The sequence below is a fragment of the Molossus molossus genome, unplaced genomic scaffold (genome assembly GCF_014108415.1).
Source record: "Molossus molossus isolate mMolMol1 unplaced genomic scaffold, mMolMol1.p scaffold_m16_p_17, whole genome shotgun sequence".
NCBI classification, from domain to species: Eukaryota; Metazoa; Chordata; class Mammalia; order Chiroptera; family Molossidae; genus Molossus; species Molossus molossus.
In genome coordinates this window covers 32720669-32828690 of record NW_023425352.1, presented here as the reverse complement: position 1 = coordinate 32828690, position 108022 = coordinate 32720669, and the positions used below count along the sequence as shown (strand labels likewise).

At 41.6% G+C, this 108022-nt stretch overlaps 1 protein-coding gene, 1 non-coding gene and 1 pseudogene across 2 annotated transcripts; 2 read left to right on the top strand and 1 right to left on the bottom strand.

The window, feature by feature from the left end:
* Nucleotides 1–28545: 28545 nt before the first annotated feature.
* Nucleotides 28546–90582, bottom strand: PANK1 (pantothenate kinase 1). The gene is made up of 7 exons (XM_036265889.1): nt 89659–90582; nt 53655–54007; nt 44949–45202; nt 41063–41239; nt 40436–40559; nt 33766–33891; nt 28546–29627 (listed from the first exon to the last, which is right to left on the bottom strand). Exons 1-7 carry the CDS (start codon nt 90362–90364, stop codon nt 29568–29570), a joined length of 1800 nt encoding a protein of 599 aa, XP_036121782.1. The 5' UTR covers nt 90365–90582; the 3' UTR covers nt 28546–29567.
* LOC118632633 lies at nt 37641–37999 on the top strand (annotated as a pseudogene).
* Nucleotides 43578–43697, top strand: LOC118632819. Its single transcript, XR_004960080.1, has one exon. It is a non-coding gene; the product is annotated as a small nucleolar RNA SNORA32 (small nucleolar RNA).
* Nucleotides 90583–108022: the final 17440 nt, after the last annotated feature.

Below are 108022 nucleotides of genomic sequence, written 5' to 3'. Positions count from 1 at the left end.
AGCTCTCACGGGCAGCACCGGACCAAAGAGAACTCCTTTTTTTAAGTTTCAAATTTCTGTCAACATAACTATCAATATTTGTTCGTTTGTTTGTTTTTCTTTATTTTTTTCCATCGTCATTTATCCCCCCATAGCCTCTTCCACCTTCACCCTCCCCCACACACACCCCTTTGACTGAGAGCTAGGGGCTGTGGACGGAGTCCGGCCACGCAGAGCCGGGGTAGGTGATGGGGAAGGGTGGTGGTTTGGGAGAGTTCCGCCTGATTGTATCAGAGCCCGGATCCAGGCAGGCTGACTTGGTCAATCAGATCAGACGTAGATGAGCACAACCTAGATTCTGGTGTCAGCAACAAACGTTCATTCCTTCTTCCCAGCTAGTAGTTTTTTTCTGCCTTGCAACCTTTGGGCAATCATCTCATTTATTCATCATTATCATTATGCAACAAATATTTACTGAGTGCCAACAACTGTCTAGGTCTTAGAAATATAAAAATAAAGACACCATTCTTGCCCACAAAGAACAGATAGTCTACGAAGAACAGATCTGATAGCAGTGAGCATACAATCACATGGCTACTTTAATTTTTTTTATCCTCACCCGAGGACATTTTTTACATGTATCTTCACATAGAGCGAGAGGGAGGGGGGGGAGAGAGAGAGAGAGAAACATCGATGTGAGAGAGACACATCGACGGGTCGCCACCCACACAACCCCAACCAGGGCAGGACAAACTGCAACGGAGGCACGTGCCCTTAGTGGGAACCGAACCCGGGACACTCTGGTCCGCGGGCAGATGCTCTAATCGCTGAGCCAAACTGGCCAGGGCTCACATGACTACTTTAGTGATGGTAGATACCCAGTACAGCAGTGCCAGGAGAAGGGTCACCCAAGTCTGACTGGGAAAAAGAGGAGAGCCATTGTTGCCCAATCTTATCAAATCCAACACCCTTTCTCTTTGGCTATCCTGAGGTAAAATTCCTGGATGTAACGTACCTACTACAGAATTTTAAAAGAATCAATATAGCCCTGGCCGGTTTGGCTCAGCAGTTAGAGCATTGGCCTGCGGTTCAGAGAGACCCGAGTTCGGTTCCCGCTGGGGGTGCGTACATCGGTTGCAGTTTGTCTCCGGCCCTGGTGGGTCGTGCAGGTGGCAGCCACTCGATGTGTCCCTTTCACGTCGATGTTTCTCTCTCTCTCTTCCTCTCTCTCCCTCCCACTCTGTCTGAACAAAAAATGGAAAAATGTTCTTGGGTGAGGATTAAAAATAATAATAAAATAAATAAATAAAAGAACCAATATAATACCATAAAAATTAACAAAAGGAGCAAAAAGAGACAGCAAGTTATCATACAGAATGTTTCGATCAGTAAATTGTCATAACCACAATAAAAGATAGAATAAAATAGCTTAAGTCAATAGGCAGGATGACCATAAATGTGACAGCTAGAATACAAAATAATACAGGTATATAGTGTTGGTAACTTAAATGCACAGCCATTCACCAAATCTTGTACAAGAATGTTCATATTAACATTATTCACAATAGCTAAAAAGTGAAAACAAACCAGATGTTCATCAAAGACCATATGATCTCACTTATATGTGGTATCTAATGAACAAAATAATCTGACAAACAAAATAGAAACAGAGGCACGCATACATGGTACAGACTGACAGCTGTCCAGGGGGAGGGAGGAGGGGAAAACTGGATGAAAGAAGGTGAAGGGATTAGCCAAAGAACATATATGCGTAACCCATGGACACAGACAAGGGGTGTGGGGGTTGGGTGGATGGGGGTAAAGTGGGGGGAATGGGGACATCTGCAATAGTGTCAACAATAAAAATAAAGAAAAACAGTTATAGTAAGCTTTAGTTAATTTATTATAGAAAAAAAGTAATAAATTTAGTGTCCACAATGTTTATAAAGTCTACAGTAGTGGACAGTAATATCCTCAGGTCCTTCACATCCGCTCACCACTCACTGACTCACCCAGAGAACTTCCAGTCCTGCAAGCTCCATTCATGGTGGAAGTGCCCTAAACAGGTGCACCATTTTTATCCTTCATACCATTTTTTTAAAACCTCACCTGAGGATATTTTTTCATTTATCTTCAGATAGAGTAGGAAGGAGCGAGAGAGAGAAAGAAGCATCGACGTGAGAGAGACGTATCAATTGGTTGCCTCCTGCACGACCCCAACCAGGACTGGGAACCAAATTGCAGCCGAGGTACGTGCCCTTGACCGGAATCGAACCCGCAAATCTTTGGTCCGTGGGCCAATGCTCTAACTGCTGATCCAAACCAGCCAGGGCTTATACCATATTTTTACTGTACCTTTTCTATGTTTAGATATACAAATACTTACCATTGTGTTCCAGTTGCCTACAATATCAAGTACAGTGACATGCTGTACAGGTTTGTAGCCTATACAGTTCTGTACACCATATAGCCTGTGTGTGGAGTAGGCTACCCATCTAGGTGGGTGTACGTGCACTAGGATGTTCACACAATGACAAAATAGCCTACCAACACATTTCTCAAAACATAGTCCTGTTATTAGGTGGCAGATGACTGTATACCCAAAACCCATCTTATTTTTTTTTATTTATTTTTTTATCCTCACCCGAGGACATTTTTCCATTTTTCACTCAGATAGAGCGGGAAGGAGAGAGAGGAAGAGAGAGAAACATCGATGTGAAAGGGACACATCGAGTGGCTGCCACCCACACGACCCAACCAGGGCTGGGGACAAACTGCAGCCAAGGTACATGCCCTTAGCGGGAACCGAACCCAGGTCTCTGTGGACCGCAGGCTGACGCTCTAACCGCTGAGCCAAACCGGCCAGGGCAAAACCCATCTTATTTCTCAACATATGAAGCTACCTTGTGATCACCTCTTATCTCTCTCTCCTTGTCTCATAACCCTATCTTGAATACATGTTTATTCCCATGCGTTTTTATATTTCTAATATGTAAGTATGTATCTAAAACTGATCTATAGTATAAAATTATATATTTCCATAAGTACCTATAAATGCAAGTGAATAGATAAAAAATTGGAAGTGCATATACCGAAATGACATCAATGCTTACTTCTGGGAAGACGGAGTGGATGAGAGTAAGTAGAGTAAGATTTTCACTCATGTGTTATTGAATTGTTACAAGGAGGTTGTGTAACTTCTATAATTTTTTAAATTGGCAAAACAAAAGAAACATTGATCACATCATCCTTCTGAATGGAAAAACTTCACTAGTTTCCTTCATCTCACAGTGTCCTGCAGCCAGACGCTCTCATTAAATGTTTGTTGATGCTAAAATATTACGAGTCATCTTTGCTGCCCATAATCCAGTGGTTCTCAACCCTGATTAGAAACATTTGGGGGGAGTTAGACAACCTGACCCCTTTCCCAATAAATTCATTGAAATCTCTCTCTGAAGATAGGGCCAAGGAATTTGTATTGCACCAAGCTCCTCAAGGGGTGTCTATGGTCAATGGCTATATCATGGACCATACACTTAAACGACTTAACACGACTGGAGACATGTAGATGGTTCTTGACCTCATTAGCAAAGCAAGTATCCTGTGCTGTGAGGAAACTACTGAATACAAATAGAAAGAATGCCTGAAAATTAATTGGTTTATTTTTGTAATAAAATCTTGTAGATAGCCCTGGCCAGTTGGACTTCGCAGTTAGAGCATCAGCCTGCGGACTGAATGGTCGCAGGTTCGATTCCCGGTCAAGGACACATGCCTGGGTTGCAGGTTTGATCCCCGGCCCTGGTCTGTGTTGTGCAGGAGACAGCCAATGGATGTGGCTCTCTACACTGATATTTCTCTCTGTGTGTCCCTCCCTCCCTCCCATTCTATTTGAAAATCAATGGGAAAAAATCCTCACGTGAAGATTTAAAAAAAAAAAAAAAAATGACCAGTGAGTCCCAACAAACCAAGGAAAGTCTGACTCCAGGAAACACTCATTTGTTCTGGGTTTTCTGAGTGCCTACTGTGAGCCGAGCCGGACTGTGCTAAACACACTAAGACTCTACCAAGATAAGGACCTGGGGGCTGGAATAGCCGAGGTAGGGAGAGAAATGCTCAGCACACGCACTTTGCCTCCACACCCTCCTCTATGCTTCTCCTCGTCTTTTCTGATGAGGGAGACGAATGGACTTAGTTCCAGCACTAGGTCTCCACAGACCCAGAAAACGAAGTGAACATCCCAACAAGAGGACAGAATAAGCGAGCTGGGGGAGGAGGGGAGAGAATCCTGTGTGTACCGGCCTCACACCCACTCTCCCAAACAGCAGAACACATCTTCAGAATCACTGTTTCCGAGTTAACCTTCTTTGTGCTCCCCTGAGCACAGAGTCAAAGAGGCTAAGTTACATCCCCTCAAACTTCAAAGCAGTAACATTTTAAGAAAATGCTAACGGACTACTTTGCTGGGCTCTGGGTGCCCCCGTGGTCCTGCCGTCTGTTTTCAATGCTGAGCGCAGCGGCCACAGACTCTTACATAAATATTTGAACCAGCTGCCAAGATGAAATTTTGTTAATAGCACATTTTTAAAGCATGTAATTCCAAGTTTGATTTGTAACAGAAGTATGAAAAGGTTTTAAAAGGCTGGAGAGCCCTTTTCAAGTAGAATGGAATGTGAAGGTCAATTATACGCTTATTTTGTTTCTCCACTAAACCCAGAAAAGTATGCCCTTCAGAACCACGCCAGCTGACTTTTTCGGTCAGTGTGTGTTATTAATCACCATTATAGCTCTGACTTGATTTAAACACAAAAATGTGGTGTGATCATATGGTTAGAATGTTCTTTATGGTCTCTGCCTTTGGTTGATTAAACTCCAACTTAAATTTTTTTTTTTTTTTAAGTGGTCTGTCTCCTACCCTATTCCCCATATCAGTGCCGTCAGGAAAGTGAGGATTCTTGAAAATAAAGTGATTGGGGGCAGGGAAGACAACAAATGAGAGAGAGAGAGAGAGAAAGAGAGAGAGAGAAAGAGAGAAATAATCCCTCTGCAGTATTGATTCTGGAAGCATACTAGGTGCTTCAAAAGTGTAGCAAACACTCCCGTTCCGTGGCCCAGGGGGTAGCCAGCAGCTAGGACAGCCAGCTGGGTTAAAAAGCAGAGTCTTGCCCTGGCCGGATAGGCCAGTGGGTTGGAGTGTCGTTCCCATATGCCAAGGTTGCTGGTTTGAGCCTGGTCAGCAACAAATTGATGTTTCTCCCTCTATCTCTCTCTCATTCCCCCTGCTCAAATTTTTTTAATTAAAAAAACAAAACGATGAGTCTTGGCTCAAGTGATAGGATTGGTTCAAATGTCAAAATCATTTGGGGATTTTGTACACCCCCTTTTGACTCTTTAAGTGCCACAAGGAAGCTCTAGGGCGTCATAATCATATGAAATGTAACAATTAATAAAGATTTATTTTAAATAGAGTTTTAAATGTGATATGAATGTTTGTTAATCATAAGACATAATAGTAATCTATGAACACACATATTGTAAGTCTATGAAACAACTATATAGATAAATCTATATATCTTTGCAGTGAAATGATTCATATAGCTTAAGCTTTCAAAATAACCTTATATTTTCAAAATAACAGTGTATACAGAGGGAAAACAAAAAGGAGACTTTTTTTCTTTATATTTTCACTTCATTATCACTTCATTAAGTGAGAAGAAAAAACATGTCTCTAGTTCTAGATAAGTTAAATGACCCTGGGAAGAAATATTTTAGCAAGCATATAGTAAGAGTTAAAGAAAATATGTTTAGGACTTCTGGTCAAGATGGCAGTGTAGGTAAACGCGGTATGGTGTCCTCCCACAACCACATCAAAGTTACAACTAAACTACAGAACAACCATCATTCAAAGCCGCCTGAGATCAAGCTGAATGAAAGTCCTACAACTATGGAATTAAAGCAGCAGCCACATCCAGACTGGTAGGAGGGGCGGAGGGGCTGGTCCCACACCCACGTGTGTGGCGGATAAAAAGCAGGAGGAGCCCTGGCCGGTTTGGCTCAGCGGTTAGAGTGTTGGCCTGCGGTCCGGAGAGACCCGGGTTCGGTTCCCGCTAAGGGCACGTACTTCGGTTGCAGTTTGTCCCCGGCCCTGGTCGGTCGTGTGGGTGGCAGCCACTCGATGTGTCCCTTCACGTCGATGTTTCTCTCTCTCTCCCTTCCTCTCTCTCCCTCCCACTCTATCTGTACAAAAAATGGAAAAATGTCCTCGGGTGAGGAAAAAAAAAAAAAAAAAGCAGGAGGACACCTCGGCTGGGAAGGTCCTCCCTGAGGACTGAGGGGGTCCCTGTCCCACACCAGGTGCCCCGCTCAGGGTTCCAGTGCCAGGAAGAGAAGTCCCCATAACTTCTGGCTGGAAAAACCAGCCGGAACTGAGGTTCAGGGAGGCTGAAGCGGCTGGAGCCCCAGGCAGCTCCCTAAAGGGCCCTGGCACAGACTTATCGGACTCTCTCCCTCTAAGCTTGGAGGGGAAGCAGCTCAAGGGGCGCCAGAGACATACAGGGAAGAACTGAGCTGTTTGGCACTGGAGCGAGGGCTGGAGAGGGGGCTTTATCCGGGACAAACGTGCTGTCAGAGGCCTTTGTTCCTTTGGCGAGCCCTTCCCTGGGGCTGCAGACAGTCTCCATATCTGGGACTCCAGCAACCTGGCTCACACTGGTAGCCCCGCCCTGGTGACTCCCTGAGGCCCCGCCCCGCCCCACCCAACTGTCAGGCCCACCCAAGCTGTTGCCACTTTGCTTAACCACAGGATTGGCCTGTCTTGGATCCTGCTTCAGGTTTTTCCTAAATTCTTTCAAACGAGCAGCATCTGGTCTCAGCTAGCCCCATACCTCTCTTTAAGTAATACACAGAAACAAACACAGGGAGGCAGCCAAAATGAGGAGACAAAGAAACAGGTCCCAAATGAAAGGACAGAACAAAACCCCAAGAAAAGAACTAAGTGAAATGGAGATAAGCAACCTAACAGATGCTGAGTTCAAAATACTGCTTATAAGGATGCTCAGTGAACTTAGTGAGGGCCTAAAGAGCATAAAAAAGGACCAGTCAGAAATTATGTATGCACAGTCAGAATTGAAAGAGGCACTAATTGAAATAAAGAATAATTTACCCAGATTCAATAGTAGAGTACGTAAATCCAAGAAGCAAACTATCGATTTGGAATATAAGGAAGCAAAAAACACCCAATCAGAACAGCAAAAAGAAAAAAAGAATTAAAAAAAATGAGGATAGAGAAAGGAGCCTCTGGGACAACTTCAAGCGTGCCAACATTCGCATCTTGGGGATGCCAGAAGGAGAAGAGTGAGAACAAGAAATCGAAAACCTGTTTGAAACAATAATGGCAGAAAACTTACCTAACTTGGTGAAGGAAACAGACATACAGGTCCAGGAAGTACAGAGACTCCCAAACAAGATGAACCCCAAGAGGCCCACACCAAAACACATCATCATCAAAATGCAAAAGGTTCAAGACAAAGAGAGAATCTTAAAAGCAGCAAGAGAAAGGCAGCTAGTTACCTACAAGGGAGTTCCCATAAGGCTGTCAGCTGATTTCTCAAAAGAAATGTTGCAGGCCAGAAGGGAGTGGCAAGAAATATTCAGAGTGATGAAAAGCAAGAACCTACAACCAAGATGACTCTATCCTGCAAAGCTGTCATTTAGAATCGATGGCCATATAAAGAGTTTCCCAGACAAGAAAAGGTTAAAGGAGTTTATCACCACCAAACCGTTATTATATGAAATGATGAAGGGTCTTTTTGAAGAAAAAGATAAAATATATGAACAAACAAAATGGCAATGAATACATCTCTATCAACAATGGAATCTACAAACAAAATGAACGGGTGAATCAAGAAAGAAAAACACAAAGGATCCAGGAGCAGGGAATCCAACCTCGGAGAGGAGAAAAGAACATCTCTACAATGATGTTGAAGAGAATTCCCAGGACAACAGCTGCACGGCAGGCTTAGCCACCATTCCAGGTTGGAGCAGGTGAGAAGACTCCAGGAGGGATTTCTCCAAGAAGATGAAATTGTTAGAATACCCCATGTGACCCAATGTAATGAGAAGAAATATAGATAATTGGTTGATAAACACATAGAAAACTTAAAAAAAGACATATGAGATCCAGAGAAAACAAAAAGTTGTGTAAGAGAGAAATCACTAATCTATTACATATTTATGTATAAACAATATTTGCATAGTGATAGTAATATAAACACTGAATAGCTATATGACTAACAATTATAACACAACTCTAGTGAGAGGTCAGGGAAAGTGAAGCACACACATACCCGTGTGAATGAGTATGTGGTGGTGGTGACGGTTAAAAAGGTGAAATGTTCATCTTTGATGGGTGGAAGCCAATAATAATGAATAAACATTTTAAAAATAAAAAAAATGATAATAAAGAAAATATGTTTAGCCCTGGTCGGTTTGGCTCAGTGGTTAGAGCGTCGGCCTGCAGACCAGAGTCCTGGATTTGGTTCTTGCTAGGGGCACATACCAAAAAGAATATATGTTTATTTTAATAACTTTTAATTTAATATAATTTAGGTTTGTCAAAGTAACATGGTTTCAGGATATACTGAAAATTAACAGAGCTTGGTAAAATACCTAAGTACCTAGATGAATAAGTGATTTGCAGTCATTTGAGAATTTTGACATTCTAGACAAGTGAAAATTTAAAACAACCCCTCCAGTCAGCCAGTTAGGCTTAGTGGATTGAGTGCGGTCCCATGCATCAAGAGGTCACCAGTTAGATTCCTAGTCAGGGCACATGCCCAGGTTTCGGGCTTGATCCCCAGTAGGGGGCGTTTAGGAGGCAGCCAATTGATGTTTCTCACATCAATGTTTCTATCTCTCTCCCTTTCTCTCTCTCTAAAAAAAATCAATAAAAACATATTTAAATTTAAAAAATAAAAATAAAATAACCCCTCCCCTCTTCTCAATTCATGGGAACACTACTTCTTAAAAAGAAAGAGGAGGAAAAGGAGGAGGAGGAAAAGAAAAAGAAATGACTTTCAACTACATTTATGTTGAAATTTGAGGAAAATGAAAAGACACCTTTCAAAGCAATGAGAGGTTTCTGGCAGTCCAGAGGTAGGATTTGGGACTAGACACTGCCTGGCTCTTGAGAAGTGCTTAATAAACACTTGTTGAATTTAGTAGGCCTTTTATGGAGTAGAGATTAATAAACAGGGTTTAGCTTAACTTCTGTCATGGAGAACTTTATAAACATGCTCTGTGTTTGGAAACTGAGGTTTGTTTGTTTTGTCATAGATTTTGCTGTTTTCAGAGAAAATTTGGAAGACCCCCTCGGTGAAGAAGGACGACATGATCTAAAGTTACAATTGCTGTTTCCCAGAGCCCCAGATAATTTTACCACAGCACTGCCTCTGCCATTCAGTAGAATGGTCTTTTTGGAAGAAATGGAATATTTTAAGTTTCCATGTACATTGTCCTGTAAGTTTTTGGTGTGTTTGCAGAGCACTTCAAAAATGCCAAGTGCTTGAGCAGTCAGAGATGACAGCAATAGTATACGCAGGCTGACCTTATGTCCCTTCCATACTTGGAGAGAGGGTACTGGCTTACCCAAGATGACCTTCAGACAATCTCAAGCAGAGTGACTGACCAGATAAGATATTCCTTCTCCCCTGCAAACTAATCTCAGAACATTCCTTCCTTATGCCAAAGGAGGTATTAGGAAAACATGGAGTGGAGCAGGAACTGAAAACTAGACTGCAAAACTGGACTGGCAAAAACAGGTCGAACATAATGAAGGGGACACGTTTGTGTCTGTTGTTTTAAGGGGTGCCAGTCATCATGCGGTAGCCGTGGTTAATTGCTGTCTATAGGGTGCCATCACTTTAAACACAAAGACAGCAATTGGGTTTGTTTCATGAGTAGTTGATCATGACACAGTGCTGTTTCCTGAAAGTGGGTGTGACCTGCCAGAGAATCAGGGAGGTTTACTTTAAGTGTGGGTATGGTTTTTTGTTAGTGTACAATTCTATATACATATGTATATTGCATGTGTGCTAGTCTCCTTGCATCACCATATATTTGATCCTCTTTACACACTTCATTCTTCCCCCACCCCAGTCCCCTGCAGCAACAGTTTGACAGTCTTCCAAACCTGAGCTTCTGTGATTCTAATGGTTAGGCATTGAGCCTGCCCTTTACAAAGTACCACATGGGAATAAAGGGTGTTACCACAAAAAAGAATTCATAACAATGACAACCCTGATGGGGTTGTCTGTGTCTATGAGTTTGTCAGTATGTTGCTCTGTTTATATCTCTCATATGAGTGAAATTTCATAGTGTTTGTTCTTTTTTGTCTGACTTATTTCGCTTAGCATGCATGATACTCTCAAAATTCATCCATGTTGTCACGAATGGTAGTATTTCATCCTTTTTTATATGGTTGAGTAGTATTCCCTTGTATATATGTACCACATCTTCTTTATCCAATCATCTATCAAAGGATACTTAGGTTGTTTCCAAGTCTTAGCTTCTGCGAGTAATGCTGCAGTGAACATAGGGTACATATCTTTATGAATAAATGTTTTCATATTTTCCAGGTAGATACCCAGAGGAGGGGTTGTTGAGTCATATGGTAGCACTATTACTTTTCTGAGAAATGGATATGGTTTTTAAGGCTGGTAGTAATATAACCTTTAAGACAGTGGTTCTCAAGTAAAAGTATTTAAGGATCATCTGGGGATATTTTTTAAAAGCATGCTAAGCCCAGCTGGTGTGGCTCAGTGGATTGAGCGTCATCCCATGGACTGAGAGATCCTGGTTCAAGTCCCGGTCAGGGCACTTGCACAGGTTGCACGTTTGTGAAGAAAGTGGTGAAAGTATGATGAAGGTAAAAAAAAAGAAAAGGCCAAATGGAGGAATGTTAACTAACTGAATAACAAAACAGGAAGGCACTTGAGCAAGGAGCTCAGACCAGCCAGTGTAAAATTTTGAGATAAATACTAGGAGTGATACTTACCCAGTCTGACGTTGCCTCTCACAATCTTTTTTGGAGAAGGAAGTTAACATCTGGAGCCATTGGACCCAAAGAAGCCTTGCTTTTTCACAAGAGGTCATTTCAGGAATCTTGATTTTAGGTAGGGGTATGTTCCTTTACCTCTCTAAGCACCCACTTTTCTCCTGTAAAATGAAGCTAGGAATCCCCACCTCAGTCATTGTCTTGGGGATTAAAGGAGGTTAGGTAAACAGAGTGCCAAGCACAAGAAAGTCTTAATCCATCAAGGTTGTCATTGTTATGAATTCTTTTTTGTGTCAACACCCTTTATTCCCATGTGGTACTTTGTAAAGGGCAGGCTCAATGCCTAAGTATTAGAGTCACAGAAGCTCAGGTTTGGAAGACTGTCAAAGGCCATGTCTGTTCCAAGCTGTCTCTCTTCATCCGGTGCCAGGTCAGTAACGGTGAGAGTTCAAAGCAGGCTAATAATTTGGCACCTTTCTAGTTGATATTCCCTAAACAGTGGTTCAGTATTTATTTAGAAATGGAAAAATTAGAATAAAAGTGAAAATTGTATTTTGCCCTTCTCATACTTGGTAACCTTGCTTTGGGCTAGCCTTTTAGCATAGTTCTGCAACCTACCACTTGAGTGATCAAAATTAACTCCTCCAGAGTTGAAATATAAGATTGTTATTGTTTCCAAAGTCTCTTTTGCAGCACTGGATCAAGGAGTAAAAGGTGACATTAAAACATGACTATTAATCCATCAATAATTAACATTATATAATGAGTTAATAAATCACTACATCTTAATGTTTGCATGCCTGTGTATTTCAAATTTGCTTGGCATCCAAAAACTAGGCAGAGTTTACTGACTTCTTTTTAAAACAAATCTAAATGCCATATAACCTTTTTAAAAAGTTAATTTCTTATATCCAAGTGAGGTTATATGTTGGTCCCTTTCTGTGGCCACTAAAACAGATGAAATGATCCTTAAGGTTTTCTAAAACCAAGCTCTGTAATGGACAGGGATCCCGACAGCTTGGTTTTGCTTAGACAGTCCTCAAGGTTCATTAATGATCGCAGCCGTGACTGACACCAACAGCTGAGGTCACACATGAACTGTAGGAGCACAGGCTAAAGGATGGGAAGAACTGTGTAATTAAGTAAACGTTCAGGGCAGCGCTAACAAAACTCAACCAGTCTCACAGAGCAAAGTAGAGGGTTTTCTTCTAGGAAGACAAACTCGTTGTCTTCTCTGAAAAGGCCTCCTACATAGGGAAAAAAAAAACTCAATCAAACCATTTTCTCTGCAATTGCTGCCAGTTGTGTGGGTAGGATCTACAGATAATTGCCTCCCGCCTCCATTTCATTTCACCTGTCTAAACATTGCATAAATAACTACTCAATAAACTCAGCGTCGAAACTGGCACATGAAAAGACAAGAGTGACTGCTCATTTTAAAATTTATAAATCCATTATAAATAGTAATCAAACCCCAAAGGAGAATGCTTAAAAATGTTCCTATTTAAAACTCATAATCGCATTTAACTTGCCTAATTTCAACTCACACACTTATGTAGTTTAATACTAAAAGCTCTCTTGGCCTATATTTAAAATAAAGTGACATTTGACAAATGATTCCAATATTAAATTTAAAAATATAATTTGCCTAAATTATAGTTTTCATATAAACTCTCTAAATTCATTATTTGCAAGATTAACTTGGGGTCTCTCTCTTCCCCAACACACCACGCACAAACACACATAAACAAGCAAACATAATGTAAATACTAGAAAACAAATCTGAGAACATAATATAAAAAAATATTCAGCCCTGGCCAGTTTGGCTCAGCGGTGAGAGCGTCGGCCTGTGGTCCAGAGAGACCCGGGTTCGGTTCCCGCTAAGGGCATGTACTTTGGTTGCAGTTTGTCCCCAGCCCTGGTTGGTCGTGCGGGTGGCAGCCACTCGATGTGTCCCTTCACATCGATGTTTCTCTCTCTCTCTCTCTCTCTCTCTCCCTCCCTCCCACTCTATCTGTGGGAGACATTTTGCATGGCATCCATTTTGTTTAAATCTGCTCTGCCATCTCCTGCCCCAAGGCAGGATATCTCTGCACTTCTTTTTTTTTTTTTTTTAATCTTACCCAAGGACATTTTTCCATTTTTTGTTCAGATAGAGTGGGAGGGAGACACAGAGAGAGAAACATCGATGTGAAAGGGACACATCGAGTGGCTGCCACCCGCACGACCAACCAGGGCCGGGGACAAACTGCAACCGAGGTACGTGCCCTTAGCGGGAACCGAACCCGTGTCTCTCTGGACCGCAGGCCGAGCTCTAACCGCTGAGCCAAACTGGCCAGGGCTATCTCTGCATTTCTTTAAGTAAAATGTGCTCTGCCATCTCCTGCCCCAAGGCAGGATATCTCTGCTTTATCTCTGCATTTTGAACCATTTACTCAGTCTTTTCTTCCACCCGTGCTTCGGGGTAGTTACTCAATAACTATCGCTTGACAACAAATGATCTTGTTTTTCCTGCCCCATATATTGTGTGAATTTCCCCAGAATAAACGAGATTTGATCAGAGCCCTGTCTTGTCTCCATTTCTCGTGTCTCTTGTCCCTCCTCATCCTCACTCCCCCTCTAGGGTCCCCGTTGCTCGACCTGCGGGACGGGTCACTATCTGTACAAAAAAAAGAAAGAAAAAAAAAAAATTCACTTTTTCAGGGTAAGTAAATTTGAGTAGTTAATGGAAAACCGTTATTTTAAAATTTAAGTAACTCTTGGGGAAACAAAAAATGGCGGCGGAGTGAATGGAAGCTACACAGACCGTCTCCCAGAACCAAACTGGAGTTACAACTATAACACAGACAAATCGACGGGAAAAACCAACAGAAAAGCAGCTTGCGAGGACCATACAACGAGGGACACTGACTCCATCCCGGTAGGCTTGCGAAGGCACGAGACGGGGCTGGGAGCCCACAGTCCGCAGCTCGGCAGCGGCCTCAGCTGGGAGCAGCGCCCTCCGGTTACACTCCCAGGCGGCTCCACAGCGCAGAGCCGGACAGAGGCTGAAACAGCCACAGCCACTCACCTTGGGCTCCTGCAGAGGGAGGGCGGACTGGACTGGAGCTGTGTCGGGACACTCGGGATTTGGGGGGCGCTCAGAGCTTTTGCTGAGTGCCAGCCACGCAGGACGGTGGCCACATTGCTCCTTCCCAGGGCCCTGGGGAGAGGCAGCAGCCCCTCCCTCGGAGATCCAACCCCACCCTGTGGGCCATTGAAGTGCTAATTGAGGCTCATTAACAACCAGCATCTGCCCCACCCTCGTGAAATCCCCTTGTGCTGAGCACTTGAGGGAGTTTTTCAATCTACTGACAACCCAAAACTCATCAAGTAACCTCAACTGCTAGCCTCCAGGCAAAAAGCTAGAGGATAACAGTACCTTTCCTGGGCTAGCAACTTTAACCAGGAAAGTAAGACTTGACAGTGGTATTTACGTGGGTCCTCCCTCACTCATCTAAACACAGGAGAGGGAGCCACAAACAGCAGAACACCAACACCCACAGGGAAAACTTGACAGGCTCCAAAGCCTGTGATAGCCAAAATGGTGAAACACAGAAACAGAAGCCAAATGAAAGAGAAAGAGACCTCCACCAAAGATGAGATCAATGTGGAGCAATTAGGCACGTTAACAGAGCTAGAATTCAGAGCCATGATCTTGAGGAAGCTGAACACCATGAGTAAGGACACAGAGACACTGAAAATAAACCAATTGGAAATTAAAAACCATCAAGAAGAGATTAAAAAATGGCATATCAGAAATGAAAAATACATTGGAAGGTTTAAAAAGCAGAGTAGAGGAAGCTGAGGACCGGATCAGTGAATTAGAAGACAGGGTAGAAAAAATCAACCAATCAGAAAAACAAAAGGAAAAAACGATTAAAAAACAGAAAGACAGCTTAAGAGAACTGTGGGACAACTGGACACGTAATAATATTCGCATCATAGGAGTCCCCGAAGAAGAAGAAAATGAGCAAGGGATACAGAATATATTCAAAAAAATAGTGACAGAAAACTTCCCTAATTCGGTGAAGGAAGAAGGCATTCAAGTTCAAGAAGCACAGAGAGTCCCAAGTAAGAAGAACCCAAACAGGCCCACACCAAGACACATAGTAATTAAAATGCCACAAATTAAATACAAAGAATTCTAAAAGCAGCAAGAGATAAGCAACAGGTTACCTACAAAGGAAACCCCATAAGGCTCCAACTGACTTCTCACAAGAAACATTACAGGCCAGAAGGGAATGGCATGAAGTAATCAAAGTCATGAAAAACAAGAATCTGAATCCAAGACTACTCTACCCAGCAAGGCTATCATTCAAAATAGAAGGTCAAATAAAGAGCTTCCCAGACAAAAAAAGGCTAAGGGAATACATTAGCACCAAACCAGCACTGCAAGAAATGTTAAAGGGACTGCTGTAATTATCAGTAGAAATGGGAAGAAAAATAGAACCGCACTAAACAAAAATGGCAATAAATAAGTACATATCAATAATCACCTTAAACGTAAATGGATTGAATGCTCCCATAAAAAGACACAGAGTAGCTGATTGGATAAGAAAGCATGACTCATCTATATGTTGTTTACAAGAGACCCACCTCACAACAAAAGACTCACATAGGTTGAAAGTGAAGGCATGGAAAAAAATTTTCCAAGCAAATGGAAAGCAAAAAAAAGCTGGGGTAGCAATTCTCATATCTGATAAAATAGATTTCAAAATGAAGGCCATAACTAGAGACAAAGAAGGCCACTACATAATATTGAAAGAATCTATCCAACAGGAAGATATAACCTTGATAAACATATATGCACCCAATATAGGAGCACCAAAATATATTAAAAATCTTTTGGAGGACTTCCAAGGAGAAATCGACAGCAACACAATCATAGCAGGGGACTTCAACACCCCATTGACAGCACTGGATAGATCCTCTAGGCAAAAAATTAACAAGGAAACAGAGACTCTAAATGAAGCACTAGACTAAATGGATTTAATAGATATCTACAGAGAATTACACCCCAAAACTACAGAATACACATTCTTCTCAAATGCACATGGGACGTTCTCAAAGATAGACCACATGATAGGACACAAACTAAATCTCTACAAGTTCAAGAAGATTGAAATCATATCAAGCATCTTCTCAGATCACAATGGCATGAAACTAGAAATCAATTGCAACAAGAACACGCAAAGACATTTCAACACATGGAGGCTAAATAGCATGTTATTAAACAATGAATGGGTCACCGAAGAGATCAAGGAAGAAATTAAAAACTTCCTGGAAACCAATGAAAATGAACACACAACAACACAAAATCAATGGGATGCAGCGAAAGCAGTTCTGAGAGGGAAGTTCATAGCACTACAGGCCTACCTAAAAAAACAAAAAAATTTCTAATTGACTGTCTAACCTCACAAATTAAAGAATTAGAAAGCAAACAAAAAGAAAACCCCAGAGCAAGTAGAAGGAAGGAAATAGTAAAGATCAGAGCATAAATAAATGACATAGAGACCAAAAGGACAATTCAAAGGATCAATGAAACAAAGAGCTGGTTTTTCAAAAAAGATAAACAAGATTGATGGACCCTTAACTGGACTCACCAAAAAACAAAGAGAGAGAACCCAAATACACAAAATCAGAAAAGAAAGAGGAGAAGTAACAACCAACACCACGGAAATACAAAAGATCGTTAACAACTACTATGAACAACTATATGGCAACAAATTCGACAATCTAAGCGAAATGGACAAATTTCTAGAAACACAGAGTCTCCCAAAACTGGACCGGGAAGAGATAGAAAACTTGAACAGACCAATAACAACTAAGGAAATTGAAGAGGTAATCAAGACTATCCCAGCAAACAAAAGCCCAGGCCCAGATGGCTTCACGGGGGAGTTTTACCGAACATTCAAAAAAGAACTAACACCCATTCTCCTCTAACTATTTCAAAAAATTCAAGAAGAAGGAAGACTTCCAAACACGTTCTATGAGGCCAGCATAATTCTAATTCCAAAACCAGAAAAAGACACTACAAAGAAAGAAAACTACAAGCCAATATCCCTGATGAACATAGACGCCAAAATCCTGAACAAAATATTAGCAAATCGGATCCAGAAATACATCAAAAAAATTATTCACTATGACCAAGTGGGATTCATTCCAGGGATGCAAGGCTGGTACAATATTCGCAAATCAATAAATGTGATACACCAAATAAATAAGATGAAGAATAAAAACCACATGATCATATCAATAGATGCTGAAAAAGCATTAGACAAATCCAGCGTTCATTTCTGATAAAAATGCTCAGCAATGTGGGAATAGAGGGATCATATCTCGACATAATAAAGGCCATATATGAAAGACCTACAGCCAACATCATACTCAATGGACAGAAACTAAAAACATTTTCATTAAGAATAGGAAGAAGACAGGGATGTCCACTTTCGCCACTCTTATTTAACATTGTTCTGGAAGTCTTAGCCACAGCAATCAGACAGGAAGAAAAAATAAAAGGGATCCAAATTGGAAAGGAGGAAGTGAAACTGTCATTATTTGCAGATGACATGATATTATACATAGAAAACCCTAAAGACTCCATCAAAAATCTACTAGACTTAATAAATGAATTTGGCAAAGTAGCAGGATACAAAATTAACGTCAAGAAACCGAGGGCATTTTTGTACACCAATGATGAACTCACAGAAAGAGAAATTAAGAAAACAATCCCATTTACCATCGCGCCAAAAAAATTAAGATACCTAGGAATAAACTTAACCAAAGAAGTAAAGGACCTATTTGCAGAAAACTACAGGTCATTGAAAAAAGAAATAGAGGAAGATATAAAAAAGTGGAAGCACATACCCTGTTCATGGATTGGAAGAATTAACATCATTAAAACGTCCATACTACCCAAAGTAATCTATAGATTCAATGAAATCCCCATCAAAATACCAACAACATATTTCATAGAACTAGAACAAATACTTCAAAAGTTCATATGGAACCAAAAAAGACCCCGAATAGCCACAGCAATCTTGAAAAAGAAGGACAAAGTAGGTGGGATCACAATACCAGATATCAGGTTATACTACAAAGCGACTGCAGTATAACCAAAACAGCCTGGTACTGGCACAAGAACAGGCATATAGACCAGTGGAACAGAACTGAAAACCCAGAAATGGACCCAAGGCCATATGCTCAATTAATATTTGACAAAGGTGACAAGAGCATCCAGTGGAGTAAAGACAGCCTCTTTAATAAATGGTGTTGGGAAAATTGGACAGCTACATGCAAAAAAATGAAACTAGACCATCAACTTACAAAACTAAACTCAAAATGGATAAAAGACTTAAATGTGACCCATGAATCCATAAAAATTCTAGAAGAAAATGTAGGCAACAAAATTTCGGACATCATACGGAGCAGAATTTTCACTGATACATCACCTAAGGCAACAGAAACAAAGGAAAAAATGAACACATGGGACTACATCAAACTAAAAAGCTTCTGCGCAGCCAAGGAAACAATCATCACAATGGAAAGGCAACCCACTGTATGGGAGAACATCATTGCCAATTATGTATCAGATAAGGGGTTAATTTCCAATATATATAGAGTGCTCATACAACTCAACAAAAGGAAGACAACCCAATTAAAAAATGGGCATACAAATGGCCAAGAGACATATGAAGAAATGCTCAACATCACTAATCATCAGAGAGATGCAAATTAAAACAACAATGAGGTATCACCTCACACCTGTCAGAATAGCTGCCATCAACAAATCATCAAACAAGTGTTGGCGAGGGTGTGGAGAAATGCAGACTGCTGGTGGGAATGCAGACTGGTACAGCCACTATGGAAATCAATATGGTGTTACCTCAAAACATTAAAAATTGAACTTCCATTTGAGCCAGTGATCCCATTTCTAGGAATATACCCTAAGAAACCTGAAACACCAATCCGGAAGAATATATGTACCCCCATGTTCATAGCAGCCCTATTTACAATAGCTAAGATCTGGAAACAGCCCAAGTGTCCATCAGTAGACGAATGGATAAAAAAGCTGTGGTACATATACACAATGGAGTACTATGCAGCTGTAAGAGAGAAAGATCTCTTATCCTTTGAGACAACATGGAGGGACCTGGAAAGTATTATCCTAAGTGAAATAAGCCAAGCAGAAAAAGACAAATACCACATGATCTCACTTATATACGGAATATAACGAACATAACAGTCTGAGGAATACAGTAGACACAGAAACATGGAAGTAGGGCACAGACTGACATCCCTCAGAAGAGGGTGTGGGGGGTGGGAAGAGATAAACAACAGAACTTATATGCATGTATGCATGAGCAATGGACATGGACAACTAAGCCGGGGACAGGGCGGGGGTAGGGTGGGGAAGGGGGTGCCAATGGGGTAAAAAAGGTATAATATCTGTAACAAAAAAAAAAATTTAAAAATAAAATAAAATAAAATTTAAGTAACTCTTGTCCTGGCAGGTTTGGCTCAGTAGTTAGAACGTCAGCCTGCGGACCAATGAGTCACAGGTTCCATTCCAGTCAAGGGCATGTACCTTGGTTGCAGTTTGTCCCTTGCCCTGGTGTGGTCGTGCAGGAGGCAACCAGACAGTGTGGCTTTATCACATCGATGTTTCTCTGTCTCTGTCTCTCTCCCTCCCTCACACTCTATCTGATAATAAGTAGAAAAATATCCTCAAGTGAGGAATTAAAAAAATAAAAATAAAAAAATAAAATTTAAGTATCTCTCCCTGACCGGTTTGGCTCAGCGGTTGGAGAGTCAGCCTGAGGACCAGAGAGTCCTAGGTTCGGTTCCCGCTAGGGGCACGTACCAAAAAAAAAAAAAAAAAAATTAAGTATTTCTTGCCCTGGCTGGTTTTCTCAGTGGTTAAAGCTTTGGCCCACACACAGAATGGTTGCAGGTGTGATTCCTTGTCAAGGGCACATACCTGGGTTGCAGTTTCCATTCCTGGCCCCAGTCAGGGTTTTGCAGGAGGCAACAAACTGATGTCTCTCCCGCCCTTCCACTTTATCTAAAAATCAATAGGAAAATATCCTTGGGTGAGTATTAACAAAATAAATAAATAAAAATAAAATTTAAGTATCTCTTAAAGATACACAAAAAGACATGAACCACCTGCCTCACTAATAGAACATGCTAAAATAGACACAATTCATTAGCCATGTCATGGCAGCCAAATTGCATAAATTCTTCAGATGCTGCACCCGGTTAAAATAGCAACAGATTTCATGAACTGAATAAAGGGGAGGAAGAGAAGAGAGAAGAAAAGTCTAATATTAAACAAGTCCATTTTATTCTAGTTGCTTTATAACCTAAAGGAGGATTTTAAACACTTCTTAAGCTATAACTGCCTAAATTAAAAAAGAAATCTATTTGTTAAAAAGAAGGAAAACTTAGACAACTGGGTCTGTCATTTAGATCACAGTGCCCCTACTATAACATATCAATTTTGGGCCACACAGATTTGACTAAATGTACTTGGTAGTTGTGTCTGAAAATGTGATTATTAAAGAAAAGTACAGAAAAAGAAGGTGGAAAAGCAAAAACAAGTATAATATTTTACAAAATTGAAAATGACACCAGTTAGGTTTAAAAAAAGAACATCCAATTAACATTCATAATTTCGCTTTTGCGCTATATTCAAAGAATTCTTTTCAATCTTCAAATTAACTTGTTTTTAAAAATCAGTTTTATTGAAATATGATTCACATACTATTTAATCAATTCATTTAAGGTATATATTTCAATAATTTCTAGTCCAGTTGTACAACCGTCTCAGTCAATTTTAGAACACTTTTATCACCCAAAAAAGAGTTAATTAGCAGTAACTCTTCATTTCTCCCAAACTCTCAGGCCTAGAAAATCATTAATCTATTTTCTGTCTCTATAGATGTGCCTAATCTAGACATTTTATGCAGATCGAATCATACAATATGTGGTCTTTTGCGACTGGCTTTTTTCATTTAGCATATTTTCAAGGTTCATCCGTGTTGTAATCAGTTTCAGTACTTCATTACTTTTTATGTCCAAATAATATTTACAACTATAAAATTTCCCCGTAAGCACCGCTTTAGCTGCATCCAATAGCGTTTTGGCATGTTGTATTATCATATTCATTCATCTCAAAGTACTTTCTGATTTTTTTTGTAATTTCTTCTTTGATGTCCTGATTATTTGAGTATACTGTTTTATTTTTACAAAATCGTGAATTTCCCAAATTTCTTTTGTTATTGCTATCTAGTTTAATTCCATTGTCAACATAGAACATAACTTGCATGATTTCAATCCTTTTAAACTCATTGAGGCTTTTTTATGACCTAGCATATTTCCTTTCCTGGAGAATGCTCCACGTGCATTTGAGAAGACACGCTCTGATGCTGTTGGGTGAAATGCTTTATACATGTCTGTTAGGTCTAGTTGGCTTATAGTGTTGTCCAAGTCTTATATTTTCTTGTTGATATTTTACCCTCTATTGAAAATGGGGTGCTGTGATCTTCAGCTATTGTTGCATTTTCTATTCTTCACTTCAAATCTATTCATTTTTGCTTCATGTAATTTGAGACTATGTTATTATGTTTTCTAGATTAAAAAAAAACAGTGTCCCCAGATTTGCTACTATATTCTTACCTAAATTCTTTTGAGGTAATTTTTAGAAAGTTTTATAAGGGACTCTGAGATGATCATTTTTAAGGATCCATCCCTGCTATTAAACAACAGTACAAATTAGATTGATTTGCCTTTTTTATAATACAAATATAATAGAAGTTTAGTTTATTACTTTGCAGAATGGATGTACTACTATTACTACTAATATTAATTCCACATTTATAAGGAAAATATTTTAACTATTTTGCACAGTTTCCAAAAAACATTGTACATTTTAGAAATGAAGTTTATTTATCTATGAACAATTGATATCATAATTATAATTTATCCTTGTTTACTTATTAGAGTAGGTAGTCCTATATTATACCAAGCTAGTTCACCTGGAATAAAATGACACTTTGGCACTTCTTAACTTTTAAAACCTAAAGTTTTATCCAAGATCTGCTACCTACTTACTCTTAACCTAGAGAAGTTGTTTTGGCTTTGTCTTGGTTTCCTTGACTGTAGAAATAATACTAGCTCTTTGCCTAGTTCATAAGGATACTATGAGAATAAAATAGCTAATACATGAGACATTTTGAAAATTAAATGTACTTAAAAACATTTTGATAACTTCAGACTTTGCATCAAAAGAAAACAATTACTCACACATGAAAAAAAATAGCATTTTAAAAAGACAAAAAAATAAAAGACAATGTGCAGGTCACATCCACAACTCTTGGAGACAGAGGCAGTGTGAATGGCTGCTCCCTCTGGGGGTTGCCTATCACTGACTGTTACTAAGCATCTAGGCCAGGCACGGTTATCAGCTCTTTATGTTATTTAATCCTCACAATCATATGACAAAGAACTGATTTTATCCCCATTTTACAGATGAGCTAACTGAGGCTTTCAGAGGTTAGGAAACTCAACCCAAGGTTAGAAAACTCAACACAGATAACTTGAAAGACAATCAGGCCTCAACCAAAGCGGATTATAGAGCTTTTACCAACTCACTCAACTGCACTGCCTTCCCAAAGACTGCAAGATAGCTTCTCTTTTGACTCAACAAATTCATTTTAATGGCCAACATTAGAACCAAAACCTCAGGAATTGGAAGATCTTTTTTTGGGGGGGGATCAGTTAGAGCAGGAGGAAGAGAGAGAGAGAGAAAAAAAACATCAACATAAAAAGGACACATCGAGTGGCTGCCACCCGCACTACCCAGCCAGGGCCAGGGACAAACTGCAACCGAGGTACATGCCCTTAGCGGGAACCAAACCCAGGTCTTTCTGGACTGCCGGCCAATGCTCTAACTGCTGGGCCAAACCAGCCAGGGCAGGAATAGAAAGATCTTAAAGATATTTTATTGATATTAAAATAAGATATTTTTCACCTGTAAAATTGACAAAGATGAAAAAATTGATAATACCCAGAATGGGTAAGTAGAAAAATAGGAACTATTAATGTTTACATTGTGTATACTCATTCTTTTTGGAAGGGTAATTTGGCAGTAACTGCCAAAATGTAAAATATAAAAATAGAAAGTCCTGGATTGAGCAACATTTGATATAGTTGTTGACAGGATAGAGTGTTGAAAATACATGTTGGAGCTAAAACAGGAAGTTGAAAAGTTTCTAAAAGCTTCCAGAAAAGAGGAGGGGAAAAAGTCACTCATATACAGAAACCAAGAGCCAGAACATTATCAGGCTTTCTTGTAACATGGGAAGCTTAGCAATAACGCGGCAATGCCTTCAGAGTTCTGAAGAAAAATAATATCTATTCTAAAATTCTATACCTTGCTAAACTATCAGTTGAATATGAAGGCTGATAAAAATATTTTAAGAAATATTTAGAGCCCTGGCCAGTTTGGCTCAGCGGTTAGAGCGTCGGCCTGCAGTCCGGAGAGACCCGGGTTTGGTTCCTGCTAAGGGCACGTACTTCGGTTGCAGTTTGTCCCCGGCCCTGGTTGGTCGTGCGGGTGGCAGCCACTCGATGTGTCCCTTCACGTCGATGTTTCTCTCTCTCTCTCCCTTCTTCTCTCTCCCTCCCACTCTATCTGTACAAAAAATGGAAAAATATCCTCGGGTGAGGATAAAAAAAAAATAAAATAAAAAGAAATATTTAGAAATGCAAGTACTCATACAAATTTTCCCTTATCACCTTACCTTCTTCTGGAAAGCTGCTATGCTCAAAATGGTGAAATAAAACAAGAAAAGAAAACATGAATACTGTTCTTTTTCATAGTCTTGTGGAACTATTTGACTTTATAGATTATGTGTATATAAAACTTGCTAAAAATTTTTTTAAATACTGAACTTTTATTTTAAAAAGATGAATTCTCACTCTCACCTTTTTTTTTCTTTTTTTTCTTTTTTCTTTTATTGACCAGAGAGAGAGAGAGAAACATTGATGAGAGAGAACAGTGATTGGCTGCCTCCTACATGCCCCGCGCTGGGGATTTGGCCCATAAGCGGGGCATGTGCCCTGACCAGGAATCCAACTGGTGACCTCTTGGTACATGGGTCAATGCTCAACCACTGAGCTACACCGGCTGGGCTAAACTCGCCTTTTTAAAAAAGGTTATACTGTGGCATCAGAAATATACATCTTTTGGAAATAATTGAGCTCATTATGAGAATAGGTGTTGTAGCTTGGTTAAAAAGAATCCTGTGTCAATAGCATACACGAATTCAAAAGTGCTGTGTGTCCAACTTAGGGTGCTTTGGAAACTACTAAGTGACTCTGATCATAGCAAAGGCATTGATAATGAAGATTCGAGTGAACAGTTCAAATAATATTGTTTCATAAAATGAGTAGCAAAAAATTTACTAAATTAATGTATTATTTCATGTAATATATATTTTTTAAGTACATATGTAACTAAATCAAATAGTCTAAGTAAAATAAAAAGAAAGTAAATGAGTTATCAAATGGCTTCCCCAAACATCTTTCATTTTCATTAAGGTGCTAATGAAAGCAAAATGAACTTGACCATCATTCCTCAAAAGCTGAGGCCATTAAAAAAAAAAAAAAGCTGAAACTATAACTTATTTGTATTGCATACCCATCTAAGACAGTCCTTCTTCCTCTCTATCACATCACCATTTCTTTCCTTCATAACTTTTACCACTATCTTATTTTGGTGTTTCTTTGTTGGTTTATGTGCTTAAAGTCCACCTCCTTCATGAGAATGTAAGCCCAATAAAAGCAGGGACCTTGCTGTTTATTCACAATGAAGCAGATTCTAAATGTTATCCAATGCCTCCCACATCATAGGCATTCAGTCAACATTAAGTATATAAAGAGTGAATGAATGAGCACTTTGTGGACCCAGTAGAAAATGTGCATTAATTAAATCTTCCTCACAAATTTGAGGTCACCTTCTGATCACTGGTAGGAAAAGTGCCTTCTTTCCAAACAGTTCTCACAAGTAATGGAGTATATGGTGATCACTGGTGTTGAAATCTTTCTACTCACTGAACAGAACCATGGTAGAGCTGTAGCTATTAGTAGCCTTTGTCCTGTGGGAAAATTCTCAAGTGTTTATAGAACTATCTTAGTTACAGAGAAACGTGGTCAACTAAGCAGATTTGGCACCACAGAGGAAATAAAGTAAACATAATGGAGTGGTGCTATGTATTCAAAAGCACACTAACTGGTTAACTGATCCACCTCAACAGGACATTTTGCTCGATTATCACTTTGAAGCCAGATTAATTCTAGTTTCACTTTACTTGGAACTCTTTGATGGCTCCACAGTGACTACAGAAAAGACTCAAATCTTCAGGATGGATCGAGCCTTTCCATAATCTGTTTTCCTCTCTCCCAATATCTAGTTTCTCTCTCACTAACTAGGCTTTAGCTGATGCAGTGTCCAGTTCCCTGAACAAGCCAGTCTGTTTCTTCTCACAATGCTTCTCTCACCCTGCTTTCTGCTTGGGAAGCCTTCCTCTCTGGGTCCACTCCATGGTCTACTTGCTGGTTACGACTCTGAAAACTTTTCTAGGTCTCTCCTCCAGAAGCAACCAATCCCTTGTTAGAGTGCAGCCTTCCACCCTCCCTTACTGGCTTCGCACAGAATCTCACCAATGGCTATGCCTAAAGCTGCATTTCCCACTGCTCTCCCCATTGTTTACCCCAGGCACCCTGGCCTCCTTGCCGTTCCTCCAAACCTCTATTCTTATTTGCCAAGAGTAAAGGATTTTCTGCCAGGTGTTTACATGGCGTGTTCCGTACTTCATTCAACTCTGCTCAAATGTCACCTCCTAAGAGATGTTGTATTTGATCCCTCTAACCAAAGAAGTTTCTCCCCTTCTCATTTTCTAAACAGAATTGCCCCACCTCTAGCCCCTTACCTTGCTTTACTTTCTCTTTGCAGTAGTGATCTAATCTTTTATTATATAATTATTAATGTATTTTTCCTCCCTTCTAGGAATGTAAGTTCTGTGAGGATGGGTCTTTGTTTTGTTCACTGCTATAAACATTTGTGAATGAATGAATGAATGAATGAATGAATGACACCTGAGACACTATTACAGGTTTTGGCTTAAGACTTCTGTCCTCCCCCTGCTGGACAGCTGGCACAAAGTAGCTTCTTAATATTCCTGTGTGACTGAATAATATCAAGTATAAATTACCTGTAACCACAGTTCCCAACAAAGGGACTCTGAATCTGTGCATACTACATAAGCTGAAGAATACAGTATATTTCCACAATCCTTTCATCTGAAAATCTTGGGATCAGATGTATTTCAAAATGCGGAATTGTTCACTACTTAACCTCCTAGTCATGTCTGGGGCAATAGTGTGTAATCAAACACAAGTTGCAACAAAACATGTGAAGAGTGTGATCAACAATGCCCAAGTAACTTTTTCTGTCATATGAGTTATCACATAAATTTGAAGTCTGGGATTTTATAATCGTGGGTACTAGCATGTATCTCTGTGCTTAAATGGGTTCCTTCACATCCCAGAAGGCTAAAAATCACTGATTTAATGCATTCATTTAAAACATCTATTTTCTGCCCTGGCCAGTTTGACTCAGCGGTTAGAGCGTCGGCTTGCAGTCCAGAGACCCGGGTTCAGTTCCCGCTAAGGGCATGTACCTCAGTTGCAGTTTGTCCCTGGCCCTGGTTGGGTCGTGTGGGTGGCAGCCACTTGATGTGTCCCTTTCACATCGATGTTTCTCACTCTCTCCCCCTCCCGATGGAAAAATGTCCTCGGGTGAGGATTTAAAAACAAAACAAAAAACATCTATTTTCTTTTCAGTATAGCTAACATTAATGAAGCATTAATTATGTGTCAACCCTTATGTTAGTCTCTTTAAATATGAAGGTAAAAACTATTTGCCCAGCCCGGCTGGTGTGGCTCAGCGGTTGAGCATCAACCCATGCACTGGTTCAATTCCTGGTCAGGATACATGCCCAGGTTGTGGGACCAATCCCCAGTAGGGGGCATGCAGGAGGCAGCCAATCAATGTCCTCTCTCATTGATGTTTCCTCTCCTCCCCATTCTCTTTCTCTCCCATCCCCTCTAAAATTAAGTAAGAAAAAAAAAAAAAAGCTATTTGCCCCATTTCATGAGTAAGGAAACTGAGATTAGTGACTTGTCTGCAGAGCTAGTCAATGGTTGAACTGGATCCAAACTGAAGCTGTCTTGTGATCAAAAGCCATGCTCTGGACTACCTGACTATCCTGACTCTCTCTAGTCTCAGATAAAAATTCTTCATTCCTCCCAAGTTTATTCGTGATGTTGAGCCAAAGGAAGTTTCCGTAATTCAAGTAAATATGAAAATCTTCAGACTTTCTGTCCCTCCGTGTATAAAAGAGGCTGGCTATACGTAGCCAACATTTAACTGATATTTGTAGAACAGAATAAGTTATTTCCTTAGCTACACCAACGTTTGAAACAGTTGTAATGACAGATCAAGTGGTTCCAGATCATTAAAATAATTATTTAGTCACACCAACTTGCCCCAAGGTGTGCTAGTCCCTGCCAGATGAGTAAGAATGATAGAAAAGAACATCAAAAAAGGCACTATCATAGATCATATGCAGATTTTTTATATTTATCTTTTTCAAGAACATCTTAGTTTGAATTTTTAAAATCAGGTGGAAGTTGATAAATGTATTTGTGATGACTAAATTCTGAAATGCTTTAGGAATTACCAAATATAGTAGTGATTTTGGGAATAAGAAAACTATTTTTTTAAAAAAATTCCTGCATAGAGCTACAGTTTCAATTGAAGATGCAGTGTTTTGGACTTGGCCACACTTACGTGACAGCTTCAAAATATGAAATGTAAGAGCAGCAGAAAATACAACACACATGCATTTTATGATACAAAAGGGGATAATATGAACATGAAGACCAAGAAATGAAAATAACATGTACACTAAAAAAAAAAAAAAAATCACAACAGAAACAGGCTTTATTTCAATCAGACAAGTGAATACTTCAATTAACATCAGCTTCTTCAAGACCTGAATATATGGAAATTAAAGGTGGTGCTCAGGAGCCAGAGAAGGAAAAATTCATCACGGAGCAGTGTACTACCCTTGCAAAATCCCTTTCAACAAAATGCTCAATGCCAAAATTTCGTTAGTTCTAAATCTTTAGCTCTCGTGTATTTCAATGTTCGTCTAAGATTCACATTTGAAAGTTACCCATCAGTCCCAATGATGTCTTTTAAAAAGAAAAACAAACAAATACACATATATATATATAAAATCAGTACCATAATTTTTTTAAATTTTAGAAACTGAGATCGAAATACAGCTTTTAGTTTAAAATATTTCAAATGAAAAAACTTTATTATTATTTTAGATGACTTGTTACAAAGCTCCTAAGTATACATACATGTATAAAACAAAAAGTTATTACTATCTGACACCTCAATCCCCGACTTCTCCTAACCCTCCCAGTGTGAACAGTTAATCTACCGGGAGAATTCGCCCTATACTTTTCAGTGTCCTGCACAAGGATTTCATTTATACTTTGTGCACAGTTGAAGACATTTCATTATAGAACATTTCAACTTAATATAACCTAATAGAAAATAAATCCAACAAGACACCACACTCATAGGGATATGATAAAATTGCATATGATTTTCAACTTTTACCAGACGCCTTGAATTCATGAACACTTTCAGAGTTTCCCCTTCAAGGGCACTTTTGAGAGGTTCAGGTCTCATGCCTAACTTCGTACTGATTTGGACAGCACCTTGAGTTATCTGAACAAACACAGTGAAGGAAGGTAAGGTGGGGAGGAGGAGTCATCCGAGGACAGAAACAGGAGCAAAGACTCTTTTTCCATAAGACATTCAAACAGAAAAAAATCAAGACAATAAAAGGTAAACAAACAAACAAAATAGTGTTCACAGTAAAACATGCCAGATTTGTAGTTTCATTTGAAACCAACAGCAAATCATGAAACGTCATGAAAAAATATAAGTAAAGGTAAAATCTCCTAGAGTAATTACTAAACGAATTTAAAATTACCACACTGATCAGTAAACCCCAGAAGAAGTATAAACAGCACTTATATTTCAGGTCCTTCTTAAACATCATACAACTCTTCGAAGTTAATGCATAAAATTGGTAGGTTTGGCCACGCTGCACAAAATGTTTGTTGTTTTGTTTTTCTTAAAAATACAGTGTACAGAAAAAAAAACTCTTGTATTCCCCATTTTGAATCATAAGCTCAAAACCCAAGAGGAAAAGATCAGCTTTTTAATGATTTAGAAAATCCAGCATGAATGGCTTGGCTTCCGTCCCGTAGCGACTTTCACCTTCTCCAGCAGCGATTCCGGGTCTCTGTTCTCACAGAGGACTGTTCCGTCCATGGCTCATCTCTACTGGTCGTCGGTCATTTTGAACAGTTCCAACAGTGCCCCGACAGCTCCAAAGTAACCCTACAAAAACAATGGGAAAACTGCAGGATTTCCTCTGAACTCAGCCAAATATGAGCATTTTTAATAATTCTGGGAATGCTGCCCCGTAATGTTGTAGCTAAAAGAAATTTAAAACCTTAACTCTGGCCCTGGCCAGTTTGGCTCAGCGGTTAGAGCGTCGGCCTGCGGTCCGGAGAGACCCGGGTTCGGTTCCCGCTAAGGGCACGTGCTTCGGTTGCAGTTTGTCCCCGGCCCTGGCTGGTCGTGCGGGTGGCAGCCACTCGATGTGTCCCTTCACGTCGATGTTTCTCTCTCTCTCTCCCTTCCTTTCTCTCCCTCCCACTCTATCTGTACAAAAAACTGAAAAATATCCTCGGGTGAGGATAAAAAAAATAAAAAATAAAAAAATAAAACCTTAACTCTGCCATGAAACATGGTGGAAGGATGCTAATGCTATTACCAATAATGAAATGTTTTGGATATTGATTTGTTTATTATACATATTAAATAAGTTGACTGATGTAAAATGCTTAGAAAAAGGGCACCCAGTGTGAGCTACTGAAGTGCTGTGTGTTGTTAGTAGTATAACGATTTCATTTTCATTCTTGCCGTGGCAAAGTTTGTGTTATTATCCCCATTTCACAGATGAGAAATGGAAGGCAATAAAGTAAATTATCTTTGCAGGATCCCATGACACATGCCAGGGCTCAAGCCCAAATCTATCTGACTTTGAAGCTGCAATATCTCACAGGGAAGAACTGTAAGAGTCCCTCAGTCGATCTTGGAAAGGCAGCCAAATCAGCCCATTTCACTTTGCTCACCTGTAAAAGAAAAGCTCATGCTTCTGTGAAAATGACAGAAACTGAAAACGAGAAATGTTTCAAGGAACTGGTTTCAGAAAGGCAGGAGACTCCACTCCTCCGGTATATGCCTACCTCGAAAGTCACTGCAGAAGCAGGTGCCAAAATGCCAGAACACTGCATGGCAGCACCTTTGACTCCACCGTCGCTGGCCCGCATTGATTGAGGGCTCACTAATTGTTCTAAGCACTTTACATGGACTTCCTCATTTAATCTGCACAATAACTTCAGAAGACATACTATTATGTTGCTGTTTTACAAATGCTAACACAGAGGTGGAAAGGTAAAGTCACTGCCCAAGGTCTGCCAGCCATAAGAGGCTGTGCTCTTAACCGCTGGGCTAGACGTCTTAGGAGACGCTCACTAACATAAACCAAATACATGACAGACGGAGTGAGTGACGACTCTTGAAGCAGGGCAGGAAAGCCACCATACCAGTCAGTGCTCCCCAAAAGTCCTCTCTCCACAGCTCCTCCAGTGAGGCCTGCCTAAGCCGGAGTGAACTTAAGAATGGAGAATTTTCTGATACCTACAAGGGGTTATAAAGTCATTCCGGTTTCATTGGCTATGGAGACTTGAGTTATGTATGATACAGAGTAACAAACCAAAGCCATGGTCCACAGAGGCCTAGGATGGTACAAAGTGCCATGCATTTTTACCCACACAAGTCGATTTCTCTAAAACGTTGGCTCTTGCCCTGGCTGGTTTGGCTCAGCGGTTGGAGCATCGGCCTGCGGTACAGAGAGACCCGGGTTCGGTTCCCGCTAAATCGTTGGCTCTTATTCCCTGTCTTACCAGCGATTAACTAGCAAAGTACCCTTGTAGATGGCTTTTAATCCCTGGTGGCTTCTAGATGTGTTTTCTGCATTAGTCCAAGAGACTCTGGACTTAGGGCTGCCAGATAAAATATAGATAAATGCCAGATAAAATAACCGTGTCCTGTATTTTTAATCGCTAAATATGGCAACACTAGCTGGGCCTTAACTATTTAATATTTAAGTTCCTATTGTTTTGTTTTAATAGAAATAAAATATGGGCTTAGCTCTAAATACCTTAAAATGGATCAGTAACTCTTCAAATAAATAATTCAGTTTGGCAATGAGAAAAATGCCACAGTAGTTACTCCTTACAATTGAAATGTATGCCACTTCTCTCAATACTTTTTCTGCTGCAATTATACCCTTGGGCTTAGGTATGTCCTATGATAAATAGTTGCTCTTTACACTACTGAATTTAAAAGGGGGACCCTGGCCAGTTTCACTCAGCAGTTAGAGCGTCGGCCCTCAGACCAGAGAATCCCGGGTTCGGTTCCCACTAAGGGCACGTACCTCAGTTGCAATTTGTCCCTAGGTCCAGTTGGTGTCGTGTGGGTGGCAACCAGTGGATGTGTCTCTCTAACATCAATGTTTCTCCCTCTCTCTTCCCCCCCTCTCCCTCCTGCTCTATCTGAAGATAAATGCAAAAATGTCCTCGGGTGAGGACAAAAAAATAAATAAATAAATAAATAAAATGGGGGGAGGGGGTGACAAGAGAGAGGAGCCCCTTGCTCACTTTCAGAAATCTCTGGTTTGTATTAGTGTAGAAACTCTGTATAAGGAACTCTGAATTAACTGACGCACTCTGTTTCTTCTGTAAAGGGGCTGGTTCTGTCCAGGTATACCAGTCGCTCAAGGCCAGAAAGTGCCTCTTACTAACACCTTCTGTTTTCACCAATTCAGTTGTTTACTCACTAAAAGTCAGCTGTGTTTTTCCTCAACTTTGTTTATGACCATTTGATTGTTAGTATGATAATCTAATTTAACTATATACCAACTCAACTAATAAAAAGAGTATAGAATGGTCACTTCTATAAAAACCCAGTTCAATTCTTGAAAATGAACGAGAAAAGTAGTTAATATTGAAAGCTGCTAAGGGAGTAAATCTAAAAAATTCTCATCACGAGGAAAAATAATCTTTTTTTTAATATATATATTTTTCTGTCCAGCCATTGTAGCTCAGTGGTTGAGCGTCAACCACTCAAGAGGTCACTGGTTTGATTCCTGGTCAGGACACAAGCCCAGGTTGTGGGCCCAATGCCCAGTGGGGGGTGTGCAGGAGGTGGCTAGATGATGTTCTCTCTCATCGATATTTCTATCTCTCTCTCCCTCTCACTTCCTCTCTCTCTAAAATCAATAAAGAAAATATATATATATTCCCTGTCTTACCATCGATTAACTATCAAAGTGCCCTTCTAGATGGCTTTTAATCCCTGGTGGCTTCTAGCTGTGTTTTCTGCATTAGTCCAAGAGACTCTGGACTTAGGGACTTAGGGCTGCCAGATAAAATATAGATAAATGCCAGATAAAATAAATATATATATATATATATATATATATATATATATACACACACACACACATACACACACATATATATATTTTTTTCTTTTTTTTTTCTTTATTGATTTTAGAGAGAAAGGAAGAGAGAGATGGAAACATTGATGAGAGAGAACATTGATTGGCTGCCTCTTGCTTGCCCCCACTGGGGATCGGGCCCACAGTCTGGGCATGTGCGCTGACCAGGAATCAAACTGGTGACCTCTTGGTGCATAGGTCGACGCTCAACCACTGAGCCACACCAACCAGGCAGAAAAATAATCTTTTTAACAATGCGTGGTGATGAATGATAACCAAACTTATTGTGGTAATAACTCTGTAATATATACATATACCAAACCTTTATGTTTTATACCTAAAAGTTATACAATGTTTTATGTCAATTATATCTTAACAAAAGTGGAACCAAAATGAAACAAAGACTGAAAAAGCGAGTCACAAGCATGCTATGCAGGTGGGTGCCACATATGAAAGATTGAGGGGAAAAGCTACAGTCCCACAACCAAATTGCTGTATAAGTATCCTTAACTTGATCCACTTTAAAGAAACACGCGAGAAATCAAAGAAGGTGCACAATACAAAAAAAAAAAATATGAACAACAAGGTAACTACAGAGCTCCAACCAGAACGCATGCTCAAAAATAGGCTTGGTCCAACATAAAAGAACTGGTGAATAAGAAGGCACATGTGTATATTTGTGTTAAAATAAAATAGTTAAAGTAGGGAGATATTTTTTAATGACTACGCATTTTAACTGATATTTTTTTATTAACCTACTACCAGTCCTAATTGTTGGATAAGAAAACCTTCATCTTATATATTGTTCTTTGTTATCTTCTGCATAACAGAAGGGACCTACTCATATGCTAGACAAACCAAAACGCTTCCACATAGTACAGTTAAGTCCATGCAAGCTCAACCTACCTCATGTTCCAAAAACAGAGCTTTTAGCTGTCCTTTGGACCAAAAATCCATGGCATATGCTAGCAGCTTCATGGAGACCATATTGATTCTGAGAAAGTTCCCAACAAACACAACTCTGTCAATATTCTGGGGGGAAAATTAAAAAGAAAAAAACACAATTGAACCATGACATAAAAAATAGCATTTAGCACAGCCCCGATGTTCCATACATCACTGTAATCCCAGAACCTTGCAGAGTAAATATTTTTTATTAAAAGTGGAATTATTTCGGCATTTCCAAGATGAATTTAAGCAAACCTGAATCCCACAAGAATTTTGAGATTTTGTTTGGACGAGGCAGAGACCGACACTGGGCTATCCGCAGGCATTATGGTAGGTTGCCTTAAGTCTGATACAAAATTAGCTCTCAACACTCTTATATAAAATTGTAACTGGCGTTCAAGTGCAGCTAAATTTGCTTGTATATCCCTTCAATCCTCCAAACTTCAGACTGTAAAATATTACTATAACCAACTCATAAATACAATGGCCATGGTATGGGTTATTCTTCTCATGCATTTACTCAGTTTGCTCTGTGCTTAACAATGGGAATACAAAAAGAAACAATACTTTCTACCTTTAGAATATATGGTGGAACATCCTGTTTGGTCAACACACTGGTTAAAATATGGTAAAAAAAATACGTCTATATTTTTGTTGTCATGGATACAGATTTGCATTCTGAATAACACACAACACTGAGCTAGGCTGGTCTACCATGCAGAGGCTGCTCACCATTCACTCACTCACAGAGCCCGTTGCTATGGTCACTCATATCAAAGGGAAGAGAGTCTTGGAAGCTGGCATTATTTTCTGTTCAGTCTATCAAGAGTAACAAGGTCTGGGAACATCACCTTTTAACTGTCTCAAGTCTTAACAATGCATGTTCATTAACCCATTATCCACTGTGGAAAAATGTCCACGGCTCGAGGGGTGGGAGGTGCTATTAATAAATGTCCACAAATTGGAACTATCGCCGCAAACCACCCAGACTGAGAGGTGGCAAGGAACATTCAAAATAAGAAACTCAGATTAAGGAGGAATTTAATTAAATTTAGGAATTTCACCTTTCCCCCAAAAACAAGGGAATCCAAGGTCGAACTTGCTCCAAACCCAGTCCCGCTTCACTCGGGGGGACAGCCAAAGGGAAGAGAAGTGGCACTAAAAGCGGATGGACATTCCTCATTTCAAACAAATTCCAGTTGTGTGAAAGATATACATGCTAACTTTTTTTCAGAGAGAGAGTAATGAAGAAAAATTAGATTAGAAGAAAACACGAAAGAATTCTTTTCAAAAGTAGTGCTGAAGTAGAAAAGGTATAATAAATACTAAGAATCCATTTAAAAAATTAAATATTTATTCTGGGGAAAGACATCACCAAAAATAAATCCAAAAGGAGAGCAATAATCAAAAAATACTTGCAGTACATATAACATAAAATGTATTATTTACCTATAGATCAATAAGAAAAAAAGACCACCAATTCAATAGAAAAATGTGTGAGCAGCATTGATAGCTCACATATAAACAAAAGGAGAAATACTTGCTTGGCCGGTGTGGCTCAGTGGATTGAGTGTCATCCCATGGACTGTGAGGACCTGGTTTGATTCCCAGTCAGGGCAGGTGCCTGGGTTGCAGGCTCATCCCCAGTAGGGGGTGTGCAGGAGGCAGCCGATCTATGTTTCTCTGTCTCACTGATGTTTTTATCTCTCTCTCCCTTCCTCTCTCTCTACAAATATCATTAAAAACATTTTTTTTAAAAAAAAAAAAGAAGAAATACTCATGGCTATTAAATGAATAAAAAAATGTTCAGCCTCATTTATAATATGATACAAATTTAAAACCAAAATAAGGTAGCATTTCTCATCTATTACATTGGAAATAAAAAAGTTTGATAACACTCTGGAGAAATGTATAGTCTGCTTGTAGGAAATTAATTAGAACCACCTCTACCTGTCAAAATTCCTCTTAGGAATTTATTCTATACATATATTCCATGTATGCAAAATGGAGTGTGGGGGGTGCACATAACAAATTTTTAAATAATACCAAAGTCTAGAAAACCCTAAATATCATTAGAAAAATGATCAAATCTAGAATAGTATATCTACATGTTAGGATGCTTTATGGCCATTAAAAAAGATGAACTAATTCTAAATATACCTACATGAACAATCTCAAGATGTAGTATCATGTGAAAAAGCAAGAAGCATCATTTACTGAAGTGTATCTTGAAGTATGTAGGTTGGACTGATAGATAATGTCTGGGATTTGCCTTCTAATATTTTAGCAAAAAAAGAGAAGAGGAAGAAAACAGAGAAAGATGAAACATGTATGACAAAGTCTTAATAACTGCTGAGTCTTGATGGCTACACGGAGGTTCTTTATATTCCTCTCTCCTTTATATATGTTCACCAATTTCATACTAAAAGGTTGATGAACAACCAAAGCAGGATGTAGAATATTGTATGTAGAAGGTGAATGGCACGGCATGTGATTATATCTCAATAAAACTCATTAAAAAAAGAATGTTATATAGAGTGTGCTACCTTTGAAAGGATATGCTTATCCTATACTGCATACTTCTATATAGCAAAAAAACAAAAACAAAAAAACTAAAAACAATGGCTGCCTCTAGTGAGGTTAACATTGAGAACCAGCAGTGGACATGGTGACTCACTTCCCCGGATACCCTTCTGGTGTCTCCAGAACCCTCTATTATGTGTGTGCATTCTTCTCTCTTCAATAAAATGAATAAAAACACTTAAAGTCGAGGTAGAAGCATGTCATAGCAATCCAATAACCACAGCAAAAATATTTTAGATTTAGTGCATGTGGTTGAAATCAAAGATTCTCCCATAGTGACTCCAGGGAGCAAAACCATAACTGAAGAACTTGCATCACTGCTCTCACAGGGACATGTGGTGTGTCCACAGGAGTCTGCTGGGCAGGATGCCAGCCAACAGCCTGAGGCCAGCCGTGACTCCTCTCATTCATCCAATACCACACAAACCTCTAAAAAGTTACCTAAATAGCGTGTAACACTTTCCAACTGCCACTTATGCTATGGTTATAAAATAAATGGTACTGAAATTGAAATCAAAAGTTAAAAATAAACTCCGTTGTCCTCCCTCTACAGTGGTCACGACACCTGCTGGCTCACTCCAGCTCTGTGGGGAGTAGGGGAAAGGGCAGCTATTGCTCTGTTCCCACTGAATTGACCTTTGAGAGCCCATGGTACAGCCAACTACACGTGTTAGTCTTAGGGCTTGTTCGGCTCCTTGGAAAAAACTCTTGGAATCCCATGACGGAAGTGGACTTTGAAAAGGTATGTATGTCTCTGCCCGGCCTGAGTGACTCGGTTGGGTGTCGTCCTGTGTACCAAAGGGTTGCTGGTTAGATTCCAGGTTGCAGGTTCGATCCCTAGTTAGGGCCCGTGGGGAAAGCAGTTGATCAGTGTTTCTCTTTCTCTCCCTTTCTATCTCTAAGCACGTCCTCAGGTAAGGATTAAAGAAAAAAGGAGCCCTGGCCAGTTTGGCTCAGCGGTTAGAGTGTCAGCCTGCGGTCCGGAGAGACCCGGGTTCGGTTCCCGCTAAGGGCATGTACCTCGGTTGCAGTTTGTCCCCGGCCCTGGTTGGTCGTGCGGGTGGCAGCCACTCGATGTGTCCCTTTCACATCGATGTTTCTCTCTCTCTCCTTCTTCTCTATCTGTACAAAAAATGGAAAAATATCTTCGGGTGAGGATAAAAAAAAAAAAAAAGAAAAAAGGAAAAGGTATGTCTCTGGAATACATTCTTTCATCTGAATACCAGCTTCACATTTAATCTCCATCCGAAATGGAGACTTATAAAAAGTATGACCCCGTTCGGGGGCAGAGTGTCGGTCCAGGAGCCACGGCCCAGTTCGTGTGGAACCTCAGGGAGGCGGCCTCGGCACTGGTCACCACTGCTGTGACTTACGCGAAACCTCAGCTGGCCACATTTTGGCACTATGCCAAGGTGGAGCTGATTCCACCCACCCCTGCTGAGATCCCTGCAGCTATTCAGGGCTTGAAAATAATAGGCAGTAGTGCTCAGACTGGTAGCTTCGAGCAGCTCAGTGAAGCAAGCTCTGCTGAAGGGTTTGGTGGCCACGGAGGTGTGGGATGTGGTTTTACATCAGCGAGATCATAGGCAAGTGTGGTATCACTGGCTAAAGACCAATCTTCAACATGTTTCTTTTTGGTTTATTATTTGAATGTTCTTGGACCATGAAAGTTCAGAGTGGTATTTGAATAAAAAAAGATATGTTGAAATCAATGTTTTCTGTATCAAACACTACATGGGAAGGTCACAGTTTCTCTTGATATTAGGTTGGACTGTCTTTTGCTTTAATAACATTAATACAATTCTAAATGCATGTCTTTGCTTAGCTTGAAAACGGAAAGCATATATATGAACATATCAACCTGGTACATATGAGGATAACATTTTAATTTGAAGGTTGGAAATATATTTTATTTCCAGAAAAGTTGGGAAAGGCCTTGAGAAAACTAGAGGTTGCTGCAGTAGGAGAAATAGTAATACCATGTACTAGAGTTAAATTATATCACTAGTAAAGAATAAAATTTGGAAGGTTTCTCTTTGCTGAAGTCAGAGGACCTTTTGACAACACCTATGTCTGTAAATGTTGGGATATTTGGTGGTACTTTTTTTTTCTTTATAACATCTTTAATGCCAAGACAGTGAATGAAAACCATGACCTATGTTTTTAATCTGATTTTGATATGTGTATCATTACTAATCTATCTGGTTTTATGATTTGTAGAACCTACCATTGCTCAAATAAAATTCCCTATGAATTTAAAAAATAAATAAATACAAAGTATGACCCTGACCAACAGGCCAGCGACATATTCAATACCATGAAAGGAGGGTGACTCTCTTGTAACCCCAGAGCTCAAAGCAGGACTGGCACCCACCTACCATAAAGGCTGTCTCACACCCTGTTTAACACTCGACTATTCAATTAGGCGGGGATTAGAGCAGTTTCCGCAGGACCTGTAATGTTCTCTTCCTTAATCTGGGTGGTGGCTATACCGGTGTGCATGGGATAATTCATCCAGCTGTACACAGATGCTTCTGTATGTATGTTGCATTTCGGTTAAAATTTTTTTCATTTCATTTATTTATTTTCTTCTTTATTGATTTTTAGAGAAAGAGAAGGGAGAGAGAGATAGAAACATCAATGAGCAAGAACATCAACTGGCCACCTCCTGCATGTTCCCCACTGGGGATCAGGCCCATAACCCAGGGAATTACTGGCGACCTCTTCATGCACAGGTTGACGCTCAAACACTGAGCCACACTGGCAGGGCACAATTTTTACTTTTTAAATTTTATTTATTTATTTATTTATTTATTTATTTATTTATTTATTTATTTATTATATTTTATCCCCACCGGAGGCTATTTTTCCCTTTATCTTCAGATAGAGTAGGAGGGAGGGAGGGTGGGAAGGGGAGAGAGGGGGAGAGAAAGAGAGAAAGAGAGAAAGAGAGAGAGAAAGAGAGAGAAACATCGATGTGAGAGGGACACATTGACTGGTCACCTTCCACATGACCCTGACCAGGGCCAGGGACAAACCACAACTGAGGTACGCGCCCTTGACCAGAATTGAACCTGCAACTCTTTGGTCCATGGCCCAAAGGTCTAACTGCTAAGCCAAACTGGCCAGGGCCAAAATTTTTATTTTAAAAAATTCTATTGCTGATGCTACTATGATGTCTTTTTGTTTTTAAAAAAACATATTGATTTGAGAGAGAGAGAAGCATTGATTTGTTGCTCCACCTATTTATGCATTCATTGGTTGATTCTTGTATGTTCCCTAAGGGGAGATCAACCCCGCAACCTTGGTGTATTGGGATGGTGCTCTAACCAACTGAGCTACCCACCAGGGCGCTACTATGATTCTTTAATACTTCTACTACTGGTTCCATGCCCAATCCTCTTTCTTGTCTTCCAACACTGCTCAGTAAGAGTCGGTCCACTTTACACATTTTCCATTTCAGAAAAGTGTTCTATTTTTTTCTCAAAGGAAATTTACAATATTTCAAACACGTTACCAACGCTCTGTCTGTGACCAGCTCTACCCCTCCTTGCGCCTGGGGCTCTGGCTGGCCGTAGCTGTAGCAAGCTCTCTGTGCTTTGATAGCCCTGTACAATGCTGCTTGAACTCCATGCCACAAGGCAACACTGTAAAGAAGCTGAAAGCAGAGAGAATATCGAGTATTGCAAGTGGAACTCTTCACCCACAAATATTTGCAAGGGTGCACAGAGCTTTCTCTCCGACTTTAGTAGGCACATGGTAAAGATGACGGGTAGAGAGGCTAAGGCATCGGTTGTTATTTTACCATGTTTCTTCTATAGACGGATGATTTTATTTGTTATCATCCAGTGCCTACTTAAAAATAAAACACATATTCTTCCACCTCCCCCACCCCCCCACATACACCCTTCTTAGTTCTACAAGGTGTGACTACAACACAGGGCAGGTTTCCCAAGGATTGTAGTGTGCAAGGGTCAACAGTTATTGTACTGCCAAAGGTGATGTGTATAAATGATGCCCGCCTTTCCCTGGGGTCAGGCCTTACCTCATTCAACGCGCACATCCGAGCAATGGAACCAATGTTGTTGGTGATGGTGACCAGTGTGGCTCGGGCAAGGTCTTCCTTGCTGATGGACTCTCGCTTTTCCTTACTCATCATGTTGCCAAAGCTATGTTGGAAATATTAGCGAGAGCATTCAAAATCATCCTCAGGCAGACCCCATGCTTCCACCAAAATACTGTAAAAAGCTGTTTGAATAACTGTTCAAACTCAAATGACCCACTTTTGCTGCCATGGTTTACAAGCAGACAGGATTACAATATGAATGGTTGGCTGCTCTTTTCTTAATAGAAACAAAATAGCATGGCTCTTAATGGGGGGTGGGGGGGGCGGCATTTTTTTTTAATGCCTCTAGATATCTGGACAAGAATGAAACAGGAAACTGTCGCAGTTTTCCAGAACCTTCTTTCAAAGCTGCCCTATTTTAAGCACAAGCATCAAGAGCTAAACATCTCAGTGCTTCATAAAGGGCAGGAGATCGAATCTGAGCTCCAATCCCATAGGTAGTTGCACCTGGTGGGCTGAGATCTTTAAAAAGAACTAAATGAATAGCCAGGGTGGAGAGGTTGCCTTGTGTTTAAGCACTACTGTCCCTAGCCACTTCGTCTCTACCTTGATGCTACAGCAGATCCTTGAAGGCCAAATCGTTCATAGTCTCCTCCGTAAATGTCCTTCACCAGCTTATCAACATTGGTGCTGTCGCCTTTAGCTGCCATTTCCAGAGCTTCTTCAAAGGTCTCACAACCAGTCAGCAAGCAACATAGGCCTAGGAATGTTCCACCTCCAAGACTGAAGGAACAATAACGTTTACAGATTTTACTTAAAAATATGCCCATCCAAGTCCCCAACGACATCAAGACCCCTAATATAGGTTAATAAAAACAAGAAAAACAAAGAGGCACTTGAATTCAAGTGCAAGGGCGCCAAAGAGCTTTAGGGTCGATTGGATTAAATAAAAAGAGGGCAGAGACTAAAAAGGAACATCAAGGAAAACTCGCCCCTGAATTTACGAGCAAAACCAGAGATCCTCACTGATTTCTGTTGTGAGACCTTCAACTTAGCCACTAACCTAAGTGTTTCATTCAGTCTCCCCACCTATAAAATGAGGCCAAATCATAATTGCTCTCATTTGGCGGCTTTGAAAGCAGTGGACAACCAGAGAGATGACTGTTATATATTTTATATATGTAGCAGGAATACAAATACTTAGAAAAAGAAACTCTGTGTACAGGAAGCTGAGTTCGTGTCTATGGAGCCAAACTCTGAGGACCAAATTGACCTAGGACTCAGCCAGGAATAGCCACTTGCTATTTCACCTGACCTTGCTTCTCTAGCTGGGATCATCGCGTTTAACCTCCTTGAAAACTTCTGAAAGGAAGCCACTGATTGGTCTCATATGGTATTTTTTTCTAGTAGACTCTGGAAAAAGTTAATATTTCACTTGCCACCAAGAGTCAAAAAACTGGTATCAAAGGCCAAAATGGTTCCAAAGCTCAAACTAGGTTTCAAAAGCTTTTGATTGTTTGAGGGGGAAATTCCTCTAGAAGAGTCATTTTAGACAATATTAGAAACGGAATATGGTCGTAGAGAATAAACTCAATTGTATATTAATATCAGTTACCCGAGGGAAAGGAAAGCAGATTCGGGGTAAAGCTACCACTAGTGAACTCCAGGTAGGACAAGGAACAGCGATGGGACCGTGGGTTTTACCATTCACCATGCAGAATGGTAAATGTGAAGAGTAAACTGTTCCCATCAATTCCTTCTGAAGCTCCAAGAGCTGCTAGCCCTGGGAATCCCTTATGTGTTTGGATACTGGCTTCTAATTCTAAGAGAAAATTCAAGTTGAGATTAAGGTTATTTTTAACTTATATTAGCAAAAAGAAAATTTAGGGTGAAGTGTATTTACTATCCATAACCACAAACCAGAAAGTACCAGATTGTAGACAGGTGTGTGGTTCTTTAAGTCACATCTAAAGCAAAAGTGTACGTAATGTTTCTTAACTCATGATTCTTGCAAAAATACACACTTGATGGAAATTAAGGGTTCTCGTAGAAAATTGGTAGCTAAGCACCACCAGTAGCAGCTATCCAAACTGTAGATACAATACCATGAGGATATAAAGAGCTCCATGGACACTGTTGCCTTGACAACCCGGTCACAGTGGAGATTTTGGATTGCCTCTAAGCAAGTTTATCTTCATTGACACCTAACTCGGAGAACTATGCGATGTCAGTCCGAGCCTACCCTCCAAGGCCACTGTGTTTTAATGGGAGCATGTTTTGGTTGGCATGCCAGCTGCATTTGCCTTGCTTTCTCTCTGTATATATTTTTAAAGTCTTTGCTCCTATTTCTAGCTTTATCTTTCATCGACAGGACCTTTCTTTGCAGAGATTGGGACTAATCAAGGCATTCAACAACCTACTCCAAACATAGGCAACTGAAGGTACTGGCTGACTTAGAAAGAAGGCAACTCATCAACTGATGTGTTGGTATGAGTGAAAGAGAACAAGTGCTTTGTATGACTGGGGATGACAGGTGACTCCAGACGAAGACGCGAAGCCGCAGGGGAAAGCGAGCATGCATTGGCACGGCTGGCACGCTGCAGTTGGAGGAAAGAATGCACAGTCGCAGAAGAGCGCTTTTTTACTATCCCAGCCCACTGGGCAAGTGGTTCTCTTGCTCATAATCAGATACATCTGTTTGTTTCAGCAGACATACAGTAAGACCCTCAGCAAATGAGAGACAAAAACATATCACTAGAAACAGCCATTGAATATCATTTTTTAAAAAAACCCAACAACGTTATAGTGAGGGATTTTAGGGAGAAGTCAAAGAAACCTTCAATTACTGAGTGCTTATGCCCTTGATATAGATTCCAAAACAATGAGATGAGCTGTACTGCTACACTCTCTGAAGTTTCAAAATTCCTTACATTCCTCTTTCAATAGTCTACACATTCTAACAATGTCAAATGTAAAGTCCTGTTTGCTTTTTCATCGACTCCTATAGTAAAACTGGAGTTGTGTCCATTGAAAAGAAATATTGCTAACAAATCTAGGATACAATAAAATTACACATAACACTGAAGCAAACTATTAGAAATCATGTTTACAAGAAAACTGGTAGTCATGACCAAGGCTTTGAGAATGCAACTTCTCATTTGCTGTGGACATGACCACAAAATATTTCCCCATTAGGTTTTTATCTGCTACGTTGATAGCATTCAGCCTATTGGGAACATTTTCTTAACCCTTATTTTCATTGTTTAGATTAGCACTGTACCATATAAAGACGACACAGGCTATATGTGCTAGCCATTGGTGATCAGTGAGATTTTACATAGCTGCCTTAGATCTCTGGAGTCTTGCAGATGTCCTCTATCTAGCTAATCCTTCTAGGTTGCTAGTGACCAGATAGTCTGTGATCACATGATCATCTCTATTCCTGTTATATAGACTGACTGAAATGACAACTGGATTGAGCAAAACAAAAAAGGGATTAAGAGCCAAACTCGGCAATGTGTGGAAGGACCCAGAACATGTGAAATTCCTTAAATAAAAATTTATTAACTTTAAATAATTGTGCCTATGTTGCAAATAATGCAAACCCATTACTCTAAAAAACAAAAATAAATTAATAAAAGAAAACTGATGTTCTGTATGATGTGGCTTCCTAAAAATAAAAATGCTTAATGAGGAAATAGGGTATAATACCGTAGCGACAACCTGGAGTTATAGCTATCAGTTCACAAGAGCAGCAAAACCTAAAGCTTAAGCCATTTGCTTAGATCAGTGATTCCCAAAGTGTGTTCCATGCACTGAGGCTCACTGCTGACCATAATCGTTTATATCTGTGGTATTTTAACTCAGATCAAAAGAAAACTCTGGTAGAACAACTCTGGTTGGACAAGGAAGATCTGGGGCCCAGACAGATGTCTCATTCCCCTCGCCTACCTGTGGCAGCCCCTGCTAGGGCTCTTTATTAACATTCAGTCTCCTGTAGCATACTTCCACAACTACTGATTAGAGAGCTTGTGGCTAAGCTTGGACGTCCAGACGGGATTTGTTGATGATCACAAAGCACTGGTCATTAATGAGCATTTACCAATAACTAAAGTTTATAGGCATTATTACACATGGAACAGAAGTCAAGCACCAAGCCGGTGTGGCTCAGTGGTTGAGTGTCGAACCATGCACCAGGAGGCCACCGGTTCAATTCCCAGTCAGGGTACTTACTGCCTTTGGGGAAACTTCTGATGTATATGACCCTTCTTCCCTCAACCTGATCAGTTCCCAACAGGGCAAGAGCTCGGTTTTAGTAACCTTTATATCAATCACCCTCATAATGTATCCAATAAATCTTTCTTGGTTGACAGAGGGTAAGATCTTTCTTTTAAAGATGTACTCACTATAAATAACATTTTTATAAACTGGTCTTCAAGAAAGAGACCTGAGTTTGAGTGTAAAATGCTCTCCTAGTGAAAACCACATTTACCTGGTCCCTGTAACTCTCTTATAGTTGTCCTTGGAGTACACAGCTAGGATGCTGACACCTGAGCCCATGTTCACCAGCAGCATGGGGTATGGGTTATCAAGGCAGTACGGCTTCTTTTGACACAATTCAGGATTGGTGGGATTTTCAAAATAGTAACATTCCGGCTTGCCATTGAAGCCCACGGAGTCGACGTAGAGCAGGCCCTGAATCAGACAATCCAGTTCGTCCAGTTTATGGAGCTGCAGGTTCGCGATCTGAAAGAGAACACAACCCTGTGAATAGGCTGCCATGGCCTTCAGGGAAGCGCCAGAGACTTTTAGCTGGACTTCAAATGTGTCATTAACATTGAAAGTATGGAAACACCCAGAAACACCAAGTTGTAAAATCTTGTTGATCATTAGCCTGGCCGGACATCAGACGTCCTGTCTGCCCGCAGTGCGTGCTAAGGGGCGGCAGCTTGCCTGGCTGCAAGAAAAGCATCTCACTAGCATGTGTGGTGGTTTGAAGGGTGGCCCCTGAAAGGTAATGTCCATGTCCTAACTTTCAGAAGCCGTGAATGTTACCTTATTTGGAAAAAGGATCTTTGCAGATGTCTTTAAGTTAAGGATGCTGCATCCTGGATTATCTGTTGAGGATCCACTGCCAAGTTTCTTATGAGACACAAAGGAAAGACTTGATAGAGAGGAGGGCATGTCGAGATGACGGTAGAGAGGAGAGCTGCCCCACAGGCCAGCAGCCACCAGGAGCAAAGGACGTGATGAATGGAATCCGCCCAAGGGCCTCTGCAGGAATTGTGGTTCTGTCAATCCCTTGATTTCGTTCTGGCCTCCAGAACTACAGCTGAATAGATTTCTGTTGTTTTAAGACACTAAGTTGGCAGTAATTTGTTACAGCAACCAGATGGGACGGACAAATACAGCATAGCACTGAGCCAGGGGGACAATCTCCAGAGTCCAACTCCCTTTTCCAAAGCCTGGGCTTTGTGGTTAGGCAGACCTGGCTTTGAATTCTGGCTCTAACACTTACTTCACTGAGGGATGTGGGGCATGTTTCTTAACTTCTCAAGCCTTGGTTTCTCATCTGTGAAATGGGGATAATAATACCCTGTGCGGAGTGGTGTTGTGAAGATTATACAATCATATAAGTAAAATGTTGGCATGTACAAAAGACTCAACAAATGTTGGCTCTTTTATTAATAGCTGGTGTGGCCTCACAGTGTCCTTTCATGCTCGTAGGAGACAAAAAACTCCTGTTTTCCTAGGTACAGAGGGAGAAAGGTAAAGGGGAATGAGTCGGCCATGGGCTAGCCTTAGGGGTGAGTAGCCACTTTGCATCCTCAAAAGTTTAATTCATGATCCTCAACAATGGTATTTCTGCTGGTCCAAAGGTTGGGATGATGATAATTTTCCATGGACAAAAAATAACCTAACAAAAAAAATCAAGCAATCACCAACCTGAAACCGAAACTGAACCAATTATGAGGTCTAACTTAAAAAAATGTTTAAATCTATTTAAGAAAATAACAACTGGTAATTATTGTTTACTTCATGTCAAGCACTTGTACTAGATCATTTAATTCTCATAAAAACTCTGTAAGTAGTTACTGTTATCCTTATTGTACGGTTAAGGCTCACAGAACTTAAATAACTTCCCCTACACAATACAACTTGCAAATATCTCCCATAAACTTGCTGTTCTTCTCGTCTTCATTCCTAATGGGTACTGCCTCTGGGATCTGGAAACAACCTATAGAAGTGCTAGGCTATTTTGCCAAAAGGGGCATCCTCTTCATTACCAAAGTTAACCACTAGAAGAAAACTTTTGACTTGTGTCACTCACCTGAATTTCCCACTCAACAAAACCCACCGAAGCTATCCCTGCAGAACAGAATTAGTTAGAACAGCTACCATCAAGGTGGTAGAGCTTTTCTTGATACACAGAAACAAGCATTCTAAGTGATACCTGGTAATAAATTAAGTCTATCTCATGAATGATTCCAAACATTTCTGTTTTTACCAAGTGAAACTTTAGTGTGAGATGCCTTTAAAGGGGATAATGCTAGAATTATAAAAATGTCTGGAGACATAGCCGTGCAAATGCTACTCTCCCAGTCCTGGATTCCTGAGCCTCCTCTATCACACCTAAAGCTCTGGTCACATTCTGTTTGTTTTCTGGTTCATTGGGTGCCCCTGAGCACCAGGATCAAAGTCTTGTCCATAATAATTGCTCAATAAACATTGGCTAAATTAAAACAGGAAAGTGATCACTTCCTGGATCACCCCAAACTAAAAAGTAGCAATTTCATCAGCCAGTCTTGGGATCATAGGTTAGGCCGCTTAAAAATTAATCAGAGGTCTTTCAACAATATCAATAGCCACGTCCAGACAACATCACAAACATGGACAGAGACAGAGTCTGTCCAGCTGGACATCCTGAAACACTGTGCTAGGAAAAAGAAAAACCTGTCAGGACAAACAAACTAAGCAAAGGAAACATTGTTATCTTACCTTTCCCCTCAAAATCATTTTCAAAACAAGTGCTGGCACAAACAAACATCTCTTCTACACATTTTACTGAGGGGTGAATATTTCTGAAGCCTGAGGTCATACACCGCCCCCCCCAAACTGGGAACAGAAACATGAGTCGCTTTCATTAAGACCCATCCAGAAAAAGGATGGGTTCCCCTGTGTAGGCAGTGAGTCCAATCGTTACCTGGACTTTCATACATGCCATCTGAAATTCAAAACAGGTTGGGAATTACTCTTCTGACTTTGCAGTTCATTAGCACAACTGAAACAACTTTATGGAAAGCCTGAAACAGCATGTCTAGATCTTAGCCACAGAGAAACATTTTCTCTGGGCTTAGTTTTCTTTGTATCGGTGATTCCTGCATGCCAAAATTGGAAAAAATATGGATCCCAAACACAACGTATGGTCAGGATGCAACTGTAAGAGATTCTCTTTATGTGCTTCAACTCAGTCTGTCAACAATAACTAAATAGCTAAACACATTTTTAAAATCTGGTAAAAAGCATCCCAAGAGGTTCTAAACCCACATACTCCACAGGGGAGTGTGGCCTATGGACCTACCCAAACCAGGTTTATCACTCTCCTGTAGCTGAGAAGTGGGTCTCCACACTGGATTTCAGAACTGAATAAATACACATCTGTGTGATACCCTGCATTTCCCTAGGTGCTTCTGCTGACTCTGGCTCTATAAATCTTATTGGAAATGGCAGCAAAGATTATCTTACTAAACCAAGAACAATTTGCATATAAAATGGTTGGTCCTGAATTACAAATTCCGCTCATGGCACTTTCTCGGCAAAGAGAACTAAGAGAGACCCGAGAGAGGAATCTCAACTGTGTTCCAGCGAGTGAGGAAGGGAACAAAACACCAAGCCCGGCTCCTTCCTCCCCACACTCCCAGCTATGAAAGGGGCCATCTGTGAGCGGTCAAGGCGTGGAAAACGACCCTGTCTACCAAAACTTGTGCTCTTGCACACTCACAAACCAGTCCTCAGATTAATAATAGGAACCAATATAATAAATGTTCTTGAATAGTCACTTTAGATTTAGAATAAATATCAGATATCCACAATTACCCTACTCCCTCCGGATGACTTTTCCATCATTATTAACTTTTGTAGATCACTCCCTCAAGGAAAGTCCATGCTTAAGTCCTCACACCTTAAAACAACAACAACAACAACAACAAAGTCATGAAACAATCAGGAAACCCTTTTCTCATCCCTAAATCTCATGTCTACCAAATAAGATTTGTTATATCCTGTTTGCTCAGAAAGCAGGTCTTTTTTTTTTAAGTAATTAAAAGAGTCACTTCTAACTTCTAGTCAATGTTACTCTTGGACTGAAAAAACCCCACAAAGAAAAGTATCTATTGTAATGATGAGCTAGGTAGACAAAAAGGATGATTTCTTTTTTTCTATAAATTTTCTGTTGTTAGAATACCTTGCATTCTAAAAAATGCTCTCGTTGAAGTTAGAAAGTGTAGTTATGGGTGAAAATATTAGATTTGGTACATAAAATAATCTGGGAGGTTCTTGAAAACAAAACACATTAGGCCCTGGCTGGTTTGGCTCAGCGGTTAGAGCGTTGGCCTGCGGTCCCGGGAGACCCGGATTTGGTTCCTGCTAAGGGCATGTACCTCGGTTGCAGTTTGTCCCTGGCCCTGGTTGGGTCGTGCGGGAGGCAGCCACTAGATGTGTCCCTTTCATGTCGATGGTCTCTCTCTCTCTCTCTCTCTCTCTCTCCTTCCTACTCTATCTGAACAAAAAACGAAAAAATGTCCTTGGGTGAGGATTAAAAACAAAACAAAACAAAACACATAGAATATAGGCAGTAGGGATAAGCATCAAGCTAACTGAAACCTGCAGTGTTTAGTGTCCTGGTGCGGAACACACATGACCCTCCCCTGGGGAGGGGGGTTCCTCTAACCAGGGGGGTCCCTCACGGGCTTACCAATTTCTTTCTTATCAATTTTGAAGGTTAACTTTTGTCAATTCAGAATTTTGTGATAGTGACCCTAAAATCTTAAAAGGAAGAGGAGAGGGAGGGAGCAAATGAGGGAAAAAGGGAAAGAAAAAGAAAGAAATGCAGCTTTGTTCAGTTGAAAGTAATCTACACAGGGGTCTAATTTAACTATGTATGAACAGAACATAGTCATCAGTCATAACTGCTGGACTTTCAAGGTCTGCTAAACACCTTCTGTGAGTCCTACTTACTCAGATTTTTAAAATGTGTATCTGCAAAGCTGTATTACACCAGAAACAGTGATTTTGTACAATAACAATGACAGGACTTTACAAATATGCTTTATCATTTATCAGGTGTTTAATAGATAGAGTAGTAAACACTGATCCTTTACAACTAAGTAAGCACCTTCAAGGTTCTGTTCTGGAATGGAGAAGAGCTTGGATTTGGCATACCTAAGGGCTTAACACTTACTGTTCTCTCTGCCTAAAATTCTCTGCCTCTGACACTGGCCTGGTTGCTTTATTACCTCTTCATGTCTCTACTCTGATGTTACCTCAGCACACAAAGACCATCCCAGCAGTCCCTGTCCCCCTTGCCCTGCTTGTCTCTCCACTTATTGCCCTTTGCTTTATTCCACATACACTTGCTTATCTGGCGACTGATCATGTCCCTGTGCTAAAATATAACTTCAAGGGGACAGGGGCTTAGTTCTGTTCTTTACAGTACTTGGCACATAGAAGGAACACAATAAATACTTGCTGACTGAGTGAATGAATATTCAGGAAAGAGGATGATAAAACCTATTCATCGGGCAGTGTTGTTCAGTGGTTAAGCATGGACCCATGCACCAAGAGCTCGCCGGTTCAATTCCTGGTCAGAGCACATGCCCAGGTTGTGGACCCAATCCCCGGTGGGGGGCATACAGGAGGCAGCCGATCGATGTTCTCTCTCACTGATGTTTCTATCTCCCTCCTTTCCCCACCCCTCTCTAAAATAAAAAAAAATTTTTTTTAAACTATCCATCCTCACAAACTTTAGAAAGATACAGGCACATCACATAGTACACTGACAAACAGGCTATGGAAAGAGATCGGTATTCTTAAATTCTGCTTTACTTTGGCCAAGACTGAGCATGGAAACAGAAGGCAGACCACGTACTTTCTCTTAAAGATGGATGTTCCGCCTGGCCAGGCTGTTTGGCTAATACAGTCATGTGGCACAAAACATTTTGGTCAATGAGGGACTGCGTGTATGATAGTGGTCCCATACGGTTATAATGGAGCTGAAAAATTCCTATTGCCTAGTGACATTGTAGCCATGGTAATCATAGCACAACACATTACTCATGTGTTTGTGGTGCTGCTGGGGCAGAAAAACCTACTGCGCTGCCAGTTGTATAAAAGTATAACACATACAAGTATGTACAGTACATAATATTTGATAATGATAAGAACAACTATGTTCCTGGTTTCTGTATTTACTATTCTTATCATTATTTCAGGCTGTATGCGCTCTACTTATAAAAAAATATAAGCTTGCTGTAAAGCCCACACCATGTTATGCCAGCAGCAGCCTCACACACGTGGTGCATACGACATCTCATGATCGTATCATTTTTCTCTGTGCTTGATTTATCTCATGTTGTTTTGTACAGTAATAGGCTATACAGGCTTGTAGGCCAGGGGCAATAGGCTACTATACCATATAGCAGTAGGTTACACCATGTATATTTGTGTGCTTGCACTCTATGATGTGGCATCACAACAAAACTTCTCAGAACGTTTCCCGTTGTTACACGGCACATGACTGTACTTCACATTTGCTCCCTGCTCCAGTCTATTCATTAGGTTTCAACAGCCTGCCTAAGGGAGCAGAGGCTTTTTTACCTTGATTGAAATAAGATACAATCTTTCTCAGTTCAGAACCTTGAGAAACACACTTGCTCATAGCCAACGTATATTGAGTAATTTCCTCCCAGAACACACGTTACCCCAGAGGAGGGATGCAGGCATTGACAGACATTGCATAAATGCTCCAGGACACTTGGTTCACTTCAGGCTCCCCAGTGGAGACCGACACACAGGGTGACCTTGAGTGACCTACAGAGATCACAGCACTAGGGCTGGGTCAGCAGTCCTTCTGTCTGAATCAGAATTGAGGTGATGGCCTTGCTCTTTCCTAGGGGACACTCCTAGGACGTCTTACTCTCTCTTAAACTTTAGTTTTCTAAGCCCATGTAGCACAAGAATGCCACTATACTTCCTATCCTCCAGATGTCACTTCTAGCTAGTTCTGATATCCTAAATATCAGATGATGCAACTGAGGCCCACAGGAGGGACATACCGTACCCTAAGTCACCCAGCTAGTTAAAAGAAGACATAGGACTGAAATTCAAGTTCAATGCTTTTTCACTTAGGCATTCAAATTTAATTTTCATGTTCCCAGAGCTCAACCTTCTCAGTTTCACAATTCTTTGATCACTGGGCCTCTTTGATGGGAAAAAGATCCCATGAATCATTTAATTAGGTGGCAGCGTCAAATTCTACTGCTTCGTAGGGAAATGGGACACAGAAAAAAGATGCCAAACCCTGAAGAGAATCAGTCTCACTTAGGATACCATGTAAGACTCCATTGCCAGCTCTTCTAGAAACTACTTAGAATAATCAGTGAGATGAACGATGTTACCTTTGACGATACAAATGAAAGTTTCACTTACAACGTATATGACTAACATATCGACTCATTAATTGGCTCATTCATGACAGACTTTATGACAAGACTGGAGTCCATCAGTCCCCGGCAGTCCCTGGTTCGGCAGCACACATACGTTACTTCCATGACCAAATGCCAGTAGTTTGTACTCGAGGATCTGAGGACATGTATTTTACATCTCACCTCACTATATTTTCAACTTTGTGGCAGGACTAATCCCCACATCTTCTCCCGTGTTCAACCAGTTCCACAACTCCAGTTTCCTTTATTTCCTCCACCTGTTATTTTAGTCTCACTTTATTCCCTGTGAGATGAGGCTGGACAGCACAGAGACTACCTCGACTGTAAAGATGGAAAAATTGGAACACACGGTGTTAAGGGATTGCTAAACAGAGAGAAGGTTTGAACTCTATGTCACTCATTCGTATCTTCCATTGAGCTAAATTTGTCAAATCTAAATGAGCAACACAGAGTTGGAATGCCCTGCCAGTCAGGATACGGCCTTATTCTTACTATGTAGCATCCTACTCTCTCCAATGTGTTCATTAATAAAGGAATTCATCCATAAATAATATCAAAGATTTCATTTCTTGTTTGTGAGCAAAACTCTGAATGACATTCACAAAACAAAAACAGAGTGCAAATGGGTAGACAGAAGTAATCATTTTTAGTCAGATTTACAGAAAGCCTCTCCTGTGGGCCTCGGTCTATATATCTATAAAACTGGCACAGTGACCGGCCATTGTGGCTCAGTGGTTGAGTGTAGACCCATGCACTAAGAGGTCGCCGGTTCGATTCCCGGTCAGGGCACATGACCAGGTTGTGGGCCTGATACCCAGTGGCGGGCATGCAGGAGGCAGCCAGTCGATGTTCTCTCTCATCGATGTTTCTAGCTCTCTCTCTATCCTTTCCTCTCTCTCTAAAACCAATAAAAATATATATATTAAAAAAATAATAAATAGCCCTGACCAGTTTGGCTCAGCAGTTGAGCATCGGCCTGCGGGCCAGAGAGTCCCAGGTTTGGTTCCTACTAGGGGCACGTACCACAAAAAATAAATAAATAAATAAGTAAATAAATAAATAAATAAATAAAACTGGCACAGTGACTATGCTTTTCAAGAAACTGTGGTAAGTGTCTGTAGAAAACTCTAAAATACTTCGGAAGGAAGTTTTACAACATCTAGTCTTGAGCATACTGTGCAGCTCTAATTATAACGAAAGTGGTGATGATAACTAATGTTTAATGAGCAGTAACGAAGGGCCAGGTACATATTATCTCATTTGCTCCTTCATGTAATAATCCTATGAGGTAGTAACTATTCAAATAGATGAAAAAAACTGAGGCATAGAGAGGTGAAGTAAACTAGTCCAAAATCCCAAGGTTAGTAGCAGTCTAGTCCTTCAGTATGAGGTGCCATGGTTATGGACATGTGAGAGGTTTTCTTTCTTTCTCTAAAAGGTGGTTCTGTCATTTTAACAAGAACAAGCCCACATACCATTCTGAAGTCCTCCTCAAACTTGAAAGCCCCGCCTCCCGTGGCACAGAGCGTGGTGTGAAGGCTGGAGAAGTTCTTTTCACTGCCCATCTGGATGAACAGGTGCATAGCACAGGTGGGGAAGCGGATGAAGTGCAGGTTGCCTTTGCGCCCACACATGGTCAAGTTTTTCAGTTCCAGGTGGACATCTCGGATCCCGGTTTTCCCATAAGCGATGTTAGAAGTCAAATACTTTCTGATGCTCTTCAGGTTCTCCACTTCCTCTTGTTCCTCTTCAGCTGTAATATCCTTCGGTTCAAAGTAGACCAGTTTAACCAGAGTTCCACCGATATCCATGCCGAACCATGGGAATGCTAGAGGACAGAAAGACACAGGGCCACTGAATTTTACGCATGGAAAGAAATATTCGATGTTTAAATATTCAGTAATGAAATGCCATGGTGCCACACCCAATATGTGCATTTAACTTCAGTTTACTTGATTTCAAATACATGTGCCAAAAGAAAAGACAAGCAAGGAGAAATTCACAATTTAAATGGTGCCCATGATTCTGCCCATACCCTTTTCCATTAGAGTCTGTGTCGGGACTGACTTTGAGATGAGAAATCGGATTCTGCAGTTCCTTAGGCCAGTCTCAATTCCCATGTGCTCCTCAGGGCTCAAGGATCTCACCAAGATAGGTGTAGTTCCAATACTTAAAAGACACATATTTTGCATGCATCATGGCTCTCAAATGTTTCATCAGAAACTTAGCCAGAGAAATAGTGACCTGATGCCAGAGGGAAAACCAGCTGTGCTAGGTGTACCAGTAGACGGTGTGTTGATCTTGAACCCTCATGGTGCCTTCCTAGGGCACTTTTCAATGATTGTTTTTACAGTATTAGCGTTGTGCCCCCATGAGCTGACTTTATAAGGCAAGACTCCCCTGCTTTAATCTACAGAACAAACAGGAAGCAGAAAGGAAGAGAACGTAGACAATGAGAGATGATGGGCAGGTAGGACAATGGCTATGGTGGTGGAATTCTAAAGAGAACAGCTCCTGTTACATCTCCTTTCTTTCTTCAGTAAGTAGAAACACTTGCTCCATCTCAAATGGTCTACCCAGAAGTCCCCAACCCAGCTGTGTGTTAGAATTCCCTTTAACATTCCAATTTCTGGTCTCCTCTCTCACAGATTCTGATTTGATTCAGGGGTGGGAACTGGGCATGGGTATCTTTTAAAAGTTCCCCAGTGGTTCCAATCTACATACTTGGGAACTGCTACCCCAGAAGAACCACAGCCACTGACAGGCAAGCCCACAAATCAGCAGAGCTCCGGACCAGGACTGCAACACGAAGGCCTGCTCTAGATGTAGGTATACAGTGCCTCACAGATGACGCTTTTTGGTCCATTTTCTAAAAGTCACTGCATTGTATAAACACATACACACACAGTCACAGGTGGGTCGTCTTATAAGATTGTTTTGTTGTAACAGTGATGAAATGCCACAGAAACTTAACTCTTGTTTATATTAATTAGCCGATGGAAAAACTGGTTTCACATTGCCCTGGCCGGTTTGGCTCAGCGGTTAGAGCGTTGGCCTGCGGTCCAGAGAGACCTGGGTTCGGTTCCCAGTAAGGGCATGTACCTCGGTTGCAGTTTGTCCCCGGTCCTGGTTGGGTCATGCGGGTGGCAGCCACTTGACGTGTCCCTTTCATGTCGATGTTTCTCTCTCTCTCTCTTCCTCTCTCCCTCCCACTCTATCTGAACAAAAATGAAAAAATGTCCTCGGGTGATGATAAAAAAAAAAGGGAAAACTGGTTTCACTATATGTCATTTTACTTAAAGTCACAGAAACTACTGACATTACATGAGGACTTACTGTGTGTGTGTGTGTGTGTGTGTGTATGTATAATTATTTTTCTTAATCTGCTGAAGTTGTTGTCTTATGTCAAAATGAATCTCCACTGTAATTACTTTTATTATTAAGAGAAATGGCTGAGTTCCCTAAGCAGCCTGACTTTATTTAGAGGCAACCTGAAAAGTTAATGCTATGCTGTCAAATTCTCTGCAGTGAACACAGCACACCCAAAAGAGTAACCAAAATCCACAGCCTCTTTCCATCCCCTCGGTAGACTCTGGGGGCTAAATCTGAAACTGTGAAATTAAAACCGAGTAAAGACACAGGGAGCTAAAAGGACTTCCTTCGAAAAGTTTATTTCATGTAGCCCTAGAGAACGTCCAGGCGAGCCCTGGTCACACTGTGCTCATTATACCTGGAGACGACATTGCCAGGAACGTAAGTGGGACCTGCAAACGTTCTTTTTCCTAAACAGCCCTACTGCCCTGTCCCTCCGTATGCTGAGGAGGGGGGAGAGGTCCGTGGGAGGAAGCCACCCCTGCACAGAATCTTTCCTCCCTCTGCTGCCGCTTGTCCTCCCTGCTCCGCACGGCGTAAGCAGCAACTCCCACAGTATGGAAAAGCAGAATTCCAAACTCCCCAAAGATTACGATCAAGAAATTCCACTGATCAGGCCACGTTAACAAATCTCCTACTATCTTAGCAAAACAAATTCCACATGGCCCAGTGTAGGCTGGGAAGCTTGCTCCTTCTAGCATAAGATAATAGAAACCTGGAAACAGTTCATCCCTACTCGTCAGTTCAGCTCGCGGATGCCGTGTCTCGGTCCATTTTCTAACACTCACTTTGCCGTCCGTGTGACCCACAGTGTAGGGAAAGACATGGCCAAAGAACCAGGGTTTAGAAAAACTGCTTTCCAGAAACAGCTAGTTCACTGCAACTCCTTCTACCTCTCTGCACCTCAATCCCCTTATCTGTGAAAAGAATGAATGGTCTCCAGTTCCCTCCCTACTATAAATTTTCTATGGATTCTTTAAGAAATATATTTTTTAAAAATCACAACTATCCCTAATCATAGAGGCTGACCATCACCCTAGCTTGTTTTTAAATATGTTTTTACTGATTTTAAAGAGGAACGGAGAGGGAGAGAGAAACATCGATTAACTGCCTTTCATATGCTCCCCAAGGGGGATTTAACTTACAACCTGGGCATGTGTCCTGACTGAGAAGCAAACCAGTGACCTTTCAGTTCACGGGACATTGCTCAACCAAATGAGCCACTGGTCAGGGTCATAGCCCTAGTTTTAAACTCTAATGAAATATTCTATGCCAGGTGGTTGGGCTATGCAATCAGTATTGCAGTTATGATTCATTTTCATCAAAGTAGGGTAGACACCTACACCTGGATAGAATGGGGGAAAAGGTGCTCTGGAACACTATTAGGGTAACCATTTTGGAAAGACTCAAGTGACAGCTATTAAAATGAAAAGTACATAACCCTGGCCTAGTGGCTCCGTTGCTTGGGCATTGTCCCATGCACCAAAAACTTGCTGGTTCCATTCTGGTCAGGGCACATGCTTGGGTTGCAAGCTTGATCCCCTGGTAGGAGGTGGCAGGAGGCAGTTGATGGATGTTTCACTCTCACATCAATATTTCTTTCTCCCTCTCTCTTCCTCTCTCTCTAAAAAAAAATCAATTATAAAAATAATTTTTAAACTACTCATACATTTTTAACCCAGTTAACCCCTCTTCTGGACCATATTTTACAAATCACCAGTGTTGAAGGATAGGTATAAGAATATTCACTGCAGCACCCTTCAGAGGGGCCAAATTAAAAACAAGCACACAGCCCTGGCTGGTTTGGCTCAGCGGTTAGAGCGTCGGCCTATGGTCCAGAGAGACCTGGGTTCGGTTCCCGCTAAGGGCACGTACCTCGGTTGCGGTTTGTCCCCGGCCCTGGTTGGGTCGTGCGGGTGGCAGCCAATCGATGTGTCCCTTTCACATTGATGTTTCTCTCTCTCTCTCTCTCTCTCCCCCTCCCTCCCTCCCTCCCTCCCTCCCTCCCACCCTATCTGAACAAAAAATGGAAAAATGTCCTCGGGTGAGGATAATAAATAAATAAATAATAAAATAAAATAAAAACAAACACACAAACAAAAACTGGAAACAAAAGTTCATGCCCTTTAATGAGGAAAGTGTTCAATAAAATGTATGACTTCCAAATCGTGAAATACTATAGCCATTAAAGAGAATGAATGAGACCTATATTAGCTGCCTGGGGAGATATCCCCAATTCTCTGTTAATGAGAAAAGCAAAAGATTCTTAAAGCATAAATAATTTATTTATCCTATTTTGTTTGAAAAGAAAGGAGTAAGGATGAGAGGGGGAAAGAGAAGAAAGGAGGGAAGGACAGGAGGACGGAAGGAAGGGAGACCCCTATATGTTTGATATGAGCCCACAGAACTGTACAGAAGGCCACCCCTCCAGGTTGGTACTACTGTTAGGAAGTGGCAGGATGAGCAGGTTGTTTGGGTGGAGGCTAGAGATCAGGGGAGGGGATGGAGAAAATTCTACACGTAGAACTTTCAGCAGATACAGAAGTAAAGAAAACAATTATTCAGTGATAATCAAAGTTAGGAGACATCTCAACACAGAATGGACAGAACAAGCAGTGTGAAACCCAGAAAATAAGTTAGTCTGTACCAGAAATCGAGTATCCACCCAGCCTCACCTGGCACCGGCCCTCTGGGATGAAGAGTCTCTACATGGCCTTTTGTGTGGTTGAATATCTGGAAGTGCAGGCACCTGCAAAGAAGTCTCACTTTTTAAAACAAGACAGGTGGCACCTAAACATTTTATGTTATTCAGAGTCCTGGTTTCTTCTTCCTGCTTCACCTCCAGCTCATTTTTCAGCCATTTCAAAGCTTTTGTTGGCAACTCAACAAAACAGTGGGAAAAGGTGTCAAGTTTTGAAAATTCAGCAGTTTTAGTTTAAATGGCGGTAGAAATGGTTTTCACTGACCTCTGTTCCTTCCTTACCTTCATAAAAAATGGAATGCTCTTGTATTCATAGCTTCCTGCTTTTATAGGACACTGTCATATTGTAAATGTGCAGTTGTATTTATCTCCCTGACATCAAGGTCTCCCTAAATCTACACTTTCCATATACAAGCTGCGGACGGAGATAGAAGAGAAGGGGAAGGAAGAACATCCCAAAGCAGCTACCCTTTATGATTCACTTCTTATTCAATCCAGGATACCCAGATGTCTTGATAAAATCAGCTGAACCACTGATAAGAGTCTGTGTTTGTCAGAAGTGATGGTGGTTCTAGACACAGAATGTTTGCTTTCATCCTTTACTCCTCAGTCTTACACCAGATGGCATTTTCAAAAATCTCTAGAATATTTATCAAGAACATTCGGCAGGAGATGAGGTTCAAACTGCACAAAAAGACTTAAGTAAACTACTCATTCAAAATGGTTCCTACTCTACTGAGGTGTGTCCAAAGTAGAAGCTGATGTTCATAAAACCAGGTGCTACAGATAAGTGGTTGAGTCAACTAGTGTATCGGTCTCAACACGAATACAGCTCAAAAATAATGCTAAAGGAAACCTGCTTTAAAGGTGAAAACTCATGAGTAGGCCATTGCTTCCAAGCCAGAGCATTAAGTTAAAAGCATGAGGCCCTCTAGAACTTTCCCAGAATGATGGGAAGCATTCCAGATAGTGGCTGATCCATCAGCCTAGGCCCTGGAGTGAGGACACAGCCAATCCTCAATGACATACAACATGAGCACAAAATAAACCTCTGTTTTTTAAACCACTGAGATTAGGGAACTGTCTGTCACTGCAGCAGAACCTGGCCTATTCTGACTGCTATTGGATGAGGAGTGCTGCTGTAACAGCAACAAAAAACGTGACACTGGCTCAGAGCCAGGAGGCAAGGAAGGAGTGAACAAATGAATTCTGGAGACTGCAAAGCATTTGGTAAAACTATCATGTATGATAACTTGGAAGGCAGATATATACCTAAAGATTTAGAAGATCTTGTGTAAGAGGTTCAAAGTCAAATGCTAGTAGCATGCGTTCGTGACTATTGGCTACCGTTGGCTAAATTTTTTTTAAAAAAATATTATTCAGCGTTAAATTTTTTGTTTTAATTTCAGAGAGGAAGAGAAAGAGAGATGCATCAATGTGAGAGAGAAGCACTGATCATCAGTTACCTCCCACATGTGCCCCGATCTGGGATCAAATCCAAACCTGAGTAGGTGCCCTGACCGGGAATCAAACCCACCACCTTTTGGTGTTCAGAAGGACGCTCCAACCAACTGAGCCGCATGGGCTAGGGCCTGTTCAGTGAATTTTAAAAGGAGTAACCAAAAAAAGAACAAGAAATGGGTTCAGATCCCTTGGAGATTCAACCCCACTTGGTGGGCCATTGAAATGCAAATTGAGCCCTGGCCAGTTTGGCTCAGCAGTTAGAGGATTGACCTGTGGTCCAGAGACACCTGGGTTCGGTTCCCACTAAGGGCACGTAGGGCACGTACCTTGTTTGCAGTTTGTCCCTGGCCCTGGTTGGGTTGTGTGGGAGGCAGCCACTTGATGTGTCCCTTTCACGTGGGTGTTTCTTCTCTCTCTCTTCCTCTCTCTCTCTCCCACTCTAGCTGAACAAAAAATGGAAAAATGTCCTCGGGTGAGGATAAAAAAAAAAAAAAAAGAAAAAATTGCAAATTGAGGCTCATTAACAACCAGCATCTGCCCCACCCTCAGGATATCCCCTTATGCTGAGCAACTGAGGGAGTTTTTCATTTAACTGAGAACCCAATGCTCTCCAAGAAACCACTACTGATAGCCTCCAGGCAAAAAGCTGAAGGATAACCAAACCATTCCTGGGCTTGCAACTCTGCCCAGGAAAGTAAGTCTTGACAGTGGTGTTTAATGTGGGTCCTCCTTCGCTCATCCAAACCCAGGAGAGGAAGCCACAAACAGCTGAACACCAACACCCACAGGGAAAATTTGGCAGGATCCAAAGCCCACTGTGATTGCCAAGATGGTGAAACAAAGAAACAAATGCCAAATGAAAGAACAAGAGACCTCTACCGAAGATAAGATAAATGAGGAGCAGTTAAGCAAGTTAACACAGCTGGAATTCAGAGCCATGATCTTGAGGAAGCTCAACAGCATGAGTAAGGACATCAACACCATGAGTAAAGACATAGAAATGTTGAAAATCAACCAATTGGAAATTAAAAACCACCAAGAAGAAATCAAGAATTTCCTATCAGAAATAAAGAACACATTGTAAGTTCTAAGCAGCAGAGTAGAGGAAGCTGAGGACCGCATCAGTGAATTAGAAGACAGGGTAGAAAAAAATCAACCAATCAGAAAAACAATAGGAAAAAACTATTAAAAAACAGGAAGACAGCTTAAGAGAACTGTGGGACAACTAGAAACGTAATAATATTCGCATCACAGCAGTCCCCAAAGAAGAAAATGAGCAAGGGTTAGAGAATATATTTGAAGAAATAGTGACAGAAAACTTCCCTAATATGGTGAAGGAAGAAGGCATGCAAGTTTAAAAAGCACAGAGGCCAAAGTAAGAAGAACCCAAACAGGCCCACACCAAGACACATAGTAATCAAAATGCTAAAAATTAAAGACAGAGAGAATCCTAAAAGCAGCAAGAGATAAGTAACAGGTTACCTACAAAGGAACCCCCATAAGGATCTCAGCTCAATTCTCAACAGAAACACTTACAGGCCAGAAGGGAATGGCACAAAGTAATCAAGGTAATGAAAAACAAAGATCTGAATCCAAGACTACCCTACCCAGCAAGGCTATCATTCAAAATAGAAGGTCAAATAAAGAGCTTCCCAGACAAAAAAAAGGCTAAGAGAATACATTAGCACCAAACCAGCACTGCAAGAAATGTTAAAAGGACTTCTGTAATTAGTAGAAGAAATAGGAAGAAAAATAGAACCACATTAAAAAAAAAATGGCAATAAATAAGTACATATCAATAATCATCTTAAATGTAAATGGATTGAATGCTCCGATAAAAAGACACAGAGTAGCTGACTGAATCCATAAAACTCCTAGAAGAAAAATGTAGACAACAAAATTTCAGACATCATACGCAACAGAATTTTCACTGATACATCACCTAAGGTAGCAGAAACAAGAGAAAAAATGAACACATGGGACTACGTTAACTAAAAAGCTTCTGCACAGCAAAAGAAACAACCATCAAAATGGAAAGGCAACCCACTGTATGGGAGAGCATCATTGCCAATGATACATCAGATAAGGGGTTAATTTCCAATATATATAGAGTGCTCATACAACTCAACAAAAAGAAGACAAAGAACCCAATTAAAAAATGGGCAGAGGAGCAGAATAGACACCTCTCCAAACAGGACATACAAATGGCTAAGAGACACATGAAGAAATGCTCAACATCACTAATCATCAGAGAGATGCAAATTAAAACAACAATGAGGTATCACCTCACACCTGTCAGAATGGCCGCCATCAACAAATCATCAAACAAGTGTTGGCGAGGGTGTGGAGAAAAGGGGACTCTAGTGCACTGCTGGTGGGAATGCAGACTGGTGCAGCCACTATGGAAAACAATATGGTGTTATCTTAAAAAAATTAAAAATTGAACTGCCATTTGACCCAGTGATCCCACTTCTAAGAATACACCCTAGAAGCCTGAAACACCAATTAGGAAGAATATATGTACCCCCATGTTCATAGCAGCACTACTTACAATAGCTAAGATCTGGAAACAGCGCAAGTGTCCATCAGTAGACGAATGGATAAAAAAGCTGTGGTACATATACACAATGGAGTACTATGCAGCTGTAAGAAAGAAAGATCTCTTATCCTTTGAGACAACATGGAGGGACCTGGAAAGTATTATCCTAAGTGAAACAAGCCAAGCAGAAAAAGATAAATCCCACATGATCTCACTTATTTGTGGAATATAATGATCATAACAGTCTAAGGAATAGGGTAGACCCAAAGACATGGAAGTAGGGTATAGACTGAAAACCCTCAGAAGAGGGGGTGGTGGGGGAAGGGAAGAGATAAACTACAGAACTTATATACATATATGCATAACCAATGGACATGGACAACAAAGCCGGGGACAGGGTGGGGGGATGAGGAGGAAGGTGTAAATGGGGTAAAAAAGGAGAAACATCTGTAACAAAAATAGAATAAAATAAATAAATAATAATTTAAAAAAAGAAGAAAGTAATGGGCTCAGAAAGCAACGGACTGATTTACAAACATAAAGGAAAGGGAATCAAATCCATCAAGTCAGACTTGCAAGACTGGATAAAAGCAGCGCCTTCTCTTCCCCAGTATATAAATGGTAAAACCAAGAAAGACTTTGAGTTAAAAAGATCAATTAGCACTTAGCTTTGGGGTGAGGTTGAGAAAGAAAATGACTATCACACTTACTCTTAACACTCTGAAAGGGTTAAGATGTCTTCAACTAAGAGAAGGGAGAGAAGGAGAGGAGAGAGGAAAAAAAAAAAAAAGATGTCTCCAACTAAAGATGCAGTTAAGGTTGTGGCTTCTCAATTCTTTCAATTAGAGTAGTTCAGGGAAAAAGACTCTAGAGGTATGGCTTCCCCACCAATGCATGACAGGCTCCAAGTATCGTCGGCTAAGGCAATAAAGGAAGGCTGGAAGCACAAAGGCATGCAGTGAATATAAATACGATGCCAAGAATGAGGGCTGGGCATATGAAATAAACGAGAGTGAACTAGTTAAGACACCTACAGAAGGAACCAAAGCCTGAACCTAAAATGCCTGGGAAAACTGTTCAAGGCCTGAGAACTCTCCAGGCCCTAACTCTCCGAAGGCAGGAAGCAGCAGAGAAGCTGCTCAGCCCCTACGGAGGACACTCAAGGTGTGATCAAGTGGGCTACTGGGAAAAGCCAAGGGCTGAAAACAGCACTACAAAGGGGAGCCCCCCTTCCCCCCAGAGAAGAGAATCAGGACCTCAAAGGAACATTCTCCACCCACAAGGCAAGGAGCCCTGAAGATTTCAGAAATGCTCCAAAACTTAGGATGACTAAGGCCCAGGGAGGGGATGTCTCCTCTTCACCCCTTTTCTGAATAGCAGTATGTACCGGGTTTTCCAATCTTTGTTTCACTGTTATATGTTAATATACAATGCATGGAGGTGGTAAACAGCAGGTAACTTGCCTCTTTTAGTTCAGAAGTTTCTAGATCAAGTTGGTGTCAAAATGAATTTGCATCACCCCATAATTTAGGGCCTGCTGTGCGTCAGGCAGCTGCTGGGACTGGGTAGGACTTCAGGGTTCTTTCCTTTGGGGAAGGGAGGACCGTCTCTCCCCTGCAGGTGGGACAGTAAACCAAATCTCTGGCAATCAGAAACACAAGCTGTGATAGCCACTACTGCTGCTAGCCAAATATTCCTGGTTCTCTTCCTTCAGGCCTCTGGAGTCAGACCGTAACTCCAGGCCATTTTATAATTGAGCTGGACAGTGTGCCTGGTCCAGCCAGTGCGTAGGGGATGGAAATGGCGCCTTGTCACGTCTGGGCAAGAGCACTTATGGCTGGTAACTTCTTCGGAACCTTCTCTTTTACCATGACCAACAAAATCCAGATCATGAATGCTCCATCATCTGGGTCCCAGAGCGAACGTGAGCCAGAATGGACCCCCCCACTGCTGCCCCTCAATGGACTTGTAGTGCAAATGAGAAATAAACCTTTGCTGTTTCAAGCCACTGACATTTGGAGGTTATGTCTCTGCAGGTTGACCCATCAAAATCTTTGACTGTTTTTTTTTTTTTTCCCTGAAACCCTCCCTGTCCTGCAGAACCAGACCCAGGACTAGGACTGGCAGCATCGCTGATAAACACGTGGTAGCTGAGCACCAGTAAAAAGGTATGTAGGTCCTGTGGCATTTATTTCTACAAATGTCTCTAAATACAATCCAAGACTGGCAATCTGGTAGTAGTTAAAACCGTGAAACGGATCTGTATTCCAAATACTGTGGTGAAAATTAAAAAAATATATATATATTGGTAGTTTGTGGCTTTAAAACAAAGCCAGTTTCTTAAAGACCTTTTCAGAACACTAGAATAGTCTCTGAGGGGCACTTATGCTTCCTGCAGTAAATTTCAAAGGTTCCAGAGTGAACTCCAAATAGCAAAAATGAGAAGGAAAAAAAACACAACAACCCAGCTACCACAGAAAAGGTCTCCTACCAAAGAAAAAGCTAAGGGAGGCTGATTTAGAAAATCTGCCTCCTCTTGCAAACCAGCCGTGAAGCTTTAAGAGGTACTCCTCACGAGGCCCAGCCCCCCACACTAATATTTCTTCCGTATGTCAACGAGGCACCGCCGCCCAAGATTAGCTCCTTTGGGCACAGATGTGACTCAGCAGCCAGTTGCTGTCATAGACAGTTTAACAGATTTCTCCAGGGTATGCCAAGCTGGAATTTATTGTCACAATAATGCACTGTGACTAGGGAGGACAAGACTGAATTTCCTTTCCTACAATTTGCAAACAGGTTTGTCAAGCAAACTAACAGGTGGAAAATATGTCTGAGGATTGTGTAACCAACAGAAAAGAAGATTTTTAAAGCCCTTTGGAGATATTTTTACTCTACTTAAATACCAATTACATTGGAATTGCCTGAGGACCTCTAAATGTTAAAAGAAAAACAACACAGAAAAGGACTTTGTTAACTTAGATTCAGGTGTGTAATAGGATTGTACTTCTTAAAAATTTGTCCTCCTTCCCTTCACTACATCTAACTTTGGTTGACAGGATAATGTAATTATTTGCTAATATAGTCAGAGAAACATTTAACTTTAAGAACTGGAACAGACCTTCCGTAGAGTCCAGCATCCTGTTTACAGATAAGAAAAGTAAGGCTTGGAAAGATCAAGGAATTAAGGTCGGTCACTCTAGGTATCATCAGAGTCCATTTTCAGTTCCATGAGCCAATATATAGCCCCTCATTTTGCAAGGCTAGCCTGAGTTGAGTTGTTTGTTAATTGCAACTGAGAACATCCCAATGACAGAGGAATTGTGGACAAGTTTCTTTCTTGAGTCACTTATTAAACTGGAAAATGGAGGTGGACTAATAGATCACCAAAGTTCTGTCTGGTCTGTCATCCTAAATACACACACATACACACACACACCCCTCCAAAAACCATATTTTTAACAGCATAAAACATAAGAGTTGAAAACCTAAGAACTACTCAAGGACCTTGGAAAAAGTAAATGTAAAATTTAATAAAAGGGTTTCCATAACACTGTAAAGAAACCCCTAATAATTGCACACAGAGCAATCTGCTGAACATCAAATACTCGGTGCAGAGAAACTTGAGTCATGGTTTCTTTCAAATTAATGCATACCAGATTTCTTTAGTTTGAATTTTAGTCACATGGCAATACCCAGTGTTGGCAAGGGTACAAGAACACAAGCGCTCACAGAGGACCGATGAGAATGTAAACTGGTGTAATCTTTAAAAGGGGCTATTTGGTTGGTTGCTAGACTGACAAACTTCAAAGGGAAGGAGGGTTGGGGGGGGGATAAATAAATCAAAGAACTTATATGATATATGCATAACCAATGGACACAGACAGCAGTGTGGGAAAAGGCAGGAGGGGGGCGGGAGTGGGGAGGAGGGGATCAATGGGGGGAAAATGAGGAACATCTGTAATACATTCAACAATAAAGATATTTAAAAAAAAAATAAAAATAAATGGGGCTGTTTGGTAATAGATATCAAAAAGCTCCAGATTGCTATACCCTTTGATACATTAGTTCCGCTTTATACTAAGCAAATAATTATGCATGCATTCAAAAATTTACCTTAAAAAAAATCATTGAAGGTTTGCTAATAATGAGAAAACGAATTTATTGTCCCAAAATAAAGGGCTGGTTAAATAAATGATTATTCATTTTGTAGAACGGCACTTAATGATGTGGGAATGTTCATTATATATTATTAAGTGAAAAGGTCAGGCAATTAAATGGTACACTTCATATGATTACAATTTTGTATAAAATTAAATGGTCATTTGTACAAGGAAAACACAAGAAACTTTACACCAAGACAGCCATTATCTCTGGATTGTGAATTAGGGTGACATTTTTCTTTTTTTTTTTCAAATATGTTTTTATTGATTTTTTTAAGAGAAAGTGGAAGGGAAAGAGAGACAGAAATATCGATGTGAGAGAGACATCATTCGGCTGCTTTCTGCATGCCTCCTACTGGGGACTGAGCCCACAACCCAGGCCTGTGCCCTGACCCGGAATCGAACTGGGACCTCTCAGTTCAAGGGACAATGCTGAATCCACTGAGCCACACCAGGCGGGCATGACTTTTCTCTTTTCTTCTTCTGGCTTTCCTGATGATGCTTTTCAATGTTTTACAATGAATACATTTAATCTTCATCATCAGAGTTATTTTAGAATTCTCAATCAAAAATTTCTCTGTAATGATGAAAAAGAAAATTGTCTTAACTTGGCTGCAATGAGCAGATAGCTGATTTTGGGCCCTTGCTCTGGAGAAGAGCATGCTTGCATGCCCCGTCTCAACTCTTCTTCCCTCCCAGGCAATACCCTTACCTCTATCGAGCCTGTTATCCACTAGACACAAGCCATCAAGAATGACAAGGAAGGACAGGGCAGGGCTGGACTTGTCCCCATGGTGCTGGGAAGTGGAAGGTGGAATTAAAGATCATGTGATGTTGGACTAGGAGAACTTATCTTGCTGATTTTAGGCTGCTGGTTCCATTGTAGAGATAATTATGCAAAACTAAGAATCCAAGAAAAAAAGTGCCGGAGAAGGAATTAAAAATAAGATTTTATATTCAAGTACCCACCTTGAGCCTGAAAACCAACCAATGGTAACAGCAGTAATTAAGCAGAGTCTTGAGTATAGAAAACCCAAATACAGCTCACTGAATTCAGTATGAACAAACCTAAGACCAACTATATAAAACACCGCCTATACTATAAGAGGCTTTTCAAGCAAGTAAATAATATAGAAGTCATATTTTTTTAAAAAGAGAGAGCCCTGGCCAGTGTGGCCCAGTTGGTTGGGCATCGTCCTCTGCACTGAAAGTTTGCAGATTCGATTCCCAGTCAGGACACATGCATGGGTTGCGGGCTTGATCCCAGGTAGGGGGTATTCAGGAGGCAGCCGATAGATGTTTCTCTCTCTCTCCCTCTCCCTTCCTCTCTCTCTAAAAATCAATTAAAAATCTTGAGAGAGAGAATGATAAGGAAAGCCTGACACCCAGGAGCAGAGTTGTTTGACCAGTTAGGTGGCTGGCACGACCAGGTCTCTGTCAGGTAGGAATTTAGGGTAAGAAGAAGCCTGATTTACCCACCTACATACTATTGTCAGAGCAAAACCCTTATGTTAAATGTGGCATTTCAAAACACACTTAAAGAGACACGGGTATGTCTTGGGGAAAGGATCACTGTGGGAAAGGCCACACACCCTGCGTGACAGCAAGAGCCCTTCTCCCACTGACACTGCCTCAGATCCCGATCAGTTTGTCCCTCTCACCCACACACGGGTAGGGACAAAAGGGCTGATCATATTCTCACATTCAAGAGGGAAAAAGAGAATAGTGAGGATTGCTTTCAGGACTTCTGAGGCAAGAAATATGATCACATCAGCCAGCAGGTCTAAAGTCTGGATTTCACCACCTTTGCCAGGCAAGTCCAAATTATCTGTGAAGCACAGTTGGCTCAGGGCCCAGGGCCTGCAGTATCTTTTAACACTCACGAAAATATTTTAATATCTTTTAAAATCAGAAAAAAAGATAGAAACTTTCAGTCAAAAAAAAAGTTGTACTTTGTCATATCAATGCAGTAATCTTTATATACCAACATAATAGTAAAATATAATTTTTATTTATTTTTTATGGAGGAAGGGGTCCATGAAGGCAGAAGTGCCTGGGGTCCATTTTGCCCCACACCCACACCCAGGTTAGAAAAGACAGGATACCATTCCAGAGTCTACTTTGCATTTGCAATTTGAACTGAATCTTTATGGTTTGTTTACAACTGTTATTTCCTTAAAAGCAACTTCCATTTTAGTATTTAGTGCAACTAAAAGTTAAAGTCAAGTGTTTGATTACATTTATGTTTAAAAACTACTAGTTATGCCCTGGCCGGTTTGGCTCAGCGGTTAGAGCATCGGCCTGCGGTCCGGAGAGACCCGGGTTCGGTTCCCGCTAAGGGCACGTACTTCGGTTACAGTTTGTCCCCGGCCCTGGTTGGTCGTGCGGGTGGCAGCCACTCAATGTGTCCCTTTCACGTCGATGTTTCTCTCTCTCTCTTTTCCTCTCTCCCTCCCACTCTATCTGTACAAAAAATGGAAAAATGTCCTCGGGTGAGGATAAAAAAAAATAATAATAATAAAAATAAAAACTACTAGTTATATCCACTCATGTTATATCTCAAATCTGCCTCATTATAAAAACCACCTAAGGCATTTGTTAAAATACAAACTCTGGGCCACTGCCTGTAGATGCTAATGTAATGGGACTGGAGAAAATGTATGCAATGAGGGGCCTCTGTAATTCTCATTGATCAAGTTCAAAATTACTGCTCTAGTTAAATTAAAAGGAAAACTCTAAGTAGCTGGACCACAACTTGAAAGTGAGAAATCGGAGTTGGAAGGAGCTGTCCTTCCTAGTAATTTGGAGGGACTCAGGCTGGCAGCCAAGGGTGAGGCACGGTAATGACCCAGTAGACATTCTTACTCCCATGAGGGCCTTAAACACATCTAATTGCTTGTTAATAAAACTGTTTATGGGCAATTTAGTACATGAGTGCCGTAAGTGATTTTCATATTTTAAATACAGCTTTTGGATGGATGATACAGTTATTATTCGTCCATGACTAAACCCAATGGCTATGGCTTTAGATAAGTTCCACATATAATTCAGTTTTGTCATTGTGCTCCTCCCTCCCAGTGGCTCCCGTTTTAAAGGTAACCAGGCATTTCTTCATAAAGAAGTTAGCTCTCTCATTTACATGTGGAATCTAATGAACAAAATAAACTGACAAACAAAATAGAAACAGAGGCATGGATACATGGAACAGACTGATACCTATCAGAAGGGGGCTAGGGGTCTGGATGAAAGAAGGTGAAGGAATTGAGAAAAATGTGTGTGTGTGTGTGTGTGTAATATGTATAAAACACATAGACAGCCCTGGCCGGTTTGGTTCAGCGGTTAGAGCGTCGGCCTGCGGTCCTGAGATACCCGGGTTTGGTTCCCGCTAAGGGCATGTACCTCGGTTGCCGTTTGTCCCCGGCCCTGGTTGGTTGTGCGGGTGGCAGCCACTCGATGTGTCCCTTCGCATCGATGTTTCTCTCTCTCTCTCTGTTCCTCTCTCTCCCTCCCACTCTACCTGAACAAAAAATGGAAAAATGTCCTCGGGTGAGGATTAAAAAAAAACAAACAAAAAAAACACATAGACACAACAGTGAGGTGATAGCCAGAGGCAAAGGGGGGTGGGGGGTAGATGGAGGTGGGGAAAATGGGGACAGAAAGAGACTCTGCTTGGGCGACGGGCACATGATGCAGTGTGTAGATGATGTTTTGTTGAGTTGTACACTTGAAACCTGTACCCCAACAAATTCAGAAAAAGAAAGGAAGAAGGAAAGAAGTTAACTGGCAGAGCAGTGTTCATGTATTTAGGTCAGGCAGGCAGACATTCTTTGATTTGCAAACCATGTGGTTGACCTTGATACAGACAGAAACACCAACATAAAAGCTATGTTACCTTTTGTGTTTGTGAAGGTTAAGATTTGCGAAAGAAAGGGGGAAAGAAAAGGTCTGGCAGGGCGACATTCTGGTGGCACCCGTAAATGTATTTATTTTTAGCTTGGATCTGGACCAGGAGGAAGCAGGGGCAAGAAGGAGCTAGAGATGAGGGGATCCAAAATGTCAAATCCATGAGGTTAAAAATACATTTGCTCGATTCTCTTCCTCAAGCCCCAGAGCAGCTCAGGGGAGTACAGATTCTTCCCCAAGGTCCTGGGGCCTCTTCCTGCCACCCTTACGAGAGAAATCAATGTAGAAAGAGGGGTGTCATTCTAGTGACCACCAAGCTCATCTACTCCCCATCGTCCCTACAGTCAGCCCTATGTTTCTGCTCCAGGTCTTAAGGAGGGAAAGTGGAAGGTAAGCCAAATCTGTTTCCCATTCCAAAGTAATGTTCTCAGGCTGAGGACGTGGGAGGAAAACACAATTGCAAACACAATTGCAAACACTTATGGTCATCAACCCTATTTCCCACCAAGAAGCTGCCTGTCCTACCGAATCCAGAGGCAGGGGAAGGTGAGTATCAACCTTCCCTGTGGTCCTTACCTTTAATTATGCCACCTTCCTAAGCAGAAATACAGTCTCTGGAAAAAGAAGATTCCAGAGATTTGACTGTGCAGACACACGCCAGGGGACACGAGTGCACCTGTGTGACCAACGCCAATGCGACTGTTTCAACAACCAGAACCGATGACAACTTCCACCCAGAATGGCTCCTCTAACCACCGAACCTCCTCCCTGTGGCTCAGCATGGTAATCTCATTACTTGCTTAAACAAATCCCAGTTTAAACCACCAAGAGGTTTAGCTTTCTGTCTTGACAAGTCACCAGCGCATGCTTATTTACTTCGGGGATGGATGCTCCTGACAATTTAACACCACAGAGTGGTTAATTAAAGAGGCTTTGGGGAGAACAGCACTGTCTGTCGGCACCGCCATGCAAAACAACAGGTCTGCTGGAAATGGGTTTGTTCATTTGTTTTAGCTTGACTGCGAACATCTGGCAAATCTCTAAAGTAGATCTGAGTGGGGACTGCGGAAAGATGTGCCAAGCGCTCACCTGCAATGCAAACTTAAACAAAGAGGCCACAAACACCCTCCCCAAGTAATCTGAGAACACCTACGTGCTTATGCATCTACCGATTCACTGAACAAGTCTTTGTTTTGTTCCTAGACAGTGTGAGGCACTGTGGGAGGTGGCAATGAACCTGTCCCCTTGGCACTTACATTCTAGGTGGCAAGGACTTGCTGTTGATCAAGAACAGTCTGGAAGGGAGGGGAGACTGCTGAGTGAAATTCACACCGTCCTAGTACCAGACACTACTTAATGGCAGCTCTACGCAGGGTTCCCCCTGAAGCACAGTAACTATAACAAGGTCAAACCTGACACTTCCTAGCCATTCAAGGACCTTATCATTAAACTGGAGATGACATTCACACATAAGAAAAGTTTAAAATCACAGGATGTTGGTGTTGGAGGGACCTAAGAGCTCTTTTAGGGAAATGCACATCAAAACCACAACGAGATACCACTTCAAACACACTAGGATGGCTATTATCTAAAAAGTGGAAAATAGTCCTGGCTGGTTGCTGAGTGCTTAGAGCGTTGGCCCTTGGACTGAAGGGTCAAGGATTTGGTTCCAGTTAAGGGCATGTAGCTGGATTTCAGGTTCAATCCCTGGCTCCGGTCAGGGTTGTGGGGGAGGCAATTAATTGATGTGTTTCTCTCACATTGATGTTTCTCTCTCTCTCTCCACCCCCCCTACTTCCCTCCCTCCCTTCCACTCTATCTAAAATCAATGGGGGAAAAAAATCCTTGGGTAAGGGTTAACAACAACAAAAATATGGAAAATAACAAGTGTTGGTGAGGATGTGGAAAAAGTGGAACCTTCACACTCCACTTGTGAGAATATAACATAGTGCAGTCACTTTGGAAAACAGTCTGGCAGTTCTGCAAAAGGTTAAACATGAACTAGTTTAAGATCTAGTAAGTCTGCCTGGCCAGTGTGGCTCAGGGGTTGAGTGTCGACCCATACATCAAGAGGTCACCAGTTCAATTCCCAGCCAGGGCACATATCCAGGTTGTGGGCCAAATCCCCAGTGAGGGGCATGCAGGAGGCAGCCAGCTGATGGTCTCTCTCATCGATGTTTCTATCTCTCTCTCCCTCTCCCTTCCTCTCTCTCTAAAGATCAATAAGGAAAAAAATTTTTTTAAATCAATTAATTAGGTGGTGAAAAATTTTAAAAATAAAATTGCACTGATGTTTGCACTGAATATGCTAAAAACCATTAAACTGTACACTTTATTTATTTATTTATTTTTTAGAGGGAGGAAGGGAAAGGCAGAGAGAGAGAGAAATACTGATGTGAGAAACACTGATCAGCTGCCTCCTGCACACCCTTAGCGGGAATCAAGCCCACAACCTGGCTATGTGCTCTGACCAGGAATTGAATCAGTAACCTTTCGGGGCTCAAGATGAGGCCCAACCAACAGAGCCACACCAGCCAGGGCTAAACTATACACTTTAAATGTTATATCTTGCCCTGGCTTATGTGACTCAGTTGGTTGGAGCATCGTCCCATACACCAAAAGGTGGCAGGTTTGATCCCCAGTTGGGGCATACATGGGAAGCAACAGATCAATGTTTGTCTCTCTTATCAGTGTCTCTCTGTCTCTCTCCCTTCCTCTCTCTGAAATCAATTTTAAAAAAGAATCATTGTTATTCTATAAATAAAATAATTGTTATATCTCAACAAAGTAGATTTTATACATACTCAAAGCTCTGGTCTTCATTTTATAGATAACTTAACATTTAAAATATAAATATCAAATTATAACAGTTTTTGAAGGAACTATTTCTAAAATGTCTGATCTACTTTCCTATATTCTTAAAGAAAATTTTAGCTCTTTCTGATGATTCAGACTCATATGAGAATCAGTTCCTGTGCCTACCAGAAAGACCTGTGCACCCTAGGCGGCTATGGTTTAAGTATTTTTTTGTTTCTATTCCAGCCTTCTGTGTCCTGCTATCGGGCTAACTGCTCATCTTGCTGCTGTCAATGTAACTGCAGTCTGTCTATCCCGAACCTGCAACGAATGCAGAGAAACCAGAAAAATTAAGTCTGTTGACACTGTGACTTTGGTGAGACACTGAGAGAGAGCACAGGAAGTATTCCAAGTGTAAAATGCACGAGTCTCTCCAGTGTTAGCTACTTTACAACACTGATTTCGGTTGCTCAGAAGTGTTTTTACGTCCTTCCAGGTCCTCAGTTACCCTCTGAGTTATTGCTTGCAAGTTGCCAGAAATGAGGACTGTAATTAGTAAAAAATGTATATATATTTTTTAAACAATCTTTATCCAAGGCACAGCTAGATATAACATCTCACTGGGAAAAGAGATTAAAACCTAAAAATATTCACATGAACCCGCTCAGTGTGCCTCAGAGGTTGAGCATCAACCCATGAACCATGAGGTTGCTGGTTCGATTCCCAGTCAGGGTACATGCCCACGTTGTGGGCCCATCCCCAGTGGGGGTGTGCAGAAGGCGATCCATCGATGTTCTCTCTCATCAATATTTCTATCTATCTCCCTCTCTAAAATCAATAAAGAAAAAACTTTTTAAATATATACATATGAACTTTAAAATATTTTATTTATCTGGCACCATTTAGTTCAGGGACATAGTGCCCTTCTATATCATTAAGGTGAGATTTTTTTCAAACTCTTCAGCATTGGAACTTTTTTATTCTATTACATCTTAACTCTGGACCTCTGGACCTCACATATGAAAGATAAAAAGCATCTTATTTACATTGGTTTATTTTACCAAAAAAAAAAAAAAAAAAAAAAAAGCACAGTGACTGTAAAGTCAGTGGGAACGATGCTGTCTTGATGAACAAGAGGCTGGAAAACGGTCCTGTACAGACGACAGCGGCAGCCTCCAGGACTCCAGCATCCGGTCTGCTCCTGCACTGTGGATGACACGGTGCGGGAAAGGCCTGCTTCAGAGAGCTAGGTGCACATCCTAACGGCTTTCCAAACAGCTTTCCTTGCGGTCTCAAGGACTTCTTGAATCAAAACTGATTCAGGCGCTTGAAAAGATTCACGAAAAATGTTTCACAAAAAGCGGAATACTGCCCTGGCCGGTTTGGCTCAGCGGTTAGAGCGTCGGCCTGCGGTCCGGAGAGACCCGGGTTCGGTTCCCGCTAAGGGCATGTACTTCGGTTGCAGTTTGTCCCCGGCCCTGGTTGGTCGTGCGGGTGGCAGCCACTCAATGTGTCCCTTCACATCGATGTTTCTCTCTCTCTCTGTTCCTCTCTCTCCCTCCCACTCTACCTGAACAAAAAATGGAAAAATGTCCTCACAGAGGATAAAAAAAAAAAAAAAGAATAGAAGAAGGATATAGAATTCTTCAAAAAAAAAAAAAAAGCTGAATACTAAAAATATCTAACAACTCGCTTTGCTTGTAATACAAAGATCAAACTAATAGCATCTACACTTTATCATAAGTGTTCATACTCTAAAAACAGCACTACCAGGACCTGGCAGGTTGACCATTTACTCGTTATTACATAACTGACCTAGGCCTGAGTGAGAGCATTTGCCAAGCAAATATGCCTGAGCCTTGCCTAAAATGTAACCAAGCTTGGTACGTGCGGGCTCAAGTGGTGTACTGGCTCGTGCCATTTTGTGTGGACATATATGCACAGGCCAAACTTTTTAAAAGACTCCAGAGTTACAAACTCGTCTGTTTATAAGAACTGAGAAGCTTATTCCAATGTCTATAAATAATGAGTTAACGCAGCAGCAGCATTGTACCAACTAACATTAAGGGCTTACCATCTGCCGAGTGCTGTGCTAAGAGCTTTACATAAAATATTTAACTTAATTCTCAAACCCAGTGAGGTAGGCAGGCACTAAAAGTATGCCCATTTTACAGGTAAGGAAACTAAGCCTACCCTGGCCGGTTTGGCTTAGTGGTTAGAGCGTTGGCCTGTGGTCCTGAGGGACCCGGGTTCGGTTCCCGCTAAGGGCGCGTACCTCGGTTGCAGTTTGTCCCCGGCCCTGGTTGGATCGTGCAGTTGGCAGCCACTCGATGTGTCCCTTTCGCGTCGATGTTTCTCTCTCTCTCTCTCCCTCCCACTCTATCTGAACAAAAAAAAATGGAAAAAATGTCCTCGGGTGAGGATAAAAAAAAGAAACTAAGGCTCAGAGAGGTTAAGAAACCCACCCCATTAGTTAGGTGGTCTCCCTCCTCCTTCATGCTTTTTTTAAAGAATATTTTTCTTTATTGATTTTAGAAGAGAAGAAGGGAGAGAGAGAGAGAGAGAGAGAGAGAGCTAGAAATATCAATGAGAGAACATCAATTAGCTGCCTCCCACACACCCCGCACTGAGGATTGGCCTGCAACCTGGGCATGTGCCCTTATCAGGAATTGCACCAGCTACATCCTAGTGTAGGGGTAAACCCTCAATCACTGAGCCACTCCAGCTGGGCTCCCACAAGCTTTTTATTTATTTATTTTTATTGATTGATTTTTAGAGAGAGAGGAAAGGAGAGGGAGCGAGAGATAGAAACATCAATGAGAGAGAACATCAATTGGTCGCCTCCTGCATGCCCCCCACTGGGGATTTAGCTCACAACCTGGGCATGTGTCCTGACCGTGAATCAAACCAGCCAACTCTTGTTGCATGGGTCGATGCTCAACCACTGAGCCACACCGGCCAGGCCTTCATGCTTTTTAATTACAGCTTTTAAATAGACAAAAATATTTTTAAATAAGAAAGTCCCATCCTGTATATAGCTGATGTGTAACAAATATTCATTGACTGAAAAACAAAAGGGCAAACCCAAACACTTTGTACACCTTTACTTATACAATCTTGTATAAAACTGGTATTACTGTTATCCCTGTCTTATTCGGAAATATTAAATGATACTCTTTATTCTGTCAAATAAGGCAGGTGTTTAAAATGCATGTGATGCCCATTTTGCACAAAACTGAAAAAGTCATGAAACTGATGAACATAAACCAGTTCTTGCAGTTATACAGGTCAGAATCCACCAGAGTTTAACTGGTCCAATATCCAAGAATGCTTGACAAACAAGAGTGATACTAAATAGATTCAGATATTTGTCTTTATTCCAGGTTCAACCCTGAATCCATATTTTCAGGCCAGAGCCCAGACAATCCTAATTGTCTTCCGAGTGGGTGGCACTTTGCCTGCTCCCACTAACAACTTCAGGGGAAAAGAGAGGGGTGGGATTCTTTTGATACTGTTCCTCATCTCTCAGTCTCAGAACAAAACCTACAAAGAAGATACGAACCACTTCTAGTCCAGTTATTTGGGAGTGATTCCCAAAGTACCTTTTTTGGTACAGGACTATTTCATTCCAAGAATGAGGTTTCAAATCTCAGACCATAAAAGAAAACGGTTAAAAACAAATGATAACATGTACTGGCAAACAAATGACTCCTCAGAGGCCATACAATATCAGATTATCACCTATCTATCAACAAACAGAATGCAACAATTTGTACTGTTGTTAGATAACAATTTATTATCTAATTATGTATCATAAAATACTATAGTATCTCAACTATATATAATGCATTGTTCACTTTTTCAGCAAGTAACATAGTACTTGTCATGTTTTTTGAAAGAGTTCTAATCTTGCCCAGCAGTGTGGCTCAATCCAGTGGGTGTTCAGTGGATTGAGCGTGTCCCATGGACTGAGAGGCCTCGGTTCCATTTCTGGTCAGGGCACATGCCAGGGTTGTACAGTATCAGTCAGAAGGCAGCCAATCGATGTTTCTGTTGTTTCTCACATCGATATTTCTCTCTCTCCCTAAAAAATCAATAAAAACATATTAAAAAGTAAAAGAACTCTCATCTTTTAGAAATACATATGAAAACATTTACCATTGAAATGATATGATATCTGAGATTTGCATTTAGTTTGGGAGGGGAAGGTTCCCGAGTAACAGATAAACTAAGACTGAACATGAGTTGATAATTACAGAAGCTGAGTGATGAATAATTAGCAGTTAGTTCTACTCTATGCTCTATTTCTTTTTAATATATAATTTTGAAATATTCCTAAACAATCTTTTGAAAAGATTGTTTTTAAGTCTTGACACTCTCCAAATATTCATGTAGGACAGCGAGGGGATGAATGGAATAAAATTCAAATGGGTAAGAGGGGAAATCACTTTTTTGCCTCACAGATCCTGTTCATGGAAACAAACATACCAAGCGCCTTTCCCTCTTGCCTGGGACAAATTTCAACCTGCCTGACCGAACCAGAAACATGAACTGAGGCTGTTCTGGCAACTCCACCCTGTCATTTCTGAAGCAATAAGTACATTAGAAAGGTGCCTGTATCAACTGGGGCCAGATTTACACCTAAAGAAAAAAATGCTGGTGTTCCCAACCCATAAGTAATGAACGTGGAACTCAAAATTATCCGAGTCATTCAAAACAAAAACGGTGACTCATGAAATAAGGGTAATATGTCCCTTTGATTAACAATTTACTGCCTGCATATATGTCATAAAGACATGAGGACACGTGGTATATTCTTTCCTTCTCCTTTCCTTGGTCCCCCTGCTACGCTGCTGGCACGCGAACACCTGCTTGTTCTACTTATTGGGTAATTCAGCACTGAGCCCAACTACATTTGAGGAAGGAGTTGAAGTGGGAGACAGAGAGGTAGATAACCGTGTGATTCTAAAAGTCTCCCCTTCTACCATAGCGGACCCTCAGATATTTGTAGAATACCTTCTTTCCTGAGAAGGGGCTCCCTCACCTAGCTTGTCTTGTGACAGCGTCCTACTTAGCAGAGGACATGCCGACCTGTTCCTCCCAGTCTCTGCCTCAAACGCCTTAATAATTCAGTGTGTATTACTGATGCTCTCTGGGACTTTTCTCTGAGTGGCATGTGACCTGAATCCCAGTGAGTGGTGTAAATGTTCAACAACTGGCTCTCTGGAAATAAAGCCCTAATTTTCAGCACTGGCCAGTCTTCACTGGGTAAATACACCCACCATGGCCAGAGGAGCTACGAATACAAGGACACTGATTGCACAGGTGGGAAATAATGTACACAACCAGCTCCCAGAGCCTGTAGAAGACAACTCCAGCATATGGCTGGGACTCCTGTGGAACCTCCTACCATTCCTTTTCTTTTTTTTTTAATTTTATGGAACGCTTCATGAATTTGTATGTCATCCTTTGTGCAGGGGTCATGCTAATTCCTACCATTCTTTAAAAGTGTTCACCCCAGCCCAGCTGGTGTGGCTTAGTGGTTGAACATTGACCCATGTACCAGGAGGTCGCCAGTTCGACTCTGGTCAGGTCACATGCTCAGGTTGTGAGCCAAATCCCCAGTCAGGGGCGTGCAAGAGGCAGCCAATTGATGTTCTCTCTCATGGATGTATCTATCTCTCACTCCCTCTCCTTTCCTCTCTATCTAAAATCAATAAAGAAGCCCTGGCCGGTTTGGCTCAGCGGTTGGAGTGTCGGCCTGCGGTACAGAGAGACCCGGGTTCGGTTCCCGCTAAGGGCGCGTACCTCGGTTGCAGTTTGTCCCCGGCCCTGGTTGGTCGTGCGGGTGGCAGCCACTTGATGTGTCCCTTCACATCGATGTTTCTCTCTCTCTCTCTCTTCCTCTCTCTCCCTCCCGCTCTATCTGAACAAAAAATGGAAAAATGTCCTCGGGTGAGGATAAAAAAAATAAAAAAATAAAATAAAATAAAATAAAATCAATAAAGAAAAACAAATTTAAAAATAAATAAATAATAAATAAAAATAAAAGTGTTCACCGCAAAGAAGAAATCACATTTGGGCCACTTCCTCATAGTAAGAACCTTCCTTAAAAAGAAGGTGTATCTCCTTGGCCTAACCGATAGTACCTTCCTTCCCCTAAATATACAGCATCTCTTTAGATATTTTTCATCAAACATAGGCAGCTGGGGAAGCATAAATAGTAAACATCTTTAACTCTGTTCAAGTCTGCTGACTCGGACACCCCCAGACAGTGACCTGTGGACCTTGTAGACGAAGAGAGGCCACATGCTAACCTGAGCAGCTCCGAGGCGGCCTTTGTGGCATCCTTGTAAACTCAGACCTAAAATAACCACAAAGGATGGTCTGAAATTAAAACTTTTTACAGTAAAGCAATTTATGGTGGGCAGGCATGCTCTGCCAAAATCTTCCCTGACAAAGGTTAACTTTCACTTTAATTGAGCCTATTGACTTTTTGTATCTATGAGAACAGACCTTTGGAATGTCAGGGTGGCCTCCCTTTTTGCAGACCCTTCAGGGCACACCAATACACTAGGGAGGAGACCACAAATCCCCATTGTTATTATAAGTTAATTGTAACTTTCCAGTGCCCACCTATGTAAGAGAAGCACATGACGTCTATCTTACTTTTTTTTCCAACCCCAGAGGTTCCCCTCATTTGCTTTCTCCAGCTTCCCTAATCTATCACCTCTTCCAGCTCCTCTTTTGATTGTAATGTATAAGATAAGGTGCAAAACTGCCATTCTCCAGAGTATTACCTCAATAGGTTGAGATTTTTGCTTCCTGCAACTGTGAACAGTTTGGGCTCAAACAAACTCATAAAAATTCTTCACAGGTTTGAATGTTTCTTATGTTGACAACTTCCACAGCATCTGAGTAAAATCAAGCCAGGCAGCTGGCTTCAGGCTGCACTCCAGCTCAGAACCACAGGAAACCGAGTGTGTCATCCAGAGCTCAGCACAGTGCCTGGCCCAAAGGAATAAACACTGCTTTGCCCCAGTGGGGCCCACAGGGGTTATTAAATCTCAGTGCTCAAGGCCACGCAGGTCAACACTTGCCTGATCCCTGTATGACAACCCCAAGAAGCCATCTTCCAGTGTGAGCTTTAATACTTTCTGACACCCCAACATAACCCACTCTGAATCTCATGGGTGATGAAGTCTGGAAGGTGAGGGTTTGGTTCTTCAGAGCGTAGAACCCCAAGAAACAGTCAAGATGAAACAACTGTCTTCATTTTATTTTTTAATTGATTTTTGAGAGGGAAAGAGAGAGAGAGAGAGAAACCTCGATGTGAGAGAGATATATGGATCAGCTGCCTCCTGCTTGCCCCCCACCGGGAATCCAGCCTGCAACCCGGGCATGTGCCCTGAACGGGAATCAAACCGGGACCTCTCAGTCCATGGGACAACACTCAATCCACTGAGCCACACAGGCCAGGTGAAACAATGGTCTTTAAATATCTAATGAGCTGTCATGTGGAAGACAGATTAGATATACTATACTGTCAAGAAACACAGGGTAAAGATTATGACGAGGTAGATTTTGACTTACTATATAGAAGGACACCTAATACCATCAGCCATGATAATAGCTAACTGATAATACTTTACTGATTGCTTATGTTTTGCTGGAAGCCTCACCACCCTGCTTACATCCTGCTTGAGGTTAACTAAGTTCATCCCCACCTCTTTCGCTCCTGGACAGCCTACCTCAGGCTATACAGGAATTGTTTGTCCAGAAGCCCCAGCGGGTTCCTAGTAACTGGCACTGTCCAGGCGGGCCACAGGTCACAGAGGCTCACGAAGGTTCAGACTGTCCTGAGCTACTATCTAATGTCCCTGTGGCCTCAGATTCAGCAAAGGGTCAAAGTCAGGCACACCAGAAGGTTCATGTGCTGGTCTCGAAGGCAACGGGTACCCAGAAATATCTGTGTCCTCATCTGCTAGAGGAAGCTTGCTGGGCTGTGAGTTAAAACAAAGGTCCAAGAGCTGGATGCAACAGTTCCGATCCAGTTCCGAATTCTGAAGCCCCTGTTCAATTTGTGCAGCTTTTGTAAAGGAAAGTGCTCCCCTTCTTCATCCTTCTCATCTCTTTCATGCATATCGGCCTCTCTCAAGGCCTGAGATATCAAACAGTAGAGATCAAAGGAAGACACTTACTTTATTAAAAGGCACTCTGTCCTGACACTAGGTCAGCAGTAATGTAAATTACACATTCCTTTTTTTTTTTTTTATCAGAAATTAAAATTTATTTTTAAAAATGTTACTGTCCTTACTATGGTCTGTCTTACACATTCTTCTTACAAAGTTGCCAGCATCACTCTCACGCAGGGTGTGCTGTACCGGGTCTCAGCAGCCGTAATGGGGCAATCTGTGAGAGTGACAATGAGGTCAAGACTTGTGACACAGGTCGGGTGTCCTTCTAAAATGTCAGAGGGAATTAGGGGAGCTTCCATTCAGGTGATGTCAGCTCAAGTTGGAGGATACCCTGAAACCCAGTCTCAAAAAGGCTCTCAGCTGGAACAAGATGAGTTCATGGAAATCCTGAGATTTCAGAAAGTTTTAAAAGCCTCTGAGCCACCCTGGCCAGGTAGCACAGTCGGTTAGGATGCAGTCCCAATATGCCGAGGTTGCGGGTTTGATCCCCAGTCAGGACACATACAGGAATCAACCAATGAATGCATAAATAAGTAGAACAACAAATCAATGTTTCTCTCTCTCCCTTCTTCCCCACCCTTCCTCTAAAAACATAAAAAAGACTTTGTGCCTAAGAGCAGTAACATTAATATTAAATGCCCTTTATTAATAGTAGCTAATATTAATAGTAAAATATCATTTACTATGCACATACCAGGGTCCAGGCATTCTACCATACACTTTATTTATGCTTTCTACATTTGGTCCTCACAACTGATTAAAACAAAACAAAACAAAACAAAAAACGTACCATTATCTCTATTCAGCAAGCAAGCTTCTAAAAAGTAAGAATTTCACACTATTAATAACTAGTAAAATGAGGATCTGAATCCAGGTCTGGTGGCTCCCAAAGGGCTGGAAGTTTCCACTCCAGAAACTGCCCACACTTCCTGGGAACGCACTAGAACCCTTGGTCTGGTGCCGTGGCCCAACAGTCAAAATTCTCATTCAGACAGTCCAAGTGCCTGAGCTCTCCCTCAGTTTCTTCACCTGCAAAGGCGGATCATGACAGTGCCCGTCTCACTCCACTCAGACTGCTGTGACTGAAATACCGTGGGTAGCTGGCAAACAACAGAAACTACATCTCACAGTGCTGGGATCAGAAACTACGGAAATCTGTTTCTCGCAGTGCTGGAATCCAAGACCAGTCGCTGGCAGATTCAGTGTCTGATCAGCTGTCTTTTTGCCGCAACCTCATGTGGCAGAAGGGGCCTGGCTAGCTCTCCAGGGTCCTTGTATAAGGGCACTAATGCCAATCATAAGGATTCAGACATCATGAATAATCACCTGAATAATCACCTCTTAATGCCATCACTTTGCGGTTAGGATTTAATATATGAATTCTGGGGGGGACAGAGCATTCAATCTACAGTGTGTTGTATCTCACAGGGTGTTGGAGTGTCTGATGCCACTGTTACTTCCATAAACATATAAATGTGGTTTTTGCCAAAAGTGTAAAAATTGCACACACTTATTGTTTCTGAAAGTTTTACAGAACATACTTCTTTCTCCCAACATAAATACATAATATTTATGTATTTCACTGTGGCAGAAAAGGATGTCAGCTACCTGGCAATGGAGTTAGACTTGGCTTTGAATTTTCACCTTGCCACTCACTGACTACAGGTTTAAGGCAATGTCGTCTCTTCTCTGAGCCTCCCACCACTCCCCCTCTGCATTTGACAGTCATCTGTCAAATGCAGAGGGGGAGTGGTCAGTGTGTGCTTTTGTAAAAATACAAAAGGAACAGGCACCGAGCTGTTGATCAATAATAGCTACTCTACTGACTCAGTCAACCAATTACTGTAGGTACCCACTATTGTCATAAGTTTTTCTATCTTCCTTCCAAACTATAAAGACATTTGTGGAGCTCCAGATCATTTTGATGGAAACGCCTCTAAAAATAACATTTCACTTAACCCTTTGAATCATCTCCTTCTTTCCAATATATTTCCAAGGAGAAGCGCGCACGCACATGCGCACACACACACACACACACACTCTCACACAATTAGCCAACTCTAAGCGTCTAAAAGATGTCGTAAATTAATTAATGAGATACCAAGCTTGAGACCTGCACGATCTAGAGAAAAGTTCTACTTAGAAATTCCGTGTGCTACACCAGGGACACAGAACAGTTTCCATATCTGATTCAGAATACTGTCATCGTAGGGTGAATACTGGCTTACATATGAAGGCTGAAGCACAAATTAAATATAACATAAGTCAAACCTTGATTTATTTTTATTTTCATGGTGATTGGTTGGTATTAAAACAGCCCTGGCCGGTTTGGCTCAGCGGTTAGAATGTCGGCCTGCGTCCGGAGAGACCCGGGTTCGGTTCCCGCTAAGGGCATGAACCTCGGTTGCAGTTTGTCCACGGCCCTGGTTGGTCGTGCAGGTGGCAGCCACTCGATGTGTCCCTTCACGTCGATGTTTCTCTCTCTCTCTCTCTCTCTCTCTCCTGCTCTATCTGAACAAGAAATGTAAAAGTGTCCTCGGGTCAGGATTAAAAAAAAAAAAAAAAAAAAGAATCTTTTGCCCTGGCCAGTTTGGCTCAGCGGTTGAGCATTGATCTGTGGACCAGAGAGTCCAGGGTTCAGTTCCCGCTAGGGGCACGTACCACACACACACACACACAAAAAAAAGTTAAAAAACACACACACACTCGCCCCGGCCATTTTGGCTCAGCGATTAGAGCATCAGCCCGGGCGTGGTTCAGAGAGACCCAGGTTTGGTTCCCGCTAAGGGCATGTAACGTGGTTGCAGTTTGTCCCCGGCCCTGGTTGGGGTCGTGCAGGAGGCAGCCACTCGATGTGTCCCTTTCACGTCGACGTTTCTCTCTCTCTCCCTTCCTCTCACTCTAACTGAACAAAAATGGAAAAAAGTCCTCGGGTGAGGATAAAAAAAACAAACTAAAACACACACATAATTCAAAGGCATGCTATCTCACACACACACACACACACGAAAACCAAAAACCTATCAATTGAAACCAGCACTCCTTTGTTTCCCTACTAATTCTGTCTCCAAAACCAGAATGGAGTTTGCTTTATTGACTTGTTTAATGTCCCACATGTTAAAAATTAACAGCACTCTTTCCATCATTGGTTATTATGCCAAACAAAATATGCTTTGTATTAATGTTGAAATCCACTTATTGATCTTTGGGGGAAAGTGGTGTTCTGATGTCTACTAGATCCTGATACCTGACTTTACCTCGAGGACAATGGCTGCTTGGGCCTTTAGTTCTTAATCTTCAGTTCAAAAGTGCACTGTACAGGTCAGAACTTCACCGACAAACTTGGGAATCTGACCACATCCAAGAAGGTAACAATGCTAGAGTGTGCTTTTGCTTTCTATTTCGCTCTTTTGTTCTTAACTTTGCTTCACATCCATCTGGAATTACTGATTATATTTTTTAAATGCACATGTGTCCATACTTGATGCAGATTCAACCAAAAAATTCCATCCATGTATCTTTTATCCTGTTTTTTTTTTTTTTTCCTAATTAGCTTGATTCAGAGGTAGTAGAAAGCCCAAGCGCCAAAACTAAGTATCCCGATATTTAGAATACTGAAGCCTTGTATTTTCACAACAGTGGCGAACTAAAACTGTTAACAGATCTGGGTTTATTCTGTTTGTACTACAAGCACGTTATGTGCATAATAAACTCTCACCTACTTTGTGCTAGTGTTCTATCTGGATGATCTGAAAAGCTAGAACTTCCCCCACAGGAGGCCACCACACTGATCCAGTACTCATTCCTACCAGTTACAACACTCTGGGAATGGGGAAGGCAGCTCATGTCCTCCAGCCTTCTGATGACGCTTAAATATTTGCCTTTCTGTCGCATAGTTGTTCAGTGACTCAAACAATTATCTCCTTTAAAATTATCTCCTCTCTCCTCCAGTGTAGCTTATCTAGGAGGCCCTTGGGGTCTAAAATATCCAGGATTATAAGGCAACATCTATATACTACTTTGTCATTTCTGTTCCTCCTCCAAAAAGTACATACAGATTAACAAATTTCATTGAAAATAACATATTGGGTACAAAAAGTATGTACAAAAGCAGCGCTGCAGCACTAGTGACCTAGAGACCTAGCTGCAGCCTAAAGCTATGCAACAGGTTAAGTAAATTATGGTCTACTCATATAATAGAATATTGAGAAAATGATACACACATTAAAGATGACGTTTTAAAACTCTACGAAAATGCTCATGCTAAAAATTTTTAAATAAAAAAGTAATCAAAATGTTATGTTAGTACTACCTTTAAAATACTGCACATTTTAAGCTGATGTTTTCTTTGAGTGATGGGACTATGGGTACTTTTTCCTGCTTTTTTTGGTGTATTTTTGTAGCATCCACTTGAAGGGGGAGAGTAAAATAAGGTAATTATAGGACTAGGAGTGTTACATCTAATCAAACAAAACTTGGTGGTCTTTCTTACTCTAGGCCTTCAATTGTCTTGTCCTATGGATTAATGGTGGGGGGGTATTCTGTATGGGGGTAAAGATAGCTGGCATTCACTGAATAACTGCTATGTGTCAAGAAGGAATCTAAGTTCTTCATATATATTATCTCATTTAATCCTCACATCAACTGGATGAGGTGGTATGATTATCTCCATCCTACCGAAACTAAAAGTGAAGCACAGAAGTTAAATAACTGGCTCCTGGTCATCCAGCTGCAATTCAAACTCAGGCCCTCTGGGGTTTGAATGACTACACCATTTACAACACTGCATTAGGCACTCACTGCATCTTATTATAATTATCACTAGTTTCAAAATATTTGAAAAGTGAGCTGACTCCATAAGTGCTATTTATATATGCATCAAACAATCAGAGCACCCAGGGACAGACCAAATGAATCTCCCTATTGATACCTTATGGAAACTCCACTGAAGGACTTTGCCAAAGACTGCCACAGGTATGGAAACAGCTACCTCTATGAGGTGGTGATGCCACTAATTAATACCTTTTTCTGTGACAATCAATCAATATTCATGAGCAAGGAATAAGACAAAGATAAATAAAATCAGTCTTCGACTTAATTGGGGAGAGAAGGCAAATAACGTAAAATAACTGGCACAAAGCAAAAGAATGCATAATTAAATACTAAGTCATGTATGTGGCAGAGTGGACAACAGCACATAAGTCAGCTCCAAAGTATTATAGAATTTTGAAGGTACAAGAAACAAGATGTGGAGATCACCTAGCCAAGTCTAACATTTCAAACTGAGTGGTAGTAACTTGGTGTCCCACAGTCAGCTGCTAAGTAGCAGAGGCAGGTAAAGTAGTCAAGGAAGCTTGAGGAGCAGTCCTGGAAATTTTACAAGGATATGGTAGGGTACGGTGATGAAAACAATGAACAATATTCCCCTTTCAAGGATTAACAAAATCAATCTGCCACTGGTCTGATTTTTAGATTACAAGATTATGAATAGTCCCTGCACCGAGGGCTCAGATTTAAATTTTTAAAATAATCGAAAATTACTGAATTGCCTATTTTATTCCATTTATGGTTTTTAAACATTAGCATTTTAATGTATTATTGTATTCTAGCCAAAATATTACCAAAGAGAAACACGCCTACCCACACATGCATTCCAGGTGCCTACCTGAGAAGTAATAATCTGACTACTATCGTAACATACCTCTTGTTTGGACAGAAGTAGGTATCTGATGTTGTAACTGGTAAGTAGAAATTATTTGTCCAGCTTTGATGTTTCCACCACTGACATACTCTTAAATTTAATTTAAAGCACTTAAATACTCTTTGTAATAACTGCTCACAGAAAATCTATCAGGCACAAGAAAATAGGGATATGTTTAACTCTAAGTAGATTCATCTCAGAGTACCTAAATAGCAACTGATCAAGCAATACCTTTTATAAAAAGATACCTGAATGATAATAGGCAATATGTAAAGATACTAAATTAAGCCTAGTTTTAACTAAGAGATTTGGGTGGTGAACACAGCATATGTGACTCAGAACACATAAAATTTATTTCACAAATGTTTGTTCAAATCTGAGGGAAAAAAACATGGTAGGATAATGAAGTCAATTTTGACTAATCCTTTTTACACATTTGTAAGTAAGTATCATGGTCACTACATTTAAAATAACTTAAAAAATTTTTATTGCAAAAAATACAAACCACTTTGTTTTCTGACACAAAACACCCACGCATAAAGTTATATTTTCTTGTATTCTGAAACAGTAATTCCTGGGTGCTTGCAATTACAAGTCAAGGTTCAAGGGTATTTTTAGTCTGCCTCCAAGCCATTATTAAGAATGCATTTTCACAGTAGATGAGTGGATAAAAAATATGTGGTACATTTACACAATGGAATACTATGCAGCTGTAAGAAAGAGAACTCTTACCCTTTGAGAGGACATGAGGGATCTGGAGAGTATTATGCTAAGTGAAATAAGCGAATCAGAGAAAGACAAGTACCACATGATCTCACTTATTTATGGAACATAATGAACAAAATAAACTGTCAACCAAGAGATCCAGAATCATGGTAGTAGGGAACAGACTGAAAACCTCAGAGGGATGGGGGGTGAGAGGATTGGGAAGAGATAAACCAAAGAACTTATATGCATATATGCACAACCAATCCACGTGAACATTAGGCTGGGGAAGGCAGGAGGAGAGGGGTGGGAGTGGAAAGGAAAGGGTTGATGGGGAAAAAAGAGGGACTTCTGTAATACTTTCAACAACAAAAAGTGCATTTTCAATTCCTCAAAATTATTTTAAGACATGTTATACCCTTAATTAAACATGGACCATTCAAGCTAGCAATACTAAACAAAAACGCAATACACCCTTTCATTATATTTTAGCTATTTATATTGCAAACTCTCATACAATTTGGCTAATATGGATCACAGAAACAACTAAAATGTGGTTTCAAAAAAAGTAAAACAAGTTAACAAATCGAAAGTAATCAATATTAAATACATAAATAAAGTCATTTTCTAAAAAGTCTCAATAACACAAGTAAATACAAATTCAGGTGCTAGATGTCTTCCTTACAACCATAATCAAATCTGCTGTGTAGCTTCAAAATTCCAGACAAGATCTCAACTTTCAACATTTCAGACCTACAAAACACAGTATCAGTCACCACATTCCCCAATCAGGATAAAATACTTTCCAAAGTCTCAGAGACTTTAATTGAATGCAGAAAAGCTAAGAGTGTAAATTGATAAACAGAGAGAAACAGAAGAAACTGAAGCTGTTTGCCAAATATCACACTTTTACAGACAAATCCAAAACTTATCTAACCATTTCCCTGCATCAAAAGAATAACCTAATGCAAAAGGTGCATGTTTTAATGCAATCACTTATTAGCATACATTCTACTTACTTTGCTTTTTGCCATTTTTAAGCTTCATTAAGGACACCCAGAAAGAGGTAACTAGTTGAATGAGGTTCGGCTCAAAAAGGAAAAACCAGTTCTAAACTCGACCTACAAATTTACATTCCAGAACGCCCTGCTGGGAAGGTACTTTGCAAACTAACATTACATCTACAAGCTTTAGATTGTGAAATAATACATTTCAGCTTTCTGCACTGTGCATTAATTAGCATTAGAAACCCTCAACTCTACCTCCCTACACTCCCCCTTCCAAAAAAAAAAAAAATCCACCTCCAATTCTCATTGGTCCACATAGTTCCGGCCCACATGGTATCAGTGGGTGTGTCTGGCCCAACAGGTCCTTTCATTGGCTGCGAAGAAACAGCGTTTAATAGGCTGTGATTTGGAGGTTGTCAAACTCCACGCCTCCAGATCTTGAGCTCACCAATAGACCCAAAGTGCTGGCTGCTACTTTACAATTCAAAGGGCAAGCTGGCTGCTGGAGCGCCAACCCCAGAAAGATGAGCTCTGAAAAGAGAAGGGGGAGCTCCGACAGTCCCTCTAGCTCTACCCTTACCCCTGGACCCCATCAAATGTTCACACACATGCATTTTCCACCGACAAATTAGAAAGCCAGGCAGTGCCTTTGCCTTCCATAGAGCCGTGACCTAAGGAGCATTTGAGGCACGGTGTTCAATCGGCCCGTTCTACAGATGGAAGTAGGCAAAGGCAAAGGCTCGGGCTCAGAAAGAGAGCTTTAGTACTTAGCGCCCCTTGAGAAAAAATCAGTTGCGGGCATCCCCTCGGAGCAGTATCCCCGACGGCGAGCGCTGGAGCGCACGGGGCGCGCCCCGCTGTCCCCGGGTGCCTGGCCCCGCGCACTGCTGCGCCTGCCTCGATCCTGCTGCGCTCCCCTCCCAGCAGACTTACGCGGCCTGTTCTTCTTCCCCGAGTCCATCTTCCTCCGTAGGCGGCATTTCTTGGCCGGGGAGTCGTGTAGAGGGGGCGGCGGCTGGGGCTGGAGCTCCGGCAGGAGCGGCAGGCGCGGGGGCGCAGCGTCGCTGCCGCCCGCAGGGCCCCGGCTGCAGAGGCGCGGCGGCTGCTGGACCGGCGGTGGGTGGAAGCCGTTGTGCAGCAGCCCGTTCACCGCAGCGGCTCCGGTGCCTGCGGGGGCCCCCGGGACGTCTGGGGCCGAGCACTCTGGCTGTCGGCTGTGGTCGCCCATGCCGGAGGCTGGTGGGGCAGAGCGCGCGCCCCGCCTCAGGCGGCCTCGCTGGAGGTCATTCTCGGACGTCTTTATTTCCCCGGATCCTCCCTGCGGCTTCCGATTCGGCAGCTGCAGAGTCGGCGCCGGGGGATGGTGAGCCGGGCGCTCCTCCCCTCCTCCCACCCGCTCCCCCAGCTCCTCCACGTCCTGTCCCTCTCGCGCGGGCTCTGCTGCGCCCGCCTGAAGCATGCCCACCCTGGGCGCGGGATCCAGGATCCCAGCGCACCCCCAGCTGGGGCCCCTGCAGCCCGCCTCCTCCAGATCCCCCGGCTGCTGGACTTCAAACGCTGCTTCCTCGCTTCCCAGACCTGTCCCCGCTACTGAGCATGCCCAGTCCTGACCGCCACCGCCACCGACGACTTTCAACATGGGGACTGAAGTTCTCTGGGTTTGCAAAGAAGAGATGGGCGGGTTGGGCTTTGTATGTCTGAGCGAGCCGAGAGGAGACGGCGAGACGGGTGCAAGAGGAGAGAGCAGCTTCCGGAGGAATGCACAGAAAAGACGTTAAATGTTTGTAGTGGTTTCAGGCTTGCTAATCCTGCCCCCAGTGGACTAGATACCTTTGCAAGGTCATTCACGTTGTTCCCTCCTCCTTGAAACCTTTGTGAGTGTGCCTGTGTTTAGTTAAGTGACCAAACTACTTACAGGCCTGCGGAGAGGGAGGAGAACGATTATTTTTAGAAAGGTAGGCTGATTTGGAGAGGGAGAGGAGTGAAATTTCTTTGGCGGCACAGACACAAGCACCACGTGGTCTCGTGGAGTTGTCTTTTGCAGGGAGGAAACCTAGGAATACAGTGTAAGGACAGTGAAGGACACAGCTGTAGCCAGGATTAACTAGTGCTGGAAGAGACCAAGTAAACAGAAGCAGTCTCAGCTATAAAAAGCACTTTCCTCACCCAGAAAGGACTTTAAGAAACAATGTCATGCTATTTATGGAGTTAAGGAGTTGCCTGCGTTTTTAGAAGGTAGGGTAGCATCAGCATTAAATGGTGGTCAACACCATAAGCTTGGAATTCAAAACTGGGTTCAAATTTCAATTTAGCCACTAACCAACACAGAGAAAAGCATTACTAAAGTTAACACACCTGGCCATATGAAACAGGACTGGGCATGCTCAGTAGGCAGGACAAATTTGGGTGCTAAGGACCTCCCCAAAGGTATGTAATCCCGGAGGTCTCAGTTTTTTGAATCTACATGAAAGTTCCTGGTACAATGTCACAGTAAATGCTCAAAAGAGGTCATTATTCTTATTACATTGTTATTACTAGTTCACCATTTCAAACAAGGGGAGCAAACTAAGGTTATTAAGAGCAAAGCTAGGGCTAAACCCTAAATCTTTTCATTATCTCTGCTTCCCTGACCTTATATGTGAAGATAGAAAGAAGCGTAGGTGATCTGGTCCCTGCCTACCTTTTCTGTCTCATCCTGGATTCCCTGAGCTCCCTCTACAAAGCAGACTTTCAGTTCCTCAAATGATTATCCCTTTGCATCTGCTGTTTCTGTTGCCTGAAATTCTCTCCTCCAGATCTCTTTGGCTACTGGATTCCAATTCAATCCTCAGATCTCTGCTTCAATCTCTTATATTTAGAGAAAACAAAAAAAATAAATTAATTAAAAAAAAAAAAGCCCTGGCCATTTTGGCTCAGCGGTTGAGCGTTGGCCTGCGGACCAGAGAGTCCCGGGTTCGGTTCCCGCTAGGGGCACATACCACACACACACACAAAAATAGAGAAAACTTCCTGACCCTTAGGACTAGATTCCCTGCTTCCTATCCTTTACCTCCTGACTCTGTTTTTTTAAATTTATTTCTTTCTTTAAAGAGAGAGAGAGAGAAACATCGACGTGAAAGGGACACATTGAGTGGCTGCCACCCACACGACCAACCAGGGCCAGGGACAAACTGCAACTGAGGTACATGCCCTTAGTGGGAACCGAACCCGGGTCTTTCTGGACCGCAGGCCGACGATCCAACCGCTGAGCCAAACCGGTCAGGGCCTGACTCTGTTTTAACTCTACAATAGGAACAATAATAGAACATTACTGAGTTGTTACAACGATGAAATGAATATATCTGTAAAGTGCCCAGCACATCATAAGTACTATGAAAAAGTTAGATATTGTTATTTGATTGTCCATCTCCCCCCACTGCTCTATAATCTCCATTAAGGAAAATAACTTGTTCACCACTGTATCACTAGGAAACTCTTAGTAATTATTTGTGACTGAATAAATGACAGGCTAATATTTCACCGAGTGTCTTTCACTTTCTACTGTAAATTTGCTTTTAAAAAAAAATCTTCATTGCTACTCCTAAATATTCAAATATATAGTTTTCAAAGTCCTACATAATTTAAGCTGAGTAGTTTAGGTAGCAATTTACATCAGAGATGCAAAGAGAAGCTTTAGCAATGTAGAATTTCCAAGGACACACTTTCTCCAGTTTGATCCCCAGGCATGCCCAGGAAGGCCTGAGCCAAGTGGCTCAGACCCAGGCAGGGCAGAAGTGCTGGTACTGAGGACAGAACATTCTCCACCTGCTTCCTTTCTCCTGCCCTTGTCAGGCTGGTGCCCTGGATCAGTTACACCCAACATGTGGTAAGGAGGAAGCCAGGTGGCATCTCACAGGTTTATTCAGAGGGGGCATCAGAGGTGTAACTTTGAGGCATGAGGTATCATGCGCTCCAGGAGGGGCATGGAACAAATAATGTTTGGAAGAGAGTGAGGGAGGAAGGAACCCCATAAGCCACTTCATTCATTCATTTATTTGCCAATTACTTATTAAGTGTGTTCTATGTCACAGACACTAAAACAGATGCTGGGAATATAAAAACAAAACAGATGGCTTCACTGTCCTCTAGGGCCTTATAATTCTTCGGCAGAGGGGTAAGACAGGGCTTCTCCAGCATTAGAATAAACCAGGGAGATTTTCCTGGTTAACTTTTTGGTGAAAATTATATACATACAGAAATGCATACATATCCTAGAGGTAGAGCTCAATGAATTTTACACAAGTAAAGACCCTATGTGACCTGCATTTGATAAGAAACAGAACATTACCAGTCAGTCCCCTAGGAGATGTTTTAAGAGCAGATTTAGGCCCTGACCAGTTGGGCTCAGCAGTTAGAGCATTGGCCCGCAGGGTTAGGGTTTGATTCCCAGTCAAGGGCACGTTGGGTTGCACCTGGGTTGCAGGTTCAATTCCTGCCCCAGTTGGGGTCATGCAGAGAGACAACCAATCAATGTGTCTCTCTCATAGTAATTTTTTTTTTTCTCTCTCTCTCTCTTCCTCCCTCCCTTACACTCTATCTAAAAATTAATGGAAAAATACCCTCAGGTGAGCATTAACAAAAACGAGCAGATTTGGGCCAAGGACCATAGACTGAGTCAGTAGGTTTGGAGCATAGGTTTGGATGATTATAAATATATTCTAAATTAAAGAAATAAAACAGGAACACCCTGGCGGGTTTGGCTCAGCGATTAGAGCATCGGCCCGCAGACCAGAGAGACCGGGGGTTTGGTTCCTGCTAAGGGCACGTACCCGTTGGGGTCATGTAGGCGGTAGCCAGTCGATGTGTCTCTCTCACATTGATTTTTCTCTCTCTCTTTCTTCCTCCCTCCCTCCCTCCTGCTCTGTCTGAAGAGAAATGCAAAAATGTCCTCGGGTGAGGATAAAGAAAAAGAAATAAAACTGTAACAACAATCATCTAATGGGATTATGGTGCAGATGGTCTTTGCTTGGAGAAACAATGAACAAAGCAGAGTATGTCACCTACACCATGGGAAGTGTGAACAAACAGGCTGTGTAATAAATCTAACTGAAGGTAACTTCACAGGGTTATCTGATGATAAATTCCTAACTGGGCATGTCATGGTGGGTAGTCCTGTCCCAGGCCTATCAAGGTTTTATCTTTACCATCAGCAAGCACTGCCTATCTAGGTTTCAACATGCAAGATAAAATATGAGCAAAAGGCCCTGGCCGGTTGCTCAGTGGTTAGAGCGTTGGCCCGTGGACCCGAGAGTCCCTGGTTCAGTTCCTGCTAAGGGCATGTACCTCGGTTGCAGTTTGTCCCCGGCCCCAGTTGGGGTCGTGTGGGTGGCAACCACTCGTTGTGTCTCTCTCACAGATCTTTCTCCCTCTCACATAGATCTTTCTCTCTCTCTTCCTCCCTCTCTCCCTCCCTCTCTATCTGAAGATAAATGCAAAAATGTCCTTGAGTGAGGATAAAAAAATATATATATGCACAAAAGGATCACAGCCTTTACTAGATTCTCTCTAGGCCTTACGCTTTGAAAAGAATGATCCTTTAAAAATACAGATCTGTATACCTAAAATGAATATAATATGTCAACTGTAATTTAAAAATTTTTTTTAATTATTAAGGTTGGAAAAAATAATAAAAATAAATAAATAAAAATACAGATTCGAAGGCCCTAGCTGGGTAGCTCAGTTGGTTAGAGCATCATCCTGATACACCAACATTGTATATTTGATCCCTGTTCGGGGCACACACAAGCAACCAGGGAATGCATAAATAAGTGGAACAACAAATCAATGTTTCTCTCGCTCTCTCCAATCAATAAATAAAACTTTAAAAATAAATACATAAATAAAAATACAGGTATGATCATGACATTCTTGTAGCAAAAACAAAGTCCCTACTTTTACCTAGATTACAGAAAAGGTAGGCCTTAAGCACATAATCACCACAAAAACACAGGTGTAAGTACATTCTGCAAAGTACAAAACTCCCAGCATCATGGGGACACATACTATGGCCTACTCTTAAACTTTAGCAGATTAAATGATAATTACGCAGAATTCTGAACATTTAGTAGATGTTAACTAAGGCGGGTGTGGGTGTGGAGAAGATATTCTCAGTCTGTCCTATGCTATAAATATGTCAGGCACTTCCTGGCTACTTGCTGAATGAAAGAATACATCGACTCTGTCCCTCTCAATAGGGCAAATCAAATGTAAGGAAACTGTTCACTGGAATAAACCATTGGAGAAGGGTTAGGCCAATCTCTTTCTCTTTACTGTTCTTCTGCATTGGTTGCTTTTCTCTCTGGTGATGGAGCGTTTCCTACTCAATACTTTTGTTGCCTCTTTAAGTTTGATTATTTTTTTCCAGTTAACCGAGATGGAAAAATATAGTACCAGCAGCTGCCACTACTAGTGATAACTGTGTGTACAGGAATGAAACACACTCCACATGAACAAACTTCCTGTCAGTCACTATTATTTTATGAGTACCTACTAATTACAATTTGGCGAAGGGGGATTGAATGTGGCTACCAAGATATTTGGTAAGCTCTAATCAGAGTAACCCCAAGTATTGGGCATAATTTCAAGAGTGGAGCTGGGTTTAGCAAAATTATGTCTTATTATCTATTTTTTTAAAAATTTTTTCTTTATTGATTTTAAGAGAGTAGAAGGGAGAAGGTGAGAGAGATAGAAACATTGATGAGAGAGAACATTGATTGGCCGCCTCCTGCTTGCCCCCCACTGGGGATTGGGCCCACAACCTGGGTATGTGCCCTGACCAGAAATCAAACCGGTGACCTCTTGGGTCAACGCTCAACCACTGAGCGATACCGGTCCTATCTAATATTTACTGAGTCCTCAGAGGCCATACACTGTGCTGAGTCCGATAGCCTGGGGACTGGCGCCAGGCAAACTGCTGACCATTATCTCGCTTACTCAACCTAAACTCCCACCCTGTTCCAGGAACCGCCTGCCCGGGGCTTATAGACTAACTCCCACCCTATTCCAGGTGCCCTGGGCTTATCGACTCACATTCCAGAGGCTCCCATGCATAGCCCCCTCTAGGGAATTTGTCAAACCCTAACAGACAAATTCCAGCTACAACAGGCAGATATAAAAATCACAAACCCCAGTATCGGGCGCGGCTTCTAGGACTCGACCCCCGGGGTCTGTGAACCCGCCCGGAGTGTACCCAATAAAGCCTGATCTCTGTTTATTCGGCTGTTTGGCTCTCCAGTCTCTTCTCTGTTTTTCGGCGGCGCCCCTGATTCCTTACACTAAGTACACTCTAAGTGTCTTTTTAATGATTTAACATTATGTAATGCCAGTATTTTCACATTCTCATTAAAACAAAAACTAGGATAATTTCAATAAGCCAGTGAGATAAATAAGAAAGATATTGTGTCCGTTTTACATATGAGGAAAATAGACCTGCAGAGCTTGGTACATGGTTTGCCCAGTATCATAGAGCTAAGTAGCTGAGGCAGAATTTCTTCCACCTTTCACCTTTGCAATTTTCAAATATATAAAGTTGCTTACAAAAATTGAAGGAGAAAGAAACTACACCTGCAGATTTCATATTTGGACACAGAATAAAGAAGTCCCCCCACATGCTGGCTCATTCATAGCTTAAAATGAAAAGGAAAAAAGTGATAACTTAAATCACAATAACTGAAACAGAACCTCCGAAAAGCAAGAAAAGTTTTAAAAGATCGCACTTTTGATTGCAATGGTCTTTTAAGTGTCTCTAACACTTGAGCTTTAACTTTATTGAGAATAGAATGTTCTTCATCTCCTCCTTTTTTTGTTTTTAAACCAGTTTTTGTGATTTCTACTCTTACATGTGCTCAGACCTCTTGCCTGCTGTCCCGTTGCCATGCTCAGTAAGTAAGGCCAGAAGGCTGGCTCCTGCAGCTGTCTTTCGGGTTCTAGCATCAGTTGTCTTCTTGCGGGCTTTAGTCAGTGGGAGGCACTGGTGAGAGAATGGCGGGGTCTTCCTCTCCTTCCTTCTCTGCCTTGGGGGGCATCTCCAGAGCTGCTGCCCCTCTTCTGGGGTCTCCAGCATCGACCAGACATATCTGCCTTGATTCGGTCTTTTACTGGGTGACCTTAACTCCTGGGCTTTAGTTACACCACGTTTTCCCTGTGCCGTGCCATCCTAAGAGGGGTGGTTGCTTCATGCACTACCCAGTGTCTTCTGATGCGCCTCTCAGCCTCTTCCTCTTTCCTGCACCATAGTCCCTCTCTTTGAACATCCAGGGTGGTTTCTCTCCTAGTTGGAGCTTGAATGATAGACCATCTGTGATGTTGACTGGGGGTTAGATCAAGGACCATCCCCAAAAAACAACTTTATGGCTTTAACCACTTCACTTTGCATCCCTTCGGGGCCCACCCACCAAACACATTCAGACATGACATCCATTACTCCATTATGGGTGGGTCAGAAATTCCATTATATTTTGGTTGGAAATGCAACCCCCTTAGAAAATAAAAATTTATCAAATCAGCTGGTCTGTGATCATCTAACAGCTGAAATAATATATTTATTAGGTCTGGAATCTCTGAATAAACATTTAGCTGTCCATTTGTCATGTAACATTTAGCATGTTAAATTAGCAGAGTGGGGATTTTATTGGTTGGCATAATTAACACTAGTTTCTGTAATAAATAATTCCAAAAGCTGAGTGGCCTAACACAATAAAAGTTCATGTGTTGCTCACAAAGAGTTCAGTGCAGACATTTGGGGCTTTCTGCTCTGTGCAGTCACTTGGGAAGCTGCTGTTGCACTAGATGTAGAGATGCAGCCAGCAGATGAGGAACAAGAGAGAACATAAAGGATTGTGGGGCATATTTTAGGTAATGGGCCTGGGAGCAACATATATCCACTTGGTCCACATCTCGATGGCCAAAGCTCAAGCATGTGGCCCCCACCTAAGTACAGGAGAGGCTGTGAAATGTCATTTATCTTAATGCCTACGAGGAAAAAAGAAATGACCTTGGAAAACACATGATCAGTCTCTGCCACCGTTTGCCCTTCTGGTCAATAAATAAATGTCTGTTTCACTCTTCCTCCCATATATAAAATAAATTCCTCTACCCCTCACCCCCAGAACATTACCCAAAGCCATTGTGTCGAGCTAAAAGCCCGGGGTGACGCTCAGTCATTTCCACCTGGTTCACTTGCGGTTCTTTTTTGCTTGAGTAATTTATAAACTAAAAAAGAGCCATCTGCCCTCTGCCCCTTTCTCATCCCCCAAAATACTATGGTGAGGAGGGACACATAACTTCAGTGTGTCATTTGGAAAGAAAAGAAATGAAAGATACAAAGCCAACCTTAGACTGAAGCAGTAGGGCAGGTATTGTGACATTTCTCTGAACAGGACACTTTGAGAAATGTCTTTTTTTTAACCCTCGCTCAAGGATATTTTTCTACATTTATCTTCAGATAGAGCTGAAGGGAGAGAGGGAGGAAGAGAGAGAGAGAGAGAGAGAGAGAGAGAGAGAGAAACATCGATACGAGAGAGCCACATTGACTGGTTGCCACCTGCACAACCCCAACCAGGGCTGGGGCCAAACCGCAACTGAGGTACGTGCCATTGACTGGAATTGAACCCTGGACTCTTTAGTCCGCGGCAATGCTGTTACTGCTCAGCCAAACCGGCCAGGGCAAGGGAAATGTTTTTTTATTGGCTCTATTTCTCCTCTATTGTAGGAATTATTTTGCCCTTGTTTTTTTTTGATCCTTGGTTCCACAATTTGGGACTTCTCTTTTTTTGATTACTCCCAATGGCAATATCTGAAGTGGATGATGAGGATTAAGTTATCTCTGGGGCTATGCAGATTTTGGAGATGGCTTCTTTCATACGGAAAGCTATGAGTCCAAGGCTGGTTGTTGTTTTAGGCCTTGACTAGTCTTTGTCACAGGCTTTTGTTTCCTTTGGAGATACTGTTTTCTCTTAACAAGCTTCTCATTGATTACCACCTAGGCAGTTCCTATGCTACAAACTATACCCCAAATACTTTCCTAGACACATTTCTCAATCTTTTTTATGTCTCTTTTTTCTTCCTTATCTTTATGTCTCTCTCAACTTAATGACAGACACCTTGGTGCTATAAGGATTGAGTGGGAAGGCCAATACTTTAATTTTTTACTACATTTTTATTGAGTTTTAGAGAGAGAGGAAGGAAGAAGGAGAAAGAAATAGAAACACCTGATCGACTGCCTCCTGCACACCCCGTACTAGGGATAGAGCTCAAAACCGGGGCAAGTGCTCTGAGGGAGAATCGAACCGGTGACCTCCTGGTACATGGGTGACGTTCAACCACTGAGCCACACCAGCTGGGCTGGAAGGCCAATACTTTAATGTCATCTTTACCTAGCGGGCACTTGTGGCTCAGAGTTTTCTCAATCTTATTTTCTATTATTTGAGGTCTAAAAGACTTCAAGACTCCAAATTTATGTAATTTTCCTATTTCCTTTTTAGTTCTTCCTGCAAACTGCCTAAACTTGACAACCAATAGTGGCCAATATACACTAACAGTTTGGTTCTTTCCAGCTGTTTCTCTTAAGACTCTTGGAACTGACAGATTAGTAAGCATATGGCCTGCCTCTTAAGTTATTACAAGTGAGAATTTTTGCCAAATGCTCAGCCGTCACACATGAATTGCCACCTTTCCTGCCTCTAGAGTCAGTTTCCTTTCTTCCCACAACGGGCATGCTGCTCCAGTGCCACTTGTTTTAGATTTCTGTTTTCAGAGTGCCCTGTTTGGGGTTTTCATCAGAGTATAAATGCTAGTTCTGTAAAATGAGCTTCCAAATCTCAGTGGCTTACCACAGAAAACATGATAAAGCTAATTTCACACTCTACGATCCAGTGTAGGGGAAGGGGGCTGAGAGGAAAGGGCCCCATGCAGTTGGGCAGCACCTAAGCTGACAGAGGCTCCACCATCTTCAATGCTTGACGCCCCAGTTTTCTCTGAGCATAGATGCCCAGCCAGCAGCTGAGAGAAGATAGAGAGTGTGGATGATCGCATAGGAATTTTAGGAAGCCAGGTCTGTGAGTGGCATATACTTCAATCGTATCAGAAAAAGCCTTGGGATCGACTCTGATTGGTCCCGTTGGGTCGGTCATTGCCTTCCTTGTACTGATCCATGTAACCAGCGGAGTTCAGACTTTTCTTACCAAGACTGTGTCATATGCTCAGTTCTAGAGCTAGAGACCAGGGTTACTCCATCTGAAGTTGCATTAAGAGATATAAGATGTGGTTCCCCCAAATAAACCACCAAAAGAGGGGAAAGGAAATATTGGAAAGTCAAGCCAATAGGTGTTTACTACACAAACTTAAAAACTTGATTGACTTGAGTATGCTCACTATTCACAGAAAGGAGCACAGGAGCAAAGATAGATGGGACAACCAGTTAAAGCTGTTTTGGGGGGTCAAGGCATCATTTCCCACTTTCTCATGAGAATATTTTCCTTTACCCACTGGGTCTGTATCATGAAACTACCAGAGTATAGAGTGCCAGAGAATTTATCTTGATTATCTTGCTTGAAAAGATTATGTACCTTCTCTTCTTGAAAGGTCACCAAGTGGAATATTCTTCCCTTTTCTACCTCCAGACTTCTTTAGGAGTTATGCTTAGCAACTACCAACCACAGTCTCATGGACACAGTCAATAAAACAGAAAAGAGTAAAAATGCAAATGACAGGAGGGAAACAGGGAAGGGTGATGATACAATCCAACTAAGGGAAATATGGGGCTCCCAGAAAAATGTATTATTTTATTTTACATTTTTCCCTCCTGTTATTTATTAAATTGCATCCCAGACCTGCCAAAAGACAGGGAAATCTTGGACATTACTTTTACCATGAAATAGATGTCAAAAAAGCCAAGGAGGTTACATGAATAAGTTGAGTGAGAACTAGTATGAATCCAGGAAGAGCATGCTCTTTCCAAAGTGAGCAGTAGCTACTGAACTCCAACTAATAATTGTCAAGTGGGAATGAGGCCCAGAGTTAGATATGACTTTTCAAGAGATCCAAATTCTTATGTTAAATCTTGTGATGTTTAAATGTTCATGTGGTAGTCAGTCTCTTAGACTGCCTCTATTGGTCTTCTCCTCACAATATTCACACCCTTATGTAGTATCCTAACAAAGTGCATCACTGTATCTGGGTTGGTTGGAGAGATCAATAAAATATGGCAAAATTGATGATATGTGATCTACTTCCGAGGTTAGATCATAAAGGATATGAAAGACTGCCTCGCTTTCTCTAGGATTAGGCACTCTGGGGGAAGCCAGTCACTCTGAAATGAAGACACTCAAACTTTGAAGAGACCCACATAGGAAGTAACTGAGATCTCCCACCAACAGCCATTACCAACCACCTTGCCAACCATGTGAGGGAGCCAGTCTCCAGTCAAGCCTTCATATGATGCAACCCTAGCCAACATCACATCTGAAAACTCATGGGACATCCTGAGCTAAAACCCCCCACCTAAGCCTGGCTGGAATGGCTTAGTTGGTTGAGCATCATCCTGTACATCAAAGGGCTGCCTGTTGGGTTCCTGGTCAGGACCTGTACAGAGGGCAGCCAATCAATGTTTCTCTTTCTGTCTCTGTCTCTCTCTCTTCATGTTGTCCTTGGGTGAGGATTAAAAAAAACCCGCCCACCTAAGACAATGAGATAATAGATGTTTATTGGTTTACACCATTAAGTTTAAAGATATTCAAACTTTATGCAAATAAAATAATTTTCCTTGGGTTGAATTCAGGCTGCCAGCTTATAATATCTATAGCAAGGAAAGCAAGACACAGACGGAAATAGTAGGCTCCTGTTCTCTGATTCCTGCTTGCTTTGAATTGAATTTTCCAACCACAATGAATCCGAGAAGAAAACTCATTTAATAAACAGAGTTATTTTATTTCAAATTCAGTTAGATGTGTCTTTCAAATATGATCACTCCACTTACTGGTTATGAGACTGGAAAATTTACTCAACTTCTTTTGGCTACAATTTCCTCATTTGTAAAAGGGGAATGACAATAGAAGTACTTCTGAGGAAAAATTGTGAAATACTTTGAAATGAGAATAAAAAAAGATTAGTGAGTAGTCTATCTAGTTTACCCACTCAGATTATCTCTTCATTTCATTGTCTTTGAGCTATTTTACAGCTCTATATGTTCTAGGAAACAGGATAATACAATGAGTCTAGGGCATGGGTGTTTAATAATTTGCTCGAACTAATAAATATCATGCAAATACCTAGTAATTGTATCTAGTGGTGTGTAATTAATTATTGTCCTGTGGTTATACATCAGTTTTGCACCTACAAAGTAAGTTCAATTTAGCATTCCTGATGGGCAAATGTATTTGTCTCTCTTTGGATTCTCAATTGAACTGGCATAACATCTTATTTATTTCGTCATTAATTGATATGTTAAATGAAATCACAGATATATGTTTATTTTATATGTGTATGTGAATCATAATTCAACTTAAAAAAAAAAATGTATCCCCCGCCTGGCTGGTATGGCTCAATGGACTAAACATCATCCCATGGACTGAGAGGTCCTGTTTCAATTCCCAGTCAGGATACATGCCCAGATTTTGGGCTCAATCCCCAGTAGGGGGCGTGCAGGAGGCAGCTGATCAATGGATCTCTCTCACATTGATGTTTCGATCTCTCTCTCCCTTCCTCTTTCTCAAAAAATCAATAAAAACATATTTAAAAAAACACAGTACTTTAAAAAAAAAATTATCCCCCAACAGACTTCAGAGTGTTGATTAATTAACCAGTACAGGTAAAGCCCTTAGCATAGTGCCTGGCACACAGTGCTCAATAATATTAGCTCATTTTATAATTAGGGAAAAGGTAGTGAAGAAGCAATGATGATGAAGGCCACAATTTTTGAGACAAAGGACCATTGGTCTACCTATTCTACCTATTCTCGTTTTCTGAAAAAGAGTTCTCAGACACAACTTTGTAAATCAGAACAGCGGTCAAAATTCTAACACAGATTTCCAAAACATCATCTAACCTCTCCCATCTCAATGAGAATGATAATACAGACCTTCTTCAGCAGCTGTTGTGAAGGCTTGCAAAAGTAACATACATGAGCCCAGGCCAGTTTGGCTCAACAGTTAGAGTGTCAGCCTGAGGACCAAACGGTCTTGGGTTTGATTCCCTGTCAAGGGCATGTACCTGAGGTGCAGGTTTGATTCCCAACCTTGACCTCCTGTGGGAGGCAACCAATCAATGTGTCTCTCTCACATCAATATTTATGTCTTTCTCGCTCTCTTCCTCCCTTCCACTCTGCAAATCAATGGAAAAAAGATCCTTGGGTGAGGATTAACACACACAAAAAAGTAACATATATGAAATGGGGGTAGGATGAATGAGTTAGAAAGGATGTTGATCTGCAAACAGATTTAGAAAGCACATGTCTGACTGTTCTTTCAAATTCTGTGTGTGCTGGCAGGTAGCAGAAATACTGCTTTAAGTGTGCCAGGTATAAGAAACAGCCTGGAGACTTCCGGTCAAGATGGCGGCATAGGTAAATGTGGTATCGCCTCCTCCCACAACCACATCAAAATTGCAACTAAACTATAAAACAACCATCATTCAGAACCTCCTGAAATCGAGCTGAATGGAAGTCCTACAACTAAAAAATTAAAAAAGCAGCCACATCAAGACCAGTAGAAGGGCAGAGGCGGACGAGCTGGTCCCACACCCACATGTGACGGATAAAAATCAGGAGGACACCTCAGCTGGGAAGGTCCTTCCTGAGGAGTGAGGGGTCCCTGTCCCACACCAGGCATCCAGCTCAGGGCTCCAGTGCCAGCAAGAGAAGTCCCCATCACTTCTGGGTGGAAAAACCAGCAGGAACTGAGGCTGAGGGAGGCTGAGGCTGCTGGATCCCAAGACAGTTCCTCTTAAAGGGCCCACACATAGACTTACTCAGACTTGCTCCCTCTAAGCTTGGAAGGAAGGCAGCTTGAGGGGCACCAGAGACATACAGGGAAGAATTGAGCTGTTTGGCCTTGGGACGAGGGCTGGACAGGTGGCTTTCTCCTGGACAGACATGCTAACAGAGGCTGATGTTCCTTTGGTAAGCCCTTCCCCCATAGGGCAGGCAGACTGCTGCCATATCTGGGACTCCAGCAACCTGGCTCACATTGTTTGCCCCACCCTGTCCCTGAGGCCCCGCCCCACCCAATTTTCCCAAGCTGTTTCCAAAGGCTTTACCATAGGATTCACCTGTCTGGGATCCTGATTCAGTTTCCTAAAATCGCTCAAACAAGCAGCATCTGGTCTCAGTGAGCCCCATACCTCTCATTAAGTGGCCCCAGGCCTGGCACTAGAAGCAACCATCCTTGATTCACAGATTGGCTTTTCCTGGGCACCTCCAAGGCCAGCACAAGAAGCAGCCATCTGCAGATCATTTTGTAGTTTATGCCTGGTAGCCCTGGGTAGAACACAGAGAGTGGCTGACCTTGCCCCAGAGTCAGCATACCCACTGGACAGCTTTAGACCACATAGAAACACCACCACCCAACCACCCCCACAAGTGACACACTCAATGAACAGACTCAGTGGGTACCAGAGCCCTGCTGATGTAAATCTTGCTCTGTGTGGTGGGCCTCTACACAGCAGATCTTCCAAGGTAGTCAAAGGCCAGTGGTCAGTGGGCACAGCCAGTCCTTGCAGCTGATCAGCCTCAGTAAATCTCTCCCATTGAGGTGCCAACTGTAATCAAGACTCAATTACAACAGAAGGGTATACAGTCCACACTAGGGGTGCGCCTCGAGAGCCCAGCTGCGGTGGTCAGGGAGGCTATGCCACTGGATCCTACAGGACACCTACAACAATAGGCCACCCTACGAAGCCTAGGAGACATAGTAACTCTACCTAATACATAGAAACAAAAACAAGGAAGCATCCAAAATGAGGAGACAAATAACATGCCCAAATGAAGGAAAAGAACAAAACTCTAGGAAAAGAACTAAACAAAATGGAGATAAGCAATCAATCAGATGTAGAGTTGAAAACATTGGTTATAAGTTTGCTCAAGGAAGTTGGTGAGGCCTTCAAGGAACTTAAGAAGACCTCCAAGGAACTTAGTGAGAACATCAACAACATAAAAAAGGACCCATCAGAAATGAAGAATATACTAACTGAAATAAAGAATAATTTACAGCCCTAGCCAGTTTGGCTCAGCAGTTAGAGTGTTGGCTTGCAGTCCAGAGAGACCCAGGTTTGCTTCCCTCTAAGGGCATGTACTTCGATTACAGTTTGTCCCTGTCCCTGGTTGGGTTGTACAGGAGGCAGCCACTAGATGTGTCCCTTTCACATCAATGTTTCTCTCTCTCTTCCTCTCTCTCTCCCTCCCACTCTATCTGAACAAAAATGGAAAAAATGTCCTCGGGTGAGGATAAAAAACAAGAAAAAAAAAAAGAATAATTTACAGGGAATCAATAGTAGAGTAGGTAAAACCAAGAAACAAGTAATCAATTTAGAATATAAGGAAGAAAAAAACACCCAATCAGAGCAGAAAAAAAAAAAAGAATCCAAAAAAATGAGGACAGTATAAGGAGCGTCTGGGACAACTTCAGTGTACCAACATTTGCATCATAGGGGTGCCAGAAGGAGAAGAGAGAGAACAAAAAATTAAAAATGTATTTGAAACAATAATGACAGAAAACTTTCCTAACTTGGTGAAGGAAACAGATATACAAGTCCAGGAAGCACAAAGAGTCCCAAACAAGATGAATCCAAATAGGTCCACACCAAGACAAATCATCATCAAAATGCCAAAGGTTAATTACAAAGAGAGAATCTTAAAAGCAGCAAGAGAAAAGCAGTTTGTTACCTACAAGGGAGCTCCCATAAGACTGTCAGCTGACTTCTCAAAAGAAACTGCAGGCCAGAAAGGAGTGGCAAGAGATATTCAAGGTGAGGAAAAGCAACAACATACAAGCAAGATTATTCTATCCTGCAAAGCTATTATTTAGAATCGATGGACATATCAAGAGTTTCCCAGACAAGAAAAAGCTAAAGGAATTTATCACCACCAAACTAGTATTATATGAAGTGTTGAAGGGTCTTCTTGAAGGAGAAGAACAAATATTAACAATAAAATGGCAATTAATACATATCTATCAACAAGTGAATCTATAAACAAAATGAACAAGCAAAACAGAAACAGACTCATAATACAGAGAACTTTTTGTTGCTTGCCAGGTGGGGAGATGGGTGAAAAAGGTAAAGGAATTAAGAAGTACAAATTGGTTGTTAGACTGGTGAACCTCAAAGGGAAGGGAGGAGGGATGGTGGAATGACATAAACAAAAGAACTTCTATGAATATATGCATAACCAATGGACACCTACAATACTGTGGGGAAGGCAGGAGGGGGGCAGGATTGGGGAGGAGGGGGTCAATGGGGAAAAAAAGGGGGAGCATTCATAAGACATTCAACAATAAAGATGAGTTAAAAAAAAAAAAGCAACAGCTTACAAGCCATCAATGTTTGTTTGAGATGAAGATAAAATATGTGATAGAGATGATGATGATGATGATGATGATGATGATAACACTAGAACAAACCTGATGATAGTTGGAAAAAGATACTCTGGCTTGGCCCTGGCCAGTTTGGCTCAGCGGTTAGAGCGTCGGCCTGCGGTCCGGAGAGACCCGGGTTCGGTTCCCGCTAAGGGCACGTACTTCGGTTGCAGTTTGTCCCCGGCCTTGGTTGGTCGTGCGGGTGGCAGCCACTCGATGTGTCCTTTCACGTCGATGTTTCTCTCTCTCTCTCTCCCTTCCTCTCTCTCCCTCCCACTCTATCTGTACAAAAAAATGGAAAAAATATCCTCGGGTGAGGATTAAAAAAAAAAAAAAAAAAAGATACTCTGGCTTGGCACAAAAGAAGCAGTATGGAATGGAACAATAGACTGGAGGGTTGGCTCCAGTTAATTGTTGCCACCCAGGACTCCATATTCAGAGTTTTATAAAAGCAGCAAGAAATCTCAATTGCTATATTGTTGTAGGTGGTCAGAACAGCACCAGGTATTAAACCCGTGGGGGTCAGACTGGACCTGGGTTCAGCAACCTCAGTACTCGAGTTCTGGCCAGAAAAGAATTCATAGCCAAGTCTCCAACTATAAGAGAACATTTATTTGAAAAATCACAGAGGTAGAAGAAGTAATATATAGAAGAAATGGACTTAGGAAACAAGTTATAGAGGTAAAGGAAAGGCCCTTGGAGCTTGGAAGTGAAGAAGGTAATGATAAAGCCCCTGGGGATAAAGGGGTGGGGGAAGGGAAAGGCAGAGGCAAAGGCAAGACCTGCACCCTGAGGGGGAGTGCACTGGGTCTTTGTCTAAGGGTTTTAAGGATGGAGATTTTAGGGGAGGTCCTACGGGAAGATCTTAATAGAATATTCATCAGTTTTCCAGATGTGTCCTTTCAGGATCTAGGTCTCTACTGATTGATTCGTTGGTACAAGGGCAGAGGGTCATTATTCAATGCAGCTGGTCCTGATGTCAGCTGTGGGGTCATTTGTCTGGTTTTGCTGCTTTTCTGGGCTTGGAACTAAAATACAACTGAAACCTAGATATTATCTCTAGGGAGGAAAGGTTAGGAGGTCCAAACCACATGACCAGTGATATGCTAGGGGAGGAAAGTTCACCCTGGGGTGAGGTCTTACTCTACAATTGTCCTTTGCTAGGCACCCAGAGCTTTCCACCCTTGTAACCTTCTGTACCTGGCCATTTGTCCTTGCTCTGCTCATGTCTAGCTGCCTACCATATCATGATATTTATCAACTCAAACAATTTATTATCAGAACACAACTACCCTCTTTCTGTGACCTCTGCCTTAGATCCTGATGTTCCTTGGGATGCAAATTCTTGTTGGTAACACTCATCACAAGTTGTTTATCACTGTTTGAAGCCTTTTTTACAGGCTTTGTTAGTGGGCAGAAAAACGCAGCATGTGTTAACCTTGGTTAAGCAACCTCAGTCCTTGAGTTCTGGCTAAGAGAAAAAGTCAAAGCCAAGACTCAAATTATAAGAGAAAGTTTATTTAGAAAGTCACAGAGGCCCAGCCGGTGTGACTTAGTGGACTGAGCATGGTCCCATGGACTGAGAGGTCCCGGTTGGATTCCAGGTTGAGCACATACCCAGGTTGCTCGATCCCCAGTAGGGGGCATGGAGGAGGCAGACAATTGATGTTTCTCTCTCACATAGATGTTCCTAT

Excerpts from the sequence above, each read along its gene's own strand:
- PANK1 (XM_036265889.1), bottom strand. The coding sequence starts at position 90,364 with ATGTTGAAAGTCGTCGGTGGCGGTGGCGGTCAGGACTGGGCATGCTCA. Across the intron at positions 54,008-89,658 it reads GGGGAAGAAGAACAGGCCGC|CATTCCCATGGTTCGGCATG; the intron begins GTAAGTCTGCTG and ends TCTGTCCTCTAG. Across the intron at positions 40,560-41,062 it reads GGATCTGCTGTAGCATCAAG|CTTTGGCAACATGATGAGTA; the intron begins GTAGAGACGAAG and ends TTTCCAACATAG.